Here is a 122,173-nt window from a genome sequence, read left to right as displayed (position 1 = left end):
ACCTACTACAGAAGTCAACTTTGAATTGATTTATACCAAAAATGCCCACAAACGTTATATATAACAACAAAGTGCAATATTTTCGTTGACGAAAAAAAATATCAAATTCATCTGTTGAATAAATTATTAGGTGTACATCAAAGATTCGAACTTATTGTAACATGCAAATTTTAATATGTTTGTTTCTGCTAAAAAGACCATACTTGAAGTATTCAACAATGAATGTCTTTTTTTGAAACAACATTTAAAGCATTTAAATAATAAAAATCAACTGGTTTTGAATACATGTCAGAAAGATTAAATACTTTCAACTGACTTTCCTTATATTGAGTATAGAATTATTGTATTTCAATTCCTTTATGACTTGCTTGTGCAGTATTAGTTTGAAATATCAACACATCTTTTAAAACAGGATGTCATGTGATATATCACATGCATATTGTGAAATTTAAAACCATATGTTTAGAAGAAAATCACCACAAACTATTGTATTGTTGTCCTAATTAATCAATACTAGTCGAACCCATGCTATTGTCACGGATTTTCGACACAGATTTCCAAAAAGTTTAGTTTGTTGACATCAAGATCTTAGCTTCTTAAGCATTTCACCTTGCACATTAGTAGGAATTTTGCATTCAGGTTCTTCAAAATTAATTCTACATTAATATAACAACTGAGTCTAGAAACAAAAAAAAATGATAGACTAAGGAAATATTATAGAGGATAATTTACCTTTTACAAATCAGGTCATGGATTTAACATATAATTAAATTTACACATGTAAAACAAGTTAATTTTATTTATTTATTTGTTTACATATTATCAATAAATAACATGTTATTATTGATGATCTAAAAAAATATTAATTAATAAATTTATATCCCAACTTTTGACATAATGTTATCTTGGATGTTATTGTTGTTGTAAGTAGAGACAATATGTGAAAATAGACAAATTGTATTTGAAATATTTAGGTGAATAAGAAATCAAGTCATGACGTAGCAAATGCAAGCTTCACAAATGGGCAAAACATAAATAAATCAATCAAACAACACAATACTAATTATTTTAATATTATAATAAATAAATTTATAATGATGATTTAATAATAATTTAAAATATGAATTAAATTAATTAAAAATATATAATATGTGGCCAAACATTGAATGAATTATCATATATATATATATATATATATATATATATATATAGTTCTTTATAAAAATAGGTATTAATTTTGATTTTATTTATAATATTGTATCCTTTGATATTATTATAGAATACAATTGAAAATATTTACTTGATTTTTATTTAAATTAAGTAATCACCTATTGTAATTAAAATAATTTGTCTTGAAATTAATTTTAAAAAAATCAACATCAATTCATTTTATAAAATTTATTCAAATTATATATTTTTTCTTATAACACATTTATAAAGAAAAATTTAAAAATTATAGCATATAATAATAATTAAGCTAATCTTATATTGGAAATACAATGGAAAAAAAAAAAAAAAAAAAAAAAACTTAAATTCAACATGGTTCAAAAACACATTCACACAATCAATAATTCATATATACCTTTCTATTTATTGTGCTAAAAAAATAATTACAAACTTGATATTGTGATTATCATCAATTTTTAATAAACTATAGAATAATTTATATTTGAATCATTTTTGTACAAACATAACAACTTATTGAAGTGAATATAGCAAAAATAGTACAATAGAAGTTAGATTCATAGGTATAATCATTGGTTTTTTATTCACTTATAATCTTGTTTCTTCTAGATGCTAGTGAAAAAAATACAAGAGCTATCAATATTATTCTCTAAATCATTTTGTATCTACAATTGCTGTCAAGTATATGAATCTTGAAGAGAGAAATCTTCAATACACTCTTCTATCACTCAAAAGAACTAGAAAATTACTCAAAGATGATATAGTATTAAACAAGAATGGTTATTACTAAAGACAAAAAGACAAAAAGATTTGAAAGTCTTGAAAAAAGACTAAAGACTAGAAAAGTATTAACAAGAGTGAAGAAGGCTTCATTTTTGCGTCCATATATACTATCTAACTAGGAGCTATATGACAATATGCTATAGAACCTCTAACACATGGTGACTTTGTGAAACACATGTTTTAACTTGCAAAGTAAGTTATTTGTATGTGGGCCACATAGTATGCTTGTTCCACAAGCTATTAATACCTCTAATATGTGACTTACTTGTTGACCAAGTTTTTAGCCTATCATTTAACTAAAAACACATGTAAAGTCATAACAACATGTAAGAAGCTTCTAGGAAGCTTTTCTAGAAGATATTATGAAATTAATCTATTTTTACCTAATTCTACTTAATCATATAAATAATTATTAGAATAAATATGTATATTCATGATATTACCTCTCTTCTAAGAATGAGTTTCACAAGGAGCGGTAATCAACTTTCATTGGTCTTACTATTCTTTATCTTGGTTTTGATAGATATTGTCAATGAAAAGCTTAAACTTTTTTTTATTGCATTTACAAGATTCTTTGCTAGCTCCCTTGTGCATTTATTAATATCATATCCCTACTAATGAATAACATATTCCAATCTATTTTGGTATCACTTTAAATCTAAGATTTTTTCTACATCAAAATTTTGATAATTATTTACTTCTATAGGAAGAAGTGGCATTTATTTTCTTCTTAAGATGTTCTAATATTTTATATGACCTAGGAAGAAATACATGGAATATGAGATACATCTTCATAGACTTTGGTAGATATAATCAATAAGAAAAATGATTGACTTGTTTACGAATAGAACAAAATTTAAGCTTAGAATAGCTCAACTTGTTACAATGACAAGTAATCTTGACATTGCAACAAAGTAATCATATCTTATCATCCTTGTTGAATTGTGGTTATTCATTGCAATAGGCATCTATATTGATCTTTTGTCATTTTTGAGCTTCTTTTAAATATGCCTTCATTTTTGCATGTAACTCTAATAAACTATTTGCCAAAGCTTCTACCATAAGATTATCAACTTTTGAAAATCATGACGAGCTTAAAGGACATGTAATTGTGCTTTGCCTTCTAAAATATATAATTATCTCTCAAAATAAACTAGTTTATTTTTGAATTAAAATTTGGAAGTATCATAAGACTTAAAAGAAGTATTCTTGATATCATAAATAAGATGATCAGATGACATATTTGATTGAATTTGTTTAACAAAGGTTGAATCAACAATTGATGTTGATTTTATTGCTCGAAGACAAAAATGCCTTGGCTATAAGAGAATCATTCTTTATTGATCAAAAGTTGCATTTTTTTCTTTTTCTACAAGTTAAGAATGTCTAAAAAAGGCATCTTATAAACCTTTTTTTTTTTTGAATCAATAAGTGATTTTGAAATTAAATCTTGATAAAGACATGTTCCAATGGGCATAGTGATAATTCAAAATATGTGTTGATATGAAGTACTTGAGGCTCTTATAATTTATATATATAATAAGTGGATTTAAGGTGCTTTTTAGATAATGACACCATTCTTCAAATAAATCTAAAATTATAAGTTCTTTATCATGGTTCTCATAATTAAACTTCATTGCAAAAAAATTCTTACAATAAAAAGCTAATAGGTAGAGCTTGTCATTTGCTCTGATTTGTAACAAAACATCACCTATAGCAAAGTCTAATATATCTATTTCTATAAAAAATATCTTAAAAAAATCAAGGTAATATAAAATTGGTGCAAAAATAAATGATGTCTTTAAGGCTTCAAAAGATGTTTCAACTTGTTTGCTCTACTCAATTTTGTCTTTACATGTTATACATATAAGAGGAGCCGCAACTTGAAAAAAATTCTTGACAAAGATCTTGTAATAATTGGTAAATTTTAAAAAATATTGCTTATTTCTAATTATTTTTAGAATCTTCTAATCCATAATAATTTGGACCTTCTTTGGATCTATCATTAATCTTTAATTGGAAATGATGTAACCTAAGAAGTCAATTTGAATACTAAAGAATACATATTTTTTCATATTGGCATATAATCTTGCATCTCTAAATTTTTATAATACATAAAAAATATAAAGTTTATATTCTTCTATGTTTTTAGAGTAGATTAATATATTATTTAAATAATGAATAATAAAATTATTAAAAAAATAAAAAATATCATTCATAAAATATTAAAAAGTAACTGGTACATTTATGACTCCAAAAGGCATGACATTATATTTGAAGTAGCCATATTTAGTTTGAAAAGTAATATTCTATTCATCTCTTTCTTTGATGCAAACCAAGTTGCATGCTCTTCATAAATTTATTTTTGTATAGATCTTTGCTTGATTGAATTGATTAAAAAATCTTAAAATCAGAAATAAGAGATATCTATTCTTGATGGTGATCTTGTTAAATCTTTAATATTCTATACACATCCATAGAGACTCATCTTTTTTTCTTCACAAATAAGATAAGAGCTCTTGATGGACATTTCAAATTGCAGATGAAGTTCATAACCAAGTTCTTATTAATATATTCTTTTAGTACAACCAATTCATTTTGCAATAAGTTATAGCTCGATTCAAATAATGATTGAGTTTTTTTTTACCAATCAAATAAAAAATCATAAGATCAATGCTTTAGAAGAATATCTACATTCATCTTTTCAAAAACATCCTCAAAAGCTTAATACTAGCTAAGAATATTACTTGGCATCTTTTTATCATCAAAAATAAATGTGGTATATATAGCAAAAGATGATTCTTTTTTGCTACACTAATAAAAGCTTTTATATCTGCTAGTAAAGGTTGAATATATTAGTCTTATGTATTTCTACTCGACTAACAAAATTTTAGATTAAAATACAAGAAAAATTAAGGTTACAAGAAATCCAATCTATTTGAGGATTTTATTTTTTTAATCATAATAATCCTAAAATAATTAGATTGGAGGAAGATCTTATCACATTAAATATTACTATGCTGTCATGATCTTTAATTTTTACATCTAAAAGAATAATCTCATGGATAACATCTCCAAAAAATAGCAAATGATCATCTATGTCTTCTATATGTATGGATTTAGTTTTTTTAACTAATTTTTTTTTTAATTTTTTGATAAATTTTTTGTTTCTAAAATAAGCTAAGGCTTTTGAATCTAATAAGGATAAGTCTTTATGATTCTTTGGTATTAAAAAAACTTCTATTATAAAACAAGGTGAAAGATGTGAAGAGAGAATAAGACCTTTACCATGTATTATACAAGATTCCAACCACATGGTTCCTATTATAGTTGAAAAAATTCATTTTTTGATACATCGTCTTCTTTTGCAACCATGCTCCTTATTTTGTAATTGAATTATTTCTTTGGAAAATATTGAGTAATGTGCTTGGATTCTCCATAATGTAGGTATAAACCTTCTTAACGACAACAAGTCTTTTCTTGCTTAGTAAGAGATTTAAAATGTATTGTGTCAATTTTCATAAGCTCTAGCTTGAAAAAGTAGGCTTTCAATAACTTAAAAGATGTTGCTATGGCTTGATTTATACTATTCTAATCAAATCTTTGTTCTTGGTGTCTTTCAAAGAGTTAATTGTTATATACAATGGCTCAAGCAATAAATTACTTTAATAAATTTGCTCTTGACATTCTTAATAATAAATCTATGAAATTATCTTTTAATTTATATGAAAATTGATTGATATAGGCTTTATCATTCTAATCCATGTCACAAACAAGATTTTAGAATTTAATAGCATATGTAGTAGCTGGATATGATTCTTATTGTAGAAATATGAACTTAGTCTCTACTATCCTTTCTCAATCACTTTCTCGACATGTAGCCATAAATATATACAAAAATGAATTTAAATCATAGAATAGTCATGAATCATTTTCCATCAAAGATACAAATGATAAGAGAGCACTTTTCAATAGAAGTGCAAATATAAATTCAACTTGAGTGAATCTATTGAAATATTAGAAAAGATGCAACCTTAAATAGAGCTTAATTTGTTGTAAAAATCCTAAAAATTTTGATCTTGTTTCATTAAGCTTTTTGGGCATACTAATCCTTGTCTCCTTTATACTTGTAAAAGCAAGACTTCTTAAATTTGGTTGTAAAATTGATCTATTTGCTTCCTTCAACTTTACAATTTCTTAACATAGACTCTAAACTATTTTGATATGTATAAGAATAGTACCTCCATAATTCATGTTAGAAATATATAAAATTTCTATTCTTAGAGTATTGACAAGCTTATGAAGATTTACAATAGTTACAAATATATTTTTATTTTTGGTGAGAATAGCATCTATAATCTTTCCTTCTATAAACAAATCAAACAAATTCAAAAAGTTAAATTAGAGGAGGATAATCCACAACTACTAATATCAAATGAAAATTTTTACAAAGAAGGATAATCTTATCTCTTTAAAAAGAAAATCAATATTAGAAAATTAAACTATTTGTTTAAAGATGGATACTCTGCAACCTTCAAAACACAACAATAGAAGTGGGATAATCCACTCACTTCTAAAACAAACAAGAACATTAAGTTAGCACTCTTGTCAAATTATCAAAGACATGAATCTTAAAAAAATAAAACCTCAATACATTCTTGTATGACTCAAAAAGAGTAGGAAATTATTCAAAGATGGTAATATATTGAACTAAAATGGCTATTTTTAAAGACAAAAAAACTAAAAAGACTTGAAATAAGAATAAAGATTAAAAAGGCATTGATAAGAATGAAGAAGGCTTTAGTCTTATTTCTATGTATACTATGTAATTAGAAGCTATATGGCAATATGTTATATGACCTCCAACACATGTTGACTTTGCTAGACACATGTCTTAACTTGCAAGGCATTTTTTTTATATGTGCACCATATAGTTAATTTATTCTATAAGCAACCAATATATATAATACGTAGATAACTTGTTGTTGATCAAGTTTCTAACCTACCAATTAACTACAAACATGTGTAAAGTCAATACAATGTCTATGAAGCTTCTAAGAAGCTTTTAAGAAGTTTTTTTAAAAGATATTATAAAATAAATCTATTTTCATTTATTTCTAATTAATCATCTAGGTAATTATTGGAATAAATATGTATGTTTGTGATAGATATACTCATTAAATCATAAATTTTATCTATGAAAAAGTATTTCACATTGTTTGAAATGGGCATTGACATTGCCAATTTTTAGATGAAGAAAGCTACAAGTTACTCCTTTGTTGTGGCACATAATATATGAAAAAAAATAAAAAATATTGGTAGAAAGGAAAAATAAGAGTTTGTGCCATCAACTACACTCACTTGATTAAATGAGAATAGAATCTCTTTATAGTACTCTAACATGCTAGTTGAATCCTTGTCGTTGTCATGGATTTTTGTGTTAAATTTCTAAATAATTTTATTTTTGGTATCAAGATCTTAGCTTCTTAAGAATTTCAGCTTCCTAAGAATTCCAATTTAGCAAAAAAAAATTGCATTTAAGTTTATCAAAATTAATTCTATATTAATATAAGAACAAAGTCTAAAAAAAAAAAAAAAAAAAAAACTAGGCAAAAGAAATGTTATGGAAGATAATTTATCTTTTACAAATCAGGTTATGAGCTTAACATACAATTAATTGCACATGCAAAATAAGTTAATTTTATTTATTTATATATTATCAATAAATAATATTATTATTGATGACTTAAAAAAATATTAATTAATAAAATTATATCCAACTTTTGACATAATGTTATCTTGAGTATTATTGTTGTTGTTAGTAGAGACAATAAGTGAAAATAGACAAATTATATTTAAAATATTTAGGTGAATGAGAAATCAAGTCATGGTGTAGGAAATGCAAGCTTTTTAAATGGACAAAACACAAATAAATCAATCAAACAGCATAATACTAATTATTTTAATATTATAATAAGCAAATTTATAAGAGTGATTTTATCATTAATTTAAAATATAAGTTAAATAAATTTAAATATATATATATATATATATATATATACACACATATATACTTTTGTTCTGCTTGATTTCTTTCTTGCTGCTCCAATGCTGTCACCAATAGAGCTTTTTGATGAAAACAAAGGCCCATCCATGCGATGAATGAAAGCCACCACTTGTCTCCTTGAGAGATCTCAATAAATATATTGTGATTTAAAGAGTTTTATTTGGAAATTATAAATTACAATAAATAAAAGCACAAGTATGTTTTCCTATTTACTATAGAGTTAAGAATACTTCTTCCAATAATTCTTTTATTGCAACAAATCATTTATTAAAAAAAATTAATGATTAAAATTAGTAAAAAAAAATTAATGATTAAAATTAGTAAAAAAAAATTCACAAATTTAAAAAAAATTCAAATGTCAAAGTGTCAAATATTTGTTTAAATTATGCCTCTTAATCTATTATGTTTTCAACATGAAACTAAAAGATTCAATGACCATTGTAAATACATGAAAGTTAAAAATTATAGCATATACAATTATTTTTAGTTTTTAATTTTTTTTCTATAGAAATATAAAAGAGTTGTTATCTCCTTGCTAGCATCTATTATACAAGGTTAGAAATTTTGTAAGTAAGATTTGAACCACCAACTTCTTAGTACCAACTTTCTATTTTTTCTATTTTTTGATAGTATAATATCATTGCATAATGAACAATATATATATATATATATATATATATATGAGTCACAATTATTTTATTCTTTATTCAATATATATTTTTATTTTTTTTGATACAATTTTTAATTACTAAACAAATCAAATAAATGCTTGTTTTATTTGCATTGTTATGTTGCTACATGTCTTGTTGCTTGAAGAACTTGCTTAAATATTACTAAGAAGATTGTTTTGTGGTACAAGATGGTAAGAGGTATGTGGATCAATTAAAGATTTTTTTTGGGTCAATTTAGTATTCTCCTATAAAAAAAATTAATTGGATTTTTTTATAATTGAAGATATTTTTTTTAGTAGACATCTTGAATGTTGAATTGCAAATTATTTCACATCATAATAATAATACATTAGCTGCTTATGTAAATGAGCATCTTTAAAAAAATCAAATATTTTGATAAATTTTTAATAAATTGATGTTAATTTATAATCCATCACTAGTTTAATTATTACTTATAAACTACAAAAATGTATTTAAATGTGTTATGTAGGATTTTAAAAATAAAAGTTTGATAAGTGACAATGGAAGGATGATATCCTTAAAAGTTATTACAGATATTAAATAAATACAATCACTGTATCAAATAAATAAAATCACAGTATGAAAATCCAATATAAGTGCAAAAAGGACTAAAATAAAATAAAATAAAATATTTTATGCATTTATTTATATTTACTAAAAATAATAAAAATATTTTTAAAAATAAACACAAAAAAATATTGCAAGGCTCATGATATTCCTAAAGAACAAAATATAATGTATGTATGTGTGTGTATTTATTTGTGTGTATATATATATATATATAATTTTAAAAAATAATAAATTTTAAAAAGAAGTAAAGATGAGATAATTTCATCACTTCGTCCAAGCATCGTAACCACGAAAACCAATTTTTTTTTCATCTTGCTAAATCAACCAACAATTCCTTCACTTAATTTCACATTTCTCATTACACAACTCACACCTCAAACCAATCCACTCAATAACCCTCCTTTCTTTCCGAACATGTCAACGATTATCTCCGACCTCAAACACACATCCTCGCAACCTAATCAGCAAACAAACGTTGCTCCTTTATCAACAAAAGAAAAGAAAGGAAAAAAAAAAAAAAAAAAAAAAAAAAAAAAAACTGTCAACAAAACTCCCAGTAAAACTAAACCAAACTAAACCTCACTCCTCGACAGTTTTCACTTGTGTTTCTCACCCCGCAACAAACTCTAATCAACAGCTACACAAACCTGATTTAACTCTCCCATCAATTCCATGACAGCGCAAAACAGTGGTTTTTTTATTTTTTTTATTTATTTTTTATTATCAACTCATGTACAACATGGCCTTGCACTAAAACACACAAAACTCATATCCACAACTCAGATGCAGTGAAGAAGAAATCTGCAGAGCGGAGGTTTAGTTGGTGCGGGGAATTGCAGAGTGAGAGAGTGAGAGAGAGAGAGAGAGAGAGAGAGAGCATGGCAAAGGAGGAAGCAATGCAGAATGAGCAAGTAGAGTGAGTGAGCAAGCAGAGTGAGTGAAAGAGAGAGTGAGAGAGCATGGGCCAGACAGATCCTGCAGTAGCGCACCGCAAGACGGAGAAACCTCGATGCAGGAGAAGAAGAAGAAGCATCGAGGTATAAACAATTGTGTATATATTCATAGGTCACATGCTCAAGTAGTGTGTTGACAAAAGACGAGGAAAGTTGTCTCGATGGGCGACAGATCCAGGGGCATAATATGTGTCCATGAGCTTGACACGTTAGACACCCACTTTGCCATGTTCATTGCTCTGGCTTCGATTGATTCACGTGGTAACATCATCGGTACCGCGTCTTGGTTTGCGAAATGGTGCAGCGTAGAAGGAAATACAGCAATTTTTCTGGGAGAAGGGATTCTTGTGTGTTGTAGCGGTGGCGGTCATGGATTTGCAGAAGAGGGTCATGAAATTTGAAGCCGGCCCGTGAGAGGAGCCCATCCAAGTCGCCGGTCAAGGACACGCAAACAGGGCTATAGCCATGGTGGGCTTGGGGTCCAGCCGCCCCTCTACTACAGGCACGCTGCGTGAAGTCTTATGGAATAAAAGCTTTGAATGAGTCTTGGTTTGCCCCTTGGGACCCCCATCTTCATCATCGCCACAGTACCGATCTTTGCAGTATCATCCTGGTTTTCGCACAATAGGAGGAACGCGTAACCGGCACCTTGCAAGTTTTCTCGCCCTTCGCATTCGTTTCTTATATCAGTGTGAAGTTCATACATAAATGATTTCTGCTTTGAAACCGCTCTTTATTATGTCATGAGCTCATGCACTAATTCCTGAATTGTGAAGCCAGCAAGTGCTAATACGTTGTTCATCCATCTTCTGGCCTTGTGCAACTGGGGAATTTGTTCTGTGTTTAATTTTTTTGGTTTTGCGTTGAGTGCTGGCAAGCGTTTCATTACGTACAGAACGAGTATGAGTTGTGATGATTTGGTGGGATTTTTTTAAATAGTTGAACGTCGGCTGGGTATTGAGTTCAAAGTGGGTTGAGTCTTAGGCTGATAGTTCAAGTTTGAGTGAACAGGGCTTGGTCGAACAAGTGCTACGTGACAAGCGGGCTTCACGCGTGCTCAAAAGCTACCTGTAATCTGCTTAGGTGATCCGCTGAAGGTGATCAACTGAAAAGATGTCGAGGACTTTAGTCGATCCGGTAAGAAGTTTCGAGTTTACAATTCCTGCATGTTGAAATGCTGGGTACTATTGTGAAGCTATTGTTCATCTCATGAATATTGCCATGAGGGGTTGGATGTAGATAAAGCTATAGTCGATTGTACTGTGGATAGTGGTTTTTGGGTCTGACCTAATAGGCTATTTCGTTGTCAAGAGGCCAAGGAGATTTTCTTCTTGTTTTGATTCCAGATAGTAGCACATGGTAAAGCTCGTCTGTAAAGGGATGCAATTTAAGAGACCCAGAAGCTGGAATCAGTGTTTTCGCATGCACTGCAATACAGTTGTCGATGAAACCTTTACACTAGTTCCTGATTTCATTCTACTTAATTTAGATAAGCAGATTCATTGATTTTAGAAGGAGCAGGTAGAGGACGGAGAGTGTTGACGTGCGACAACTTTGTGTTCTGACAAATCACATTGTCAATTAAATGTGTACAGCTCTACTATGGCAAGCCGGAACCAGTCTGGGTGACCAATAATCGACACCGACTTTTGGGGACCCCCTACCAGCACACTCCAACGTCGAGTAGCGGCGCGTATGAGTTCGGCCCATACACGCGCGGAACAGTCTTGCCGGTAAACTTCCTTCGTGTAACACACGTCCACCATAGCAATTCGAGTGATCGAAGTAATTTTGAGATTTAGTTTTGGGAGTCTTCGGTGAAAACTAGGCTGATATATATTCTCTTATGACTCTACAGTGTTTTTTGGAAGACCGTAATGAAACTGTTGCTGTGCCCAATTGCCCGTGCCAGGCGAACGTAGTAACTTAAATATAAGGTGTAAATAGCCATGTTGATCGAGAACGTGGGCTTGCTGTTGCGATTTCTAGATTTGCATGATTAGGAAACCCCGATCGTGAGTTACAATTTATATCACCGTCTGGTCAGTAGTCTTCATCCTCTGCAAAACTGTTGTAATTTGCTGAGCATATCGAATGATGTCTCGACGCATACGGTCTTCTTAACGATCCCAATCTAAACCGAGGTGACGGAGTATAAGGAATCGTTTAGAAAGCTACATGAAATGAAAATCTGACAACTCTCGATGCAATTTGTCATCTCTTGCCAAACAGGATGTGATAATCAGGGCGCCCTTGTACGACTTAGTGGACGTTTCCAGAATTAAGGATGTCCTTGGCGTGGAAGGTATTCAACTCAGCGCTAGTCTATTTCAATTCTTCATCAATTTTAAAACGTAGTCTTGTATATCATACATGTCAAAGTACTCTGTTTGAGATTCATCATCATACTTTACGTGTAGGGGTTTTCAATGTGGTGTGCGATATCCCAGCGCAAACAATCACGGTCTCATCTAGCCTTTCTCCTCGCACAGTCGTGAACCTTGTGCGGAGAGTGATGAGCACTGCCCACATCATAAATATCGCGGAAGCGCCCCCAACAGCAGTCCTGCAGCCAGCTTACACAACACCCGTGGATCGAACCAGAACCACAGCTTACGATGATATGTATGCTTACGAAGGCCGCTCCGGCTACGTTCCTCCTTACGTAGCCCCATACGGCGGCCGGTCATACGACAACGAGTTCAGGCCTGGACGGTACTACAACTACTGAAGCTTGCGGTCGTAGCCACTTCTGTCTCCTGCAAAACGTACTAGGTTTAGAGACCGAGCAGGTTTAGAAGATTAATCCCCGGCAGTACTTGTGGAAGATTCTTCTAAAAATCCCATTTTGCATGATCTTTTATGAAATCAGACTTAGTTGTCAGGATTTTATTGCAAAAGAAACAGCATGAAGTTGGCAACAAGGAGCTCCTGTAAGCTAGTTGCAGGGAGGGTAGGTTTAAGCTACTAGGTAAAGAGTTTGCGGTGCGATGTATGGATAGCCGGCCATGTACAGAGAATCCAGATATTAATTTTAACCTATCTTTAAGGGAAATACTGGAACTAGTAGTTGTGCTGTTAACCTTTGCCAATTTGACGGCATACTGATGAACTTATTGGTTTTTATTTGTGTGTGTCGTGCTTTCTTCTAAAAGCAATTGTTTACAGTCCGAGACCGAAAGTTCATACGTGTTATCGAAGCTGCAACCAGTATTGTTGATCATTCACAGATAGCACTGGTGGACAGATCACGCTGTATAGATTTTCATGCCACGCGGTCTACTTTCCATAGAAAAAACTTCATTTTGAAACTTTGCTAGCCCATACCTTGTTCTCCGGAAGTTTGGTCTTTCTTGAGGCATTTCAATCTCTGATATTTGTGCAAGTCGGTGAGATTATTAGACGCAAGCTCAGTGTATTGATCTTAATATGCGAAGTCTAATAGTTGCTGCACCTAGGATAGTAGAAAGCACACAGGGATTTTCAGACGTTTCTTTTTTCTGGTATTGGAAATTCAGGCATTTGATGAAAATAAAACCATGATATTGCAGTGCTGAAAGTGAATCTCATTATAGATACTGGACATTTCTGCTACGTAATCCCTGTTAGAGAAGTGATTGCTTCAACGTATTGAGATGTTCCAAATCGGGTAGAGTCTAACTCATACTTGAGTTGGGAGTCTTAGGGTCACAAAAAATTTCAGAAAAATAACGTCATGAATTACAATGAATAAGGGATGAATTAAGTGGGTGCAAGAAACTGAATAAATTAAATCCCTAGGGTGGAATCAAAGCTTCCATGTACAGTGTGCTGCAAAGCTTTTACTCTGAGAGAAAGAGTCTAGAGTAAAATGAGTTTCAAGTCCAGCAAATCTGCATCGGTTGTAATCTCTTCAGAAGTCTTTAGTGTTGGATTAGCAACGCTCTGCAATTTATCGAAACTTGAATCTACTTGATTATATTTTTCCAAAATTTGATGAAACTTTGAGTTTCTCAAAGTTGCTTTTAAGTGTGTCTCCAGCGGTTTGCACACAAGGGGGGTTCATATCTTGGAATTTTCTACAACTTTAGTTGGAAGTATCAAGTATTAATTGTCAACATCAGGTGGTGCTCAAAGTCTAGCACAGCAAATAATCCTAGCACAACAAATAATATATGTTTGTTGTAACTCTCTAAAGCATGACAAGAATATCCTAGTTGGCACCCAACATTTGATTTGATTGTTTAACCAACCAACAAAGGCTTGTATGTTGAAACATTGGTGGAAACAACAAACATGATAACAATGGCAAAGTAGAGGCTTTATAAAATCAGCTCCAAAAGTATTGTAAAAAGAGGATACACACAAGATATTGGAAAGTGAGAAAGAAGGGGGAGGGGGAGATGAAAAGAGTGTAGAGTTTTACAAGCAGTTCATTTAAATTGACATGATCTTATTATTTGCGAGACAATTTTTGGTATAGAATGTAAAAAGTTAAATGTAAGAGGCAAAATATTTTACTAAAAATATGCTGAATGTATGAGAAAAAGTGGTTCAAGATGTATAGAGGATTATTATAAAAATAAAAATAAAATGCTATTTTATTTTTGGAGGTGAGGGATGCAGAATTTTTGTATTATGTGCATAAATTATCAATGTCAAGTGCATAAAAATTAGACAGGTAATTATAATAGAAATAACAACTCTGAGAATTTGGTAAATCCGTCTCCAATATGATCCAATGACATCATATGAATGGATAGGATAAATAAAACGAAGGGGAAAAAAAAAAAGTAAAAAGAAAAAGTAAAAAGACAGTACATGATATTGAAATAAAAAGGGACACAATAAATAAATAAATAAATAAATAAAATTGGGAAGCATAAAAGAAAAAATCATATATAATATTTGCACTAATTCAATAAGTTGAAATGCAAGTATTTATTGGACATTTCTAGTCTACCAAAAAATGTGAAGCATTAATTGTATTCTTTTATTTTATACAAAATACAAATTCTATGCTAAAACCTAGCTGATCATCTTCGAAAATTTAAAATTAATGAATCTATCCTCTGTTTGGTCTATATATTTTCAAATTAAATAAGATTCTCTTAAAAAATAGTCCACAAACATCTTTATGTTCCAAAGAACTTGCTCATTTAAAAATTTGGCTCTATATTATGACATGTGCCATCAAAACTTGTGAACTTCATTTAATAGTTGCTATTGAAATAATATTATTTTCTTTTTGCATGCATCAATTTCAAACCACACATGGAAAACAACCCACATTTGCAAACATTGTCACACAAATTGAGCATGAGTTTGTCAACAACCTAAACACAAGCAATTAAAAATTAAAAAAACAAAACAAAAACAAAAACTGTTGCATGCAATAAGTTCTTCGTAGACCTTGTATTGAAAGCTGTACTTCAATAACAGATGTCATACAGTGCATCCTCCATTGAACTTGAAGTTGGGTTTAAAAAAATAAAAAAATAAAAAAACTCATCAAAGAAAGACCAACAACATTACACTCCTTGCAACATAATCTCCACCACCACATGACTACTTGTACGTCTACAATTATAAAGATAGGCAGGCACCAACACATGAATGCAGCGTAAGAGAATGACTGGAATACTAACACACACACAACACAAAAAATTAAAAATTAAAAATAAATATGTATATATATATATATATATATATGTTCGTAGAAAAACACAGCAACAGCAGCAACAAGGGAATGGGCAGGGGAAGCTGCATGAGAAGGCACTCAAGTTGAAACGAATAACTGTAATGTTCCAAATCCCCCTTTCCCATGCAGCCCCTTTGTATTCACTTGCTTTTTTTTTTTTCTTTCTTTTTTTTTCGCTCCTGCCTGCTTGCTTGCAGCCACGCCATCGCTGTGGAGTGTTGCCGGGCCATTCATCACTTCAGCCGTCTCGTGGCTTTCGCTTCGTGATTGTTTACGTGCTGTTCGTGGTGAGTGACATTTTGGTGACGATATTACGAAGTTGGGTTGTTGGGTGTTGCTGGTTCTGGGATTGGGTGTTGGAGATTGAGAGGTTGGGAGGAGGTTTTAAGGGTTTAAGGGAGAGAATAAGTTTCTGAGACGTGGTTTCTGTGGAGCTGAGTTTGATACGATCGGGAGGATGGGGTTGGAGTTTTTGAGTTTCTTCTTGGTTGTGGTCGGATTTGTGATGCTCTGTTAGTTATTGCGTGGTTGATTGGATTGTCTTTTGTGTTCGATAGAACTTCTTCTGGGGTTCTTTTGGGTGTGTGAGTTGTGCAATGGGTGTCTCTAGGGTTAATTTGCTGTAAGGTATTTGTGAAACTCTTTTCCTGATATTTGAAGGTTTTAGTGTAGCTTTTGCGTCGAGATGGGAGTAGCGGAGATGGCCGGAGTTGTAAGGGATGCGAATTCCAAGGGAGATTTGGACAATGCAGTGAAGAAACAAGGCAGTCTGGTTGTAGTGCACTTTTGGGCTTCCTGGTGTGAACCGTCTAAGGCTATGGAGCCCGTTTTTACTCAGATCGCTATCGAAACACCTAATGCCCAATTTTTCCGTGTACGTGGTTCTGCCGCCCATTTGTTTTTTCACTACGCTTTCATTGCTTGTAACTCAGTATTTTCAATGGCTGGTGAAGTCTTCTGCCCTATGTCGAAGTGGGCTCGATCGGAGCAGGACTACCATGGGTCCTCTTGCATTGACATGTGCAAGTGTGTTAATGCGGATTGTGAATAATGGATGGGTCGTGACGTCTTCCAACCAGGTGGAGGCTGAGGAACAGTCCGATATATCTGAGACTTATGAGGTTGATGCAGTGCCGCTGTTCATTTGGATTAAGGTATTGCAGCGTCTTGGCGCTTGAATCACTTGAAAACTTCTCTCTGTTTCTCTGTCTTGAGATGTGGGATGCAAATTGAATTGAATTGTCTATGTCGTGTTTCTCATGATGCAGCAAATGATTTTGTGTTTGCTCAGGATGGAGTGGTAGTTGACAAAATGCAAGGTGCGAATGCTCCTGAACTGGCCAGTAAAGTAGCCAAGTGGGTAAAGGATACACCTGCTCCGTTCAATGAGGTGAAAAAAGAGGTCCCCTCTGCTGGCGTAGCTGTTGTAGGCCCTGCTGTTTCAAGTCAGGGCGAAACCAAAGCTAACCTCGCCGAAGCCGAGAAGGGTAGGCTTCATGAACTTGTGAATTCGAAGAAAGTCATGCTTTTCATGAAAGGATCACCAGAGGAACCCCGCTGCGGTTTCAGCCGCAAGGTGGTCAATGTTTTGAATGACCAGGGCGTGGAGTTTGGCAGCTTTGACATCTTGAGCGATGAGACGGTGAGGCAGGGTATGAAGACATACGCTAATTGGCCCACATTTCCCCAGCTCTACGTTGAGGGCGAGCTTCTGGGTGGATGTGATATAATTTTGGAGATGAATGAGAACGGCGAGCTCAAAGAGGTCAGTGGTGTTCATTTCCACGCATGCTATGAGCATATTCCATTCGTCGCTTTCGCACAGTTTTTATTTCATGTTCAATTATAATTCCTGTAGTAAAATTTTAGTTATAATCCCCGTCGCTTAATTCAAACCTGATTTTGGGTAGGTTTTAGTGAATGAACTTTGTAGTTGGTCAAATCTTTTTGAGAGCAGGAAGAAGTTGAATATGTATTTGCGGTGCATTTTCCGTGATGGTGAGGTTTGTACTCGCCAGGTTTTTGCTGAGAAGGGGCTACTACCAAAAGAGACTTTGGAGACTCGACTGAAGAATGTCATCAACCAATCCGCTACTATGCTGTTCATGAAAGGAACGCCAGATGCTCCACGTTGTGGCTTTAGCACAAAAGTTGTCAACGCGTTGAAAGAAGAAGGAATTGAATTTGGCAGCTTTAACATTTTGGAGGACGAAGAGGTTCGTCAGGGACTTAAGACATACTCAAACTGGCCTACGTACCCACAGTTGTATTACAAGGGCGAGCTTCTCGGTGGCTGCGATATTATCTTAGAAATGAAAGCTTCTGGAGAGTTAAAGTCAGCTCTCACCGAGTAAAATTAATGTAAAATTTGTTATCTGGTTGCTTACCATTATCTATTTAATGGTGGTGGCATAGGAATGGATTTAACTCACGCTAATTGGCTCATGACTGATGTCCTTTCTCTTCCGAGCCGAATGTGAGACGAAGCACTGTTCAGAATATGGTTGCACTGAGCATCGGAGGACGTGTGACTCATTTTTTATAATGACTTGTAATCCAAGCACCTTAATAAAGATCTTCTCTGATTCAAAATCACGCAAACGTGTGCATGAAATTTGCAATTTTTTTGTTGGCTGCTGAATGCGTCCATAGTTCTAGGTGTAACTGTAGCAACGAACCAATGTTTTGTTAGTACTGATTCTCTCCTGGACATTGTTTTTGTGGGGAAAATTAACTTATCAATGTAAGTCTGCATAATCCGAGTTTGTGACTGCCGCATCTACAATTATGCCTACTCGGTGAACTTCCATCACCAAGAAGTCCCCAAAGCCAACGATAGGTTCCTCGTCGACATTTGGCATTTGGGGTCGTTGCGTGGACATGTGAAGATGCACTGACTAAAATTACTTTGAATAATTGAATTTTCATGTCTCGAAATCCAGCCAGGAGCTTGATTCTCGTCAATGCTTACAAACTCACTCAAATTTGTAGTTAATGTAGCAACCCACCCCTATTTTCTAATTCCTATACTCAGTATCAGCTTTAGGGTTGTGAAGAATTTTGTTGCTACGGATAGCATTGGTGATTATTGACTGTTTGTTGGCATGGGCCGCATCATGACTGGGCACAAGATCTTATCCTTGTTTGGAGGTCGTCGAAACATTGCCGAGTAAGTTGTGCTCCCGTCTAAAGGCTCCACTTTTGGTCCCCAACGTGTGAGCTTCATACTTCTGGTGACTTGTGACTTCCCTGGATTGTAGTGGAAGTGATTATATGTTGTTCTACCATCAAGGTGAGCTCCTTTTGTGTTCACTACTCTGATATCCTCCTCTTTCGTCTTGAAGGCACCAGATACTATTGGATGACAAACTTCACAAGGAGTGTAGTTGTGTGGCCAGTGCTCTAACTTCCGTCGTGGCTTCTCGGGCTTCGACCGGTCTTTGAAGTGAGTACCATAAGTAGTTCTGTCATCAAATTGTTCCGTGTTCGGAATGAACCCAGGTGGTTTGAATGCATATCGAGGTTCAGATGCCCATTTCTTGTAGGAAGCACCGTAAACTGTCTGACCGGAGAACGTTGGCCCCACCTTCTGTGATGTCTTGGGAACCCACAGCTTTGCGGGGAATATGGGCTTCTTCTCAAACTTTTCGGCGAACTCAGTGTTCACAGGTCTATTCTGATGTGATCGACAAAACTTAGAACACAACAAGAGTACTAGAACTAATCAGACAAATTCTTGATAGGATTAGGAATGTGATTTTCAAGTACACTAAGAGCTGCTAATGGAATATATACAGCAGAAAAAGCACTGGTGCTCGTACATACCCACTGTGCGCCAAACCTAGAGGGTAGCACCCAAGAAGAGAAGCATTATCTTTGACATTCCGGTCAGAGCCAGATTTAATTTCATGGTATTTGTCAATGTACTCTGTGATACCATGCATGCGAATATCCGTGGGTTTGATGTCAAGCGGCTGAAACTTGGAGGTCAATGCAGGTACGCACTTGTGTGTTCCACATGTGCATGTCTTGCACACACACAGGTGGGCGCTCTGCAGCCAGAATCATTAATCCAAGTCAGAGCAATTTTCCAATACGAGTTTCCATACTTTGCTACAACCATCAAATCTAGTGAAGTAATAGGTGTTGATTTGTTTCGTTTTTTTTGCATTGCATTGCATTGCACATTTGACATGGTAAGCTACATGGCGTCTTTATCAGGCATGATGGTCTCTCACCAGGAGATCCAGACAGCTTGGTGCTGGTGATGGCTCAGGTTTCGAACATGATCCTGGGTCAAATTTCGGAGCCATTTTGATAAGACAGACATCACAAAAGCAAGGACTCCTTCACACCGACTGCGCCGATGCCAACTGTGAGAAACACACATGGCGCCCGCTTTAGGTTATTTTTGCAAAACAATCTAATTGGAATGCTCGTCCGGCTAGTGTGGTCCATCTCCATTTATCGTTCACACATCGTCTATTTATGTTGGGATTTATTGGTGTCGTTGAGTTTCGTTTCAACGCAGCGTTACATCTTCGCCGGTCACTTGATGTGTTCCACGTTGTGGATCCTCATTCCGATCCTCATCAGAGGCGAGCCATCCTACACTGTTATGCCTGTGTTGAGTTGGAGCTTCCAAAGCTTAAAAATGCTTTCGAGAAGGAAGTTCCACTGCAAGGATGTCTTCATATCTATTGAAAAAGAACAAAATAAGGCTTCTTCTTGAACCTGAAAGTGCTAACACCGGCACTCGTTCGTATCTAGCGCCTTCCAAGTGCAACCTCTTCGTATCTTACCCGACCGACGCATGGTCACTGTTCTCGTTCCAAGGTCTGCATCGAACGGAAATACACCCGACTCCTAATTCCTCAGCTAACACACATTTGACGTGTAAGAAATGCAAAAAAACAAAAAAAACAAAAAACTCAAATCTTACTATTTATAGTCTTTCCATGTCTAGTCTCTTGAATGTTACTTCGTAAAAAAATAGCTTCATTTTGATCTGATTAAACTTTCCAAAGTGCGGCTTTTATCATGCGAGGTTAGGCCGTGAGCCTTGACACCCAAATACCGCACTTTTTGGTGCAAAAGTTCGGGTGGTGATCGAAGTGCATACTAAACGTTATCTCTCGCCGCATTCTTGATTGATTTGTATTGGGTCTCACGTTTTTCGCAACTGTGATTTTTCATTTTGATCAATGCTGAGGTTTGATTTAACATGAGCATGAAAGCGAGTTTCAACTTTGTTAGAGTAGATCAGAACAGATCGCATTCATCAAAACAATGGGCATTGACAAGTGATGTGTGCTTCTTCCGGAGCTCTTGACGCCATTTGAGGTTTTGAGTATAGACCATAGCTTTGCGTTGTGAACTTTCTCTCCAGTGGTTGTGATTGTTTGTGTGTCTTTCTTCTCATGGTTGTTTCACTTGCATGTTAGGTGTTTTGGCCTTGTTGGATAATTTGGGCAGGTGACTTTGTGTGCTTTGAAGGAAACACTTTGGGACAAACTTCTCGCTTGAACCACACTCACTCGCAAGTTATCAACATGAACAAATTATATATGAGAGAATGTTAAATGTAAAAAGCCCCCACATGCTGCTGCAGGACCCTCATGTGCCACATGCGAAGACTTCGTCGATCACGAGTTATATGGGCTGATAGCCATGCTTGCGCTCAGGCTTGAGAAGGTGTGCCACAGCGTAACGCAACTATGTCGTGGTTATAATGTGAGCGGACGATGTTTCTTGCCCTTTTTCAGTGTGTGCTTGATGTGAGATGGGATTCTCACGTTCATAAAATGTCTCACCCATTGAATAAATTGCAGTCTGTTAAGCTTGTTGTGTGTGACAAGTACAAACGGATAATGGTATTTGTTGTGATGTAAGATCCGGGTTTTTACCAAAGTATTGCAATAGTGTTGGTTGCTCACGCGTTGTCAATGTACTCAAGAGAAACCATTAATGCATGACGAGGTAGGCGCTGCATGAGCCAAGCTGCAAGTCAGCCCCTAACAATAGGAGGAATGAAGAAGCCACATTATGAACATTCGCTCTTTGGTACAGGTTGGAGGTACGGGAGCATTTTAGACATGAAAACTTCTTGCTAGATCGCAAGCACGATGGTTGGTTTCAATTGAGCAATATAAAAAGTATTCGAGGTGGCACATGCAGATTGTGAACAAGGACGGTGTGCAAGAGACAGCCCCGAGGACAGATGGTTACTTCATCAAGAGCGAAATAGTCACAATTATCAAGAGTGGATTAGTCACAATTAGCAAGTGCAAAATAGTCACAATTTGCAGCTGCAGTGTCTGCTAGCATTACTCATATAAGAGATATAAGCCAAGAATGCTTGATTGTGTGTGAGTACATGCCAAACTTGAGCCTCTACTTGCACTTACATGGTCACCTCAACTATGCTTGTTGAGTGGAAGCAAAGCATAGTTGTGTACCTGCTAGAATCAATTAGAATTTTTGCTGCTAACATTTAAATGAGTACATATTTTCTTCTTTGATATTAAAAAAGTCTTGGATTTCATATTCTGCTAGCTACAAATAAATATATTGTGTGTAGGGTTATAAGTAGCAATATTGTTTCACATTGTTCTATGATATATTGTTAATATTCTGTAAAGATTACTGAAATCTAGAACATTGTGTGGTCATCTTTGATATTGGTGATGATACTCTTGCAGCATAACAGTCAAAATTGTTATTTTAGTGATATATAGAGCATTGAGAGTTGGAAGATGCATAGTGGTCAGAAACTAGAAGTAAGTAGATGAGTGCATTTGTAGCATGTAGTTGAGATATATAAATAAAGAAATAAAAAGTGTATATATAGTGCATCATCATATATAAGATATAGGCCATTTTTTTTTGGTGCCATAAAATAATATGTCATTTTGGTGTCATAAAATTATATAAAATTATATGCCATTTAATTATAAAGCCTCTACAATGTCATGGAAAAGCATAACATAATCATATCTATCCTAGAAGTGTATTATATATAACCTTCCGAGGTATTATTTATAAATAAATACATTTTTTCATAAATAGAATTCAATCATATTCCTTTTATTCTTTCTCATCTATAATTAAAGAGCCTAAAAATATCATTTTTTTAATAATATTTGTTTATTCTGTTGATGTGATTCAAATTGAAAAAATCTTAAGAAGGTTTTATTAGCAAATGTAAATGCAAATGTAAACAAGAATGACTTAAAAGTGGATTTTATATATTTGTTACTTTGTGACTTTCAAAAAATTATAACAATAGTACAACTATTATTATTTTTATCAAAAAAATTATTATGAACAAAAGGTAATATTATTATCAAAATAAATTTTTATTACCAAAAAATATTGTTATTATCAAAAGAAATTATTATTTTTATCAAAAAAAAAATTATCAGAATATATTAATATTAAAAGCTATTAATATTAAAAAGATATTATCAAAAGATGACTTTTTTGCTCTCTTGATAGTCAACATATCAATTATCAATTGTCAAGCTATTACATAACAATGACAAAGAGCACGTGAACATATTGAGCCACATGTGCAAGCATATGAAGAACAAGGAAGAAGATGATTAAATGCTTTACATGGACATAGAAATGACTTAAATAATGTTGCACCTATATGCAATCATTGTGCAATTGGAAAATTAAGACAAAGAGTACTTGAATGTGTTAAAGAATATAGAGAGCGGAATAAAGAAGAGATAGAAGAACATGATATTATGAATAATAGAAATGATGGAGGTAGTAGAGAAATTGTTCAATCTATGAATCTTCAAGAAAATACATAACAAAGGCAAAAGACATGAGAAGATGCAATCTTACAAGCACAATAGAAAGAAGAAGAAAGAGAAGATAATAGAGCAAGAAAAATTAATAAACAAATAGAGAAAATTCTTCATGAACATTATAATCAAAGAAAAAGATTTGAAGATTGTCATAATATTGGAAATATGGGCGTTCAATGCCTACATTGCAAGGCATTCTATTAGATTGATGAACAAACCATGCCATTAATAAAAATAAAACTATGATTTAATATAAGTTTTTTTTATAGAAAGATTGAGCTTTTGCTTTTTGAAGATCTCTTGTTATTAATTAGATAATTACTTGATAAAGAAGATAAACAAAGTAAGGAGTTTTGGAAGACTATTTGAAATTATCATGCTACACTTGCATTTACATTTATTAGTACAAAAGTTGATAATACTATCTTGCAAGGATATGGTCTATATAGCTTTTGCATATTTAAACAACTTCAACATCAAATGGATATTTTTTTATCAAAAGAAGGTATAGAAGCAAGTTATATGCAATTTTACACTTATGATCTTAATATTTTACATAGAAGAGGATGGCATATGATGGCAATTTTTCAATTCAAACAATGTAGGAGCTTCAAGAATATTTGAAAGAACTTCACATAGTTTTTTTACCTTGTTAACAAGCTCATGAAATATTATTTGAAGCAAGAAAAAGATGAGAAAGTGGTGATGAAATGTATATACATACATCTTCATTTTAATAAAAATATCAATAAAAGATGTTATAATCTTTTAATTCCTAATAAATTTGCTATTTTTATATTAAATAATTGAACAAAAGCAATAGAAATGAGAGATATAGTTGTTTGATAAAGAGAAGGTGCATTGCAAAAAACTCATGAAAGACATCTTACATACTTATCACTCCATTATATTATTTTTTTCTCATAAGAAGAATTGAAATGGCATGATCAAATGAAATATAGAAACGTGAATACCAATGAAGATAGACATAAAAATATGTGGATTGCATGTATTACTCAAATATAGTTTTATTCATATGAAGTTTTTTTACAATATAATAAGTATTTAATTATCTTATGAGATGAAAAATTGCTACAAGATTTTATTATTGATGCTTGGACATTAATAAAGCAGAATTTATTAAGATATTTTACTATAAATCAAGATATGTTATGTCCAAATGTATATCAAAGATTGGCAAATATTTTTGGAGATATGCAAAATCAAGAAGTTGACATACAAAATCTAAAACAAAAGTTAATTCTTTTATTGTTTCATATTGTTAAGGATAGGAACTCAATTAATACAAATAAATAAATGAATCATTTTTTTAAAAAATATGAAAAAAATAAAATAAATATATACGTATATTTTAAAAAAATTAAAATTACTATTACGATTATAAAGATGAATTCGCATCTATATATATATATATATATATATATATATTGGGAGGTTGAAAACTTTTGTAGAAGATTTTATCAAATTTTTCTAGTTTTATCTATTTATATTATTTAAAATAAATATTAAAATAAATATAGATGTTTGTAACACATATTAAAAGTATAAAAAAATTATTTGAAATTTTTTCAGATTCTATTGCTATTATTTAATAGTTTCAATATCTACATATATTTGATATAATGACTACAAATCTATAGTGGCTAAAGATCTCAAATGCACTCCTTCTAAAACAAAGATTCAAAGTTCATCCGAACTTGGTAGCAAGAGTATTTAAACTCTAGTGTCAAGCATTGATTGAAGATATTTACAAGCATCACATTTTGATTATGCATTTGTAAGAGTGCATATAGCGAGTTTTTAAAAGCAAGATCTTTTGTACATACTGTCAAGGACAAGAACTCGATGAAAGCTAAAGAGTAAGTGAGACTTTTCTCAAAAAGAAATAGGACAAAATGGAAATATGTATATTAAGAAAGAAACTGGAATGGCTATTGCCAAAATACAAGAAAACTAGAGACCCTTGAAACTAGACTAGAAGCAAGAAAGGAGTTGACAAGAGTGAAGAGGGCTTCACTCTTGCCTCTATATATACTATCTAACTAGAAGCCACGTGGCGATGTTCTATAAGACCTCCAATATATGTTGACTTTCTAGGCCACATGCCTTTGCTTGCAAGGCAAGTTTTCTATGGATGGACCACGTAGTTAGCTTGTTCTTTAAGCTTCCAACATGCGTGGCACATGGCTAACTTGTTGACCAAGTTTCTAACCTAAAAGTCAACTATAGACTCCTATAAAGTCAAAGCAGCGTCTATGAAGCTTCTAAGAAGCTTCTCTAGAAGATATTACACAATTAACCTACTTTTACATACTTTTATCTATTCATATAGGTAATTATATGTATGTCCGTGACATTACCCCCCCTTCTAGGGACGAGTTCCACGAGGAGCGGTGATTATATATTGAGAAAATCTAATATGCGGCGAATTGTATTTGCTACATACTCTGATCTTTGTTCTCTTCGAAGATAGTTGATGGGTCCTCTTAGCCATCGATAGTGTCCCATTCCAGGGCGAGAAGACCACCCTGTTATTTGATCACTGTTGAAGCCTTCATAACTTCCTTCAAATAATACATTTGAAACACCATCAGGAGTCGTTCCTATCTCCAATAATATCACCAAACATCGAGAATCTCTTCCAAGGTCGTGATACCAAACGCGTTGTATCTCACCATCTATTCGAGGAAGAACATGTCGTTCTTGAGGGTCTTCATCTCGGTTGCGTCGTCTTGAAGGTTGTGACAATCGCAATGTCTCATCCGGTAAGTCAGCAAACGAAGGTTCTTGAGTTGAATCCGCTGGTTGTTGGCTCTCCATCTAATTAGCGTCACAAAATGCAAAGAAGTTACAAACAAGGATAGGAAATTGAATGTTATCTTGCCTCAATCTTGTCTCTTTTATAAGAGAGGTTTTCATCTTGGTTTTGATGGATGTCGTTGATGAAAAACTTTGACTTTAGCTGATGCATTTGCTAGATTCCTGGATGGCTCCCATGTGCGCTCACTAATATCATATCCGCACCAATGAACAAGATATTCCAGCTTATTTCAGCGCCGCCTTGAGTCTAATATCTCTTCCACCTCAAATTCTTCATTATTATCTACTTCTATAGGAGGCGATGGCATTTGTCTTCTTCCTTGTATATCCACTGTCTTATATGGTTCAAGAAGAGACACGTGGAATACAGGATGGATCTTCATTGACTCCGGTAGATGTAACCGATATGCAACTAGGTTGATCTGTTCAGAAACAGAAAAGGGGCCAAGCCTACGATAGTCCAATTTATCACAAGGTCGAGTGGTCTTGATATTGCGACGAAGTAGCCATACCTTATCACCCACGTTGAGTTGTGGTTGCTCTTTACGATATACATCTGCATTTATCTTTTGTCGTTCTTGAGCTTTCTTCAACTGCGCTTTCATTATTGCATGTAACTCTGACAACCGATTTGCCATATCTTCTGCTACAGGATTATCAACTTTTGAAAAATCAAAAGTATCAAGTCGTGGATGATAGCCATAATTGGCAAAGAAAGGTGTTTGTTGCGTGGAGGAATGTACCGTATTATTATAAGCAAACTCTGCCAATGGCAGAAGGTTTGTCCAATCATCTTGTTGGTAGTTGATGGTACACCTTAAATACTGTTCCAAGACTTGGTTTACGCGCTCTGTTTGTCCATCAGTTTGAGGATGGAAAGCTGAAGATAGTTTTATGTCCACTTTTAAAATCTTGAAAAGAGTCCTCCAGAATCTCGACACAAATTGAGTTCCCCTATCCAATATGATATCTTTAGGTAATCCATGATAGCGATAGATATTATCAATGAAAAGCTTAGCTGTTTCTTCACCTGTGATAGATTTTGTACATGGCATAAAATGTGCCATCTTGGTGAAACGATCTACTATCACAAATATAGAATCATAAGATCTTGAGTTTGGAAGATCTGTGATGAAATCCATAGAAACAGAAGACCATGGTTGTTCTGGTATAGGTAATGGCTGAAGAAGTCCGTAAGGTCGATGTCGAGGAGTTTTTGATCTTGAACAAATATCACATGATTGTACAAAGTCTTTGACTGACTTCCACATTTGTGGCCACCAAAAATCTCTTGATATGAGTTCCAAAGTCTTATTATATCCAAAGTGCCCTGCTGCTGGAAAGTCATGACGTGCTTGAAGAACACGCAAACGTGCTTTTCCTTCTGGAACATATAGGCGTCCTTCAAAATATAATAGATTATTCTTGAACTCGAACTTAGAAGAATCATGAGACTTGGAAGAATTATTCTCGATATCATGAACAAGAAGGTCTGAGGACATACTGGACTGGATTTGCTTGAGAAAAGTTGAATCAACAGTCAATGTTGATTTCACTGCTCGGAGATGAAATTGCTCCGGTTTCAAGAGGACCGTTCTTTGTTGCTCAAAAGCTGCATCTCCTTCTTTTGGTGCAAAATAAGAACGTCTAGACAGGGCATCGGACAAACCTTGTTGTTTTCCTGGCCGATAAGTGATAATGAAGTCGAATCTTGACAAAGACATACTCCAACGAGCTTGACGACGATTCAACACGCGTGCTAACATGAAATACTCGAGGTTCTTGTGATCTGTATACACAATGACTGGACTAGAAGCACCTTCTAGATAATGACGCCATTCTTGAAAAGAATCCACGATTGCAAGAAGTTCTTTATCGTGGATCTCATAATTGATCTCGGCTACTGAGAATTTTCTTGAATGAAAAGCTATCGGATGAAGTTTGTCATCTGTTCCCATTTGTGATAAAACTGCACCCAAGGCAAAATCCGATGCGTCTGTTTCCATAAAAAATGCCTTGGAAAAGTCAACACGATATAAGACTGGTGCAGAGACAAACGATGTCTTCAAGGCTTCAAATGCTGCTTCCGCTTCTTGATTCCATTGGAATTTATCTTTACTAGTCAAGCGTGTAAGTGGAGCTGCAACTCGTGAGAAGTCTTTGATGAAGATCCGATAGTAATTGGCAAATCCCAAGAAACATTGGACATCTCTTACAGTCTTTGGAATCTTCCAATCCATGATTGTTTGGACTTTCTTAGAATCCATCATAAGACCATCATTTGAAATGATGTATCCTAAAAAGTCAACTTGAGTAGTGTGAAATACACACTTTTCCATCTTGGCGTACAATCCTGCATCTCTGAGTTTTTGTAATACTTGACGAACATGTATTTCATGTTCTTCAACATTCTTAGAATAAATCAGGATATCGTCTAGGTAGCAGACGACAAAATTGTCTAAGAATTCACGAAATACATCATTCATGAGATGTTGAAAAGCAGCTGGTGCATTCGTGAGTCCAAAAGGCATGACATTATATTCAAAATGTCCGTACCTGGTTCGAAACGCAGTCTTCCATTCATCTCCTTCTTTGATCCGTACTAGATTATATGCTCCTCTTAGATCTATTTTTGTATAGATCTTAGCTTGATTTAACTGGTCAAGGAGTCCTGATATCAAAGGTAATGGATACCTGTTCTTGATTGTGATCTTGTTGAGTCCTCGATAGTCAACACACATTCGTAAAGATCCATCTTTTTTCTTTACGAATAAAATTGGAGCTCCTGCTGGAGATTTTGAATGGCGTATGAAATTCTTCGCTAAATTCTCGTCAATATATGTCTTGAGTTCAGCCAACTCATCTTGCGATAAACTGTAAATTGGTCCAAATGGTGGCTGAGTTCCTTCCTTGAGATCGATTGAATAATCGTATGGGCGATGCTCAGGAAGAATATCTGCATTCTTTTTCTCAAAAACGTCTTGATAATCCTGATATTGACTTGGAATGCCACTTGAAGTCTTTACGCTTTCAGAAATAGGTGCAGCATAAATAGCAAAAGTTGATCCTTCTTTTGCTGCGTGTATAAATGCTTTTGCACCTATAGGTGCGAGTTTTACTATACTAGACTCATGGTTTTTTACTTGGTTAATAGAACTGTTACTAATGCTTTGAGGAAAATCAAGTTTACGAGAAATCCAATCTATTCGAGGATTATACTTTTCTAACCATGATAAGCCTAAAATAACTGGATTAGAGGGAGATCTAATTATATTAAAAATTACGCAACTACTATGACCATTTATTACTACATCTACAGGAAGTGTTTCGTGAGTTACATCTCCAGAAGACAACGGACGACCATCTATGACTTCTACGTGTACAGGTTTAGTTTTTTGTATTAATGATATTCTATGACATCTAGCAAATTCTTCATCTAAAAAATAAGATGAGGCTCCTGAATCTACCAAGGCAGAGGCTTTGTAATTATTAGGTCCTAAACGTACATCTATTATAAAACAAGGAGATGGTTCTGAGGAGAGGATAGGACCTTCATTAGAAGTTGTACAAGATTCCAGCCGCACGGTCCCTATTGTAGCTGGACGTACTCGTTTTCCGACATACTGTCTTCTTTGACAGCCGTACTCCTCATTTTGTAGTTGCGTCGCTTCTTTGGACAATGTTGAGCAGTGTGCTTAGGTTCTCCACAATATAAGCACAATCCTTCTTGTCGACGACGAGACTTTTCTTGCTCAGTAAGAGGTTTGAAACGTACCGCATCAATTTGCATATCCTCTACTTCTGAAGGTATGTGTTGAGGAGACGTCGGTGTTGCCATTGAATTGTAGTAACGTTGAGGCCCACTTGTGCGACTCTCGGATCGAAATTCAAAAAGTCGATTGTCGCACTTCACAGCAAAGTCAATTGCTTGACTCAATGTTTGAGGATCAGGTAAATTAAGCATCAATTTCTTTACCTCATATTGTAATCCGTAGAGAAATTGACTCACAAGTGCGGCATCATCCCACTTGATATCAGTTGCAAGTTGTCAAAATTGCGAAGCATATAATGTTACTGATCGATTGCCTTGTCGCAAAATACGGATCTTGTTGGTTGCAACACGAATTGCATCATGTTCTCCAAACATGGATCGAAACTCCGCCAAAAAAGCCTCCAGATTATCCAATATTGGATCTCGTCGTTCAAGAAAAGATGAAAACCATGACAATGCTGAACCTGAAAGAAGTGTACCAATGAATCTAACTTGTGACCCTGGAGTTGGATAGCTCTGGGGTTGAAGTTCAATCACTAGTTGGACCTGATTGATGAATCCTCGAAACTTGGATCTGGTACCATCAAACTTCTCGGGCAAGGCAACTCTCGGTTCTCTAACACTCGAAGGATGTTCCATTCTGGGAGAAGGGACATGGTTTGGTGCAGATGTTGAAGCAGCCCCAATCATCTCTATATCTTCACTTCCTACCATTCTTGTTGCTCCTTGTGGTGGTAAATTGAGTTGATGCATCGCAAGCATTAACTCCTTCAATTGTTCTTGCATCTCTGCCATTGCACTCTTCATTTCAACAAGCTCTGCCATAGTAGCACTTAGAAAAGAGAAGATGTCTAATAACGCTCAAAATAGAAGAGAGGAATTGATAACAAAGAAAATACTAAGAACAATATCAGTTTAAAAGAGGGTAATCCGCAACTTCTAATGCGCTTACGTCTTATCAAGAAAAAGGGGTAATCCACTCTTAATCAAGAAAAGACAAAGCTCTGATATTGTAAGTGTACTCTTGTCAATCTGTCAAGGACAAGAACTCGATGAAAGCTAAAGAGTAAGTGAGACTTTTCTCAAAAAGAAATAGGACAAAATAGAAATATGTATATTAAGAAAGAAACTGGAATGGCTATTGCCAAAATACAAGAAAACTAGAGACCCTTGAAACTAGACTAGAAGCAAGAAAGGAGTTGACAAGAGTGAAGAGGGCTTCACTCTTGCCTCTATATATACTATCTAACTAGAAGCCACGTGGCGATGTTCTATAAGACCTCCAATATATGTTGACTTTCTAGGCCACATGCCTTTGCTTGCAAGGCAAGTTTTCTATGGATGGACCACGTAGTTAGCTTGTTCTTTAAGCTTCCAACATGCGTGGCACATGGCTAACTTGTTGACCAAGTTTCTAACCTAAAAGTCAACTATAGACTCCTATAAAGTCAAAGCAGCGTCTATGAAGCTTCTAAGAAGCTTCTCTAGAAGATATTACACAATTAACCTACTTTTACATACTTTTATCTATTCATATAGGTAATTATATGTATGTCCGTGACACATACATCTTTTATTCTTTTTTGAAAAAAAATATTAAAATAAAAGATCCAATTAATGCTGATAGGATTAATTGTATAGAATTTTCTATTAAAAAAAGATCTATTGTTATTTGAGACAATTAGCACTTGTATAGTTTGTAATCCATATAGACCTCAAAATATGTAAGTTCGATGCATAAAAGATGGATTATGCTAAAAGAAATATCCAAAAGAATATTAAGAAATAACATCAATGGATGGTTATAACTATCTCTAATATCATAGAAAGAATGATAGAAGAACTTTTAACATTAGTAATTATATTATAGATAATTGAGATATTATTCTATAGAATCATGTTTTTATCAAAAAGTATAATTATCTTATCAACATTGAGATTATTTCTTCTATTTTGTGCTATGAAATATATTCACAAGTATATTTCTAAAAAACATAATTGTACAACAATACAAATTAGAAATGAAAAAGGTGAGGTCAAGCAATATATTGAATTACAATATATTAGACCTTTTGAGGTAGCATGGCTTTTGTTTGGAATGAAAATACATGAAAAAGTTCTAAATGTGGTATAATTGACATTACATTTTTTTGAAATGTATCAAGTAATTTTGATCCAAATGATAATGTAGCTAAAGTCTTAATCCAAGAAAAGTGGTAAAAAATAACTTTGGTAGAATTTTTTGAAATATGTGAATATATAAAATTTTCTCAATAATATAAATATAAAGAGATTTTATAATATTTTGTACGGAATAAGACCTCAAAAAAGTAGAAAATAAGACATATGGATTTGTAATTGGAAGGTTATATTTTGCTAATCTTATTGCAAGAAAAAAATTCTACCTTTGGCTTTTTTTAATGATGGTATGTGTACTATGTTCATTTAAAGATTTTTGTATTATAAATGGAGTACTTCAATCAAATTTTAAGAATGCATGCTTAGAAATGTAATTGTTAGAAGATGGCAAAGAATAGAATTAATGCTTACAAGAAGCTTCCATAATAAAAATAAAAAAATAGTTAAAAATATTATTTACTATTATTCTTCTTTATTATTTGTTTGTACATATAAAAGAATAATGGGACAAGTTTAAAGAAAATTATTGTGATGATATGAGTTATTAATTGATTCAAAATTATGGAATTAAAAGGCCATTAAAAAAATTAAAAAAATAGATTATGAACTACTTCTTTTTGATAAAATTCTTCAAGAATCAAACAAAGCATTTATTGATTTTTTATTAGTATTTTTGTAAAAAATAAATTAAAATAATAATACTATAAATTGAATATTTTTAGAGCATATGACATAGAATCATGACAAGTTCTCACGAACATACATATTTATTCTAATAATTACCTATATAATTAAGAAGAAGTAAATAAAAATAGATTTATTTCATAATATCTTTTTTAAAAACTTTTTAGAAGCTTCATAGATATTTTTTTGACTTTACATATATTTTTAGTTAGTTTTTAGATTAGAAACTTGATCAAAAATAAATTATCTATATATTACATATATTGGTTACTAGTATAACAAGTTAACTATGTGGCGCACATATAAAAAACTAACCTTGTAAGTTAAGACATATGTCTAACAAAGTTAATATATGTGAGAGGTCCTATATAGCATAGCCACATAGCTCTTAATAAGATAGTATATATAGATGCAAGAATGAAGCTTTTTTCACTCTCATCAATGCCTTTCTAGTCCTCAATCTTATTTCAAGACTTTCTAATATTCTTGTCTTTGGTGATAACCATTTTAATTCAATATATTATTATCTTTGAGTAGTTTCTTAGTCTTCTTAAGTGACATAAGAGTGTATTGACCTTTCAATTCTTTAAAATTCATGTCTTTGACAATTGTACTAATTTATTGTTCTTATTTGTTTTAGAAGTCAATGGATTACAACACTTTTATTCTTGTATTTTGAAGGTTGTGGACTATCTACCTTGAAACAAATAATTTAGTTTTCTAATATTAATTTTTTTTTTAAAGATAGTAAATTATATTTTTTTTATAGAAATTTTTATTTGATATTAAAGGTTGAGGATTACTCTCTTCTAATTTAATTTTTTGAATTTGTTCAAATTGCCTATAAAAAAAATTATGGATGCTACTCTTAACAAAAGTGAAAATAGATTTATAACTATTATAGATCTTTACAAGCTTGTCAATACTCTAAGTATAAAAATATTATATATTTTTAATATAAATTATAAAAGTACCATTCTTATATCTATAAAAGAAGTCAACAATGATGTTAAAAGTCTACATCAAGAAGTTGTGGAATTAAGAGAAGTAAGCATATCAAGTTTGCAATTAAAACTAGCGAGTCTTGTTACTACAAGTATAAAAGAGGCAAAGATAAGTATATTAGAGAACTTTATTGGAATAAGATCAAAATTTCAAAGGTTTCTACTACAAATAAAACTCTATCTAAGGTTGCATCCTTCTCAATAACTTAATGGATTTACTCAAGTTGAATTCATTGGAGTAATTTTTTTTTTAAATATTCTTATTTGATTTGTATATTTGATGGAAAAAGTTTTATAATTATTCTATAATTTAAATTCATTCTTGAAAGTGTTTACGGCTATATTTGGAGAAAGTGATCAAGAAAAAGTAACAAAGATCAAACTCATATTGCTACAACAAAGATCACATTCAGCCACCATATATGCTATTGAATTCTAAAATCTTACTTGCGATGTCGATTGAAATAACAAAGCCTTTATCAATTAGTTTTAATATAAGTTGAAAGATAATGTTAAAGATTTATTGTTGATAATACCAAGAGTAGTTTTATTGGAGTAATTTATTGCTCAAGCCATCACATGCAAGAATCAATTCTTTAATACATGCCAAGAACAAAGATTTGGTTGTAAAAGTACAAATCAAGCCATAGTGACACCTTTTAAGTTTTTAAAAGCTTATTTATCTTTGCCAAAGTCTATGAAAATTGACACAATATATTTTAAATCTTTTACTAAGCAAAAAAAGGCTTGCCATTGTCTAGAAGGTTTATGCCAATATTGTAGAGAATCCAAGCATACTACTCAACATTATCAAAAAAATCAACGTAATCACAAAATAAAGAGCATGGTTTCCAAATAAGACAAGATATCAAAAAATAAAATTTTCTAGCTATAATAAGAATTGTATAATTAAAATCTTGTATAATACCAAGAAAAAATCTTATTTTTTCTTTAGATCCTTTACTTTGTTTTACAGTAGAATTTTTTTAAGAATAAAGAATCACAAAGTCTTAGCCTTATCAAATTCAAGAATCTCAGCCTAGTTTATTCATGAAATTTTTTTCAAAATATAAGATATATTCTTAATTAATAAAATAAATTATACACATGTAAAAGTAATAGATAATTGTTTATTATCTTTTAAAGATATTATACATAGAAAAAATCTTTTAGATGTAGTAACTAGTAGTTATAATAGTTTAGTAATATTTTATATAATTGGATCTCTTTCTAATCTAATTATTTTAAGATTATCATGGCTAAAAAAATATAAGCCTAAAATAGACTAGATTTCTTATAATCTTAAATTTTTTTGTAGTTTAACTTAAGATTTTGCTAGGCAAGTAGAAATCTATTAGATCAAAACATCCAAATTATTATTGATAGAAAGAAGAACTTTCATATATGCTATAAAATAAGGTTCAACTATTGCTGTTTATGCCACATCTATTATTAATAAAAAAAAGATTTCAAGTGGCATTTTAAGCTAATACCAAAATTATCAAGATATATTTTTAAAAAATAATGTAGATATTCTTCAAGAGCATCATTGCTATGATTATTCCATTTATCTTCAAGAAAGAGTCCAATCATTATTTAGACCAATCTATAGCCTATCACAAAATGAGTTGATTGCATTCAAGAAGTATATTGATAAGAATTTGGCTAAGAACTTCATCTTCCATTCTAAATCTCCAATCAGAGCTCTTATCTTGTTTGAGAAGAAAAATAAATAAATAAATAAAATAAAAAATCTTTGCGGAAATGTATAGATCATCAAAGATTCAATAAAATCACCATCAAGAATAAATATCTTTCATCTTTAATATCAAGACTTTTTGATCAACTCAACTAAGCAAAGATCTAAATAAAAATAATTATACAAGGAGCATATAATTTGGCACATATTAAAAAAAATAAAAAAATAAAAAATAATATTTTGAATCAAGTATGGACATTTCAAATATAATATCATGTATTTTGGACTTATAAAAGCACTAGCTACTTTTCAACATTTAATGAATAGTATCTTTTGTGAATTTTTTAATAATTTTATCATCTATTATTTAGATAATATCTTAATTTATTTGAATAAAATAGAAGAATATGAAATTCATGTTTGTCATATATTACAAAAACTAAGAGATATAGGATTATATGCTAAGATGATAAAGTGTGTATTTTACACTACTCAAGTTAATTTTCTAGGATACATCATTTCAAACAATGGTCTTATGATAGATTCTAAAAAGATCTAAACTATCAAAAATTCAAAAATTCCAAAAATAATCAAAGATGTATAATGTTTTTTAAGATTTGCCAAATATTACAAGATCTTCATCAAGATTTTTTTTCAAATTGTAGCTCTTCTTATATGTTTGACATGTAAAGAAAAATTTTAAGTAGAGAAAGGTAGCTAAAGCATCTTTTGAAGTCTTAAAGATAGTATTTATTTTTGTATCAATTTTATATCAAGTAGACTACTTCAAAGCATTCTTTATGGAAACAAATGCATCAAAATCTCTTATAATTATAGTTTTGTCACAAATGAGAGCAAATAATAAGCCCTATTTCATAGCTTTTCATTCCATGAAATTTTCAGCAACCAAGATTAATTATAAAATCTACAAAAAAAAATATTTTTGAGATTGTGGATTTTTATTAAAAATAGCATCATTATTTGGAAGGTGCCTCAAGTCCAATCATCATATATATGGATCATAAGAACCTCAAGTATTTCATGTCAACACATATTTTGAATTTTTACTAAACCTATTGGAGCATGTTTTTATTAAGATTTGATTTTAAGCTCACCTATCAATTCAAAAATAGTAAGATTTATGAAATATATTTTTTAGATTTTTTTATCTTATATCAAAAGAATAAGATGCATCTTTTGATTAGTAAAGAACTATTTTCTTGAAGCCAAAGTATTTCCACTTTTGAGCAATAAAATCAATATTGACTATTAATTCAACCTTTTTCAAGCAAGTTCAATTAAGTATGTCTTCTAATTTTTTTATTTATGATATTAAAAATAATCCTTTTAAATTTCATCATATTTTTAAGTTTGAGTTTAAAAATAACCTATTTTATTTCAAAAAGTAATTATATATTCTAAAAGACAAAGCTCAATAACATATTCTTCAAACTTGTCATGACTTTTCAACAATTGAATATTTTGGATACTACAAAACTTTGAAGCTAATATCTAAAAAAATTTCATGGCTTCAAATGTAGAAGGTAGTTAAAGACTTTTTACAATTATATAATATTTGTTTAAGATCCAAAACTCCTTATCATCAATCTTACAGACTTCTTTAGCCATAACCTATTTTGAAAAAATTATAGTCTTTTATTTCTATAAAATTTATTATAAATCTTTCAATCTCAACTTTGTATGATTCTATATTTGTAATAGTAGATTATTTTACCAAGATTGGATATTTTGTATCATATACAAAATCTATCACAAATAAAAAAATAATTAAGTTTTTTTTTGATAATATCTATTGCTATTATGGATTGTCCAAGAATATAATATTAGATAGAAAATTTTAATTTATATCATGATTTTAGATAATCCTTTTTCAAATTTTTAAGATAGATATAAAGCTCTCTTTGGCTTTTCATCTTCAAATTGATGGATAAATAAAATATAAGAATCAAGTTCTAGAACAATATTTGAAATATACCATCAACTACCATTAAGATAATTGGATAATTCTTTTGCCATTGGTAGAGTTTGTGTATAATAATTTTGTGCATTCTTTTACTGAATAGATATCTTTTTTTTTTATCAATGACAATTATTATCCATAACTTGATACTTTTGACTTTTCAAAAGTTAATAATCCTATGATAGAAGATTTAATAAATTATTTATTAGAACTACATGCAATAATGAAGGCATAATAAAAAAAAAAGCTCAAGAACAATAAAAAATCAATGCAGATGCCTATCATAAAAAACAACCAAAATTTAATATGGATGAAAAGATATAATTACTTAATCACAATATCAAGACTAATCATCTTTGTGACAAATTAGATTATTGTAGGCTTGAAATTTTTCTTATTTGTGAACAAGACAACCTTCTTGCTTAGCAATTACATCTATAGAAATCTATGAAAATCCATCTTATATTTCACATGTCTCTTATTAAGCCATATGAGATAATGAATATCTCAAGAAAAAAACAAATGCCACCTCTTCATATAGAAATAGATAATAATTGAAAGTTTGAGGTAGAAGAAGACTTAGATTTAAGATGACACTAAAATAGATTAAAATACCTTGTTCATTGGCATGGATATGATATTGGTGAATGTACATGAGAATTAGTAAAAAATATTACAAATGTAATAAAGAAGATTGAAATTTTTCATCAATGACATCCATCAAAATCAAGATAAATAATAATAAATCTTTGCTATAAAAAAATAAGATCCATAGAAGATAGCATTCTATTTTTTACTCTTAGTTATAACTTTTATATATTTATCATGTTAAATAGATAGAAAATCAACAACTAGCAAATTCAACTCAAAAGTTATTGCATGTTGACTTATTAGACAAAATATTATAATTGTTACAATATTTAAGATGACATAATTGAAATAAAGATCCTCAAGAATGACATGTCTTTTTTTGAATAGATGACAAGATATAATATATTTGGTATCATAACCTTGGAAGAGACTCCTAATATTTGGTGATTTTTAAGAGGTAAGAACAATTCTTGATGGTGCTCTATATATTTTATTTGAAGGAAGTTATAAAAGTATCAATAATGATTAAATAATAGGATAGTCTTTCTACCTTGATATGTGACATTATTAATGGGTGAGAGGACCTATCAACCATCTTCAAAGGAAACAAAGATTAAAATATGTAATAAACATAATTTGTTGTATTTTGAATTTTTTTTAATATATGATGATTGCTCCTAATAGAAGTCGTCCTTAAAAAAGAAAATAATGTCATAGACATACATGTTTATTTTAATAATTATACATATGATTAAATAGAAGTAAATAAAAATATATTTATTTCACAAGATCTTTTAGCAAAGCTTCCTAAAAGCTTCATAGATGCTACTTTGACTTTACATGTGTTTGTAATTAATTGCTAGGTTAGAAATTTGGTCAACATGTTATCTATATATTACACATGTTCGTTGCTTGTGAAAGAAGCTAACTATGTCGTGTACATATAAAAAATTTGCCGTGCAAGTTAAGACATATGTTTAATAAAGTTAACTTATGTTAGAAGTTCTATATAACATAGCCACATAGCTCCTAGTCAGATAGTATATATAGAGATAAGAGTGAAGCCTTTTGCATTTAAAAAAGTCTTTAATCTTGTTTCAAGACTTTTTAATCTTTTTGTCTTTAAAAATAGTCATTCTAGCTTAATATATTATTAAAGATAAAAATTTGATGAAAATTAGTAAGACTTTTTTCAAAGAAAGATGAAAAAATAAAACTAAATATATATATATATATATATATATATATATATATATATATTTAAAAAAAACTAAAATGGCTATTGCAAAAAGACAAGAAAGCTAGAAATCCTTGAAATTAAACTAGAAGCAAGAAAAGAATTGAGAAAAGTAAAGAAGGCTTTATTCTTGCCTCTTTATATACTATCTTCTTGAGAGCTATGTAGTAATGTTCTATACGACCTCCAATATGTATCTAATTTGCAAGATACATATCTTAACTTATAAGACAAGTTTCCTATGTATGCTCCACATCATTACTTTGTACAACAAGCTATCAATACATACAACAAATAGCTAATTTGTTGACTAAGTTTTTAATCTCTAAATCACCTATAAACATGTATAAAGGTGAAACCACATCTGTGAAGCTTCTAGAAAGTTTTTTAAAAGATATTATTAAATTAATATATTTTTATCTATTTATATTTATTTATATTAACTACATAATTATTAGAATAAATATGTGTATCTAAAAAATTATTTCTTCTAAAATTATAACACAAATTTTAAGTAATAGACAAATTAGATACTTTATATTTAAAATTACACTTTATTTTAATGAAGATTTGTTTTGTAATATTGTAAAGAATATATTATATATTGATGTACTAAAATAGATACTTCTTATCATTTGACATGAGGTACTAATATAATATTACTATTATATTGAGATAATCAATAGAAATCTCTAAAATATAAATAATACTAATAAGTTATTTGGAAAAATTACTATAGTCTTTTGTAGAGATTTTGGCAAATTCTTCTTGTTGTTGTTAAAAGCTTAAGAAAAGAAAATTTTTATGCTTCTTAAGAATGATTAAAGATTTGGTCTAATATTAAAATTTGCAAGTTGATAAAAAATATGCCTCTAGAAGGTATATTTGATGAAAATTGATTATTTACTAAAGATCTCTAGAAGATATATATTATACAAGATTATTGCTTTTGAGAGTTTTTTTATGAAATTATTTTTTTTTAAAACATATCTAAAAATAATTCCTATTTGCATATTTAAAATGAATCAAAAATTGTAGATCTATTGAAAAATATTGTGATCCTTCCAAAACATATGAAAGTAAATTCAATACCAAAAGATTTCATTTAAGTTGTTTATTTGGAATTGAATGAAGATGGAATACTTCAAGATGAATATTTCACTGAAAGGTCTATTTTATTTGTACAAAATTGTAATATTGATGATCTAAACAAATAAGCTATAGAAATATTTTTTGAAATTTTATATGTTTATTTTAACATAGATATAATAATTATAGAAGATTAAACCGATAATGGTAATTTTTATCCAACCAAGTATTTGAATAACTTAACTCCATTTAGATTTCTACCATTTAGCTTGGAGTTCAAGATTAAATGTCTTATTATGTTATTGCAAAATATTGCTTTACATCAAAGACTTTGCAATAGATCATGCTTGATTGTTATGTAGGTAATTAATCAAATTATAGATAAAAAATATTGATTTGGATTCTAAAAAGAACATATAGTTTTTCTTCTAAGGATCACATTATGTCCATTATCTACAAAAATTTTATTCAAGTTGCAGCAAAGGCAATTTTCAATAAAGGTAGAATTTGCAATGATCATTAATAAATCTTAAAGACAATCATTGAAGAATGTAAGAATAGATATTAGGACCTCCATGTTTGAGCATAGATAGTTGTATGTTGTGCTTTCACAATTTATTTCTTTGAATATAATCAAGTTCATATATCTTAAAAATAATGAAGATAAAAATGCCACCATAAATGTAATTTATCCTAAAGTTCTTTTAACTTGGCTATTTTAGTTGTTCTAATAAATAAAAATTATGTTTGCTAATTATAATAAAAAAAATATAAATAATTTCTTTATTATGTATTATTTATTTATTTATACATTTATTTTCTTATTCAATATTTCTTTAAGAGTAGTCGATTTTTAACTAAGCAGCTAAAAATTAAAGTTTTATACATTTCTTATAAAATTATGCTTCAATTTCATTTCTATCTTTAATTTGATAGTAAAGACTTAAATATCAATAAAAATACATCAGAAACTATAATAAAATTTCATGATAAAATAATAAATAAAAAAAAATATGTTTAAGTTTAAAAATATGTATATAATAAGTTTTAGTTATGAATTAATATTTCTTTATTATTTGAGTGTCTTTTATATTTCAGAAAAAACTTCAAGAGCATCCTATCAAAAAAAAAAAAAAAAAAATGATCATTTTGAATCAATGAATTCATTGAATATTCTTATTAATTTTTAATTTAGCCAATTTTTTTAGATTAAAGATTGATTAATTAGGAAAAAAATTGTGCAATGGCAAGATAGCTATAAAGCACCTCTTAAAAATATTTGATGTAAAGTTATGTTCAAAGGTTGCAAATCTTTTGTAAATAAAAATTTTAATCTATCTATTTGTCTATATATATATATATATACACACATATTTTTTTATTGAGTACAAACAAATGAAATCTATAAATTTAATATTTAATATATAAATATATATATATATAGTTATATATATAATAAAAAATAATCCTTATAAAATAAATATTTAATTTTTATAATAGCTATATATATCCAATAAAAACTTTATTAAAAAAAATCTTAAAGATTTATTGAGATTTTTCAAAAAAATAACACATATTAATTAATATTGTTTCTATTCCAAAACCTTTCTACAACATTATTCTTTAATTTGTAAAGATCCAACCTGAATCTAGACTATTTAAAAATATAATTAAACAACTTTGATTATTTACAAATGCATTTATCATGGACTAATTTTGCAAAAATCCCTTAAAATACTCTAAGATGAGTCAAATCGCCTTAACATACTCATATTTTATTTTTATTATGTTTATAATATATTTTTTTATTTCCTCAAAGTATTTTTAAGTATCTAAATTATGTTTTCCCATACAAAAACATTTAAAACAATCAAATGTACACTCCATTGTAATAGAAAGATTTCTAAACACTTATGTAAGTTTCAATGTTTCTCAAATTTTTATTAAATTCTCAAAATAAAACTAATTAATAACTAAATATTCTATAGTAAATAAATACATATACATATACATATATTAGAACTTCTCAATTTCAAAAATTTAACCACTACTTTTAATAATGAAGCTAAGATTGATATAAAAAAAACATAAAGCAAATATAAATTCTAACATTATGAAAAGTAGAAAACATAAATTCATTGCACTAACAATCACTTGTAAACAGTAATAGTTTAAGAATTTTCTTGCTCAATGGGTTTTTGTCTTGATTTAATGCATGATTAATTATTATAAAGTATAATTCTACAACAAATTAGAAATACTTTGAAAAAACAAAGTTAAATATATCACAATGGTATGACTTTTAAATGGTGAACATTTTTTATAAATGTATTCTAATATTCAACAATAAAAAAGAATGACTAAAATGATCTTGACACCATTCTCTCGCTCTCTCTTTCTTCGTTTATATCTACATTTTGTTCAATAAAATCTTCAATAAAAGGAGATTACGAGACCCATCCAACTAAAGAGCTCATTCCCGGGCCAGAAAAGGCGGGAAATGACTCCACTAAGTTCAAGATTCTCCGCGGCACAATTTGGCCCAAACAGGTGTTCGTGCCTTATTTCCGTCCCGCGCGGAATTCCGCCTTCCTGGTGGTCTGAAACACCCCACGCCACGACGGATTTCACTCAGAACAGGCCCTGCTCGCAATCCTCGGGCAGGGCCAGGAGCAGGTGAGAAACAATTTCGAACGAAAGAGTCGTTGGCCAATCTTGTTGCGAGATGGCTGCGGAAGTACACTCACTCGCTTGCTCACTTACTTACACACGACGACGACGACGATGAAGGTGGGCTATGGTGGCCTTGAATGATCACTCACTCACTCACTTACTCATTCCATAATCAGCTTCACCATGGCATTGAAGAAGGCTCACTCATAGCCAGCCCTACACTCCCCTTCGGTTACCTACACTGGCGCTGCGTTCTGAACTCTACACATTCGTCGTTTCTTTTTTTCTTTTTTTCTTTTTTATTTTTTTGCTCTTTAGGGTTTGCGAGTTGCAGGAGGTTTGTTACAGGTGTTGTGTGAGTTGATGATCGAGGGGAAGCGTACGAGGACGGGTTTTGGTGAAAGTTAGTGGAGACCATGACGACTGCGTTGGTGGTGTTGTGGAGTTATGAGAAGCGGGCGGGAGCACAGGAAGCAGGGGAGTGGATTTTGTATGGAGAGAGGCGAGGGTGTGGAGAGAGGCGAGGGTGAGGATAGAGTAGAGGAGTTGCTTAGAGACTTGTCAACTCATCCACACGTTGCTTATATGTGTTTGAAGGCGGAGAGTTCAGTTAGAGGAATTTGAAGCAGGTTCGGAGCGACTTGCAGAAATGGAAATGATCCTTGAGAGCAGAGTTTAGTGGTCGTTGGTGTTTGCTCAGCAGTTGTAGGAGGGGGCAGAGCTACGGTTGAAGGTGCTTGCCCTAGGATTATGTTGGTGGATGTGAGGAGGCGTTTCAGATTTTAGGAATTTCCTGCGGGAGTTGCTGTGCTGCCTCGTGGATGACCGCACTGGTTTGTGAGGGGAGGTGGTGGTTCAAAGTTCGTGAAATTGTGTGAATTAAGTACAGAGTATGGTTTTAGGTGTCCGAGTGAGACATCGAAATACATCAAGTGACACTTGTATGTAGGCGATGGAGGAAGAGAAGGCTGCGGCATATTACAATGAGCTGCTTAGCAAGGGGAGAAATGCTGCTATGTTTAAGCAAGGGCTAGGGTTTGGGAGCAGCTCAAGCAATGCCCCTGCAGCGAAATATGGAATGATCAATTTCGTTGGCGCGGGCAAGGCAGCGGAGACACGCAAGGAGCAGGAAGAGTCTCTTTCTTTCTCCAAACCAGCAGACAGGCAAGTCATTGAATTTCTTCTGAGGCTTGACCTCAACTGTTGTCTTTTTATACGATACTCACGTTTTCATTTTATATAGATACATTAAGCTTAATTTTTTATTAATTTTTTTATTTCAGGTCAAAACTTTTAATTAAATTCTGAAGTTAAGTTGATGTTGGTAGTTTAGATCAAGTTTATTCATAGTTTTATTTCACACCAACGGAGAGAGAAATAGGACTTGTGCTCTATCAAGGGAGTGGCTGAGCAAATATCCAGTTTTAACTTTTCTAGCAGATGAATGAGGGGCTTTACCACTCTGGTTCTCGAGAAGAGATAGGAAGTACGGAAATTTTGCATTCACTTGCTTAAGGGGATTTGCCTTGTTTTAATCCTTTTCTTATTCTTTCGTGATACATTTTCTTTCATATTTAAGTTCAAACATAGAACGCACGGATAGCCATGGTTGCATAATGAATATGAAACTCAATTTTTACTTGGATTGGTAACGGTCGTTTTCCTTAATTTACCTTGTTTTTTTTGAGACCAGTACACAATTTACAGCTATGTACATTCTGATATTGAGACATTATAATCAAATCGGTTTCACAACATATTCTGTTGAAGTCTAAGAATTGAGCTAAATGGCTTAATCGATAGAGACGGGGCAAAACTCATCGATATGTTCTTTACCATCATCAAAGTGTGCATACTCTTGAGGAATTCTTTCAAGTGGCTTTTCAAAACATGTTTCGCTTATGTGTCTTAACATCACTCATCGAATTAATCCCTGTCCTTCATTGAAATTTTATTTCCTATCTTCCCAGGGATGATGATAGTCGTTCTCGTGAGATTTTGAAAAGAGGCCCAGAAGATGGCAGGAGTGAATCAAAGAGGAGCTCAGAGGAGAGGGAAAAAATGGAACTTAAGAAGAACAAATGCAGATCTATAAGCCGTTCCATGGAAAGGCGAGACAGACATCGGAGTACAAGTATAGAACGTAGAAGAAGCCCTTCAAAGGATAGGCTGCACAGTCGACGGGACCGCAGTGGTAGTAGGATTAGAAGACATAGAGAAAATTTGAGAAATCCTCGGAGGGAGAGAAGTCGACGGGATCGTAGTGGAAGCAGGCAGCGTTCAAGAAGCCGGTCTAGAGAAAGAAGCCAAAGGCACTACAGAGATCGATCAAGAAGCCGGTCCAGGGACAGAAGTGAAAGGTACCATAGAGACAGGAAGAGTCGATCACGGAGTACCTCCAAAGGAAGTGGTCATAGAAGACGAGATGTACCAAGAAATAGGTCAAGAGAAAGAAGTCGACATGACTACATACACAGTAAAGGCCGGTCGAAAAGTAGATCATCTGAAAGAAGGGCTAGGGACCGAAGTCGGGATGATGACAGAAAAGACCAACATAGATCGGATTACAGACAAGAAGACAGTCGTTTGAGTCCTAACAGAAGACTGCGGCGAAGTCGATCAAATGAAGAAAGACGGAAAGGAATTAGCAAACGAGTTGAACGGGACCAAGACTGGGCAAAACTGATTCCAGACTATGATTCTCTAGTGTGTATCTCCTCTCACTTATCAAACTCCCTCAATATGCAAAAAAATACAATTGTGTACGCTATGGACTTAGCTATCCTGCGTAAAGTCTTTTTTGTCACTTTTTCTTTATAGAATGTCGTTCATCACATACGATTCTTTGTTTGCTCATGTAGTATATCATTTTTAGGCAGAATTGGAGGAAATAATCTGATTGATCAACATTCCTCAAAACTCGTGATCCTGCTTTGAAGTTACATGCTTCAGCATCCCTGCTGTGGGCAATAGTCAGGCTGTATTCCTTAAATTAAACGAGCTTTTCTTAATGTGCAGACACCGGCAGAGAAAGTGAAAGCTAAGATGAAATTGCAACTGTCTCAAACAGGTGTGTCTGGTACTGACAGCTTGAACAGTTGGTCTTTTCATGGTTTAGATAACCGATTCTGTACTTGCGACTAGTACAATTTAAACTGCCTCACTTTTATCACGTGAAACATGCTTACAAAATTGCTAAGGCAAATGTTTTGGTGGTCTTGATTGTTTGTTTCACTTCAGTTATCAAGGATTCGAGCAAAGGCGTGACAGAAGAGTGGGAGCGCTTTGATTTTAACAAAGATGCCCCTTTGGATGGTGACGCCAAGCAAGATTATTTTGGTGGTAGGAACCTTTCACAAGTTTCCATAAAGAGCTACTATCACACAACTTTGTAATCTTTTTGGTTTGCTTTGACATCTTCCGTAATTACGTTTTCCTCCTGTCTAGTCTTCTACTCTTCTTCTTCTTCTTCTTCTTCTTTTTTTCTTTTTTTTTTCTTTTTTTTTGGATGCGGTTATTTATACCTGTCAATTTCATGCGCCAGTATAATGGCAGTCTACCATGTTCTCTATTATCTAGGTCAATTGTTGCTTTGGCCGTAGCAATGGAGACTGATTTCGCACATGATTTTTGTCCAATGTGTATCGGTTGGTTGAAATTCCATGGGGATTTCTGGTGTTCTTAATGAAGTTGTTCATTAATATATTTAGGGTATTTTTATACATTTGCATTAGTTTCGTGTAAAACCTGTATTTACTTGTGCTGAGAATTTGTTATGGATGGCAGATGGCACTGGAGCAGCAAACGACACTGCCCAGCTCGATAATCTTGGAGCTTCTCATTTGGTCTTTACCGAGCAGGTAATTTGCCGAACTCAATCTAGTTCTTTAGATAGTTTGTAATCAGGAAATGCACTTGTTTACATGACAATGTTGTATTTGGAGGACTGAAAGCGTTGCAATCGTACCTAGTGTTCTTAGATATCTGTGTCTTTACTAAGACTCATCTTGTACCTTACACGGCTCAACTTTTGCAGGCTAGAAGGGAAGCTCAATTACAAGCTGCTCATGAAGCAGCAATCTTTGGTGCTCCTGTGGTGGAAGATAAAGGTACCAAGCGACGATCTACGTGGAGAGTTCGGGAGGACACTGGTCCTAGTAAAGGTTACAGTGGTGTTGATGACGATACTCATGATAACGCATCAACTAAAGTGTATGGGGTGGTCAGTGAACAGGTGCAGTGAATCGTTCTGTACATGTTATTTCTACTGTGTTGAACTTCCTAGTATGCTTTATATCTTGAGGTTGAGATTAATGTTCTATGAGTTTATTAATGTCCCTCATATGTGGTTTACAAAATTTCTTCTTGCGAAAGATTAATTTTATCAAATGGCTATGCATGTAGCTTAGAATATTGAAAAAAAATAGTTAGATTCATGATGCAAAACCCTTGCAGATTATTGCCCTTCAAACAGGGTCTTCTTGGCAAGACAGAATCAAGAAGATGCGGGCTGCTCAAGCACAAGGTACATCTTCTGCAATTTGTTGGGTATGACAATGGTCAGTCTTAATAGAAGGGTGAAGTTTGGCGACACAAGTTATTACTCATGGTCAGATATCTTGTTCATTTTTTTCCGAATCTATTGTTAACTGCGATGGATTGAGCACTTGCTGAGATGGCCTTGCTGAAGTGATGGTAATTCCTAAATTTTCTTGATAGAAAAGTTATGTTCTAGACCGTCTGCTATTTTCTCTGGAATTCTCTAGAATCACACATGACGTGGTTCTTTCTCCAATAGTTTCATTAGTTGGCTGTAGTTGTAAGAAATGTGCAAGAAATAAGCATTAGTTATGTTGGATATTGTTAAGACATAGTGTCACTTTGATCTTATTGGGTGGTTGTACGGTATTTACTTTCTTATTCCAGGTGAGAGTTGAGAAGTTGGAGCAAGAGTAGAATGCTTACCGTGTGTGCTTGAATGCACTTGGGAATAACTGGTGATGGTGATGTTGTACTTCGCGATCCCCGAGAAGGATAAGAGGACCCTCAACATGGACTTGGCTTTTGATAACCAAGTTGACTTGCTACTCAATGTGAGATCTGAAAGATGTTACAGTTTCATGTATGGAACGAACCAGCAGCAGGTTCTTTGATTCATTGATGTTGCAAGTATGAAGTGAAATTTAGAGATGCAGTTAGGAACTTCTCACGGATCGGTGAGCTCACCTTAACGGCATCTTAATGCCTAGGCCATTCAAGCTTATGGTCAAATGCGGAGGCTTATGCTATGATAAGCAGCATGAAATCTTTGGGTGTGTTATCAAATGTTCAAAAGCTGTACAGATGCTTCGATGAATCTCATGAATATATTAAGTGAATTTTCGATAGCATTCTGAGATATGAGCGGCACTACGTGATTTCACTTTTTTCCCACTTCCTTACGAAAGTCAAAGAAAACGAATTTATTCATCTACCGTACCAACAAGCATCTTGAAGTTGTATAAAGGGATGCCATCTTTCCTCGACCACTCTTCCTGGCGAAATCTAAGCAAGAATTGTATCGGAGGCGCTGCTGAAATTTTGTAACGCAACAAGAGGGCCAATTGTCTACTTGATGGCAAAAGTGGGTGTAAATTCTCTTCGTACACTCTTATGCTGAGATTACTCGCAATACTTGGTGTGATTTGTTTTCGTACCCCCGAAAAGCTGCACGATGGGATTGACACTCAAGTTGGGAATTGCCATGGGGCTTCGTGGGTGTTACAGGGCTTAAACGGTCTGTTAAGCAGTGGAAGATCAGTGTGCAGCTGGTTGGAATTCATGATTCTAATATTCCGCCGCAGTGTCGAGGGAATCCGATCATATCCGATTGTCACTGATCATTGTTTCCATTGGATGTGAACCATCCTCACATGCCGAGGATGCCACAGTGAAGTCGTCCATCACTCCGATACTCTCCATCCCAATCCACCTCAGCTTCAGTTGTAGCAATATAAATCCAAAATGTGCACAAAAGACAACCATTTCTTTCATATTCCGTTTTTCATTTGTGAACATAATTGGATTTTTTGCTAATTTTGGTTCCAGCTTGCGGCACAACAACCCAAGTGGTCTAATCATGCAAGTGGTCAATGATAATTTCTATTGATAAATACAGCCTTTCTTTTGTGTAAGAAGTTTATTAAAAGAAAACTAATCAAATTGTCCTAATATGAAAAATCTTTTTAAATTGACCTACGAATACATGGCGTAAATACTTGAAGTTTAAATATAGGTTGATGTGTGGATGAATATGTAGCTGTAAAATGCAAGTGATAAAATTGGGTTCTTGCAGATAAACCTACTTTGCACGCTTCAGCATTCTACATGCGCAATTGTGGAATGTATCTTAAATTTATTAACAATAACAATCCGTATCACCGACAAATGCAATAGCAGTTAATCTGCGCAAAAGATGAATGAATTGGTGTTTCCTAATCATTATAAAATACTGTAAAAAGTGTATACATTTATGTACAAACTCATCAGGATAATTAAACTGCACTTCAGGCACTCTTTGTATATTATGATGGGATCCATATCAATCAAAGTGGCATGAAACTCAGTTAACTATATTCAGATTTCACTGACTTGTGAAGTGCTATTACTAAAAAGTTAATAAATAAATAAATTACTCGTTCAATGATGCTATTCCCATTGCAATGTTGTTACTTTTTTCCAATTTTAATGAAACTGAAATTAACAAAATTTGCACTGCCATTCTTTTGTTTAATAACGTCTAAAAAGAAGTTAATACTATTTCATGTTAAAATCAAACATCAATCACGTTTTAAATTTATTAAATCAACAAGGTTTTCAAAATATCTAGTCAAAATTTTAATTCTTAAGTATTTATTTATTTATTTATTTATTTATTTTTGAATGGATTGTTATAATATAATATGAGTTTTTTTAATTTTGGAATTTCAATTGATTCCTATTATGATCCAACAAGTATGTAGATGATATAGAAATCACACGTTTTCGAATATTCCCTTCTATTATAGAATATTCAAAACATACTTAGAAATTCACTTGTCCGAATGATTTCAAATGGCATCATCTAAACACAGAATGAAAAAAGGAAGAATGAAAGACCAACAAGTACCCAAACACCAATTCAAAGAGAAAAAGAAAAAAAAAAAAAAAAAAAAAAAAATTTACTCATCAGAGTATTTTTATGCATTTTTTGCAAGTAGTTAACAAACAGATTAGATTTCAACAACAAAGTCCCAAATGATGACATGGATTTGGACAGAGCAAAAAAAATTAAAAAAACAACGAAAAAAATAAATAAAAACCCAAATCAAGAATACGAGTTTAAGACTTGAAATGAATAGTTTTATATTTAATTTTAAAATTTTTCATAACAAAGTTTTGAAATAAAAAATGGTGCTCTACAAAGTAATTCATCCATCCGCAATACATGTTCATTCATCCATCCGCAATACATGTTCATTCATCCATCCTCCTCCTCCTTGTGACAAACTCCAGAGAGAGCGTGAACGACTGGAATCCCACGTGGCATTACCAGAAGGTGATTTTTTTACCCTTTGGTAATATATAGGTAAGCAAATTAATTAATTACCGGGCCCTCCTCATTTCTTACCCGTTGGGAAAGGGGGGTTCATCCACAGTTACATTCATCCATAAGACGAAGAATGGGTGGGGGAGGGTTGTGGGTATTGTACACACACTGGAATTGACTTGGTTGGTAGGCAGCATTTCACATTTACTTTTTCGCCCGGGTACTGCCCGGGTGGAGATGGGGACAACTAGTTTCTCCACTGGTACTACTTACTACTTGCTCGGAGGAGGAAGAGGCGGAAAGGGTAAATACGCCTCTCTCTCTCTCTCTCTCTCTACCCTGGTTAGACCCTGAACTAGACATACTTACCCTTCTGGAATGTATGTACACTATTCCAAATACGTATATATCATACGTATTTTCTGTATTGAATGTATGCTGCTGCTGGGCCTCCAGAACACAGAAAGGAAAAGGATCTACACAACCTGTTCTTCAGTGCTTTTTTCTCCTTGTCAGACTTTTTATTTTACTTCTTAATGTTGACTTCTTTTTTTCTTTTTCTTTTTCTTTTTCTTTTTTTTCCCCCTCCTGAAGGTTAGAGGAGTGGAATTCATACACCCCCACCTGTGTGCATTCCAGGAAAGAATGTCTTCCCAGTTTCAGCAGAGATGGGGTGCATTCACGGAATTGTCTCCTTCTCCATTGACTGAACCTTCTGTTAATTTTGTATTTTGTATTTTTATTTGTTTATTTATTATAGATATTCTATGCCCTTTTGCCATGCAGAGCTTGGAGGGGGGATCAGCTGCAAGTCCCCTGGTTACACAGAGACATCCATCCCTTTGGTTCTGGTATGGAATATGGCATCCAGGAAGGAACAAGTTGCATCCCTCCCTCATGCTCTCAGAGTTCCATGCTCATCACAGTGTGATGGTGGGGTGCCAGCTAATTCGGGATCCTGGATTTGGGATGTGGAAGCATGTGAGTGAGGATGGTGCTTAAGAACATTCCACATTCCCAACTTGAGTCTGCCCAACCCAAAAAGAAAGAACAAATTATAAAATTATAAAATTACATATGAAATGAAGAAATTAGGGGAGTATGTGTTGGCAAATGAGGTGGACAGATTGAATTGGTGGAAGAGTGTTGAACTGGGAAGTAAAGGGGAGGTTCATGGGAGTGATCAGTATGCCACGTAAGCCAGCCAGGTCATCATCAGCACACTGTGCTTTTTGTAGAGGGATAAGTTCCATTCATTCATTCACTCACTCATTCATTCATTTTTGTGTTCAATCATTTGTACCTGAGCATCCAATTTTTGAACATGTTACGGTGTGCTCCCTTGGCCAACCTTATCATTTGACTCCCCAGAACACCAAATCAATCAATAAACAAATAAATAAATGAACCCTGGTGATCTGAAGTCAATGCCTTGCCCATGCACATGAAAATATGACTCTGAAAACTATATCCCCCTATTTTATCAAAACAAACTCAATAAGAGGGGGAAAAGGAAAAGGAAAACAAGCAAGATTTGGTATATTTAGACAATGCAGATTGGATTGTGAAACACAAATCACACTCACACACATATATACACCTAGATGTAAACAACTAGAAAGTAAGGTGGCATAAAACAAAAGGAACCAAGCTGGCAAGTACTTGATTAGCATGAGGAGTTCTCTTTTTAAAACAAAGTGCTAATAAAAGCCCAATCGAAAAAGTGATGAGGAGGGGGAGCTTCATTGCTTAACCTTTGCTCCACCAATCCCCCCCCCCTCCCCACAACTCCATTTGTCTTAACCACAAAAGTTAGGTCCGAGAAAGAAATCAGAAAGAAGCGGGAAAGAGAGAAGTAAGAAAGAAAAAGAAACGTAGCCGTAGAAGAAGGTGATACATTAAGGGAAAAGGAAGAATAGTCAGCGTATTTCTTTTTCTTTTTTGATCCACTCCCTTTTAGCGCCCGCCTCCAGGAATGGAGGGCTGACGCAGGGAATCGCTTAAGGAACCAAGGTCCTGTTCTCGTCTTCGTGGCCAGAAGACGCCGCATCATGAAGCGCGCAGGAGGAGGAGGAGGACGAGGAGCAGCACAGTCAAGCTCTGTGCCTGTCCAACGCTCGCCGCTCGCAGCCTGGAGGCAGAGAGGCGCCGCAAACAGGGAGAAGCAGAAGGAGGGAGGAAAAGGGGAAGTGAAGCGAAGGGGAAGGGCTGCCTGCTGGCTGGCCCTTCAGACATGGCATCATCAATTCACCCACGACACGCAATCTTCGACTTTAATCCATCCACTTCCTTCTCAGACAGCAAGAACAACCCCGAGAACAATATCAGCCCCGGGAGATTTGCCGTTGCATCTTTAGAACGCCGGCTGTCGCTTCTGGAGGACCTTCATGATTGGTCTCCTCCATATTTAGCCTGCTCCGTTCGGCGTGATGCTTGCCGAACACCTCAACTCTGTACCTTCGAGACCCTATTTCACGACGCTCCGGATCTGTGCGACTTCCTCGCTCCGTCTTTCCAACTTCGGTCCCGCCGGCGTCCCCCCCCCCCCTCCACACTCCAATCGGGAACCCCCGCGCAGTCCTTGAAATATCCGCAAATCGCTTCGCCATTTTGGTAGGGTTTTGTGTGTGTGTGTGTGGATGATGTGGGTGGACGCGCTCTTTGCTTTGTTCCATGTCATCAACTGGTCAACATTTTTTTTGCTTCCTGAGCAATTTATATTATTCCTCTCTTATTCCTTGTCGGTTATATATAAATTAATAGTAGTCAGCTTGGCGCATGTTTTGGACTTATTCAAATTAATACAGACGGATCAACTTGGTTGGACTATTGTTCAACAAGTTGTTAGTTTCACTTGTTGACCGTACATGCTCGTGCCTGTTGAATTGGCACTTTGATTTTGAGTTTTCTTTTTTAAGTAGATGGGTGGTATGTAACTGGAACAAAGACAAAATATTAACAAGATATCAAGATTTGATGATGGCATTGTAAAACCATTCGCCACCTCTTTCTTTCCCCATTGTTTATTTATTCATTTAATTTACTTTTAAATTCTCATAAACCTCTGTTTACATTGGAAAGTTATAAACTAAATAATTGGTGGGTTCCATGAGTTTATAGCAGCATAGTGTTTAAGTTTTACTCTAGTCTGAAAAATTCCCCTAACAATGAACATAACACTATACATACATGTAAAAGTGTTTTTTTTTTTTTTTTTTTTTTTTTTTTTTTCTCTCTCTCTCTCTCTCTCTCTCTCTCTATATATATTATATATTATGTTATTTGTGTGGCTAATTCAATAATGATGAGATGGAAATTTACAAGCAGTTGACTCAAGTTCATATTAACTCAGGGATGCTAAGGTGATTTTATCATTGTAAAATTCAACAATGTGGTTACCATTGGGTTCTGATGGAAGGTGCCCAAAATCAAGTATGCATGTTTTATGCATGTCTCCGATAAGACAAATATGATCACTACAATAATAGTAGATGGAAGAAGTTTTGAGTAAAATAAAACAAAAATAATATAGACCTATGCAATCTTTAAAGCTATATATTGGATGCAGTGGTAATGCAGTGTGTGTGGTTAGTGCATCCTTCTTCTGGGTTGACCAGTGGTGTATGATGACAGCCCTTTTTTTTGTTGTTTGAGGGCTTTACGGCTAAAAAAATAGAAATTCAGGACAACATATGGGTGTTTTCATTTGCTATTAAAAAGGGAGTGATAAGCTTTCAGAACACATGGGCTTGCTTGCAAGCTTGCCAAGTGAGCAGACAGTGACAGGATGACCCACACCCCTCCTGTTTCTAGTTTAAGAACACAAATTCAGTGGCCGAGAAGAGATTTCAACCCTTTGTGAACTTTCCCCTTCAGTTGTGTCCTTCCATCAGGGAAAGAATAACACACACAAGAAAAAGTTATTTGTATATATATTACATTACCACTGTAGCTACAACACCCTGAGGAGCAAAACCCATGTTTTCTTTTGTGGGGGGGATGTAGAGTCCGTTTATTTTTGACTCAGGTACTGCTGCTGCCTGTGTGGCAACATGACAGTGCCCCATGATGGAAGGAATATACCATTTGTGCAACACAAGAGAATGGATGAACATGCTGCTGTACAGATGCACGGAATGAGGGTTGGATGTATGGGGAGGTGGGAGAAGCACGATGGCCTTTCTCTCATGGTCCCCATTCATTGATGATGGCATCATGAAGTATGTTCAGTGTGGTATGTGTGTTTTCCTCACTCTCTCTAGTTCCTCTTTCTTCTTCTCCTCCTGGTCCCTCATTTTCCACTACTACACTGTCTGGCCCACTTCCACCAATCCCAAGCTCAACTGGTGCATGCTGGTTGCAGCAGCCTCCAGAGTGTGAATTCTGTTGGGTGCTCAAAAAGTGTTTGTTTAGCTCCTTAGTGCCTGTTTCCAAGCACCCATGTGGACCTCATTCATGTGAAAAAGACACACAATTTTTTTAAACACATAACATACAAAATCCCACAAATTCATCCCACCACCACTTTCTGAATAGCCTTCACCTAGTGTGAACATACACATTATCTATCTATCTATCTATCTATCTATCTATATATATTTTGAAGTTTTTTGTATGCATGAGGCATCATTAAGGGAAGATCGACATTCCTTTTACAATTCTTATTTCTCCTCGTTTTCTGCTTACCTGGGGATGTGAAGTAGTATGATTTCTTCGAGAGGAAAGTGGCCGCAGGAGAGGGTGCGTTGGAAAGTCAAGGAATAAGAGGATTGAGATGCATGGCAGTGGGGCTCTTCATCCGCCCCAATTGTGCACCAAATTACGCAGGAGGGGGGGCTGCGTAGGCCGGAGGCACACTGCAGATTCTAGGAGGGACGGGGGGATTCAGAAATCGGGGAAGTTAGCCGAGGTGGTGGATGAGGCACCACACGTAGGTGGCAGGCAGGCAGGCAGTGCAACCGGGTCTCGCCCCTCGTCAGTGGAATGCACAGAGCCGCCCTTTTCTCTAGCCGCTTTGTTCTCTCGAGGATCCGGACGCTCATGCGAGACTTGTGACTCCCCGACACCGGGTAGATCGATTCCCGTTATATTCTCTCTCTCCCCCCCCTTCCTAAACCTCTCCTAGCCACTCCTTGATCGCAGCCCCTCTTCTCCATTTCATCAGACTCTCGTCTAGCACTAGCCCTTCCTGGGTCTTCAATCCAGACATGGTTATTTTCACCCCCTTCCCCTTTTCTACAACTCGATCCCCTTCTGACAACCATTTGAGCCCGCCATCACCGTCTCGTAGTGTCTGTCCTGCTGCCTGCGCGGTGACTGCGTCGGAGGTCTCTCAGATTCCTGTGTAGGAGTTGCGTCACCGTGCTCTCTCTTTGAAGGTTGTCATTACGTTGATTGCAGTGGGTCAGCAGGTTAGACTGTGAACGCTCTGGATACTTAAATACATGAATTTGGGATTTTGACGAGTTTGGGTAGTATGTAGGCCGATGGATAATCTCATCTAAGGCTGTTAAAGAGTTTAAAGATCTTTCTATGTTGTGCTCGCTCTCTTACTGTCTGTCCGTCTCACACATTCACTCACTCACTCACTCACTCACTCACTCATAGAAAATACTTGGGCTCCCTCTCTTTCTGTCTTACATATATATATACACCCACTCTCGGTCGAGCGGAGACGTATTCTCGATAACTGGGTCCTCAAGTGTGTCAAGGTTTGTTGTCAGTTTTGATCGGCATTTATAAGCCCGCTCCGCGCGCGGGGTACGATATTGGAAAACAGTGTGAATGGTTCAATGCACTTAAAGGAGCAGATACTGAGTGCATTGACTGGAACTGTGCACAACTGTGCCCTCGAACTGGCCACAAGTTTCGACTCCACAGGACGGCTGTCTGTGAAGGTAACGTCAACGATAGCCCCAGTTTCACTAACCTTCTTCAAAACCCAGATTACATGTGTCCACAACGACGTTGTCAAGAATCCGCTGGTGGAAATCTGCGAAGGTCTTCCCGGGTTCCCCCCCAGGAAATGGTTTAACCTTTCTCATGTCAAAATCATCCTGCGGTCATGCTTCGATGTAGATGCAGCACTGTCCTTTGCATTTGGTGATCTTTAATATGATGCTTGACAATGTTGAAAACCTTCTCCGCCATATGCTTCCCGACGGTGTATTGCAGATGCATTGATAGTCCTTGTAACTGCAGAACCTCTATCCGATGAGAACCCCCAGCAAGTCTTTTTGAAGACCTTCAGGCTCTCCAAGAATTTAAAACTATGAGAAACTTTGAATCGCGAATGTCAAAGACTCCGATTACTTTTGAATCTTGAGGTGATGACGGCTGCCACTGGCTGTCACTTCATGGAACCCCTCTCCCTGTAGTTCTTATACGTATATATATATTTGTATACACATGGGGTTGGTTCGATTTGGTTGAATATTTCAATTCAGTATGTTCAGAAATGATCAGATGGGACGTGTCGATAACTCCTCCGAGGACAAGAAACTGACAAATTATCAGTTCTTCACGTCCACGTATCTACAACCCTCGAGATTACGGTCCTGAATGCCAGCTCAAGAGTATTGGATTGGCACCACCCTGCTTCGTACCTAGTACAACGCACCAAATTCAATCCCTATAATGGCAATCCCAGTATAATATACCCCTGGCTCCTGAGGAATCCCCCAGCCCTGCATGCTTCATATGCCCTCAATATTCGTAAGACTCATAAAGCCAGCGTTCATGGGAATGGTAGCATAGTTACTTATGGCTGTAGAAAACTGTGAGCCTCATCACTACGAGTTGTACTCCGACGAGTGTACTGCTTTAAGGCTGCTGTTCATATGTGTGTGTACGTCGCAACACAAGCCTGCTCCAGTAAGGATGATGACGTCCCAGTACATCTATTCCTCCTCGAGATTCAAGAGTAATCAACTTCTGATTTGATAATGTTAATTACGATTGAATTTATATCTGTACTTAAGCTAGCATTAGGACATAATGTTATGCCCTGGGTAAGTCATATCGGAATTTTGTGCTAGATATTGCGGGCATCCAATCTTCGCCGAAGAGGGTTTGGGTTTCGTAGCCTTCTCCCGGAGTCTAGATTTCAAGTCCAGTGCTGGGGTCGTGTAACTTTGGTTTCAGTAAATAGAATGTCAATTTCCAGGGCGTGAAGGACAGGTGTGTGTGGACTGTCTTGTAGATCAAGGCTTTTGTACAGACGTTGCATGGGTTAGGTACTTCCAGTGTACTCTGAATATGGCTGGGTGTAGCTGCTCTGCCAACTTACTCATCATTACGCATGATCACCCGACCTCAGTAATGTAATTCTTCTCTTGTGTAATGTGCATGGAATATTGTAGTTTAGTTAGACGAAATCATATGCGAAAATACAAAAAAAAGAATATATAGGAAAAAAGAAAAGAATAGAAGGAAAAAACTCCTTGAATCCTTACGTCAACGTCCCCATGTAAAGCTGGTACGTCGACTAAAGCCTGGATGTGATACAGTTTTTTTTTTTTTTTTTTTTTTTTTTTTTTTCGGAACTGGAACCTTTGTAGGTGAGTTGGTTGCGATCCTCTTCGTCCTCTTTTCGTTTTTGTTATTCTATGACATTAGAATTTGTTTTGACACCTAGAATTCTCAGTTTATCATTGCGCTATAAAATTTGTTCCTTTAGCATGTGGGGTGACTTCTTCAGTTTGTAAGTCCGTGGTATTGCGTCCCCAGCTTCCCTTCCAATCCCAAATACCGAACTGATAAACAGCTCGGTTCATCATTTTCACATGTTTAGTGAGCGCAGAACCCTTTCCAGGTAAGTTCGTCCCATCGATGGACATGTAGCTCATGCAGCCATGCGGCAGGATCAGATGCCGCGTCATGTCTTGAGCAGTGGTTCTGGTCTAGCTTTAGTATTTCCCAGCGTTTTTCTGTGTGTCATTCCACGTCAATCATACTCATAGTTTGGATCGTCTGGGCTGACGATGACCTCAGGACGCGTTGCCCTTCGCCTGTGTAACGTATGAGTTTCCTCGGTCTGTCAGTCAGTATTTAGTCTGCTGGGTTTGCCGTAAGGCAATTTTTTGTAGCCTAATATCATGGCTGATCTTAGATGACAACGCGGCGCCGGTAATCTGTGAATGTTCCACAAAGTGACGTACTGAAGTTTGAGGTTTACGGTAATGCCGATATCCCGGTCAGCTTAGACGCTCAGGATTTTGCCGTGTGGAGTTGGCACGTCCATTGATCATCAAAGACGTTCTTCTCCCTGAGGTTGTAGTCGACGAAGTTTAGCTTAATTTCTTGGTTTCGAGATTGTTTCACAGCCGTCGGTCGCTAATCTTGCTAACTCGACTTTGGATCATACACAGACATCTGAAGCGTTGAACATAGATTCCTGGGTTCAATCGCTTCAGTTGACATATTCTGGCCGTTACCACTTACAGCAGAAGGCGGTGGTGGAGGCCGTCTGTGCGCTCCATTACACGCCTTGCAGACGTATAGGAGCATCTTGATGAGCCTGTCCTGCTCAAATCGTCAAAGCCTGAATGTGATGTCATTTTCGGCTCACATGATCCTTGGCTTCTTTTTAGCGACGGACTTTTGTAAAGTGGACTGAACTAGATGCGCTGCTCATTCCAGACTTTGAATTAGTGGTACTGTTCGCAAATATTTTCTTAGGTCCGACTTTAACCCGACCCTACACTCCCTTTTTGTTTGTTGTTTGGTGACGGATGCTTGCCCCTCATGATGCGAGTGTTTATATCTGCCGAGGCACAGTTTGATACCGGTTCTTCGCCCTCGAGGGATTTCAATCCAGTTACCAGGTTCTTCAAGAGTCATGCGAAACCTGCATTTGGAAGATGGGTTTAGTGAGAACCTGTTGGTGCATGCCAGATATCAAGTTTATGAGTTATGTCATCGCTACAGTTCGCCGTTTACCAAGTGTCTGTCTTCTCTTTTGTTTCTCAGTTCTTTCCGACCTAGAAAGCTTTGCCGATTTGGAATGTGGTCTTACGGAGGGGAGAGTGCATGCACCCTTTTCATCTCAGTGAAAGCTGCGCCTGTTCTGAAGTGTTCTTAAAGTACGAGTGCGAACGCTTTAGATCTGCTTATTCCTCCTCACTGTCTCGTCTGAGTTAGAGGGAGTTGTATTGGTCCAGGAATGAGATTTTTGGTTGAAAGTATTGACGTTCAATCCTTTCTGAGATATTAGGATTTTGAACAAGGGTTTAAAGCATTGCAGGCAGGTGATTGCATTTGTATTAACCGAGTAGTACAATTCGAGTTTGTGTGTCATTTCGCAGAATATTGGTGGTTGGGGTTCCATGATATTGTTCACTGCTTTGATGTTTTTATTTGTGTGATTGTGATTTTATCATGATCAAACGCAAACAAAAGTATTCTTCTGTTGCTGCTGTATCACGTTTTACTGTGGGTTGAAGAATGTTGCAGTCTAACAATGTGGTTCTCTAGAAGGACTGTCTAAGGCGACGGAATATTTCAGGCCTCTGTTGGGCTGTGTTTATTATTTCTTTTTTGTTTCTTCTTCTTCTTCTTCTTCTTCTTCTTTTACCTCATTCATATATATATATATATATATATATATATATGTGTATGGATTTGTGAATGATATGAATTCACAGTTTTAATCATAACCTTGGATGCTGGGGGATACTCTGAATGAAATAGTTTTCCCCTACAGCAGTTATTCACGAAGTTGCTTTGAGCAATACCCGATATTACCATGGCTCAAGCTTATTGAATCTTTCAAATTCCGCTTCCCTCGCACATGACTAAATCTAACATAATTTCTAAACTGCTGATTTTGTCCCATCGGTGTGTCAGGAAAGACTTCGACTCGTCAGCTGTAACTTCAGTTTCGAAATCCCAGCTTGGACAGAACTTCGTTTTATCTAGACGGAGGTCACCAGGACTGGTAACACGTCAAGAATTGGCATCGGCTCTTCAATTAGTACTATTGAACTTTCCGAGGACGTGCTATGGCGTCGCAATCCAATTCCGACATGTGGATGGGCGCTGCATCATCAGAAATCAGGTTCAGTTCATGATCACCCCTGCATTTCCTTCCAACAACCATTCTCATTACGAACAGGAGTTCTGCTGGTTTCTGTGATTGATAAAGACTCGGTTCGGAGTTAAATCACTTGGAATAAATCCATGAATGTGTTTTTTTTATTTTTTATTTTATTTTCCCATAGTTTGCCTTCGAATCCTGCGCTGGAGCTAGAGGAAGAGACCTCATGGAAGGTATCGACATCCTCTCAAAGCACATCCAACATTGAAGTCAAAGTAAGTTTCTCTGATAATGCCCACACACCCATGGTCTTCTGCCTTGAGCATGATTTGCACTTGTTTATGCGTTGGCTTCGATTACCAAATCAAGTTGATCCATCGATTGCTAATTTGCAGACTGGAGTGCAGGAAAATGTAGGAACACCAAGTTTCAGCAAGGGCGTGCTGGACGAGGAGTGGTACACGCCCGAGACCTCCTTAATGGAGCTCTCTTACTCATTACCATATGGGATATCCGATACTCGCACAGGCTTTGGAATGCTCGAGTCGTCGCTGAATTTTGACAGCAGCAGCAACCTCATGTCTAGCTTCCGCCCTGCTCCCTCAGCCTTGAGCATGGGCCTTGAGAGCAACCGCAGTCTGGAGGATCTCGTTTGCACTGGTCAGGGCTCGAGCAACGTTGGCCTCCTCTCAAGTCTTTCTCCAGGTCTTGTGGTCTTGTCCCATTTTTCAGCAATTGTACACTTGTGATATCCGTTTCTCAACACATACACCGCAGCATTTTATAAAATTCATCTCAACAATGGATGAGAACCATGGTACCTGCTCAACTTACAAGGTCCTCAAGTAGGGAATTGAAGGATATCCTGTTGGTTGTGATTGCAGGCGGTCAACTCGGCCGGAGCACCGTAATGGAAAGCTTCAGCTCAGGTCTGCCAACAAGCTTCAACCAAGGAATCATCAACGCTGGTGGAAGCATAACCAACATCACCAGTAGCAACATAAATAACGTCCGCTCTAACTTCCCCCTCATGGCCTCACCTTCGAACTTTTCCGATGCGTACCGCGCTCGATCAGTGAGCGAAGACAAGTCTGGGAAAGTTGTTGGCTCTGGCGGCCCACGGAATGAACTTGTGCCATATCACAGAAACAAGGGGGCGGAAACTCGGAGCCATGGTCAGGGTCAGCAAACTCTATTCTTGAAGCGCGCAGCTTCTCGCCGTTGTGCGGGGTCTAGTGGGACTGTCTCTCCAGTGAGCAAGTCACCCCCACGCGTGGTCACTAGTGCCTCCAACGATTCTTCTGTGGACACGCCGGATAAAGACAGCCCTCATCCGCGTAATGCTCACTTGCAGAGCGCATCTGGAAGATTAAATATCAACTCCGGATCGGATGATCCCAACGACATGGGATTAGATGGTGACGACTACGATGCCAAAGACGACGATGATTTGGATGAGAGTGGTGACGGCTCAGGGGGGCCCTACGAGGTGGAAGAAGGCGCAGGCAATGGAGCAGATCAAAGCATTGGAAAGGGAAACGGCAAAGGGAAACGAGGACTTCCTGCGAAAAACCTCATGGCTGAGCGCAGGCGCCGCAAAAAACTCAACGATCGCCTGTACACGCTACGGTCTGTAGTTCCTAAGATTACAAAGGTGCTTCCAAACTCTATCTTTGAACATGTTGCCCGCCTCGATTGCTGAATTGCACATCATGTATGTTGAGATGTCCACTTACGAATCAGTGGGGTGTGGAGTACAGATGGATAGAGCCTCCATATTGGGGGATGCGATTGAGTACCTAAAGGAGCTCCTGCAACGCATCAATGAAATCCATAACGAACTGGAAGCAGCAAAGCTGGAGCAGTCGCGGTCGATGCCGTCTAGCCCCACTCCACGATCCACCCAAGGTTATCCAGCTACAGTTAAAGAAGAATGCCCCGTCTTGCCGAATCCTGAATCCCAGCCTCCTCGAGTATGTTGTTTATAATTTCTCACCTTCTTGGAATTGCATCTCAGTACTTATTTCGCAATGCCAACGACGTTCTGAAATGTCTACACTTTGCACTGTTCTGAAGTTCTGGAATGCTGAACATAGTTTACTTTGCACATTGTTTCATAGGTGGAAGTGAGGAAAAGAGAAGGTCAGGCCCTCAACATTCATATGTTCTGTGCCCGCCGGCCTGGACTCCTCCTCTCTACTGTGAAGGCGCTGGACGCCCTTGGCTTGGATGTACAACAGGCTGTCATCAGCTGCTTCAATGGTTTCGCCCTTGACCTCTTCCGTGCAGAGGTAAGAGTCTTTCGCCTCAAGAATTCGATGTGATTGCAACTAATAGAGTTTGTGCGTTGACATGGGCGGGAAATGTACATCGGTTGTCTTATTTAGCTGTGTTAGGCCTCAAGCTGAAGATCACCTTGGGTGTGGGTTATTGCTGTGGGCAGGCCAAAGATGTGGACGTTGGACCAGAAGAAATAAAGGCCGTTCTGCTGCTCACTGCGGGATGTGATTTGCACTCTTTGCAGTAGATCCCACAATGCAGACGGACAAGTTGAATGAATTCTCTTCTTTTCTGCATGGGAAACAAAACACAAATTGATACGAGTGTGGTTTCAAAGTCTCTCCTCACCAGGCAGTGTTCTTCAATTTTCACCATACAAGCTAAAAAATTTGACGCTACCTAAATTCAGTGGTTTGAACCTGACATTGTTGTAGGCTGTACTCAGCTTTTTCTGTTTTTGTATAACTTAGTATACGGTAAAGGCCCACAGAGCAGAGAACGGTGGGACCTTCACGGTACTGCCACTAGACCAAGCCTTGAAAACGTTATGCAGGTGAAATGTTTCTGTACATCATCTTCAAGACTTGTGTGCTGTGTGTGCCTCTATGTGTTTGCCTATGTAACCAAGTTGTCCGTTGCTATCCAACACCTGCCAGGCTTGTCGGGTCTGTGTGAGGAGGCTGAATAAAGCGTGAAACCTTTCGTGTCGTAAAAATGGATTCAAAATCATTCTCAGAAGTCGTGTGTGCAGATACCACTACCCTGTTTGCGATAATTGCCCTAAACCCTTCACTGTTTTCTTCCGTTGTGATTCCTTGAAAACACAACATAATTCCTTGATTTCAGAGCTAGGAGATTTCCAGAAACGCCTGTGTTTATAACGAAGGAGTTAACGGCACAACCCGCAAATTAGGTCGTTGAGCCGTACAGTCCGTGCTAGAAAAATTCTGCTTATGCGGAGGAACAAACTGAAGTTTTCTTGGATCAGAGAAATATATGTACGCTGAGAGCATAGGCTTCCGAACTGAATTATCTTCAAACTCGATTGTCCGATCGATATCCCAACCATTCGAGAGTCTAAAGCATTCCGTCCAGAGCTAGAGCTGAAGACACTGCTGCTTCCTTCTCTTCTACTTTCCCCGCGACTGAAACAGAAACATAAATTGGGTCTTGGCAAAATTCTGATCAACACAACTGGGAGAACATTAGACGTCTGAGTGTAACGCTGCACCATTCCAGCATGTAGCGCTCGCACTCTAAAAAAAACCCAGAGGGATGCTTAGGATTCCGAAAACAAAAAGGGGCGTTCACCAATAAAGGAGAGCAGGATGGCGGGAAAGAAAAATGAGGAGAAGTTGAAAAGTAACCGAAAAGAAAAAAAAGAAATAGAAGGGATGAAAAAACGGGGGATTCTCGGCGCGGAGATAATGTCACGAGAGTGCTCGTCTTTCCGGTCTCTTGCGTTGCTTTCAAGATGCACGCCACGTAAACCTTATTGTATGTGAATTTTGAGGACTGTGAGGACCCATCTGGGCGAAACTTAATTCTGGCACATTATTGTTGAGCATGGGAGCCGAGGATTGTTCGACTGTGGTCTATTGGTTGTAGTTTAGGAAGGAGCCAATGGTGATGTGTCTCTCGGGGCTGGGTTGCTTCGATCATGCTTGAAGCGAAGGCGCCGTTGCTGCTGCAGCAGCAGCAGCAACAACAGTATCATCAAGTCGCTAATGCTGCGTCTTCTTTTTTGGATGCTGCGAATTCGACGTCGTCTGGCGACGATGCGGCGCGGGCTGCAGCCGTGGCGTCGCTGCACCGCCTCATCCGCCAGCCAGAAACAGCACTGTTCCTCCGCCGATCTGCTCTGGTTCTCGCGCGACGGCTTGAGCAGCTTGCCTTGGATAAGTGAGTAATTTTTTTAGGGTTTGGGTTCCCACAATCTTTTGTAATTGCCAAGCTTTGACTTCAGGTTCAATCCTCCGAAGCGCACCTCTTATTTGTCGTCAAGACATTTTCAGTGTGTAGGATTTGCGGTGCTTGCGATTGTTTCAGCTGAATTATGTCTGATGTAGCGATAGTGTTATAATCTCCACAGGCATAGGATTGAACTCTTCCATTTTCCGTGTATGTCATGTCATTGGAAATTATCACTGTCAATTTGCATTTTTTCAATGCTTATATATAGCAATAGCTATCCCGTGCCCAAGTCTTCTTGAAGAGAAATAAAAGAAGTAGCCAATCTGATGCCTGCAGTATTCCAGCAATATGTCGATCAACATGATATGTACCTACGATAGTCGACGGGGTTATTTCGTAACGAATACTACATTGCAAAGAAAACCTAATTAGCTAGAACATTTGTTATCACCGATTGCAGCTTTTTACTCCCGGAAAACCTCGTTAGCTATTGTTTACTTTTGGGATTGCACCATAATGTAGCTGTGAAAAACTTGACAGGAAATCTGTGTAAAATTATTTGCATTCGAATACTGTTATAATCAGGACATCTTTGTACTCTTTAAGCATGCTAACTTCGAGCTTCGTGAGCTGTCTTACCGTAAAATGTCGAATCTGTAGTGTATTTGTAGTTCTTACTGTTTCATACTCTCTTCATTATTGACCTCTCGATTGTTTGTAATTTATGGTAGGGCTTTCATAGTCAGGCAGGCCGCAGCTATCACGTATGGAGTATTGGGTGCAATGTCAGCTGGATTGGTTTTGACTGATATCGAGAATTCGGGAGGTCCTGCTGATCCCTTTATCGGGTGGGCTTTGCCTCGCCTTAAGGACAGCGCATTTGGTACTGAGGCTACTGGACTAGCGCTAGCTGGACTGCGGGAGTTTCTTGCTACAGGCAAGTCCAAACGTTCATCGTGTGGTTTCCATATTGATATTTTGGGCACAGACAAGAAATACCGATGATCCCTTAGTTTCCTTCCTTGTTGTTGCCGGATTTGTAGAAATCCTGGTTATTGAACCAAGCCTTTATTCACCGATTTGCTTCATGTCATTCTTTTGTGCAGGTGATGTGATGGCTACTGAAAAGCATGTGCCGCCCATTCTTAAAGCCTGCGAAGAGCTTCTAGAGAATCAAACGCCGCTTTTACAACTGTTGCTAGGAGTTCTGACAGTGTGTGGGGTTCGGTTTAGTCAACTTCTTGAGCCCTACTTTTCAGACATAGTTGATCTGCTTCTCGGATTGGCTCTTGATCCCGAGCATCTCGAGGTGGACCGTCGACTAATTGTTGACAACTTCCTCAAGTTCCAACTTATGTGGGCCAGAAGACCGGAATTTCCTTTAGGTTTGCTAAGAACTTTTCTTGGTGACATGGAGAAGTTAGCTCATGACCACTCCACTCCCACTCTGCAGCAGCTCCACCGGCTGCTTGCCCTCGCATCATGCTTTGTGGCAATTATGCAAGCCACAGCTTCGGGAATAGGCGAGGCAGACTCTAATGATTTCTTGATGGATGCGTCGAAGGAGATGCTGCCACGCGTGATAGCTTGCTTTGCCATCTTATGTGACAAATTTTGGCAGTTCAGATGGTTGAACGAGGCGTGCAGGTGTCTGATACTATTTGCGGAGGTTTTAAAGGAGAGCTTTGCTGTGTTTTACCCTCGTGCTCTTGATATCTTGTTTTCAGTTTCAGTATCAGAAAACAAATTGAGGAGTCGGCAGCAGCATGCTTCCCTGGGTTTGACTTTGTCTCAAGCTCCTCGTGCATTAAGCGCATCACAGGTTCGTTCCCCTATTAGATTAGAGATTTTAGAAAAGGCAGTTTTGTGCAATCCCTGCTTGGAATGAATATAACTTTCTGCTTTTTGCTAGAAATTTATTCCTGTTTTTGTGGAAAGAGATTCATATTCTTGATTGTCGATTCTGTAGACTGATGTTTTATATTATCTCTCAGCTTAAAAGCGCTTTGTGGATATGCTTTCAGTTCGGGGTTCTTTGTGCACGTTGATATGATGGATCTGGTGCAGCTGTGTTTCACAGGTACAAATCATTCTGCAAGTTAATATGAGGTTGATTCTTTGTCAAGGGCAGCAATTATCTCCCCAAGCTGTTTCTAAGCTTCTAGAGTGGCCCTCGCCTCTTTCATGCCTACGACTGCACCCAAGTCGCATCGTCAGAGGTATTTAATTCACATCTGGTGGTGAGGTTGTCTTCTTTGCAAGCTTGCTTGTGGAACTATAATTTCATTCATTTATTTATTGATTGATTTATGTCACTCTATGCTTACTAAAAAATAATATAGAAAATTACCAACCAGTTTTCTACGGTTGCTTATTTGCATGTAGGAAAAGTCGCTGCCACTTACATGCTCCTTTTACAGCATGACTCGAAAGAAGTTGCCGCAGAGGCTAGTACATGTTTGATTAGAGAATTAGAATTCTTAAGAGAATGGAAGCTTGCTTCCGTCAAAAGTGGGACACGGTCTGAGGAAATTTTGAAGAGGGAAGGTGAAGTGCAAGATTTGTCTGAATGTCAGATAAATACACTGTTCAGGTTTGACCTGATGCTGCTTCCATATAAGTCCGTGGTGAAAGAGGCCACCACTTTTGGAGTTTCACAAGCTGAACAAGCGTATGATTTAATGGAGCTCATATTGGTTAAATTAAATCCTTTTCAGGATCCGTTGCAGTGGAATCCACATGTGCAGTTGGTCTTATGGCAAGCCCTACATTGGCCTTGCACTTATAGCTCTTCTTCAGAACCTCGTCTACATTCGGAAGGAAATGACCGAAAGGATGAGAGTTTCATCAAATCTAAAGATGATGGAGATATCACTGAGGCAAGCTACATGTGGAAAGATCCGAGTATCTCTGCCTTAAACGGTGTCGCTGGCTTTAGTCTTATCACTGAACTTGCAATGGATTCGCATGCCAGTCTCCTCATAAAGCTGGAGGCACTCAATTGGTTCAGATTATATGCTGTCTCGAATTCTTTAAACAAATCAGTTTCTCGGAATCAGCAAATTACCAACGATGGCAATGAAGAGCACACATTGCAGTTTATATCGAGGTTACCAGACATGTTACTCACAATGGCTTTTGATAAGGAGCCTCGAGTAAGAGCAGGTGTGGCTGTGGTCTTGGAGGTCATTTTGCAAAGCAACCTTGTGAAACCCCTTCATTTCCAGCCAGTTACATTGGTCGCCCTTCAGCAACTTAAAAACTCCGAAATCTCTCTGCATGCGTTATATCAAAGGGTGCTCCAAGCTTATGCACCTGCTGCTTTGTGGATTCATGGATGGGCAATACAACTTAAAAGTCGGCAGCCCTTTCTTTTAAGCATCCCGCACAGTGGCAGATTGCATATGTTCAATGGTAAGCGAACTACGTCAGATCTTCATTTGGGGCAGCATCTCCGAAGTCATCAACTGTCAATGATCCTGAATTACTTATCCCAACGCCCACAAGTTCTTCCTGTACACTGGCTACAAAGAATGATATATAACTTCCCTTGCAAGATAAAGCCTTCGGCTATTAGCATAGAAGGGGATGAGCTGGAATCTCCTATTGAAGGGGAGGATGGTAGTGGAGATTCCGAGCTATTAGAAAAGTTGACGTCCAATACCTTATCAGCATTATGGTGGACTGTACAGGAAGCCTCCCGCCATTGTGTCACAGTCCGCCTCCGGACGCATTTGGGTGGTCCCACTCAGACATTCGCAGCCTTAGAGAGAATGCTATTAGATGTTCCACACCTCTGTCGCATAGATTTTGGACGAAAGGAGACAGCAATGGGAGGTCTGGCTAGCTCTATTACTGTGCAATTGCTACCGTTGCGTCTTTTACTAGAGTTTGTGGAAACCCTGAAGAAAGATATATACAATTCTTATGAAGGTTCTGCCGTGTTACCACCTCCACCAACACTGAGCGCTCTATTTTTCCGAGCTAACAGGAAGGTTTGTGCACTAAAGATGTTCCTTTTGGTGCTAGCATGAACGGTAGTGAAATTTCATTGCTTATTGTTCAGTTAGTGGCAGCTTGAGTGTTCACTCAGATACAACTTTTTTAGAATTTCTGGTTTACAACTGAAACTGTCATAATCATTATAAGAAAGGTTTGCATAAACATCATGAGGGACACATGGTTTTGCCAGCAAGTCAAGTTTTTCTAACTGTTGAATTGTTCCTTTTCAGGTTTGTGAGGACTGGTTTGCGCGCATTAGGGAGGCGTTCATAAATGCTAGCGTTGTCACTCAATGTCATGCAGGCACAATTGTCCATGCATCACTTCATCTGCAGGATCTGAGAACACTTATCCCTTCATCTTTGAGAGAATCCCGGGGTCAACTTTTGCCAGAAAATAGCCACAACATGAGAGGAAACATCCAGGGCGATTTGGCAAAAGTCATACAACATATTTCTCTTGCGCTCTGTCGATCACATGAAGCTGATGCTCTGCAAGGGCTCAAGGTGTGGGTTAAATCAGCTTTTGCACCAGTATTGGTCGAGGACTATCTCTCCGTTCCCAAGACAAATACTTCAATGGGGCCTTTTGCATGGTTAGATGGTTTAACTTACCAAGCTAAGGGGCAGTATGAGAAGGCACTCGCACAATACAATCATGTTATTCAACTCGACGATGCTTTGGCCATGATGGGCGCTGATGGTATACAGTTCATAATTGCACGAACGGTTGAAAGCTATGTGGCCCTTGCAGACTGGGAATCACTTGATCAATGGGTACAGGAACTGCAACTTTTACGAGCAAATCATGCTGGAAAAACGTACTGCGGTGCTCTTACGACATCTGGAAATGATATGAATGCTGTTTACGCCCTTGCTCGTTTTGATGCAGGGGATACGCATGGAGCCTTGGGCTACCTAGACCTCACTCCTCAAAGTAGGAGTGAGTTGACTGCAGATCCTTGGCAATCACTTCATAGAAGTCAGCAAATGATACTGCAAGTGATGCTGCAGCAGAGCACAAAAAGTGATAGAGTTGCCTCAGAGATTGCACTAGCAAGAGCAATGGTTGAAGATTGTTCCCAGGTGGCCATGCTGGATGGCTTAGCTCAAGCAACTCCTTATCTGATGCAATTAGAATGCATTCGGGTGTATGAAGCTTTCAGGGACAAAAATCTTTCGGAGGAGCGTCTAAGTGAACTTACTTCTCATTTTCCCCCACGTGTTGGCTGGCCACTGGATCATATGCATCAAGATTCTCAGCCATGGCTTAATTTGTTACGTGTTTATCGTGAGGTCTGTCCAAGGTCGTTGAGAACTCTTCAGCTGCAACAACAAATTGTGAGATTGGCTCGTAAACAATCAAATCTGAAGCTTGCGCGCCGACTACTGGACGAGGTTCTTGATTTGCAAGTCACCTCAGTCAATCTTGGATTGAACACCTCACCAAACCCACCCTCTCTTTCAGGACGATGGGAATATGAAGATATACTTTTACTTCATGCTGAAGAGAAGCAGGATGATGCTTTATTGAGACTCTGGCAATTTGTTGAAGACAAGATTAGTTCATGTCTCGAGTATCCTATCCGTGAAGAGCGGACGGAATCTACCAATGCTAAGGCATGCCTGAAGCTTGCAACATGGCTACGTGCCAGCTCTGCACAGTCCAACATGCTACAAGTGCTTGCAAGTCTAGGGTTCAATGCAAGTGACAGTGAAGTTGACCATTCTTTGTTCTCTAACGGAAAATTGAAGTCAGTTATTCAGCGGATTGCAGGGGCGGCAATTAAAGGCGCGACTATATGTTTACCTAAAATGGCAAAAGCATGGTTCTCTTATGGATATTGGTGTTTTACTTATGCAGAAGGATCTCACAACCCGGAGACTTTAGCTTCGAAGAGCTCATGTAGTTTTTTGAGTTTGATTGATGGAGAAACAAGTGAGAATAGTAATGAACTTACACGCGAGGAAATAACAAATATATTCGCCATTGTCTCTAGAGTTGCCGCAGGCCCTAGCGGTGACAACCTAAACCATTTCATTTTGGAGGGTGGAAAAGATGTGGATAACTGCGTCCAACGGATTGTAACTGCGTTCATAGCAGCGGGCATGTCTGCTGGATCTGAAGATATTGAGGGAGAACCGCCATCCTATCTTCTGTCTTTGCAATTACAACAACTATTACAGACGAACTCATCGTCGTGGTCTGTAACTCCTGTGATTCCTGAGTTGATGCGAATATGGTGGGCTTTTAGGTGCAGAAAAGTGAATTTGTATTCGTATTCAGCAAAAGGCTTTTTGCAGTGTTTGTTATTATCAAATCAGAAACTATCGCGAGGTGCCCTGCCAGCGGATGTCAAACCCATCAGAGAAGATTGCATGCTTAGTGCTTCTCTTTATCTATTGCGGATCATTGTTAATTATGGTGTTGAGCTTGAAGACTTTCTGCAACAACAAGGCTTGTTGTCTGTGCCACCGTCTTCTTGGCAGGTAATTCAAATCAACTCCCTTTACTTCATAGAATCACCAACTAATGATTAGAGCACATAGGAATGTGTCATGTGGAGATTGAAGACGGTGAATTCCATCAACCTTATCTGCTAGGTTGCTATCATTCATGGAGAAATTTAATATTTGCACAAATGAAATTTAAACCCCACCTCTCGTGATAAGCAGATATTATGCGCTAATGATTTTTCAAACTTGTATGTTCGAAATGAAACTGTGCGCAGGCCATTTCGGCTCAGATTCTGGCTCGGTTAAGCAGCCACCCAGAGTCCAGAGTTCGAAAGCAACTTAAGAGCTTATTAATGGCTTCTGCAAATTTATCACCGTGGGCAATAGTGTATCCATTGCTGGTGGATATGAATGGAAGCGACGAAGGCTTATCAGAAGAGCTGAAAGACCTCCGAGATGGCCTGGTAAATCCCATTGCTTTAGTTCCTAGTCTTGATCTCCTTCAATCTGTTCGTTATGTCACTCTCCCTTCGCTGCTGACGGTGGTCATAATGGGAGCAATTGCCTTCAAATCAGGAAAAATCATTGAAATTCGAATAAGATCTATCGCTCCCTTATCCCTTCTGGTTTTTTTGCATTGCCAAATTTGTCCAGGTTGAAAATATCTTTCTGGAAAGCTAAGAATAATAACCATTTTCTTGTAGATCAAGTTACATCCGAAATTGGCCAGAGATGTGAAGTCTATGATTGCGGAATTGGGTGCTATCACAGTATTTTGGGATGAGCAGTGGTTGAGCACACTACAAGATCTTCGAACAGGTTTGGTTCTTATTTGCAACTTGTTACAATACAACTTAAAATCATATGTAGAGCATTTGCTACATTATACGAGTTCTGGCATTTCTTTGAGCACAAATATGCTTTCATTGTTGGTATAATAAACTATGAAATTTGCTTTGCAGATGTAATGCGACGAATCACCACTTTGAAGCATGAAACTGCTCGAGTGGCAGAAAATGCAACACTTAGTCACAACGAAAAAGTCCGTATAAATGCAACCAAATATTTAGCAATGATGGCCCCTGTAATTGTTGCTCTTGAGCGTCGCCTTGCTTCTACATCCAGGCCACCAGATAATCCTCGACAATCTTGGTTTCAAGAACAATTTGGGAGCTCTTTGAAAAGAGCTATAGAAGTATTCAAGGCTCCTCCAGTGGGATCAGCTTCTCTTTCAGGTGTCTGGCGGCCTTTTGACATGATAACTGCTGAACTAGTTAGCCATCAGAAGAAGTCAACTATTCTGCTGAGTGAAGTTTCTCCTGGCCTAACATCGCTACAGTCCTCAGAGGCACCAATGCCTGGACTTGGATTTCATTCCTCAATTGTAGATAGAGATTCTTTTACGTCTCCCAAGGAGGAGGGGTCTCTAATCACCAATTATCATCAACCCGATATTATAACTGTTGCTTCTTTCAGCAGCCATGTCACTGTCCTTTCCACGAAAACCAAGCCAAAGAAGCTTCAGATAGTGGGGTCTGATGGTAATGTTTATCCCTATCTTCTCAAGGGCCGAGAGGACCTTCGTCTAGATGCTCGCATAATGCAGCTATTACAGGCAGTGAATTCCATGCTTCTAAGCCGCTGCGAAACTCGACGTCGAGTACTCGTTGTCAGGCATTATTCTGTCACTCCAATCAATGGACGGGCGGGTCTGATACAATGGATTGAAGATCTGACCAGTATGTACAGTGTGTACAAGGCTTGGCAGGAACGATCGGTTGCTGCATCCGGGACAAACCTCAACCATGGAGTGTCATCAGTTCCGCGCCCTAGTGATCTATTCTACGGCAAAATCATACCTGCTTTGAAGGAGAAGGGCTTGCGCAAAGTCATTTCTCGTCGTGACTGGCCACAGGATGTGAAGCGCAATGTGCTACTGGAGCTGGTCAAGGAGACCCCTAGACAACTGTTGCACAATGAACTCTGGTGTGCGAGTGAAGGGCTCAGTTCTTTCAGGGCTAAGCTTGACCGTTTTTCTGGTAGTGTCGCAGTGATAAGTATCGTAGGCTACATCTTGGGCCTCGGTGATCGTCATTTGGACAATATTTTGGTAGATTTCCGTTCAGGTGATGTAGTTCACATTGATTACAACGTTTGCTTTGACAAGGGTCTTCGGCTCAAAATTCCTGAGATTGTGCCCTTCCGTCTCACTCATACTATACAAGCAGCTCTGGGTCTGACAGGAGTTGAAGGGGTATTTCGCAAAAATTGTGAAGCTGTTTTACGGGTGCTGCAGAGCAATAAAGATGTGCTTCTAATGCTATTGCAAGTCTTTATTTGGGATCCACTGGTGGAGTGGATGCGGGGAGATGGTCATGATGAAGCTGTTATCGGAGGTGAAGAGCGCAAAGGCATGGAGCTTGCAGTCAGTTTGAGCCTCTTTGCATCTCGGTTGCAGGAAATTCGAGTACCTCTCCAGGAGCATCATGATCAACTTCTGTCGACATTACCTGCTGCTGCTATGGCGTTAGAGAGCCTCGTTAGAGCGGATGACAGACTTGAGCAAGCTGTAGCATTGTATTCTCAAGCAGAACAGAAGCGACGTGTAGCTCTGCATGCCGAAGGTGCAGCCATGTCGTTGTTTATGGAGGCCACGTCAGATCATGATAAAGCGCAAGAGGTCTTTACTGCTCAGGCTCAAGAGCTTGACAAGACCAAAGCTTTAATAATTGAAGAAGCTAGGAAACTGATTCTCTGGGTCAAACAGCATGCATCTGTACTAGAAGCGCTTTGCCTCGGTTCTGTACCAGAGTTTGAGAATGTTGCTCAGGTTGTAAGCTCTCCCGAGACCTTGTCCCTTAAATCAGCTGTGCTGTCTGTTGGGGCGCCTCTGGCAATCATTCCCGAAGCTACCCAAGTACATTGTCAGGAGATTGACCGGGAGGTCGCCCTACTGACAGCTGCACGTCAGGAGGCACTCCTGATTGCTGTGAAGAGTATGAAGGCATACTCTTTAGCCCTCCAGAAGTTGGTTCCAGCTAATTATATTGCCAGCAGTCATGTTCATTCTTGGGCTGAGGTCTTACAGGTGTTATCCCAAGATCTCTCACCTGATGTACTGGTTGTAGCAAAAAGGCGGGCTGGGGACTTGATTGCGCAATGTCATGGCCTGCAAGATGAGTCTATCCAACAGAAGTACAACGAGGTGCGGTCGCGTTATGAACGATTATACAGAGACCTGCAGAAACTGAGGGGAGATCTTGACAATCATGAAGCTGTCGCCAATCCAGAGACTCTGCGGAAGTCCAAGGATCAGTTTCTGTCCACAGCATTAACCCAGCTTCAAAACTTGGCAATAGATTACGGAAATGAAGCAGAAGAGAATCAGAGCAAGCTTATTTTGCTGTTATATAAGACTTCATCAACTCGTTACAATGAGAACTGGGAAGCTTTGAAGAAGTTGCAATTTCATTTTAGAAAGCAGAGTGGTGCTTCAGATAGCCCAGATGAAGTCCAACCAGATAAATGGTCTCTTGTTGAGTTGAATACCTTGATAGATAAGTGGATGTTCTTAGCGGATATTGTTGTAGAAGTGGGTAAGTTAGGTTCAAGTTTTTTTGGAGGCGTAAAGTCTGGATTTCGTTTACGGATGAATCCACTGACTTCAAGAACGTCTCAGTGGGGCCCGCGATTGAGTGCATGTGTATCTGTACTTGGAGAATTTTTCCAGCAGATGACGGTTTCTGTTTTCCCTGAAATTTTGTCAGCAGTCATCTCTCAGGATGCTGGGATGATGGAGGCCTTCACAGCTTTCACACATGTTCGTGAAAATGTTGATAGATTGATCCAGCAGCACATGGATTCAAGCGCAAATCGACCAAAGAATTTCGAATCTCAAAACGACGCTGGAGCTCAGGGGATGGACAACTATTCCTGGGAGGATATTGATTACAGTCAGGCGGACCTTCCTGGGCGAAAGGATTTGTCGTTCGAAGAGATAGTACAGCGATACAATATGCTGATGGACCTGAATACCGATTCTGATCTTCACATTAGACGAGGAAAGGTCTTGATTGCAGCATTCGCTCAGTTGTTCTCACGACTGGAAAGTCTCGATCAGGGTTTGACATCATTATTGCGGGAGGTTACTGATGAGGATCATTACAACCTGATGAATGAGTTTGATCTGGAAACATCAGAAGACACCGGCAACGTGTGGAGAGTTCCCCACTTGTCCCAGGAGAAGGCCTTTTTTGCTTGGAAAGTAAGGGTAATTGAAGGACTTCTTGATTCTTGCATCAATGCAATCCAGGATCCGTCTGAGCATGTGCTGCAGCTTGAGATGAGGCTCAAAGGTCGTCTTCTTTGGTTTTTGGGACAGTACCTAGTGTACCGATTAATGGCTGTGTTGCTGTTATGTGTAAAAGAGACACATCCGCTGACAGCAAATTCAGGTTTTAATCTAACTCACTAAATTTTACATAGATTTTAGTGTCATCACCATAAAACCTTTTGCTAAGGCAGTGATATTACGATCTCCTAGTTGACGATCACGTTTGGAAAGAATGCTACATGTCCTATGCCTCTATACTCTCCATCATTATGGGCACCATAAGTGCCAAATTTGTTACTAATGATATATTTTGATAGTCAGCTAATGGATGGAAGTGCTATTGTGCAGGTAACAATGAGATTTTAGAAGACAATTGGCGACTTGGGGAAGCAGCTGAGCAGGCATTGAGGTCGCTTCGTGATCACTGTAATGCTCATGATCTTGTAAAAGCTGCAAATGCAGCTGCAGTTACTTTGAGATCTCAGGCAAGTGATTCATTCTTAATATATTTGCCTGATAGAAACGTTTTTATAGAGTATGTTTCTAAGCTACTCTAGGCTGATATCGAGTAAAAGCTTCATCTTCTCTTAGTGTTAGTGATGTCGTATTTGCCATCGCTACTTTTTATGCTGTTTGAATTACTCTGGTTTTTCCAATATTTCATCATAGGTTTTTGAATTCAGGCGGAGGAACGATTGCAAGCCCTCGATAAGGTGCATTTGGAAGCAGCTCAATTGGAATGGTTAAACGAAATGATCTTGTCTGACTCGCTACTTCAAAATCAACCGCTAGGTGCACCAAGGTCCATGAGAGGTGATAAACAAGGTGTTGATGTGGCATGGTGGGATCGCAAGCAAATACGGAAGAACCTTTATGCAGCAACAGCTACAATTAGACAGGCTACAGAAGGGCTGCAGGTCAGTTGCTGGTTACTTGTTATTGTGTGAAATACATTTGAAATTGTTCTCTGACAGGAAACGTTATGATCGTATCGTTACGCTTGATTGATTCGCAACAAGAGAAATCCTCACAGATCAAAACTTCATTTTTCCGTGCAGGGACGAGAGATGGCGGGTTCGGCAGCAGAGGAAGATCTTAAGCGGGCTCTCGTATCTGCGTGGACCTCCGCAAGCGCCAGTTTCTCTAGTACAGGACGCAGGACTGGAATTCCATCTGAATTTTATGACCATCTTCACAGAAGACGTCAACTGCTAAGATCAAATCATGAACAAGCTGTCAACATTCTACGAATCTCTGAATCAATCCTCAAGTTTGAAGCTTCTCGAGATGGCTTTCTATCCATCTCCCCAGGTGATGGACTGCAATCAAACAAGGAGAGAGGCAGGATGTGGCAGCAGACGTACTTTGAAGTTGTTACTCGACTCGGGTCCGCGTATATTTCTTTCTCTAGTAAGTTTTATGTTTACTTTCATGTGTTTACATTTTGTTATCAGATGTTGCTTATGCATTACACATTTTTGGATGGCTATATCTGCAAGTTCGTGATCAGTATGGGTGGTTATCCAAGTCCTTCCAGTACCCAATATTTTCGATCTAGCATGCATGGGAACTTCGTCTTTCAAAATCTGCTTCGTTTATTAATGTGTACATTTTCGACACAGGATCAAAAGCAGAGTGGCAATCAGCTTTAGTGCACTTAGAATCTGCGAGAGCAGATTTGTCTAAGGTTGCTAATGAACTCCAAGCAGTATCCTCAGAAATTGAGTCTGCTTCAGGTATCTGACCTACATTACCTTTTAATACATCGACATTTAACCTTATCCTTTTCTTGGAGTAAGCTCTGCTGTTTTTTTTATCTTTCGTTTGTGTGACACTGTTTGCGTAAGGTGTTATTCATCTGTAGTTAGGCGCCTTCTTTGACCTGTTTATGTATTTGAACTTGTGAAGGTGAAGTCAAAGTCTCAATTCGCAACCTTCAAGCCTGGATAAAGGAGGCAGCCACGCGGTGGTCAGCAGTAAGCAACATCATTAAAAGTCACACTGCCCTTACCTCTGACGCTGGGCAGATGCTGGATGAGGTACCTTCTCTTTTGGGCTAAAAAATTTTATGTAGCATTTCTTGTAGTATATTGTAGGAGTTGTACGGTTCACTAATTTCAGTAGAGTTTATATCAGGAAAAATTATTTGTAACTCTGTGACTGGCACAGACAGTTATCTCACTAGGAACTGTGTTATATCAAACTTGCGGGAATTAGACGTTCCAAATGCCTCTCAATCTCCAAGACCCGTTCTGTTTAGATTGTCATGAACCTGGACTCTGGTATTCACTGAGATTTGATAGCTAGATTGCGTCACCTCCTTTTTATATATCTAACTACAATTTCTAACACGTCAACATTATGAATACTTGCAGATATTAGCAATTACAGAGGGAACTGAGGGTGCAGAGGATGTTCATGGCCTGGCTCAAGAGGGGGCTGCTGAGCATGCTTGTCTCATGACTAAGCTCAATGAGGTAAGGACTTGAGTGTATTTATACCAGGTCAAATGATGCTGCCAAATTTATGTTTCTTGAAAGAGATAGTTCTTTCTCCTGTAATTTGGAAGAACATTTTATTATAGTATTATCCTCTTCAGATTTGAATTTTCTGATTGAAAAAAAAAAAAATCCATATGGACAGGTTAATGAGTTGATCCTCCCACTCGAACCGTTGCTGACATCTGGAGCGCTTCTTGCAAGTAGTCTGGCCCGATTGTCATCTTCGGGAGTGTCATTAACGGAGAGCATGGTGGATAGAAGCTTAGGGTATGGTCACAACGCGGCAGTTCAAAATCATTCTAGCCTGAAAGAAACATCTGCAGTATTGAGTGAAACAATTTCAAGCCTTCTTAGCGCCGTGAAGAACTTGCACTCCTGCTTAAGCAAGCTCATTCGAACTGCAAGTTCAGATGCTGGATTTCTGCACAAGGTCTACCTATGGCTCTTCCATGTCTTACTATGGATCTAGCATACTATTTAGTTACTAATGATCTTTTTGTAGGAATCTAGCCATTTTTCCTTCTGTTGCATCTTTTGAGAAATCATTTAGCTTGTCGTGTGGAAGTTGCATCCTCTTTATTTCAGTGTTCTTCTAAATTGATAGGCAGTTGCTCTAGGATGAGGTTGGGAAGTGGTGTCTTGTACAAAATAGCTGTTACATACATTATGCAGATGTGTGTAAATTACTTATGTGTTTTTCCCTGTGGTCTGTTTAGGCTCTCGCTGGAGTGGGCGGGGAGAACCAGGAAGATAGATCCTCACAAGTTGTTATTGTTGAGCCAGATACTAATGAAGAATTTGCTCAAACTGATTTGGTTGGCAAGTCCACTATGGAGTCCATTTTGGCTACTGGGGATGAGATGCCAGTTTTTCAGGTATCTGATGATTGTTGGATATCTCCGCCTGATAGTGGGCATTCTGTTACTTATGCGGACAGTCTCATGACAGGCTCATCTCCTGAAATTTACAGAGGGTCGAAGGCGTTGGAAAATGGGGATTCCAACGCAGAAGTTCACCATGCGCTTCTTGATATTGGCCATAGCAAGGAGACTTCAGGAGATACATCAAATTTAGGTGTTAATTCAGATGTCGATGGCACAAGCTTAGACCTTAGCAGTCTACCAGCATCAAGTACCACATCAACTCCCGTAAGGTCTCAACAGATTGGTTTAAACTCTTCCAGTGACAAGGAGCCCTCAGTATTTGCAGCTGATATCAAATTGGAACATCATGTTGGGGCTGACGCAAGTTCAGGGGACCTACACAGACTTGCCCATCCAAGAGAATTTAAAGTGCCTGGAACAGACACAGCTACTCGTACTCAGCTTTTCAAAGGTATCAGCACGTCTCTTGACGGAAATCGTTTTGAAGTTCCACATAATCTTTGTGGACTAGAATCATATTTCGCTAATTCTTTATAAGGCAGCTTTCTGACCACTCATTACATGACATGCAGGGAAAAATGCATACGCAATCTCGGTTCTGAAGCGTGTTCAGATGAAGTTGGAGGGACAGGAAGCTGACGGCAGCAGGTACTTTTCTAATATTTAGGCTTATTACAGTTGTCAGTAGCACATATTATGTTAATATCTCACTACGCGCTCTGTCAGCCGACGATTATGTGTTCATATGCAAGTATTATGTTGTGTTGTGGCAGAAAACATGGGGTGGCAGAGCAAGTGGATATTTTGCTGCGTCAAGCTTCAGGGATTGATAACCTTTCAAACATGTATGAGGGATGGACTCCTTGGGTTTAAGACATGGTGGATACTTCCTGATATAGCATTGCCCAGCTGTCCCTTCACATACCAACAAGAGTTCACATTGTGATTAAGCACGGTGCATGTCCTGCGGACGTTTGAATGAAGAAGCTTGAGTGCAGGGAATTCAGGATAATACACTCTCTGTCATTTCTCGTTCTCTTTGGAAGCCCGAGTTGCAGATCTCAACTGGGAAGTGAGACCTAAATGAAGCTGCAAGCTTCACTGAGACGCTGTTAATCATCACACAATGCTTCCTTGGTGCTAATAGGAATCACTGGGACGGGACTGGAGGGACCACTTCGCGTAGGTGCCAGACGGAGAACTCGTCATTGTGGTTCACTGGGATGTGTCTTAAACCTGGAAATCGAAGTGGACAGTCACAGCTTGAATTTCCATGGGGCTGTATCTTGGAGTTTGGGAGAGATTTAGTTCGAAACAGTTGGTTTAGGGCTCTGGTTGCCTCCGTGTCAATGTTGGGGAAGAACTTTCATTTCAAGAGAACGCATGAACAAACTTGGTGAGCAGTACTTAACCTAAACGGATTATTTTTGTTAGACATTTGTGATGTCCACATTCACCGAGTGCAAACAAGAGTCGAACCTGCATCTGTATCAGATAGACTTGTTAGTTTCCTTCAGTCTATTTACTTCAACAGCTGGTACTTTGGTTATGAAATGCTGCATGAGAAGCTTATGAATATTATCATAGTGGCCAAGTTTAATCGTTGATGTAACTTCCTGTAGTGATTTAGTTGGCCTTTTTCAGGGGCAAATTTCAGTAAATGGAAACCAAGTCCGCGGGGTAGAAGCACATCAGCGCATAAGGTACTATCAGTGGAATACTCCTCTTTATTTTTAAAACAGAATAGAGTATGAAGTGTAGCTTTTAGTTATGTAACTGAGCGCGTTCAAGAATGGCACTTGAGTACCTTCGAGGGGTTTTTGTTACGCAAGTTCAGTGAGGTAATTGTGTACTTATTTTTGCTTATGTTCAGGTCAGTGATGGACGAGAAGTTGATTGTAGATGGATATGCTTGAACAACTAATATTAAGGCTTTTCATATGTTAAGATGTTCCTGCATATGAAGGTTGTGGCTTTGGGCAACTGGTAAACACTTGATTAGTTTGTGACATGTGCATCCCATCCAGTCTTTATGAAACGATGCATATGCGGGCAGCTCTGAGGTTTGGTCATGCTGTAGATAACTTCTCAGCCAACATATTTGTAAAATACGAGTACAATAAGTACCTGAAATTGAATTTCTGAAATTTGAATTAATGAGTAAAACAGGTGAATTTGATGTACACCTTGCTGATGGTTGTAACACTTGACAAGTTGAAACACATGGTAAAAAAAATGCTAATTATTGTAGTGTAGTTTCATATATAGTGAAGAGGCCTACTAGACTGACTCCACAATGGGATGCATAAGGATCTCTGCATAGGTGTGACTTCCTGCAGACTCAATGATGCATTTGAGACCAAGACTATAGTGTCAATATTGTTTTATAATGTGTACTTTAAAGTTACACCTGGATTCTGGTGTATACTCCATAGATTCTCTAGTGCGGCATTGCTCTATTCCTTGGGAACTGCATGTCAGACTGCTAAGGATGGTAACCTTTGATGTGCACAATCCTCAGGAGAGGACATTGGGCTTATTCTGAAATATTTGTGTGTGTAAAAAAAACACTGAAACAATTGTGCCATGTCAATTGATCATTTGAACAACATTATAGATCTTGGAAGAACAAGATAAAAATTCGAAATGTATTTTACATGTATAGGTTCAAAATCTGTTGGATGTATATATTTTTAAGATTCACTTACAATATACTTTTATATTTTTATAAATGCTTTTTTGGAATAGGTAATAAGAAATTACAAAATTCTATTGATAAGATTTAAGGTGCATCTGTAAAGAATATATTCTGAGATTTTGTTCTCAGAATTGACGCAAAGATTTAAAATGCTCTCTTCTCTTTATTAGCTTATATCTTTTTATATTTATTATAGTCTTATATTATTGGAATAAGTTGTGGTATCCAAATTTTGAAATATATTATATTTTCTTAAAATAAATTTTTTCAAATATCTTCCATTCTCTAAGATTGTTGTTAGAAAATTTCTCAATGATGAGAAATTTTAAAATTCTACCAATAATTGACTTATTTGCATGATATTAAAAAAATATCAATTTTTTTTATAATAATAAAAAATATCTACACACAATATTAGAAAATAATGAAACCTAGCCAAAATCTTTTTTTATGGTAATTTTCTTACAAATGTTTTTTGTCAATAAACTATTTGTATAACTTCTAAAGATCTTAGATATATCTTCGATTTCTACTATTTAATAAGAAATTCCATCTCTTATGCAATAATAAACCCAACATGTTATAATTGGATAAAATTATATTTTATGAGTATTTAAATCTCATCTGCTTTGTTGTATAATCTAAACTCTTCATTCCATCTCAATCTTAAATGATTTTACAAAATATATATATAGATTTCTCACCCAGTAACTGATATTGAAATGCCTGATCAAAATTATATTATACATTCATGAACTTTAAAAACATGAAATTTCTACTATTTTTTAAACAATTCAAACCTATTTCTAAGAACATGATGAAACAAATATGCAGCTAAAATAAATCTTGTGGAAATATTTCTTTAAAACAATTATGTCCTTGTTTTTGTTAGCATATGGTTCTTGAGAATGTAGATTTCTTTTTGAAGAAACAAATATCTAGAAATAAAACCAAAAACAAATTGGTAATATGATGTGGATGCCTAAATTTATTTCAAATGATTGTATTTTTTTTAAGAGATTTTTTGTCAATAAGGTTTTAAAACCACTAACTTTGCTTTCAAGTACTTATTTAAAAATTCAAAATCATTTTATCTAATTTAATTTTTGGAACTGTATCATATATTTTTAAAAACCAAATCAAAATTTTAAATATATAAATATTTGTAAAATATGTGGTTCATCGTAAAATTCAATATCAGCTAAATCCAACCTACCTTTGACACTTCTTACTTCCTTTTTTGACCAAAATATCACATTCATGACAAATCAATGATAGAAACATATATTTTTAAAACCTTATTGACAAAAAATCTCTTAAAATTACTGAGAAATAAAATATATTTTTGTCAATAAGGTTTTATTTCTCAGTAATTAAAATTGTTAATCCTTTTAATAAAATAAAATATATTTGTGTATGGTAAGAAATAAATTGGGATGCAACATATTCACACACTTATAAGAAAATAAAATTAAGACATTAAGAGTTGACAATTAAGAAAACTCCTGAAGAAAAAAACATCCTCGCTTATGAAGAAAAAACAAAACAAAACAAAACAAACAATATTAATTCACATTTTGTTGCCTTCATAATTGATTTTGCACAAATTTTTCCAGCAAAATGGAGCATCAGTACACAGGAAATCACTAGTCTCTCTTTGGATGAATTACTACAACACAACTCCATCCACAAATCCTTGTTGTCTGCCAATCCCAATTGTTCATTTCCTCTTCTTGTCTGTGTTCTTATCTCGGGCACCCAATTGTCACTCTTAAGCCTCAGCTGCCTCATTGTCGGTAAAGCACACCCCCATTAGGTCTAATCAAGACCTGGTCATCACACACACACACAACAACAACAACAACAACAAAGAAAAAAAAAAAAAAAAAAAAAAAAACTCTATTTTTAATAATTCTACTGCTTCTGGGCGAAGATTCCAAGGTCAGGCCTGACGGCAATAGGAGCAGACGATACCGATTTTGCAAGTTTGGTAAATAACAAAAACCAGTCTACCGCACATGCACTAATTTGACTGAAACTCTGCCAGGTATACAACAAGTTCTCAAGAGTGGGATAGATAAGAGTTGGTGGTAAATATTCACGAAGCTACACAGCATAACGAAGCAAAAAAGAAAAGGAAAGAAGAAGCAACAATTGGGTGCTGGTTGCGAAGTGTCTGTACAAGTTTTTGGTGCGGATAAGTGAGAGTGTTGAACATAATCAGAAGCTGAAGCAGGTAAAGTTCAAGCTTCGTTTCCAGGTCCCCATCGTCAATTTGGTGAGCATCGTGAATTCCTCCTCACATTTTGATTGGAAGAGCTGCCGATCGGCAGGGCTGTCTACATGAACGTAGATTTCCAGGAACTTGAGGGTGGGAACCGCATCCACCAGCCACTGCAACACTGACATGCAATTGTCCAAGCTCTGAACTACCATGTGCACAATGAACTTGGTCAGAGTTCGCCACCTCCGGAATGTAGCCAGCTCTTGGTTGATCTCGAAGGACTCCTCCATGGCATGCCAAAGGCCCGGGCCAACACTGAGTGTGTGCAAAATGGGGCATGATGCTTTCAGAACTTCAATGTCGGGGAGACTCCTCGGGATCTGCTCCAGAACACCTTCCCACTTGCCATCTTCCCCTAGAGCCATACACGGTAAATCCAGAAAAATCTTCTCCAGTAAGCGATTGCTCTTCATGAGGTAGGGGAGTATTGAGAAGTGTGAAGCTCCGAAGAGAAGCTCTTTGAGACCATTCACCTCTAGAAACTCTACGTCGGGTCGGTCTCGTTTCTCCATGCAGACTGCGACGTAGGTCAACTTGGGAGCACGCACCCGGAGTATTTCCGGACATGTCATCTTTAGTTGCAGCTTCTTAACTTGGGGAAGGTTTAGATCCACAATCCTGGCGCTTGTGGACAGTCCCAGACACAATACCTCCAATTTTTGGGATTTCATTTTGGCATCTTGGACACCGAAAACACTCACAAGCGCAAGAGTTACTAATACTGGCATGCAGTCATCGATGTCAGTGAGAGACCTTTCTGTCATTTTGATACACCGGAGAGTGAGACTTTCCAGCTTAGGTAATTTGTCCAGATCGTTTGTGTCGAGGTACATGTTCCTCAACTCTAAATGCGTCAATTCTTTGCCTGTTCCAATCCAGTCAAAGTTAAAAGAATTGCTTACATCAAAGATGTGTTACAAAAGCCATACACCCAGCCATGAATTCTCTAGTCGAAGAGACGGAAGAAACTTACAGTTTTCAGAGAGAACCCTCAGAATGGGAGACTGGCGCATGATGGCCTGCTGGCCGTAATCAACAACAGTCAAATGCTGAAGCGTTCTGAAGCACGCTGACACCCACTTGCGTACAAACATGGGCTCGCTCAACCAGAAGTCCACCATGTGTATCTCCTCCTTCTGAAACAAGTTTGCTTGCATTTCCTGGTCAACTTCAATTCGAAGATGCTTAACATCTTTCACACGCCCGAGCATGTTAAGACATGCGATTTTGAATGACACATAGGCGGGCGGCTTAGCTGGGGCTAACCTTCCACAGAGACCATCCTGGGGTGGGTGTAAGGATGAACGTGGGATAGGAGCAGGCTTTCCAGAGAGAGCATCCTGGGGCTTGTGTGCAGAGGAACCTGAGATTGGGGCTGAGTTTTCATTAACTCCATCCTGGGGCTGATGTTCTGAGGAACTTGAGCTTGGGTCTTTCGTTACGCAGGGCTCAACTTTTTCCTCATCGCTGTCGTCCTCCGAGTCTGTGTCAAGTTCATCTTCATCATCTGAGGTTGGGCACGGGACTCTAATAGGAAAGCGCTTTCGTGCCAGAAGGAAATACTTCTTCAGGCAGATGAGATTGAGGCTCTGAACATTTCGCACAGCGTCATCCATGGCTCTGCTCGTTGCCGCACAATTGGCGAGGTCCTTTGCATCCCTGACCCTATTACAGATGTCTGATAAAATGTGAAGAGGCAACACCTGCAACACGTACCCCCACAATGAAATTAGCAACTGTGATACTTTTGTTGATGCTAGAAGAAAATAATCAATGGTACCACCATAAGATGCAATTTCTAAGATAGAAACATATCGTCCTTCCGAAAGTGGAATCAGATGGGCAGCTTTTGTGCGAGAGAAATTCGTGTGAAAGCTACATAAGCTCTATAGATTTGTGTTTAACTCTTGTATCAAAACGAACAATACAATGAGGTGTTTAGTGTATATGGTTATAGTACCTCCTCCATACTGGTGTGGCGCTCTTCGACAACATCCTCCGAAAGTGTGGTATGCATTTCCGCCATGATTGTAGCATCAACGTCTATGGAAGTTGGGGTTAATTTATGTTAACCTGCAACAAATCACAGATTTCAGACTTGCGAAACTCCTTGTTCATAGCAAAGAACGACGTCACCCCGCTACCCAAAGGATGGAACAGCTCAGAAAAATGCCTATTGCACAAATTAGGACAAACTCATACACGTGCTTTCTCGACCAAAACATGATCCACGACAAATTGCTATCAGTAGCATTAACAGATGAATAGCTCCATCTATCTGAAATAGAATAACTCACAGCGTTATAATCCAAGAGTAAAATTCTTTGCTCCACACAAGTTGCCTGTTCGTGACCCGAGTTCCGGAATGAATTCAGTCATGCTTTAAGATCCATGTAAGCCTTCATCGCACCGATACTCATTACTCATCGCTGTGTATGTACTCTCTATCCAATTGCATATAGTAATCCTTTAGAGGAGGAGAAATGTATAATCCATGATTTTGAAGGTCACCTGATACCATCGCTAGGAACGCACTTGCGACGCGTCATAGCTCCCATACTTGATCTTCTTTGTCAGATGACAGACCCTCCTCCAGAAGAAGCAAACTTCTACTGATTCACAGAGACTGCATAAAAAAATTATCTACTGCAAGAAATAGTAACATTAAATGCACATGCGCGCAGGCCTCTGGCTGTGGCATTCCAGCAAGGACCTCGTCACTGGATGATACCTGAACTTGCAACAAGATATTGCAACTCTGCTAACTACGCTCTCTCTAGAGATGCACGAGTCCATAGAAAATGAAGCAGTTATGCTCTCATTCAGACTTTTTTCGCTCGCTTGGAAGGACAGGCAGCTATTCCTTAACTTTTCGAATCTATGCAGTGACATTCAATCGAGTGTACCGATTTTTACTCGACGATCATTTGTGTTTTGATGTGGAGCAGGAAGCCCTCCAACAGATACCTACCTAATCAGCAAAAATCTCTGCTGCGTTCACAAGTTTACAAATTCTGTAGTCGAGACGTGTTGTACTCAATTTGGATTTTCAGTTCTCCAAACAATAATAACAACCTCGTCTTCCGCGCCCAATTCACAGAACTAGAAGCTTCTCGACACAACTAAATCAGGGAACCGTGGAAACCTACAAAAGACTAGCTCCCACTTTCTGGAAGAAGTGGGCAAAAGAATGGCACTATACAACCATTCGCAGCACTATAACCATCGACGGGATGCGAAATTAAGGCCCCTGCTGAAACGCACGGGCCACAGAACGACCCAAGTCGCGTAGGAAAAGAAGCTAAGAAGCTTGTCGGTGCTGGAACAATAAAAAAAAATGCTAGACCTACTAACGGGATCGGAAAGAAGCACGCATTCCCTTCAAGCCCATAAAAAAGGAGCACTAGGATACGTGAGGTCGGAATACAGGATTCGCTCTAGAACATACAGAGTAGACCCAACTCAGTCGATTCCTCCGTCAGCAAAAAGGTCCTGGACATGCGCGTATACATACACTCCCTCTCTCGCCCGCTCCGCCACCGCAGAAGCAGAGACCGGGGAAAACCATATATAGAGATGGGAGAAAATCGATCCAAAGTGCAGTGAAGGGAAGGGGAGATCTCGTTCTAGCTGTGAGATGCTGCTTTAAAGGGTGTGGCGGGATTGAAACGTCGCAGCACATTGTGCTTGGAAATGATATTCTTGTGCTGGGGCAAACGCCGAGGAAGGAAAGTGGGTTAGACAAAGTAGAAGGTGACCAGCCCGGAGTAAAGGAGGCATCTCCACGTTGTTACCGTATTGTCATTATACACCATTCCTTCTTCTTCTTTTTTTTTTCTTTTTTTTTTCTTAATGCAAATTTTATGCTCTTTTTTAGAGACAGGAAATGAGTAGCGCCTACTGCAAGTGTCAAGTTGTGTGCGGGAGAATGAGTCGCACACATTGTTCCTTTCATTATTGACTGGGTTTAACCGTCATTCGTTGATGCTACATAAGCTTGAATAACAAGGTGTTACCCGAATTATGCCACCCTACTTACATACCATCTTCAGACAAAAAACTGTGCGAACTTCGAAGCCTGTGAATGGAGTTCACAGAGACTACCAGCACCAAACAGGAAAAGATGCGTGCCCGACTGTGAGCCACACCGGTGATCTGTGACTCACCTACCATTGAAACTCGACAACGACAAGTTTCAATCTCCGACACCAGCCTTGGATATGACGATCAGCTCACCATAAAATCGCTTCGTCACAGAAAAATAAAAATAAAAATGAAAACGTAAATTCTACCACTACCAACATTCCTACCCAGCGAGGAAACTCTGGCAGGGTTGGGTAGATTGAAGCGCAGTAATTCTCATTCTCTTTGGGGATCGAATGCTGTCAAGCAACAGCACAGCATGCAGCTCTGAGCCTGCCTGCAACAACACAGTGGTGGCTCAGATCACACCAGTAAGCATGGCACAGAATGGCGATGGAATCGTGACATAAGTTATATATCTGTTTGTCTTCAGCGAGATAATTGCATGAAAAAAGGTGGAAGCTTGAAGTGGGGAGTAGCTGCAGGGATAAGAAGACGAAGAAACCCACAAGAGAAAAGTGGGCGTTGTTGCTCGCATGGGAGAGTCAGAGCCATGGAACAGCAGCAGCAGCAACTGCAAGAAGCATGGGAGTGACTGCTGCGAAGCGGAACATGGCGTCAGGCCCACGACTCTTCCGTCGCGGAATCTTCTGGGCTCTGGATGAACGGACCAGTTCTCGTTCCCCGATTGGAATGTTCATTCATCCTTTTCTATCCTTGTTAGAATAGTTTCTAACAAAGAATTTGAGATTAGTTTCTTACACCAACTCGAAGTTTATTGAAAAACTTTTGTAATGTTTTTAAATTCTAGAAACAATGTAACATAATTTTTTATATGGTTAGTATAAAAAACTTTTAGTATTTGGTTAAATTTCTAAAACATGATTAGATATTATATTAATATAATTCTTTGAACTTCTAAATCTGTTAAAATTACAGAAAAAATTATTTTTGTGTCATAATTTGTGAGCTTCCATATTTTACTAGACCCCTTCTAGTTTGCATAACTCAAAAAAAAATCTTGTGTATAATTTAAGAGAAATTTATAGTTTTGAGAACCTCCTCTTGACGCTTCTATAGGATTTTATTACCACAGTATAAATAAAAGAACGAGAGAAGAAGTTCATTGGTCTTACTAATACAGATTTTAAAACAACCCAAGTGTTTATTTTTTTATTTTTATTTTTATTTTTTTTTCTAATCTTGTATCTATACTTATTTCTTGTTGGGTATTTGTTTTTCTCATTCATCTTAATTTTTTAGTCCTTACTCTTTTTATTAATTGTTTTCATTACTTTTATTCTGAAATAAACTATTAAATCTCAAAAATTGTATGTTACCAAATTTTGAATTAAAATCTTATTATATAGTAGTCTTGTCACAAGGGAAAAAAATCACCTTCTTCTTTTTGAAAAATACTACTTAGTCTTAGAAGATGCTAATTATTTCTTCTAATAAGATGTTTATATTTATTTTAGTATTTTTGAAGTTCAAAAGTTCTATGACCTTACGTTTTTAATCATTATTTTTTTAAAATATTTTTGGTGATAATTGAATCCTTATTAATATGTTAAAAGTTATTACAACATTTAATAGAAATAAAAAATATATATGTTCTAAATATTAATTAATATAGTTGCAACTAAACATCAAAGTAATTGGATTTAAGAAATTGCTACTAAACATCAAACAAAAATATAGTAATTAACATATATTATTGTTTTATGCAAAATTCTATTTTTTTTTTACAAACTCCAGAATCTATTTTATTATTTTTTTGGTTGGAATTAAAATTAGCGATTTACATTTTATTACTAAAAAGAGATATATTTTTGACACTAAGGAATGTTTGGAATATGTGTATATATTAAAGTGCATACTCTAATATATTATGATGCTAAGAATACATATGTATTTTTTTAATTTATTTTTTTTAAAAAAAATACTTGATGACTAATTGTTGTATAAAAATAAATATTTATAATTTAAAATATTATGTATTCTTTTTTATTTATATCTTATCACATTAAATAAAAAAAAGATATAAAAAGCCATCACATTGACGAAATCATTGTTTTACTTTGGTTTTAAATATAACAACCTAAATCTTAATAGTAACAATAATGACCAACTTTTTTTAAAAAATATTAATATTAAAATGTAACCAAATACTAAAAATCTTTTAAAGGTAGATGTAACAAAAATTCTAAGGAAATATATAATTTATACCATATAGAAAAACTATGCATTCTACCTCATCTTTTCTTCTTATGTTCTTTTGGTTAGATATTCCATATGATAGTCTGCTTATTAAGGCTTTGTGGATATAACATGTTGAATATGTTTAACATGTGAATATTTTAATTTGTTACTTTTCTTTTCATTTTAAAATATTTAACATGTACTACTTGGAATTGAATGTGTATTTTAGGTATTTTTACTACTCTACACTCTATTTAAAACCTTTAGTGTGTCAATTAAAAATTATTACTATCTAGTTAAAATCTTATAAGTGGTTCAATGATTTTAATAAATGAACTTTGATGTGGATTAAATTTCATGCTATTGAAATTCAAATAGTTTTATTTATGATCAGATTTTTTTAAAGAAACTTCAAAAAATTTAAATAGGTTTATATATATATATATATATATATATATATACATACATACATACATACATACATGCATGTGTTGTTTTTTCTTCATATCTTTCCCTCCGTTGATAAAATGCAATACAAAACATGAAGTTGTCTAATCAACAATTCAAAACAACATACAATTAGGACAACCTAGGAAAGTGTGTATTTCTTTTGATCAATCAAGGTATTAAATGATATAAATTACACCAAAACTCTCATATCCACACACACACACACACACACACTCTCATAGACACATGAATGAATGAATGAATGAATAAAAGTTCTAAAATCAAAATAGAGGTATTCTTCAATCTGAGGAAAACATTATAATTGGAGCCTACAAGATATGAACACATGTAAAATGATACATGTGAATAGCTTGCTTTCAAGTTGGGTTTCTCATGAAATATCTCTAACCATCCTTAATTTCTTAGTATTGTTTACTGAGTAATATTAGTTTATTTTCTGTATGTATGTACAAATATATATATATATATATATATGACACAGGATCTTTTGTACTGCTGTAGAATCCTATACACAGCCTGCCTTGCCCAGTAAACATGTAATGGAATGTATGTGAACCTGGTGCTTGAAACTTGTGGAGTCAAAACTGCAAATTCCAGTCAACACTACGTTTTTATTTTATTTTATTTTATTTTTATAAACAGACTTTTACTTTTTGGTGGTAAAAGCTCTGAAGCACAGTAGCTGGTACCAATGATTTTTTTAAAGAGACTATTATCCAGAAATAGCATATGCATGAACCACAAGATGAAAGACAACTGTGGCACAAGACCCACACCTAACCCTTGGCTTTGTTCTGTTCCCCATTGGGATGGGCACATCCTACCAAAAACTACTTTATCTTCAAGGATGCTCAATTCCTTTTTGTTCTTTTATTGTTTAATTTATATTATTGTGTGGGATGGGGGGAGAGAGAAGATATGTGCTTGACTTGGGATTGCGGAAAATGATGAGGTTTGTAATATTTGTAGTCTTTGAAATCACTCGTTTCAAGCAAAATATGTTCAATCAGTGAAACAAGCACTCAATCAATCATCAAAACTTTTCATTTTAATTAAAAAAATATATTAGTACCTTAATTAATGAAACTCTTTTTATTGGAGAGGTGGCTCATGTACATGACTTTTTTAATGTAGGATATTTGTTTAGTTGTTGTATGTTAATTAATATAGAACACATGGTTTTCACAAATAAAGGACATGAAAGATAATAGAAGATATCACAGAACCTATGCATGGTAAGTCAAAATAGAGAAAAATAAAGTTTTTATTTATTTAATTTTATCATTTATTTATAGTAAAGCAAAGTGTTTGGTGTGCAACACCTCCCTCTAATGAAAAATTTGTTGAACCACTTTTAAACAGTGTTGTCTTGTAATTGCCGTTTTAATATAAGAAAAAGTTTTTAATAATAATATGAAAAATGTCCTACATTAAGCAAATTGTCCTACATTAAAAGGGCCTCCTTATGTGGTAAGTACTTCTAGCAAATGTCTATCACATATTTTAAGCAACAAATCATTTATGTTGAGACATTGCATACATATACACACACACACCTCTAATGTTTAGAAAAATGAAAAACTTGTTTCAATTTTTTTGTTTCAACCCAAGGGAGAATATATTCATATATATATATATATATATATATATGCATTTTTTTCTTCACAAATATACATATATACTAATTAAAAATTTAGGTAAAAAGCTGTGGCCCACAATAATTGCATAGTACACTGCTGCAGTGTTGAAAAAAATCCAGAATTTCAGAGAAGGATGACTTATCATAAATAGCATGTTTCATAATTTCTTCTGGTATTATTGACCTGAAATATTCTAACCTAAGTCAAAGTTTTTTTAATTCCTCTTTAGCCTGCTCTTTAACAAGAGTATTAGAGCACAAGATGAGTTGTTTCTCCTCATTTTTTCAGTCATTGCAAAACTCACACCCCCATGTGTCAGATACCAAGAAAATAAAAGAAAGAAAAGAATGAAAAACTAACACAAAAATCTGGGATTTGGCATCGCCTTCGGTGTACTAAAGGTGCTTTTTATCCACAAAACTTGGCTTGATATCTGAAAATAGACTTCAAAAGTGGGTATTCATTTGATTGCGCATTTTGGGTTCCAGAAGGAATATAAGAACAGAAGAAGAATAATAATAAAAGATTAACCAACAGTTAAAAATATAAATTTAAAATTAAAATAAAAGTGTGAAAGAGTTGACCATCTTGTACTCATCTGCCTTCTGTTAAAAAATAAAAAATAAAATAAAAATAAAATATAGTCAAACAAAAAAAATAATGAAAAAGTCACACACTTGGTCCTCCAAGGCAGAGACTTAGTCAGTGGCTCTAAGCCATAAACCTCATCCCAACAAAAACTTAGTCTATTCTCTCTCATTCTATTCTTTGCTTTAGAGCATCGAATTAGGGTTTCAAGGGGGATGATATTTAATGAGAGTGATAAAAGAATTCTCTCTTGCCTGCCTACATTGGGTCATACACTATTTACTCCTTGTTGGCCATCGATTGTGTGGTCCCCCTTTAATTGCATATTCCTTTGCAAAGTCTTGGCAATCATGGTTTCCATAGAATCCCAAGAAGGATCTCTTGGGAGTTTCAATTTCTCAGGACTCTCTTGTGCAATAGAAAAATACTAAAACTAATAATAGTAGGATAGTTTTAAATTGAAAAAAAAACCAACAAAATCAAAAGTCATCTATCCATGTATATTGAAATGTAGAACTGAAATGAAATTGTAGACATTCAAGCATTCAGCCAACTTTACTGACCTGGGGACCTGCAGTGCCTGTGGAAATACCAAGCCCTCAGAGTTGCATGAATACACACAGCATGAATGTATGTATGTGTTCTCAGAGGTTGTGGGATGTTGTGAATTATTGCATGGGAACTCTAGGGTTCATGTAGACTGTCCTCCAGCAATTTGTGCTCTCATTGTTTCTTTCATGGTCATTCAAGTCTCACATCAACCACACAAACTCTTCCAGTCCTTGTGACACTCTTCTGCAACAATGACAAGTACCTCTCTACAAGTTGCTCATGACAGCCTACTTGACTTCACACTCTTCTTGCCACCCCAAATGCTTTGCTGTTTTTCATCAGCCACTTCTTTTCTGCTTCTCCTTGTTACTTACATGTGTAAATATGTATATAAATGTATAGTAAGAATCTAGATTAGTGGGAGGATATCTCAGAATTGAAAGAGTAATAGATTTCTTGTGGGTGTAACATTAGCTAAGTCAGTAGAGCATATGATGTTAAAGGTAGCCTGCAAAGAGACAGCTTGTTCACATGCGAGGCAGTATGTGGATGTCTCTGGAAATTGAGAGTGGTCCTCTCTGTGGTACACTAAAATTATTTTTCTTCAGAGCTATCAACACCTCCATACACGTATCCATCACTCCATCACTGTCTTCACACACTCCCCCCCCCCCCCCCCCCCCCCTTTGAGACATCCTTGCATAATCCAAACCATATTAAACCACATTGTTTATCTCTTAAAACCTCTTCCACACCATCTGGGACATAGGTCAGGGCCAAACACAAAGCCTCATTGATGTCACTCACTAGCACTTCCTTGTTGAGGCAACTGCTGCATCTCTATTCCATCTTCAATATATATATATATATATAAATATGTATTATGGATTGTCCCCTCAAAGAGATTACTAAACCAAATGTCTACTTTGATGTGCCACATTGCAAGGGAACAGAAAATTTCAGTTCACACTTTCCTACACACAGCTGTCCAGTCTACAGATGGACAAAGGCAGAGACCCCCAAAACACCTTTTCATTTGCTTACAGTAGAGTTCAATCTTCCAGTCCTGTATTTGTTGTGAAAATTTGTAGAGTGCTGACTTTTCAAGTATTCATGCATCCCACGAGAATAATGCTGTAAGAATGTAGTGCTGAGTGTTCTGTGCGCTTATCTGAAAAACCATCATTCAGGGCAGAGTCTAAGTACATTACTGCATCTCCAACCTTCAGGGTGGGGGACTCATTGCTTCAGCCTCTAAAATGCACATGGCTTCTGTTCTATCACACTGAAAATCTGGTGTCGTCACAACTGAAATATTTGCACAGAAGTACCACTCATCAGCAGTTGATCATTTAGAAAAAATTAGGGCTATGGACTTGATTTCTGGGGTATTGTGTGTGTTAGTGAAATTGTGCACTACTATTTTCAGAAGTCACTTGAATTTCATAGGAATGACAAAGGAAGGCAAACTCTTAGTATCTAGAGGAGGAGCAAATAGCGAGGGGGCAGCTTGCATGGCATGGTCAAGTATCACTTTGGCAGGTGTTTGTTTAGTGGTTCCAAGAGTCCACTTGCCCTTCTCAAATGTACCAGCCACTGTGCATTTGGACTTGAAGAACATGAACTTCCCTGGTCCCTCAGGTTTGCTCTTGGCAAAGTCACCCTCGTAAAAATCGCCGTTTTTAAACAACCACTTCCCTTTTGCAAAGAATCCTTTTTCCCAAATTCCAATGAACTTCACATGCCAACCGACCAATATGATTGTCAAACTCTAACAGTGTCGTAGTCTCTCAATCAGGTCAGGATGCACTTTCATTTTATCTCTTCATTGTCTAACAACATAAAATACTTTTTCAAGATGTGCATAGCAACAGTATGAAGCAAATGTATTGGGAACCACGTGCTAGAATTCTTGGCACATTGCATGATTATATGCTGACGCACAGGAAAAAGTTCTACGACTACCCTTAATATATTATCTCCTTTATCTGTGACGACTCCTTGACGTTTCTTTAAGCGGATGAACACACGTCAGTGACTTGACTTTAGAATGACTTTTAACAGTTGAAAGCTTACTTGAGCCATGTCATTCTTGAAGAAGTATGAGCCCACACCATGCTTTTTATTCTCAAACCATTGTCCCTTGTAGATATCGCCATTTTTATACGTATACTGACCTTCTCCACTTCTCTTATCTTGATACCATGAACCTGCAAATCTCAGTGTCGAGATTAGGTTCTTTCATCTAGGATTTCACTCACAATAATATTACGAAGACCGCATCTACCATTTTGAAAACGTAGCGGAGCTTCACGTCTACGCTAAAGCCATGAACATGAAGAGCTGTCGTATAATTGATTTGCTTATTTGGGTTTCACAGAGATATGGTTATCTAAAAGGGAGTCGCAATGAGGTCGGCCATGAAGAATTAAACCTGTGTAGGAACTCTTGTCCGGGAAGGACATTGTGCCAAATCCTGCCTTCTGATTGTCAGTGTAATTCCCTTCATATGTTGCAGCATCCTTGGTGAACGTGTATTTTCCAAAACCATGTCTCTTGCCACCATAGTAGGAGCCCTCAAAAATATCCCCATTAGGATATGTTGCAATGCCTGGACCTACTGGTTCAAAATCTTCCAAGAGTCCACTCCATGAAAATTCCTGTGATAGATCCCAGAATTTCAGATTCGTATCTTTTCTTGATGAAGAGCTTTGACTTCTTAGCAAGTTCTCCCTTGTTCTCGCTCACGCAATCAAGCATGTCTCAGTCCCTTATGAGATCATTGCATGCTGGAAGCTCAGAAAGAATTTTTGCGGCAGTAAATTTGAAGAAATGAATGTGCACCTTGTTTCCCTCCTCTCCCTCGCCCTCCTCGTCATCTTCACTCGACATTTCAAAATATTACACGCTTCGAAATTTTTAGTTCTTCAATTCCGTGTTAATCAGTCTCCTGCAGCACCAGATGAAAATCCTACACGCACACGAGTTGCGAAGAAGAATCCAGTGTCGAAATCGTGGGAAGAATTTTCCTCTGAATTTTTGGTACACAGTGCATACGATTCTCTCATCCCTACAATGTTTTCAACTAATGAGGCACAAGTTCCAGCAATTTTGGATGCCGGATCCTGTACAATGCATTGGTAAATTCAGTACTCACCACAGCCAATAGTGCGCTGATGTGTTGAATGGCACACTTCAAAGGTTCGGCCAACTCGAAGCAGCACTCTGAATTTGAAATCGAAGTCGAAAATTGTTAATAATAAATCGTCATGAATCACATCACACCGGAAGTGGAGTGGTTCTGCGAGTGCAAGATGAAGCCGAATTTGTGATTTTTATAACTGAATATGTGACAAGCGAACACGTTACAACTAGAGCCATGGAAGTGAAAAAATACAGGATCGACATCCTGGAGAATCAAAGACCCAACACTTCCGTCCCAGCATAACAACTGCCGAAAAATAGATGAATTACTCGGAATGCTAAAAAAACCCTCTCTCCAAATTGAAACGCAAACAGCTCTTGTGTATTACAACAAAATAGAACTACAAGAATTTCAGACCAATTTCAAACCCCAAGAAATTCTTCTCGATTGAGGTTTGCCGCTCACACACAAAAGCGAGAAAGGGAGAGAGAGAGAGAGAGAGAGAGAGAGAGAGCGTAAGAGATCGAGCACCGCAGTGTGGCGGTTAGAGTTCACCAGAACGGCAACTCTCGGTACTCTAATCAAGTTCCCAGAGTTCACAGCATGTGACTAGAAAATTAGCAGCCACGCAGTTCGGCCATCTGCGAATAGGTTCGGAATCTGAAAGAATTTGCACATCGAACAAGACGATATCTGGAGGAGGCGGTGAAATGAAGGTCACGATTCTCAGACAAAACACGGGCTCGTTTCTCATCTACATCGCTGCGGTAACAACAACAACAGCAGAGTGTGGCAGGTTACGACCCTTTGACAAGCAGCAATAGTGCGCATTGCGGTGAGTGAAATTCAAGCTCTCTCTCAAGCTACACACACTCCAACAAACATCACGCACAACTCTACCGGAGCTAAAAAATTGATATAGTCCGGCGCCAAATTCATGCTCTGTCTGAGTCTCCTTCTCCTTCTTCTTCTCGATATTACCCTCTCATGCGAAATGCAGTTCCAACTGTTGCATTCTTCGACAAAAAAAAAAAAAAAAAAAAAAAAAAAAACGTAAAATACAAAAAGCCGCACAAATTTATCTGTTTTCTCGCGAATTCGGCTTCATTTTCCCAGCGATGTGCAGAGCAAGTGCTGATTTCGAGAAGAGTAAGAACCATGTCCATGAATGTGATACTGTAAATAAGTCATTGTGCAGCTACTTTATTGCAATTAGTTTATTTTTGTGAAGGTCCAAAATATCCACTCTAATGTAGAGAATGTTGCTATTTTTTTTTCAATTTTGTACATTCTGAGTTGACAAGGGTTGGATACAATGTAGAATAGGTGCAAATTGTTTACAAGCATATTGGGGTTGCATTGTTGTTGTTGTTTTGTGCAACTTTGCTTTGTTAAAGTGGTAAAATTGTCTTTCACTTGTGAATAGAAATTAGATGACGTGATTTTATAATTATTCGATTGCTTGCGTTTTAATATTTGTTTCAATGTTTGTTGCATATGTATTGAAGAACATGGACCAAAAGTAAATTAAACTTAATATTAATAATCTTGGTAGAATTTTTTTCACAAAGTTCATAATTTATTTATTTTAGATACATATATTTTTTCACAAATTTATTTGTTGTGTGCAATTGTGTGAAAACAAGAAGCTAGAAAACACTTGTTGTAGTTCAAACTAATTCTGAAAACAAATTCAACTTTAAATTTGATTCGAATTTAAAGCCCAATCTAAATTATTACTAATTAAAATTCAAACTTTAAAAAATCTAAAACCTTGGAATTTTGATAAAATTGACAACTTAAAAAAATTTATATTTTTTTAATCAATTATAGATAAATCTAAATCTTAAAATCTTAAATCTTAAATTTTAATTAAAATTAATCATAAATATTCCTAATATTAATCAAATTTTAAACATTAAACCTAAGCATATAAATAATTCTAATTCTATTATAAATAGAATTTTAATTTTAAACTGAATCTTATATTTTAAATATAACTATTATGCAAATTACAATCTACTTCTAATTAAATCTTAAATCTCAAATCTAATTTGAATAATCTTAAAGCAATAAGAATAAAGTTTTAAATCTAAATATTTACTTCTAATTAATCTTTAACAAAAAATAGATCTTATTTCTACAAAATCCTATTTATTAATTTAAATATATATATATATATATATATACACACACACACACACACACATCTATATATATATATATATATATATATATTAATAAAGCATAAATATATTTTGTAAGATTTATAATAAGAAAAAATATTATACTATAAAATAAATCTAATAAATCAATCTATTTAATTAAAAAAAACAAAAAAATAAGTAAGATTTTCAAGAATCTATAAATTAGTTAAATTGTGTATAAAATTTAATTAGCTATTTTATTTAATTCATCTTTCATTGCACATTGTAGCAAAAATAAAATTTTAATATTAATTATTTTCTATCATTTTGATTCTATTAATTAAATTATCATAAATTGGATTGAAATTCTTGACTAAGTTCAAGTTGTATCCATATTCTTTTAAAATTATATAATTTAAATTTTAAAACCAAATATCTTAGTCTTATTTTTTTAATTTTGATAGATATGTAGTGAATAGTGTGTTGTGTTATATTTAGTCTTAGAAAGGAATTAGAGATTAGACAACCAACACCATCATATTCTGTAAATAAAGATCATCATATAAAATAGATCAAGTGCCAAGAATCAATATTAAATATACAATCTAAATCAAATAAGAATGCACAAGCAATATACTTTCAAGGAAAGATAGAAAATCTAAATTCAACTTGGTCCACTTATCTCTTATATTACAAAAGAGGAATCTAAGAGTGCAAGTGTGAAGAAAAAATCCTAAATTTTTACTAAACAATTAAATTACCATAGCTAAGCAAAATCTTACAATCATAAGCTTTCTTTGTTCAATTATACTTATAAGACTTGACTTGACAAGAATGTCAAGTCAAAAGAATTTTTTCATCTAAATTTTTAAATCTTAATTGCCAATAATAGGGCCAATTAATGTAAAATTCTAAGTATATAAGAATCTATTAAATTAAATTAGACTATATCCATCCAACATGATTTGGCATCTAATTCTATATCACATGACAATAATTGTGTAAATAAAGATTATCATACATAATAAATCAAGTTTTAGAAATCAACATCAAGTATGCAAACTAAACCAAATAAGAATGTACAAGCAATACACTTTTAAGTGCTTCTTCTAGGTAATTAACAGTCCTAGTAATCTGCTAGAACAACAACTTATACATAATTGGAGATAAATGCCATAGTGATATTGCTACAAAAATTCCATATATCTAAGCCAATATTGTGGCAATTAGTCTACAAAAACATGTAACAAACCCGGAAGAAGAAGTTGTCAACTCTTATCAATAGATGAGATATGACTAGAAGACTTTCCACAATAAGGACAAATCTAATTATCTGAAAAAAGAATTAAAAGAGGTAGCATGAAGCATATTGTATGCCAGCCACTTTAGTACTAATTCAATAATAGGATGGTAGTAACATTTTTCTTTTAACTACATACAAAATAAAAGAGGCTATTTGACATAATTATAAATTTAGGATACAAAGAATTATTAATAAAATGATGACAAAGAGCACAATTCTTTAAATGCTCTCAATACTCATATCCATCCTTGCCTTTGAGTAATAAAATATTATTAGTCAAAACATCTTTCACACAAAGAATTGTTTGCTTTATTTTGACATCAAGTATTGTAGGTATGTCATGTTGTAAATGTACATAAATCTCTTTGGAATGTCTTTGCAACTAAGATCCATAATTTTTGTTGCAAATGCAAGTATACTTTAAAGTATCAAGATGTTGAATGATAGATAAGTTCTCTATAGCCATGTTCATGGCCTTTTTAATCCTAGAGACCTTAAGTCCATATTGTTAGGATCATTGAAGTCTTCAATTGGAGCATGCTTTTCAAAGATTAAGCTTAATAGAACTAGCTCCCATCCATACAATAATTAGTAAAGTTTATAAAATGTCATTCATGCCTATCTATTAAAATAATACTCTATTGCAATCTATGGCAATATTAAGTCTCAATCATGATGGTTGCTATGAAGCTATCCATATTTTTATAAACCAAGTTTGACAGTCTAAATAATCTGTTCAATTAAGCCATCCATCTCAAGATAATTTCTAAATGTGATATAATAATCTATTAGAACTTTAATATACAAAGCTTCAAAAAATCCAAAGAACTTTCTTCATTGATTTATTAAGACTTCAACATGTGTTCCAAAATATGATAACATTTAATTAAAAAAAGCCATAGCTACTTTTTCTAAAGAATTTTGTGGAAAAGCCATAAATTCAATCTACTTGCTAAAATACTTTATCATTGCCAACACATATTTAGTTCTATGTGGAGTAACAAGAAGTAGTCCAAGAAAGTCCAAAAATCAACAATAATTCAAATTCATAAAAAGTAAAGGCTTTAATTAAGATGATAAAGTATTAAAATTTAATTTGACATGATTACACACTTTATATTGAAAAACATATGTGGTGACTTATTGATACATGTCAATTTATCAATGTTGGTTGTGCAACATAAAATGTGACTTGTACATTTCAAAATATTTAAGTCCTTTATATACTTATTACAATAAGAAAGTTCTATAATTTGGCCTTGAAATGATACGTTGTTGTATTCCTTGAAATTTGCTTGAGAATACACTAGGCTTGATTGTAGAAAGTAAAATAGAATTTCCAACAACAAGGTTCTTATAACTTTAATAGAATCATAAAAAAACTTTAATTAAATCTTAATAATGATAATAAAACTTTGATCAAATTGAAATAAAGTCTTAAAAAAATTATAAAAGAAATATAAAAAAATCATAAAATAACATTTTAAAAATAGGTATAATAAAAAAACCTTAAAGTAATAATAAGATAGAAATCCTAAAAAAATATCAAAGAAATATCAAAGAAATATTAAAAATAAAAATCCTAAATAAATCTTAATAAATTTTAAACAAATTCTAATGAAATCTTAATGAAATTCTAACCAAATTCTAATCAAATCATAATAAAATCATAAGTAAATTATAAATAATTTCTATAGGTGTTGTAAAATCTCATTAAATATTAATTGAAATATTTATCTCAATTAAAATTTCACCCAAATTTCAATCCACAAGCAAATAATAGGCATGCAAATTTTGAAGAAAATCAAACTCACCAATTGAGAGAAAAATCTCTAAAAACTCTTGGATGTCAATTGCCTCCCTTCTCTAATGTGGATATTTTTTATAAAATAGTAATTTTTCCTTATTTAACCATTCAATTACTTTAAAAATTTATCAATTTGTAGATACCTAAGTCAAAATGGCTCTCACCAAATTTTGCTTCAATTAAACTAATAATATTTTTAGGATCATAGAAATCCTTACTGATCCTAATTTTCAAGTATTTAAGATCTTAATCTAATAAAACTCTCATATCTTTTAATTTTATTATTAAATTAATCTCTAATTTTTTAAATATATTCAAAATAAGCACAAAAATAAACTTATAAAATTTCACTTGTAAATTTGCTACAATACTCACACAATCTTCAAATTTGTAAATCTCTTTTTATTTGTCAAAATCTAAAACCATTAAATACATCTTTCATTTTAAAAATTATTCAATAATTTAATATATATTTGAATTACTTAAAACCAATGTCTAAACAATCCTTTTAAATTCTTCTCTTTAATTTCACTTTTAATCACCAAAATCCTAAATTTTCCATAAATAAATGGTTTTATGTCTCAAAATTTAATTTTGATCCAAGTTCATAACCTATCTTATATGAATATCAATTTTCAGAATCTTAAGATAAATTTTGCTAAAAAATATTTTTAATTTATTCTTAAATATTTTTATATTATTTTTTTTATTAATCACTTTGATTTGCCTCAGTTATGGCCTTTCAAAGAAGTAAGAGTATTTTTTACAAAAAATTTGATTTAACACTTATTAAGTTTTAATATCTCTTTATTTATTACTTATGTTTTTAAAATAATTTATTATAATATTTTTATTTAAGATTTTCTTTAATATAATATATTTTTTAATCTTTCATTTAATAGCTATATTACAATACAATAATACACGGCTTCATTAAACCATACATAAAATAATAAATTATTCTTCCAATAAAATCTTGATACTCTTTGATTAATTTTATTTTGTTCTATAATAGAAATAGGTGAAGAAAATATCTCTTCTTGAAGCTTATATAAGACTAAAAGGTCTTGCCATACATTGCTAATTCCTTAGGTTTTATTATATTCTTCATCTTACTATTGATTAAGCACTACAAATATAGAGCCTAATATCAAAGTAAGATATGTTGCTACATGCCATCTAAGAATTGCTTCTCTATTGTAATTTCTATGCCATCTAACTTTAATAAAATCTTCTTCTAAATGACTTTGATTATGAAAAAGTTTATTCAAATCCAAATTGGTAATGCCTACTCAATGCACAACATCAAAATCATACTCTTGAAGCAACAAAGTCCATCTATTAAGCTTGTTAGTAATTATGTTTGATTCTATGAGTATCTTTAGAGGTTGATGGTGGCTCATTAATGTAAACCATTGCCTATATAAATAAGTTTGGAAATAAACAATGGTCCAAACCGTTGCCAAAGCTTCTTCTTTATAAGATAAATAATTAGACTTTACATTATGATTGTTTCTAAAAGCAAATGTAATAATATAATCTTGCCTTATAACATCTTTTTATATTGAGATTACTTTCAATCCTACTACATTTTAGTTTATGTGTAATTCAAAAAGTATAGTAGCATTTGGACATTGAAGTAATAGAATTGAATCCAATTTTTGCTTCAATATATCAAATGCCTATTACTGCTCATAATGCTAAGTTCATAGCTATTTTTTATTCAATTGAGTAGTTAAAGATTTAAAAATTAAGCCAAATTCTTAATAAATTATCATTAATAATTTATTAAGCTAAAAAAAGATCAAAATTATAAAACATCAATTAGTATTGGAATTTTTTGTAAGGCATCTATTATTTTTTATTTTATATTAAGTCCTTTAGAATAATCATATTATTTAATTATAATAATTTTTTGTAGAAGAATTTACACTTATTGAAATATAAGCACAATTCATGTTGTCATAATTTTCAAACTTTCTTTGCAAATCCTTCACATAATCTTGTGGATTACTTTTAAAACATAATGTCATGAACATATACATTTATCCTAATAGTTACTTATATGATTAGGTATAAGTAGATAAATATAGATTAATTTCATAAAGTCCTCTAGAGTAGCTTTTTAGAAGCTTCATAGATGCGGTTTTGATTTTAGATGTGTTTATAAACTAGAAACATAGCTAACAAGTTAACCATGTATTGATAGCTTGTGGAACAAGCTAACTATGTGGCACATATATAGATAACTTTCTTTGTAAGTTAAGACATGTGGCTAGCAAAGTCAACACATTTTGGAGGTCCTATAGGACATCGCCTTATAGTTCCTAGTTAAGAGTATATATGGAGGCAAGAATGAAGCCTTTTTCACTCTTCTCAATGCCTTTCTAGTCCTTAGTCTTGTTTCAAGTCTTTCTAGTCTTTTTATTTTTGGCAATAGCCATTCTAATTAATATTACATCACCTTTTGAGTGACTTTCTAGTTCACTTTGGTGACACAAGGGTGTAATGAGGATTTTCTTTCTTTGAGATTCATGTTCTTGAAAGTTTGACAAGAGTGCCAAAATACTATTTTTTTCTTGTTTTAGAAGTAAATAAATTATTCCACTTCTATTATTCTATTTTGAAGGTTGCAGATTATCCACCTTTAAACAAAAAAATCTTATTTTCTAACTTTGATCTTTTCCTAAAGAGAGTGGATTATTCCTCTTTGTGGAAATTTTTATAAGAAGTTGCAAATTATCCTCTTCTAATTTAATTTTTTTGGATTTGTTTGAATTGTCTATAGAAAGAAAGATTATAGATGCTATTCCTAATGGAAGTGAAAATAGATTTACAACTATTGTAGATCTTCATGAGCTTGTTAATATTCTTAGATCGGAAATTTCATGCATCACCAATGTCAACCATAGGAGCACTACTTTTATACCTATAGAAGAAGTCCAAAGCCTACACCAAGAAGGTGTGCAGTTGAGAGAAACAAGTCAATCAATCTCACAACCAAATTCAAGGGGTCTTGCTTCTATAAGCTCAAGAGAGACAAGAATTAGTATGCATGAGAAGTTTAATGGAACAAGATCAAAATTTTGAGGATTTTTATAACAAGTTAAGCTCTACTTAAGATTACATCCTTTCCAATATGTAGATGGATTTATTCAAGTTGGCTTCATAAGCGTACTTCTATTTAGAAGTATTTTTTTTTTATTTGCACCTTTGATGGAAAGGATTTATGATTTTTTTATGATTTAAATTCATTCTTAGAAGTGTTTATGGCTATATTTAAAAAAAAATTGAGATTGAGTAAAAAAAATCAAATTCTTATCTTTATGACAAGAATCACAATTAGCCACCACATATATTCTTCAATTCCAAAACCTCACTTGCGACATGGACTGGAATGATAAAGTACTTATCAATCAATTTCAATATTGGTTGAAAGATAGCATCAAAGATTTGCTATTAACAATACCAAAAGTATAATCTTTGAAACAATTTATTACTCAAGCATTGCATGCAACAATTAATTATTTGAAAGATATCAAAAAGGAAGACTTGGCTGGAGAGAAATAAGTCAAGTAATGGCTGCAGCTTTCAAGTTTTTTTAGCTACAATAGAAATCGTACAATTGGAATCATGTACAACACTTGATAAAGATTCTATTCTTTCGTCAAATCCCTCACTTTGTTTTATAATAGATGTATATTTAGGACCTAAAAATCACAAAGTCTATACCTTATTAGATTCAGAAGCCTCATCCTATTTTATAGACAAAGATTTTGTCAAAAATCAAAAAATACTTTTAGTCAAGAAAACTAAACTCATACAAGTAGAAGCCATAGATGGTCGTTCATTGTCTTTTGGAAATATTATCCATAAGACCGTTCTTTTAGATGTAGTAATTAAAGATCAAAATAGCATAGTAGTATTTAATGTAATAAGATCTTTTCTCAATCTGGTGTCATGTTGTAATACAAATATATGGTGAAAGATGATAATATGGACCTTATTATAGAAGAGCCAAGTTAAAAAATAAAGTAGAAAAATATGGATAAAAGATAGAGAGGTAGTAAAACTTTTAATAGTAATACTATCTTTTTAGAAAAGTGACTTCTATTTACTTTGTAGGACCATAAATAAGGCAAAACAAAGTAGATTGAAAAAATAATTGATATGAACATCTTTAAAAGGAAGTTAAGAGTAAATTCTAGCAAAATTTACTTAAAAAAACTAGATATTGATACCTAAGGAGGGCCAGTTATGAATCACGGTCGAAATCAAATCCTGAGGCACAAAATCGAGTCATGATGACGACTCCAGGGTTCTTTTGCAGATTGGAGAGTGGGATTTGATAGCAAACTAGATAAGATTTCTATGAGGATTGGTTTTGGATGATTTGGAGTTGTTATGACTTTGTAAGAGTTTTACAAAGTCAAGCTTGTTTTTGGATGACTTGGGGTTTGTGAAATAAAATAGGATTAATATTTCTAGTAATTTCAAGAGTTTTGTAACAGATTTATAAATGAAATTTTTTGGGTTAATGGTCATAGTTGTGCTTAATATGTATTGTAAATCTTAGCTCGATTTAATGCCTGAATTGAGGGTTATTGAGGTTTAAGTTGGTCAAGGTCTCAAAAAGTAGAATTTTAGGTCTAGTGAGGGTTTTTAAGATTTCTTTCAATCTACTCATTGAATTAGATTGAAATTTATATGAGAAGATATTAGATTTGTTTTTCTATGTGTATGAGAATTTTGAGATCAATCAAATGGTAAAAAGGAGAGATATTGGCTCTTGGAGATTATCATCAAGGTTGGAGAAGGAGGTCGATCAATACCTGAGCACGTTTTTGAGGTTATCATCTGTTTGGTAATTCCGATCCTTTTTAAATTTTTTGTGCTTGTTTTCAACTTAGTTTTTAAGAAGTGTGAAAAATTTAAGTTAAGATCAATAGTTCATTCATTAGTTATTGAGGTTTAAATCTGTTGTAGAAATTACTAGGGTTTGGTTAGGGTTTGGTTTAGGATTTATTTAGGGTTTGGTTTAGGGTTTAGGATTTAGGATTTGATTAGGATTTGGTTTAGAATTTAGAATTTGGTTAGGATTTGATTTAGGATTTAGGATTTGATTTAGGATTTAAGATTTAATTAGAGCTTGGTTTAGGATTTAGGGTTTGATTTAGGGTTTAAGATTTTATTAGGATTTATTTAGGGTTTAAGATTTAATTAGTTTTGGCCTAAAGTTTGAATGAAGTCTAATAGGATTTTAATTAGGATTAAAATAAGATTGAATTGAGATGTATTTGAGATATATTTGTGATCATTCTAATATTTCTTTAAGATTTTTTATTATTTCTTTGAAATTTCTTTGAAATTTTTTTGAATTTGATTAAAGCTTGCTTAACATTATTATGGTCTAATTAGATTTTAGTTAGTATTCTATTAGAATTAGGTTTTGTAGTTGTAATTTCTATTCTATCTTCTATAGCCAGGTGCCCGGAGCACTTTCAAGCAAGACTTCACGTATTACGACACCGATTATTTAAAGATTATCATGGCTAAAAAAATATAACTCTCAAATAAATTGGATTTTTTATAACTTTAACTTTTTTGGTAGTATAATCCAAGATTGGGTTAGTGAAGTAGAAGTACATAAGTCTAATACATCTAAACCTTTACTGATAGATGTAAGAGCTTTCATGCATGCTATAAAAGAAGGATCATCTTTTGGTATATATGCTATATCCATTTTTAATGATGGAAAAATGTCAAGTGATATTCTTAGTTAATATCAAGAATTCTAAGTTTTTTTTGAAAAAAAAAATGTAGATATTTTTTTAGAGCATTGACCTTATGATTATTCAATTGATCTACAAGAAAGAACTTGATTACGAATCAGACCAATTTATAGCTTATTATAGAATGAACTCACTACATTAAAAGAATAAATTGATGAAAACTTGGCAAAAAACTTCATATGCCATTCTAAATCTCTAATGAAGGCTCTTATCTTATTTTTAAAGAAAAAAGACAAATCTCTACAGATGTCTGTGGATTATCAAGAATTCAATAAGATTACCATAAAAAATATGTATCTTTTGCCTTTGATTTCAAGACTTCTTGACCAACTCAATCAAACAAAGATCTATACCAAAATAGATCTACAAAAAACATATAACTTAGTTCCTATCAAAGAAGGAGATGAATGAAAGTTTACTTTTTCAAACTACGTATGGACATTTTGAATATAATGTCATGGCTTTTGGACTCACAAATGTATTGGTCACTTTTCAACATCTTATGAAAGATGTTTTTCATGAATTTTTAGATGATTTTTTTATTTTTTATTTAGACCACATTCTAATCTATTTTAAAAATACAGAAGAACATGAACTTTATATTCGTCATGTATTACAAAAACTTAGAGATACAAGATTATATGCCAAGTTGGAAAAGTGTGTATTCCACACTTCTCAAGTTGAATTTTTAGAATACATTATTTCCAACAAAGGCCTTAAGATGGATCCCAAAAAGGTCCAAACTATCATAGATTGGAAGATTTTAAGAACAATATAAGATATGCAATGCTTTTTGAGCTTTGCTAATTATTACCAAATCTTCATCAAGAACTTTTCTCAAGTTATAGCTCCACTTACATGTTTGACTTGTAAAGACAAACTTGAGTGGAATAAAGAAACAAAAGCATCATTTGATGTTTTAAAGTTAGAATTTATTTTTACACCAATCTTATATCGCGTCAACTTCTTCAAGGCATCTTTTATGAAAACAGATGCTTTAGACTTTACTATAAGTGCCGTGTTGTCACAAATAGGAATAGATGACAAACTCTATCTACTGGCTTTTTATTCCAAGAAGTTTTAAATAATCAAGATTAATTATGAGATCCATGACAAAAATCTCCTTGTAATTATAGATTCATTTTAAAAATGGCATCATTATCTAGAAGGCACTTCAAGTCTAATCACCGTATATATAGATCATAAGAATCTCAAGTACTTCATATCAACATGTATTTTGAATCGTCATCAAGCCCATTGGAATATGTCTTTATCCAGATTCAATTTCAAGATTATTTATTGATCCAAAAAACAACAAGGTCTATCAGATGTCCTTTTTAGACATTCTTATCTTGTACCAAAAGAAAGAGATGCATCTTTTGATCAACACAGAATTATTTTCTTAAAGCCCAAGTATTTTCATCTTCAAAAAATAAAATCAACATTAACTGTTGATTCAATTTTTGTAAAGCAAATTCAATCAAATATTTCCTTTGATCCTCTTATTCATGATATCAAAAATACTTCTTCTAAGTCCTATGATACTTCAAAGTTTGAGTTCAAGAACAACCTATTATGTTTTGAAGATTATATATAAATTCCAAAAAGTAAGGCATGATTATGTATCCTTCAAGCTTTTCATGATTTTCCAATAGTAGAATATTTTGGATACAATAAGATTTTGGAGCTAATATCAAAAGATTTTTAGTGGCTTCAAATGTGAAAGATAGTCAAAGACTTTGTACAATCATGTAATACTTATTTAAGTTCCAAAATTCCTTGCCATCAACTTTATGGACTTCTTCAACCGTTACCAATTCCAAAACAACCATGGTCTATCATTTCTATGGACTTTATTATAGATCTTTTAGTCTCAGATATATATATGTCTCTATTTTTATAATCGTAGATTGCTTCACCAAAATGGCATATTTTGTACCTTGTATAAAATCTATTTCAGATAAAGAAACAACTAAGTTTTTTATTGATAATATCTATTACAATCATGGATTGCCAAAAGTTATTATATCAAATAGAGAGACTCAATTTGTATCAAGATTTTAAAGAATCCTATTCAAGATTCTAAAGGTGGATATAAAGCTCTCTTTGGTTTTTCATCCTCAAACTGATGGACAAATAGAATGGGTGAATTAAGTTTTGAAGCAGTATTTGAGGTATACCATCAATTATCATTGAGATGATTGAAAATCTCTTTTGCCATTGGTAGAATTTACATAGAATAATTTGATACATTCTTCTATTCAACAAACACTTTTCTTTGCCAATTATGGTTATCATCCATAATTTAATACTTTTGACTTTTCAAAAGTTGATAATCATGTGGCAAAAGATTTAGTAAATTGTTTGTTAAGACTATATGCAACAATAAAGATACAATTAAAAAAAGCTCAAGAATGACAAAAGACTACTGCAGATGCCTTTCATAAAGAATAGTCACAATTCAATGTAGGTGACAAGATATAGTTACTCCATCATAATATCAAGACTATTCATCCTTGTGATGAGTTGGACTATCATAGGCTAAGATCTTTTTCTATTTGTAAATAAATAAATCTTATTGCTTATTGATTACATCTATCAGAGTCTATGAGGATCCACCCTGTATTTCACATGTCCCTTTTTGAGCCGTATAAGACAATGAATATCTTGAGAAGAAGACAAATGCCATGTCCTCTTATAGAAGTGGATAATAATCAAGAGTTCAAGGTGGAAGAAGTCTTAGATTCAAGGGGGGACTGAAATAGGTTGGAATATCTTGTTCATTGGGGTAGATATGATATTAAAAAATACACATGGGAGCTAGCAAAGAATCTTACAAATGCAACAAAGAAGGTTGAAGCCTTTTATCGAAGATATCCATCAAAACCAAGATAAAGAATTATAAAGATTCATGAAAGATGATGATTGCTCTTTGTAGAATTTGTCCCTAGAAGGGGAAGTAATATCATGGATATATACATTTATCCCAATAGTCACTTATATGATTAGGTAGAAGTAGATAAACATAGATTAATTTCATAAAGTCTTCTAGAGAAGCTTCCTAGAAGCTTTATAGATACAATTTTGACCTTAAATGTGTTTGTAGGTTAAAAACTTGGCCAACAAGTTAACCACGTCTTGGTAGCTTGTGAAATAAGTTAATTCCATGTAGTAGCTTCTGGAACAAGTTAACTATATGGCACATATATAGATAACTTATCTTGCAAGTTAAAACATGTGGCTATCAAAGTCAACACATTTTGGAGATCCTATAGGACATCACCACGTAGCTTATAGTTAAGAGTATATATAGAGGCAAGAGTGAAGCCTTCTTCGCTCTTGTCAATGCCTTTGAGTCCTTAGTCTTATTTCAAGATTTTTTAGTATTCTTATTTTTGGCAATAGCCATTCTAATTAATATTACATCACCTTTTGAGTGACTTTGTAGTTTTCTTCAGTGACTCAAGAGTATATTGAAGATTTTCTTTCTTCGAGATTCATGTCTTTGACACATAATTACATCATGAATACAATATCTAATAAATGATAAGTTAGACAACACTTAATCCATCATCCTCTAAAACTTAACTATTACATTTTTAAGATCTAATAGAAAAAATTTCTAAAAAGAGAATTAATTATTACTATTTTAATATTTTTTTAAAAATTATATCTTAATCTAATATTTAATAAATAATAATAATTAATAATAATCAAATTACAAGTCTAAAGTATTGAATATTAAAAAAAATCTTATTATATCAAATAATTCTTTTGACATTGACATTGAATATTAGTCCAACTGGGTCTTATAATTAATTAGATGATAACCTATAAATATCTATTTTTTTTATTTAGTTGCCAAAAGCATCATTTTTTGAAGGCATATTCATAGAACAAGCATACTAGTTATTATAAGCTCAATCAAATTATAGCCAATAATTCTTGATAATAAGCAAATAAAAGCCATTATGATTTGTGCTTTGGTACTAATAAGATGTGGTTTTAAATCCAATGGCCAATTATTAAACTATGTGTTTTTTTTTTTTTTTACTACTAGAGTACTATTGCATGCCAACATGGCCTTTAACTGCTAATCTATAGAAGGCACAATTTATGTCTCTATAACATCCTCACTTACAACCAAATAAGGGCCTTTATTATTACAATCTATGAGTGAGTTATCAATGTTAGTAGGACATAGAATATCTTGCAAAAACACATATGATAGTCTTTCTTGAACATCTATTTTTCCAAAATTTTTGGCCAAAGCAACAAAAATACATTGACTTATAATTTTTTAATTTTATATTATATTAAGCAAAAAAAAAATCATATTTTTAAACCCCAATGAATTTAGATTCAACTACTCCTTAACCATTACAATTTGACTTCAAAGAAGAAAATAACCATTATGATTTTGCTGATTATCAAGTCATATGTCAAAAATCCACACTAAAGTATTGAGGTCTATAATATGATCTAAAACAAAGCAACATTGTTGTGTTATAACATAACTATATAATGAAAGATAAAGATATAAATTTAATTATAGAAGAGCCTACTAAAAAGATATAGTAGCAAAACATTAGTAAATGATAGGAAGATAATAAAAACTTTTAGTGTTAATATTACATTTCTATTTAAAAAAGGCTCTTATTTACTTTATATGTTCATAAATAAGAAAAATAAAATTATATTAAAAAAATAAATAATATAAAAATCTTTAAAAAGAAATTAAAACTATTTTATAGCAAATATTATATTAAGATACTAAAAATTAATACTTAAAATAGATTGGTTGTGAACGAGCATAGAAATCAAATTTCAAAGCATAAAATTGTATACCTATGATAATTCTAGGATTCTTTTAGAGATTGAAAAATAAGATTTGAAAGAAAATTTTATAAAAATTGTTTTAGCTTTGGTTTGAAGTGATTGGTTGCATATTGAATTTTTAAGAGATTTTCAAATTAAAAGATATATTCAAAGGTTTTGGATTTTGAAAAATAAAGCAAGGCTTATATATTTGAAGTATTTATAGGTGTATAATAAATTAATGGATGAAATTTTATAAAATTATTATTATTTTTCTTATAACTATTTTTTTATAAATTTAAAATCAATCAAATGGTTAGATTAAAGAATATATATTTTTTTTATTAGATTTTGGTCTTAAATATTTGAATTTAAGGATTAATAAGGATTTTTGTGATCCTAAAAAATTTGCTAGTTTGATTAAAGCAAAAATTTGTGAAACCATTTTGGACTTTATATCAATACTTTTAAAACTTTATATAAAAATTAAAGATTTCAATAAACAAAAATTGCTACTAAAAGATCAACATTTATATTAAAAAAAGAAGATGATCAAAATTTAAGAATTTTAGTAGCTTTTATTCTCAATTAGTAAGTTTGATTTTTTTCAAAATTTATATGTTTGTTATTTTCTTAAGAATTGATATGTAAATAAAATTTTACTTAAAATAAATAATTAAATTAATAGCTATAGGAATCGATTAAGATTTATTTAAGATTAATACTTTAGTACTTAAATAATAGCCTCCACTATTGCACTCTTTGTATTTAATTTTGATCTTTTCACATTCTTTCTTGTTGCATTGATTGCCACTATTATCCATCATGCTTTTTCATACCATCCTTCATTGGACCTTTTTTATATCATCATCTTTACTCTTCACCACTCCAATTTATTATGTCTTTGCATCCAATTCCAATCCTATCATTTTACTTTATACATATTATCACTTGTCATTCCCAATTATATGTTAACTTTTAAATTCGAATACATCTACTATAAAAATATTAATATCTATTCAAAGTGTATTGTATAAGCCATGCTTGTGGAAAATTCAAGCTCTAGAAATCTAGAACTTATTAATAAAACTACTCTATAATCACAATAATTTCTACTTCCAAATCAATGTTTCTATTATAAATCTTATATTTGCATCACATCAATGTATTTAGTATGTATAGTTTTTTTCACTTCTTATTTACGTTTGTTATATTTTTGAACATCCTCTTCTCATTATGTGCCTTATATTATAAGACTACAAATGTTGCATTTAACTCAACTTCAAAGTTATACATTAAATACACTTTATTAGTCTCTATTATAATATCAAGGATAAAAAATTGATGAAAATAAATAAATAAATGAGATTATTTTAAAGAAATAAAAATAGAGAAGTATATATATATATTAAAAAAAAATGGAATGGCTATTGCCAAAATACAAGAAAACTACAGCCTTTTGAAACTAGTCTAAAAACAAGAAAGGAGTTGATAAGAATGAAGAAGGCTTCATTCTTGCCTCTATATAAAATATGTACCTAAGATCTATATAGTGATGTTCTATTGGACCTCCAAAAACGTGTTGACTTTAGATGATATGTATCTTGACTTGCAAGATAAGTTTTCTATATGGATGCCATATAATTAGCTTGTTCCATAAGCTACCAACACATGTAGCATATGGATAGTTTTTTGATCAAATTTCTAACCTATTAATCAACTAAAAATATATATAAAGTCAAAACAATGTTTAAAAAGCTTCTAAGAAGCTTTTTTAAAAGATATTATAAAATTAATCTATTTTTATCTATTTCTATTTATTTATATTATCTAAATAATAATTTTTGTAGATATATATTTGTAACATTATTCTTCTTTCTAGGAATAAGTTTGATGAGGAGCAATGATCATATGTTGAGAAAGTCCAAAATGCAAAAAATTATATTTGACATATACTTTGATCTTTGTTTCCTTTGAAAGTAGTTAATAGGTCCTCTTAGCCATTGATAATATGCCATTCTAGGGTGGAAAAATCACCTTGTGATTTGATCATTATTAAAATCTTTGTAACTTCTTTCAAATAAAATATTTGTAACACTATTAAGAGTCATGCCTATCTTTGATAAAATTATAAAATATCAATAGTCTCTAGTCAAGTTGTGATACCAAATGCATTGTATCTTAGAAATTATTAAAGGAAGAATACGTTGTTTTTGAAGGTCTTTATTTCTATTTTGTCATCTTGAAAGCTATGATAATTACAATGTCTCATTTGGTAAGTTAGTAAATGATGGCTTTTAAGTTGAATCTGCTCACTCTTAATTTTCCATCTCCTTAACACCACACTTATATAGAAACTACAAAGAAGGATAGAAGGTAGAATGTAATCTTTTTAAAATTGTATTTCTTTTATAAAAAAGGTTGGCTATCCTTCATCTTGGTTTTGATTGATGTTATTGATGAAAAGTTTTGACCTTTTCTATTACATTTATAAGATATTTTGTTGGCTTCTATGTATATTTATTAATATTATATCTGCACCAATGAATAAGATATTCTAATCTATGTGGACACTGCCTTGAATCTAAGACTTCTCCTTTCTCAAATCTTTAATTATTATCGACTTCTGTTAGAGACAATGATATTTATCTTCTTTCTAAGATATTCTCTATCTTATATGGCTCTAAAAAAGACACATAAAATATAAGATGGATTTTCATAAAGTCCAATAAATGTAATCGATAAGCAATTAGATTGACTTATTCACAAATAGGAAAGGATTCAAGTCTATAATAATCCAATTTGTCACAAAGATAAATAGTTTTAATATTCTAATAAAGTAAGTATACCTTATCACTATAGAAATGAAGTTATTCCTTGCAATAAGCATCTCCATTATTCTTTTGTTGTTCTTAAGCCTCTTTTAATTATACCTTCATTATTATATGTAGCTCAAATAAATGATTTATCAAATCTTCTACTGCAAGATTATTAACTTTTGAAAAGTCAAAAATATAAAATCATGGATGATATCTATAATTAATAAAAAAAGATATTTATTATATAGAATAATATACCATATTATTATAAGTAAACTTTGGTAATGATAAAAAAATTATCCTATCATCTTATTGATAATTGATGGTATATCTCAAGTATTGCTCTAAAACTTGATTTACATGCTCTATTTATCCATCAATTTAAGGATAGAAAGCTAAAGATAGTTTAATATCTACTTTTAGAATTTTAAAAATTATTCTTCAAAATCTTGATACAAATTGAATTATTCTATCTAATATAATATCCTTAAACAATCCATAATAGCGATAGATATTGTCAAAGAAAAGCTTGGCTATTTTTTTACCTCTAATAGTTTTAGTACTTAGTACAAAATGTGCTATCTTTGTGAAACGATCTACTATCATAAATATAGAGTCATAAGAACTTGAGATTGCAAGATCTATGATAAAATCTATAGAAATAAAAGACCATGGTTGTTTTAAAATAAATAATGGTTCAAAAAGTCTATAGGATTGATGATAATGAGTTTTTGACCTTAAATAAATTTCACATGATTAGACAAATTCTTTCACTACCTTCTACATTTGTAGCCACCAAAAATCTTTAGATATAATTTCTAAGTTCTTGTTGTCTCTAAAATATTTGGTTGCTGGAAAGTCATGATGTGTTTGAAGAATATATAAATTTACTTCTCCTTTAAGAATATATAGGAGTCCTTCAAAATAAAGTAAGTTATTTTTAAACTCAAACTTAGAAGTATCGTGAGACTTAGAAGAAGGATTCTTGATATCATGAATAAGAAAATCAAAGGATATACTTGATTGAATTTCTTTGATAACGATTGAATCAATAATCAATGTTGATTTTATTACTTGAAGATGAAAGTACTTCAACTTCAAGAGAATTATTATTTGTTGATGAAAAGATGCATCTCTTTCTTTTGGTGCAAAATAAGAATGTGTAAAAAAGATGTCCAACAAACCTTATTATTTTTTGAGTTGATAAGTGATCTTAAAATCAAATCTTGACAAATACATGCTCTAATGGATTTAGCAATAATTCAAAATACATAAAAACATAAAATATTTAAGATTCTTATTATTGATATAAATAATGATTGAAGTAAAAATATCTTTTAGATAATGGTGCCACTCTTGAAATGAATCTACAATTACAAGAAGTTTTTAGTTGTGAATCTTGTAGTTAATCTTGACTTTTGAAAATTTTCTTAAATAAAAAACTATTAGATGAAGTTTATCATTTATTCTTATTTGTGATAATATGGCATCTAAAGCAAAGTTTGATAGATCTATTTTTGTAAAAAATGGCTTAGAAAAGTCGACACAATATAAGATTGGTGCAAAAATAAAGGCTTCCTTCAAAGCTTTAAATGCTACTTTTACTTCTTGATTTCATTGAAATTTGTCTTTATAAATCAAACATACAAGTAGAGTTGTAACTTAAGAGAAGTTTTTGATGAAGATCTTATAACAGTTGGCAAATCTTAAAAAACATTAAACATCTCTTATTATTTTTAAAATCTTTGAATCCATAATAGTTTAAATTTTTTTAAGATCTATCATAAGTCTATCATTTGAAATAATATATTTTAAAAATTTGACTTGAGTAGTATGAAATACACATTTTTCTAACTTAGCATAGAGTCTTGTATCTTTTAGTTTTTATATTACATGATGAACATGAAGTTCATATTTTTTTGTATTCTTTGAATAGATTAACATATCATCTAAATAGCAGATAATAAAGTCATCTAAAAATTCTCAAAAATATCATTCATTAGATGTTGGAAAGCTGTTGGTGCATTTATAAGTCTAAAAGGTATGATATTATATTCAAATTGTACTCTTAGTTATACTTTCAAAAAAATCACGACTACAAGAAATCCAATCTATTTTTGGATTATATTTTTTTAGCCATGATAGTCCTAAAATAATTAGATTAAAAAGAGATTTAATGATATTAAATATTATAAAGCTACTATGACTATTAATCATTACTTCTATAGGAAGGTTTTCATGAATAACATTTTGTAAAGATAATGGACAACTATCTATGACTTCTATATGAACATGTTTAGTTTTCTTCATTAAAGATATGCTATGTCTTTTAGAAAATTCTTCATCTAAAAAACATGTTGAAACTCCTAAATCTAACAAAACAAAGACTTTGTAATGTTTAGTTCCTAAAATAATATTTATTGTAAAACAAAAAGAGGATTCTAAGAAGAAAATAGGACCTTCACTAGATGTTGTACAAGATTCCAATTGTATAATTTTTATTTTAGTTAAACAAACTCTTTTTTTGACATACTATTTTTTTTGACAACCGTATTCCTCATTTTTTGGTTGTATTTCTTCTTTAAAAAATGTTGAGTAGTGTGCTTAAGTTTTCCACGATACAAGTATAATCCTTCTTAAAGATGATAAGTCTTTCTTTGTTCAATAGGAGGTTTGAAATATACTGCATCAATTTGCATATTTTCTACTTTTGAATATATGTATTGAAAAGATGTTGGCATTATTATTGAATTATGGTAGTGTTGAGGTGCACTTATATGACTCTTAGATCAAAATTCAAAAAGTTAATTGTCTTACCTTACAACAAAATGAATTTCTTAACTGAATGTTTGAGTATCAAGTAAATTGAACATCAATTGTTTTATTTCATATTGTAATCCATAGAAAAATTGGATAATAAGTGCAACATCATCCCACTTGATATCAATTGTAAGTTGGTAAAATTAAAAAGTATATAATATTATTGATTAATTTCCTTCTTGTTAGATATGGATTTTATTAGTTATAATACAAATTTCATCATATTCTCCATACATAGATAAAAAATCCACCAAAAAAGCCTCTAAATTATCTAATATTAGATCTTATCATTCAAAAAAGATAAAAACCATAATAATACTAAACTTTAAAGAAGTGTATCAATGAATCTAACTTACGATCTTGGAATTGGATAGCTCTAGGATTGAAGATCAATTAGAAGTTGTAGTTGATTAATAAATCCTCAAAACTTGGATTTTGTGATATCAAACTTCTCAAGTAGTATAATTTTTGGTTTTCTAATACTAAAAGGGTGTTCCACCATAGGAAAAGGGACATGATTTGGTGTAGTTATTGAAGCAAATCCAATCATTTCTATATCTTCACTCCTTGCTATTCTTATTGCTCCATGTTTTGGTAAATTGAGTTGATGCATTGCAAGCATTAACTTCTATAATTGTTCTTTTATTTGTACAATGGCATTCTTTATTTCAAGAAGCTCTACCACAATAATACTTAAAGAAAAGAAGATGTTTGATATCACTCAAGACAAATGAAAAAAAAAGACTTAGAAACAAAGAAAAAAAATGCTAAGGACAATATTAGTTTAGAAAAGGATAATCTCCAACTCCTAATACGCTTAAGTTTTATTAAAAGAAAGGGATAATCCACTCTAAATCAAGAAAAGACAAAGCTCTGATATTGTAAGTTTATTCTTGTCAATTTTTCAAGGACAAGAACTCGAAGAAAAAAAATAAACAAGTGAGACTCTTTCAAAGAAATAGAAATAGAGAATTATGTATATTAAAAGGAAAATTAGAATGGCTATTGCCAAAACATAGGGAAACTACAAACTCTTGAAATTAAATTAGAAACAAAAAAGAAGTTAATAAGAGTGAAAAAGGCTTCACTCTTACCTCTATATATACTATATATAATATATATAAACTCATTTTAAGTAAAAAAATTCATAGTTAAGTGTTTAGACATTTTAGATACTTTACAACTTAATTAAAGTTTCAAAATAATCTATAATTATTTTAAATCACAAGGCATTTCAAGTATTTATTATTGTATGTTTTTTTTACGTAGGTTTGCCATTACAAGCAAACTCATATGACACCATGTTTTCTTTTATATATATATATATATATATATATATATATATATATAGATTCATAAATTAAATATATTTTTTTTTCAAATTTTGGTCAATAATGACCTTAAAAAACCTAAGGATGGTGAATTGGTAATTCAAATCCCAACTTCGAAAGTATCTATCTTTGTTTAATTGAGACAAACATAAAGATAATGATTTTTTAATATTTCAAAAATAATTTATTAAAAATTATAAAACTTTTTAATTTTAATTACTTTAATATTAAAAATAATTAAGACTAACTTTATTTTTTACTAGAATTAATATATAATGATATTTTACAATACATTTAATTTTAAAAAAATCATCAATAATTTTTATTCTTAAATCCAAATTTTTTTAAGGTTAATTTTGAATGTTTTATAAATACATATTTAAATATTTATACAACTTTATTTTATAATTTATATAAATTATATAAATATAAATATACATATATATATATATATATATACATATATATATATATATATATATATATATATATATATATATATATATATATATATATATATATATATATGATTTTTATTTTATATATTTCAAGTATTTTTTTAAAAATTTTAATATAAGTATAATTTTTTAAACTATTTTGTAAAAAATTAAATAAATAATAATAATATTATTATTATTATTAATTTTAATTATATTAATAAGATTTTTTTAAAAAATATTAGAACTTAAAAAATTATAAAGTCAATGAACTTATTATTTTTTATCATAAAAATAAGATAAAATTTAGAATTTGAAAGTATATAAATGAATTTTAAAATAAATGCATATTAATTATAAAATTAAATGATTATTATTGTATATAGCACATTTCAACATAATTATTCTTTGATATTTGAAATTACAAAAATTAATATTTTATAAGCAAAATATACCTAATAGACCCAAATTTATATTATATAAGAAAAAATTCAACTTTATACATTTTTTGTGAAAGACAAAACAACCAAAGAGTGAATACACTCTTATATCATTTAAAAAGAATAGATATTCATTCAAAAATAGTCATAATTTTAAAACTACAATGGCTATTACTAAAAATAAGAAGATTAGGGGCACTTGACACAAGGTTGATGATAAAAAAAATATTGAGAAAACTGAGAAAGGCTTCATTCATATTTTTCTACATACCATCTACTTAAATGATAACAATAAAAATATAATTATGGTTTTTAAAGAAAAAATATTTTATTACTAATTGATTTCAAATAACAAAAACTTCAATTTTTTTTTTCTTATATTGCTAGACCAATTTCAATAAAACTTATGTTTTTTACAAAAAAAAAAATTACAAGAAAATCCAAGTAAATTATAAAAAAAAAATAGACATTAATCATTTAAAATAGAATTGCAACATTATATAAGGTCTAATTAAAATTTGAATTATGCACTTCAAATTAAAACAAGAGAAAAATAATATAATCTGTAAGACATTAATACTATCAAAGATAAATCATATTATCTTTATTAATACTAAATCACAAAATTCTAATACATTTTTATTTTTTTTTAATATTTTTTTTGTAGTTATTAAAAGAATACAAAGAATATAAGAGTTTTTAATCTTCTTATCTTTGATAATAGCCATTTTAATTTTAATATTTTCATTAAGTGAATATTTATTCTTTTCTAGTGACATTAGAGTGTATTAATTTATTGGTTGTTTTATGATTCATATTTTTTTATAGTAGAAGAATTATTGTCTTAATATTTTTATTCATATATAACTTTTATTCATAGTATTTTATAAAACCAATTTCTAAACTCTTTACAAAAGCTGCCACTTTTATATAAAAGAAATTATTTCAAACATTAAAATAGTGTACATACTTTTTTATTTCTATAAAATCATCTTAAAGACCAAAATATTCTTCATACATGAGATATAATTTTTTTTAGAGATTTTATTTTTACATAATTAATCTTTGGATTTTGAAATATGACCAATCTATCTCTAAAATCCAAGACCCTTCAAAACTATAGCAACATAAAGCCTCATCACAAAATAGGACAAAATAGACCAAAACAAAAGTGAACAAAACTAAATAAGATTAATCAAAATATGACACAATAGATAAAATTGAACAAAAAAAAATAGAACAGAACTAAACTAAATAGAAGGATAGAAGGATGTAAAACCAAATTTTAGTAAGAAAAAGGGTCCAAAGCCTTACTTGACTAGATGCCCCAGAAAGCCTTGACTAGTCTTATTTATACTTTGTT

At 34.3% G+C, this 122,173-nt stretch overlaps 8 protein-coding genes and 1 long non-coding RNA gene across 44 annotated transcripts; 6 read left to right on the top strand and 3 right to left on the bottom strand.

Moving 5' to 3' along the window:
- Nucleotides 1–10,558: 10,558 nt before the first annotated feature.
- Nucleotides 10,559–13,376, top strand: LOC112287340 (uncharacterized). 5 transcript variants are annotated; one of them, XM_024530248.3, is made up of 5 exons: nt 10,559–10,901; nt 11,262–11,387; nt 11,846–11,983; nt 12,483–12,555; nt 12,671–13,376. In XM_024530248.3, the coding sequence occupies exons 2-5, from the start codon at nt 11,364–11,366 to the stop codon at nt 12,979–12,981; spliced, it is 546 nt and encodes a 181-aa protein (XP_024386016.1). In that variant the 5' UTR covers nt 10,559–10,901; nt 11,262–11,363; the 3' UTR covers nt 12,982–13,376. The 5 variants fall into 5 exon arrangements, with proteins under 5 accessions (XP_024386016.1, XP_090109581.1, XP_073392620.1 ...); XM_090253455.1 differs by having other exon boundaries at nt 10,561–10,901; nt 12,743–13,376; XM_073536519.2 differs by lacking the exon at nt 10,559–10,901 and adding an exon at nt 10,998–11,043.
- A 2,679-nt stretch (nt 13,377–16,055) lies between these two features.
- On the top strand, nt 16,056–18,525 carry LOC112288016 (monothiol glutaredoxin-S17). 3 transcript variants are annotated; one of them, XM_024531762.3, is made up of 5 exons: nt 16,056–16,217; nt 16,603–16,804; nt 17,010–17,084; nt 17,222–17,695; nt 17,949–18,525. In XM_024531762.3, the coding sequence occupies exons 2-5, from the start codon at nt 16,616–16,618 to the stop codon at nt 18,282–18,284; spliced, it is 1,074 nt and encodes a 357-aa protein (XP_024387530.1). In that variant the 5' UTR covers nt 16,056–16,217; nt 16,603–16,615; the 3' UTR covers nt 18,285–18,525. The 3 variants fall into 3 exon arrangements, with proteins under 3 accessions (XP_024387530.1, XP_024387528.1, XP_024387529.1); XM_024531760.3 differs by having other exon boundaries at nt 16,068–16,217; nt 16,598–16,804; XM_024531761.3 differs by lacking the exon at nt 16,056–16,217 and adding an exon at nt 16,247–16,392.
- A 299-nt stretch (nt 18,526–18,824) lies between these two features.
- On the bottom strand, nt 18,825–20,334 carry LOC112288017 (uncharacterized). Its single transcript, XM_024531763.3, has 3 exons — nt 20,169–20,334; nt 19,756–19,982; nt 18,825–19,601 (listed from the first exon to the last, which is right to left on the bottom strand). Exons 1-3 carry the CDS (start codon nt 20,241–20,243, stop codon nt 19,016–19,018), a joined length of 888 nt encoding a protein of 295 aa, XP_024387531.1. The 5' UTR covers nt 20,244–20,334; the 3' UTR covers nt 18,825–19,015.
- Nucleotides 20,335–20,744: 410 nt separating this feature from the next.
- Nucleotides 20,745–22,476, top strand: LOC141045890 (uncharacterized). Of its 13 annotated transcripts, none has more exons than XR_016504973.1 (4): nt 20,776–20,826; nt 20,983–21,044; nt 21,542–21,624; nt 21,914–22,476. It is a non-coding gene; the product is annotated as an uncharacterized LOC141045890 (long non-coding RNA). The 13 variants fall into 13 exon arrangements; XR_016504965.1 differs by lacking the exon at nt 20,983–21,044 and having other exon boundaries at nt 20,795–20,977; nt 21,542–21,663; nt 21,914–22,006; nt 22,108–22,476; XR_016504974.1 differs by lacking the exon at nt 20,983–21,044 and having other exon boundaries at nt 20,745–20,826.
- Nucleotides 22,477–43,515: 21,039 nt separating this feature from the next.
- Nucleotides 43,516–48,850, top strand: LOC112287854 (uncharacterized). The gene is made up of 8 exons (XM_024531397.3): nt 43,516–44,624; nt 45,431–46,166; nt 46,479–46,530; nt 46,701–46,802; nt 47,247–47,320; nt 47,497–47,694; nt 47,916–47,985; nt 48,387–48,850. Exons 1-8 carry the CDS (start codon nt 44,413–44,415, stop codon nt 48,395–48,397), a joined length of 1,455 nt encoding a protein of 484 aa, XP_024387165.1. The 5' UTR covers nt 43,516–44,412; the 3' UTR covers nt 48,398–48,850.
- Nucleotides 48,851–56,151: 7,301 nt separating this feature from the next.
- LOC112287800 (uncharacterized) lies at nt 56,152–64,058 on the top strand. 10 transcript variants are annotated; one of them, XM_090253466.1, is made up of 9 exons: nt 56,152–56,924; nt 57,229–57,353; nt 60,874–61,084; nt 61,248–61,338; nt 61,471–61,723; nt 61,948–62,717; nt 62,824–63,036; nt 63,184–63,354; nt 63,507–64,058. In XM_090253466.1, exons 3-9 carry the CDS (start codon nt 61,029–61,031, stop codon nt 63,588–63,590), a joined length of 1,638 nt encoding a protein of 545 aa, XP_090109592.1. In that variant the 5' UTR covers nt 56,152–56,924; nt 57,229–57,353; nt 60,874–61,028; the 3' UTR covers nt 63,591–64,058. The 10 variants fall into 10 exon arrangements, with proteins under 10 accessions (XP_090109592.1, XP_090109591.1, XP_024386994.1 ...); XM_090253462.1 differs by having other exon boundaries at nt 56,167–56,924; nt 61,471–61,768; XM_090253465.1 differs by lacking the exon at nt 57,229–57,353.
- Nucleotides 64,059–64,869: 811 nt separating this feature from the next.
- On the top strand, nt 64,870–81,586 carry LOC112287799 (uncharacterized). 6 transcript variants are annotated; one of them, XM_090253460.1, is made up of 22 exons: nt 64,870–65,245; nt 65,989–66,194; nt 66,364–67,079; nt 67,338–67,476; nt 67,643–69,252; nt 69,490–71,748; nt 71,991–72,179; nt 72,420–72,534; nt 72,678–76,169; nt 76,397–76,533; nt 76,732–76,965; nt 77,107–77,458; nt 77,671–77,784; nt 77,957–78,087; nt 78,424–78,525; nt 78,692–78,979; nt 79,266–79,424; nt 79,520–79,884; nt 80,006–80,081; nt 80,207–80,829; nt 81,078–81,136; nt 81,307–81,586. In XM_090253460.1, the coding sequence occupies exons 1-18, from the start codon at nt 65,004–65,006 to the stop codon at nt 79,577–79,579; spliced, it is 10,545 nt and encodes a 3,514-aa protein (XP_090109586.1). In that variant the 5' UTR covers nt 64,870–65,003; the 3' UTR covers nt 79,580–79,884; nt 80,006–80,081; nt 80,207–80,829; nt 81,078–81,136; nt 81,307–81,586. The 6 variants fall into 6 exon arrangements, with proteins under 6 accessions (XP_090109586.1, XP_090109585.1, XP_090109584.1 ...); XM_090253459.1 differs by having other exon boundaries at nt 79,266–79,884; XM_090253458.1 differs by having other exon boundaries at nt 79,266–79,884; nt 81,064–81,136.
- A 2,110-nt stretch (nt 81,587–83,696) lies between these two features.
- LOC112287622 (F-box/LRR-repeat protein At4g29420) lies at nt 83,697–88,077 on the bottom strand. 3 transcript variants are annotated; one of them, XM_024530800.3, is made up of 5 exons: nt 86,927–88,064; nt 86,713–86,757; nt 86,376–86,488; nt 85,389–86,118; nt 83,697–85,280 (listed from the first exon to the last, which is right to left on the bottom strand). In XM_024530800.3, the coding sequence occupies exons 3-5, from the start codon at nt 86,439–86,441 to the stop codon at nt 84,352–84,354; spliced, it is 1,725 nt and encodes a 574-aa protein (XP_024386568.1). In that variant the 5' UTR covers nt 86,442–86,488; nt 86,713–86,757; nt 86,927–88,064; the 3' UTR covers nt 83,697–84,351. The 3 variants fall into 3 exon arrangements, with proteins under 3 accessions (XP_024386568.1, XP_073392908.1, XP_024386569.1); XM_073536807.2 differs by having other exon boundaries at nt 86,713–86,814; nt 86,927–87,974; XM_024530801.3 differs by lacking the exon at nt 86,713–86,757 and having other exon boundaries at nt 86,927–88,077.
- A 6,576-nt stretch (nt 88,078–94,653) lies between these two features.
- On the bottom strand, nt 94,654–98,090 carry LOC112287255 (uncharacterized). Of its 2 annotated transcripts, none has more exons than XM_090253453.1 (5): nt 96,796–98,090; nt 96,386–96,611; nt 96,028–96,161; nt 95,527–95,686; nt 94,654–95,122 (listed from the first exon to the last, which is right to left on the bottom strand). In XM_090253453.1, exons 1-5 carry the CDS (start codon nt 96,841–96,843, stop codon nt 95,055–95,057), a joined length of 636 nt encoding a protein of 211 aa, XP_090109579.1. In that variant the 5' UTR covers nt 96,844–98,090; the 3' UTR covers nt 94,654–95,054. The 2 variants fall into 2 exon arrangements, with proteins under 2 accessions (XP_090109579.1, XP_024385861.1); XM_024530093.3 differs by having other exon boundaries at nt 94,857–95,686; nt 96,796–96,922; nt 97,109–98,086.
- Nucleotides 98,091–122,173: the final 24,083 nt, after the last annotated feature.

Source organism: Physcomitrium patens, chromosome 10 (genome assembly GCF_059467195.1).
Source record: "Physcomitrium patens ecotype Gransden chromosome 10, ASM5946719v1, whole genome shotgun sequence".
In the NCBI taxonomy this organism is placed as follows: Eukaryota; Viridiplantae; Streptophyta; class Bryopsida; order Funariales; family Funariaceae; genus Physcomitrium; species Physcomitrium patens.
The sequence above is the reverse complement of the archived record's forward strand: the minus strand, read 5'-3'. Positions and strand labels throughout refer to the sequence as shown.

Coding starts and splice junctions, on each gene's coding strand:
- LOC112287622 (XM_024530801.3), bottom strand. CDS start 86,441: ATGGCGGAAATGCATACCACACTTTCGGAGGATGTTGTCGAAGAGCGC. Junction 86,119..86,375: donor GCCACACCAGTATGGAGGAG/GTACTATAACCA, acceptor TACGTGTTGCAG/GTGTTGCCTCTTCACATTTT. Junction 85,281..85,388: donor GAGGGTTCTCTCTGAAAACT/GTAAGTTTCTTC, acceptor GGATTGGAACAG/GCAAAGAATTGACGCATTTA.
- LOC112287340 (XM_024530248.3), top strand. CDS start 11,364: ATGTCGAGGACTTTAGTCGATCCG. Junction 11,984..12,482: donor CGCGCGGAACAGTCTTGCCG/GTAAACTTCCTT, acceptor CTTGCCAAACAG/GATGTGATAATCAGGGCGCC. Junction 12,556..12,670: donor GGATGTCCTTGGCGTGGAAG/GTATTCAACTCA, acceptor CTTTACGTGTAG/GGGTTTTCAATGTGGTGTGC.
- LOC112287854 (XM_024531397.3), top strand. CDS start 44,413: ATGGAGGAAGAGAAGGCTGCGGCATATTACAATGAGCTGCTTAGCAAG. Junction 46,167..46,478: donor TTCCAGACTATGATTCTCTA/GTGTGTATCTCC, acceptor CTTAATGTGCAG/ACACCGGCAGAGAAAGTGAA. Junction 46,803..47,246: donor CAAGCAAGATTATTTTGGTG/GTAGGAACCTTT, acceptor TATGGATGGCAG/ATGGCACTGGAGCAGCAAAC.
- LOC112287255 (XM_024530093.3), bottom strand. CDS start 96,843: ATGTCGAGTGAAGATGACGAGGAGGGCGAGGGAGAGGAGGGAAACAAG. Junction 96,612..96,795: donor AGGGAGAGGAGGGAAACAAG/GTGCACATTCAT, acceptor GATCTATCACAG/GAATTTTCATGGAGTGGACT. Junction 96,162..96,385: donor GGACAAGAGTTCCTACACAG/GTTTAATTCTTC, acceptor TGAGATTTGCAG/GTTCATGGTATCAAGATAAG.
- LOC112287799 (XM_090253459.1), top strand. CDS start 65,004: ATGCTTGAAGCGAAGGCGCCGTTGCTGCTGCAGCAGCAGCAGCAACAA. Junction 76,534..76,731: donor CAGTTACTTTGAGATCTCAG/GCAAGTGATTCA, acceptor TTTTGAATTCAG/GCGGAGGAACGATTGCAAGC. Junction 80,082..80,206: donor CAGGAAGCTGACGGCAGCAG/GTACTTTTCTAA, acceptor GTGTTGTGGCAG/AAAACATGGGGTGGCAGAGC.
- LOC112287800 (XM_090253461.1), top strand. CDS start 61,029: ATGGCGTCGCAATCCAATTCCGACATGTGGATGGGCGCTGCATCATCA. Junction 61,769..61,947: donor CCTCTCAAGTCTTTCTCCAG/GTCTTGTGGTCT, acceptor TTGTGATTGCAG/GCGGTCAACTCGGCCGGAGC. Junction 62,718..62,823: donor TAGTTCCTAAGATTACAAAG/GTGCTTCCAAAC, acceptor TGTGGAGTACAG/ATGGATAGAGCCTCCATATT.
- LOC112288017 (XM_024531763.3), bottom strand. CDS start 20,243: ATGGCTCCGAAATTTGACCCAGGATCATGTTCGAAACCTGAGCCATCA. Junction 19,983..20,168: donor CAAGCTGTCTGGATCTCCTG/GTGAGAGACCAT, acceptor TTCTGGCTGCAG/AGCGCCCACCTGTGTGTGTG. Junction 19,602..19,755: donor CTAGGTTTGGCGCACAGTGG/GTATGTACGAGC, acceptor ACATCAGAATAG/ACCTGTGAACACTGAGTTCG.
- LOC112288016 (XM_024531761.3), top strand. Junction 17,085..17,221: donor CGCTGTTCATTTGGATTAAG/GTATTGCAGCGT, acceptor GTGTTTGCTCAG/GATGGAGTGGTAGTTGACAA. Junction 17,696..17,948: donor AGAACGGCGAGCTCAAAGAG/GTCAGTGGTGTT, acceptor TGTACTCGCCAG/GTTTTTGCTGAGAAGGGGCT.